Here is a 144,179-nt window from a genome sequence, read left to right as displayed (position 1 = left end):
CAAATAGGAAGGAACTAGCCCTCTCCTCTGCTCCTTCCCTCCTACACCCTATTGGAAGAACCAACAGGAAGCCAGCTAACAAAGAAGAAATAATTTGCAGAGTCCCAGCATCACAGAGACTACAGAAGGGTGAATTTTGAGCTGAGAACCAATAGTTGAGTAACTAACATGAAGACTTTAAGGCATGATTTGGTAAATATCAGACTGCCGTACTTATTTTTGAACAAGCAACCACAGAACATAGGAACTGATTCAGATAATAAAGCATGGGCTAGAAATATTAAGCTATTCTCCTACAAGCCTCAAAGAAAAGGAATAACTATTTTGGGGGCGGGGGAATGAAAGTTCTTGTAATATTGGAATGTATAGAGGAATCTTATGTATAGAGATTGAAGCAGACATACCCAATTCCTCCCACTGGTTTATCCCCTTGAATCATCCCCTCCCCTGAGTGTTGGCAAGACCTGGAAATTGCTCTTAACTAGGAGAGTAGGAAAAGGTGATGAGATGTCACTCCTTTGATTACATAGCGTTATGTGGATTCTGTTCTAGCAGATTGCAGTGAGAAATGTTCTCCTGCTAGGCTTTTCTTCATGGCAAACATCCATGTTGTGAAGTGTTGGTAGCTTCTAGGAGCCGAGGTGGCTTCCAGCGACAGCCAGTAAGAAGCAGGGACCCTCAGTCATTCAATAACAAGGAAACGAATTCTAAACAACAACCTCAATGAGCTTGAAACAATCATCCTCAGAGCCCCCAGTCAACACCTAGTTACAGCTCTTCTGAGACCTTGGGCAGAGGACCCACCTGAGCCATGGGCAGACTGCTGGTGCATGAAAACCATGTTAGTAAATTAAACTGTGTTAAGAAATGTATGTTGTTTTAAGCCACTCATTTTGTGGTAATTTGTTATATGGCAATACAAAACTCACAGGGAGACGATCCTTATTTGTCTGTATCCCCTCAACATCCAGCAATGGCCTAATGTTTATTGCAGCTAACATGAGTTTTCAGTCTTCAAGGAGCCACCTAGGGGAGAGCAAGCAGACAAGTACCCAGGCCATCCAATCAGGTGGAATGTGGTCACAATGTAGGGGTGCCCAAGGGGACTCAGAGCCCGGAGGAGGGAAGGCTGACAAGAACAGGGGTATGGGAAGCCTTCAAAGGAGGAAGTCTAAAGGAAGATTAATTCATTAATTAGGAAAGTGGGCTCTATGCAGAAGTTCAAAAAAATTAAATGGTTCTGGATTGCTGATCAATTGTCTTCAACTTCATACATGTAGCAGAAATCAGAAGGGGTTCTTCCGTAAGTTGTTTCGCTTCCATTGGATTTACACTCATATTCCAGCATTCAATTGAAAATCCAGAATCCAGAAGAGGCAAAAAAAAAAAAAGAAAAAAAAAAGTGTGCTTGAACTTAAATATGTCTCTTGATAGAGATTAGATTAGCAATTGTTTGTCTTAATAACCAGCACTTCCTCTTGAAACTGTGCCCAAAACAACCTTAAAAAGCTCCGATTTCATGAAACGTGTCACTTCCTCTCCATTCACAGCCCCCTTTTTCCTTCCTTCCCCTGGGTCTCACTTTTTTTTTTTTTAATGTAGTACTTCAGTGTTTGAAATAATAACCCTCTGGCTGGCTGATATGCTGTAACTCCCATTTTTTTCTGGGGAGAGTTTGATCTTAGCCAAGGTCACAGCACAGCAGAGCTAAGATTCAAATCCTCACCCTGGGAGTCTCTAGCTGAGCCCCTTAGTAGTTTTCTTGTCATCGTCTGAACTTGGACATCTGAACTCCCACCCATGCCCGGACTTCATAGGCACGTCCCTCCCTTCCCATAACTTCACAGAGCTGGTTCTTTGGGACTCACACACATGACCAGCCCAGCCTTGCCACTCCTTTTCATGCTAGTCAGGGAAACTCTGGGGCAGAACCATGACGGTGGAGACCAGCGCCTCCCAGCTCCCTTTGGACTTGATTGCCCTGCACCAAGGACTGGAGGACAGAACAAATGTAAGAACAGAGGGAAGGGAAAAGTGACCATGGCTGCTTTCAACCACACCGGTGTAACAAGCTGAGGAATTCTTGCGTGTTTGGTCAAAGACATAAGACCCTGTCCCCACTCCTGTCTTTTTCACATCAGCTTCCCAAACATCTGCTGATCAACCTCTTACCCATCTCAAGTCATCATGGAAGCTGATAGGGAAGAACACTGTCTTCTGTGAGTTCTCTAAAATGCCATGTCCTCCTCCTCCCATAAGGGCAGCATAATTAGTTGTGTAGAAACTCCACGGGGCTACCATCTCCATTAAGGTGGGCTATTAACTTTTCAGAGAGTGTGAAGAGCTACTACTCTATTTTAAATAAAGCTAATGCCAAGGGACCCACATTCAAAGTTCTAAAACAGCAGCTACTCACCCACCACCACCCACAGATTGAACAATTAGGATTTCTTTTTTTCAGGTTGGTCTATTATTTATTTAGAATCAGTACTAATTTCTATCTGGATGATGTCATTCAAGTCGACATCTCAAAAAGCACCCAATAGTACAGTCCCTCTCCCTTAAAAACATACGTGGGAGGTCCTATAACATAGCCCTCTGTAGCCGTAAGCCAACTTCTCCCAAATACAAGAGTGCTCATGAACTGACCTCAAAGGCATCTGAGCTGGAGGTCTCAGAGATGGAAGCCCAGGCATCAAGGGCTCATTTCTTTCTCTCTCTCTTTCTTTCTTTCTCTTTCTTTCTTTCTTTCTTTCTTTCTTTCTTTCTTTCTTTCTTTCTTTCTTTTTCTTTCTTTCTTTCTTTTAGTAGGTTCCATGTCCAGTGTGGAGCCCAAATGGAAGTCTTGAACTCATGACCTTGAGATTAAGACCTGAGCTGAGATCAAGAGTCAGATATCCAACCAACTGAGCCACCTAGACACCCCAACAAGGGATCATTTCTATTGGAGTCCTGGCCTTGGACTCCCTAGTAGTCACTGGCAGAGACGTCGAAGCCAAAATTACGACTCAATACTTGGTGCAGCCTTCCCTTTAACTTCTGAGGTGGAAACTGTGGGGAGGGAATTGGGGTGGGAAATAGATGGGTGGAGGGAAAACAGAAATAGAGCCTCTCTTTTAAATAATACAATTAACTTAAAAATTAAAAATTAAATTAAAAAAAAATAGGCACGAAAAGAAAGTTTCCTTAAGGAACATCTTTGCTGTGTGTCAATTAGTGAGCCTGCTCTTGCTGTAGGTTTTCTCCGCCGCCTCAGAGCCAAATCTTCAGCCTCCCACACAGATCTGTGAAACCAATTGTCTTACCCAAATATGTGGTAACCACAGAGAAGTGAAATTAATAAAACTGCTCCAAAAGATGATTTCTAAAGATGACATTCCTACTCTAGTTTTAGGCTTTCTTTCCTGCAGCCAAGTAGGGGCCTGAAGGGTGAATAGGAATTGTGAGGTAAAGAATCTGGGGCCTTTTTTTTTTTTAAATTTTAGGGAGTTTTTAGTTTACCATAGTTGTTTTTTACTGGGGACTTGGGGGTCAGAAAGGACTTAAGGGTGGAAGCCAAAAAAACCCAAAAGCCAGAAATTATGAACAGATCAAGAGAGGCCTGTCATTCCTGATGTGCATGTCAAAGCCAAGGGGGCGTGGAGGCCCACACTCAAGATCTCCACAAACACCCTCTGTTTGTTTCTCCCACCCCCACCCATTGGTTGAAGACGACCACTGAAGGCACTGTCGATGACATACCCAACCTGCCACCAAATGAAGAAGGCCCAGCTCAGCCTCAGCCCTCACAATGCCAAGAAGACAAGCAAAGGCCATCAGTCTCCATTACGAAGACAGTATTTTCCTCCCATATTATCTTGTCTGTCATGTCCTCCTTGGACTCTAAAGGCATCACTGTCTCATACATCATCACCATTTCTCCCCACAAAGATGGAGAGCCCGCGGGTGGGGTCCTTTTTCCAACAGTCCCGCCCTGGATGGCCAAGGGCCTTTCCCAGCTGACAGAAGCAATGCTTAGCTACCAGGGGAGACATTTGCATTCCAATTAGGCCCGGTGCTTTGAAGAGTGGGGGAGGACAGCCAGTTTGTAAATCCAAAGTTTAAATAAACTTCCACAATCTCTGGCAGTGCTGGGAGAGGGTTCCTGTGACACTGAGTGGGGAGGGAGAGGAAAAAAAAAACCCATATCAGAAGAGCTCAGGGAATATGGTTACACTGAGTCTTGACAGGGCAAAGGCGCGTTGTCTCTGAAAATTGAAATATGTATTAATAGTTGTATTTAATTAAACATGGGAGGCACCATTTTATTAAATTCTCGCAACAGTCTCATTTTACATTTACAGAACATTTTTTAGGGGACAAAATTGAAGCTTAGGGGCTCAGCCAAAATTAGAAGAAAGCTATTTGTCTGATTTCTAGATCTTGATACTGCCGTGTATGAATTGGAACACTCCAAAACTTGTGCATATTTCCTAAACAGTAATGTTAATGGTTCCTACTCATTGAGTCTTGCTATGTGTCAGGTGCTGTTCTAAACACCTTACGTACCTATTTTCATCTAATCTGCACAGGTGTTCCCTCTTGAAGATACATCATTATTATCATGATCTACATTTTTCAAGCAGGGAGACTGCAGTTTAGGGAAATTAAGTAACTCACCAGGTTGTCCCCCACTAGCCTTTGCTATAGGTAGGATTCAGATTCAGACTCTAGTGCCTCTCTATAGCCAATATAAATACTGATTTATTGTCCGGAAGGGTAGACTATCATAGTAGAAGGAAGAAACCATGGAGTGTAGCAGCATTCATAACTGGGTTCCTCACCAGTGTTAATCTCAATGAAATCAGTTGAAAATGAACCTCAAGGCAAGTCTCAAAGGAGAAAACGTGTCACCAGAGTGGGTGAGAAAGAGCCAGGCCTTGCCTTGGTTTTGAGAGGGAAAGCCTCTCTCCTAATGGTGAGTGCAAGCTTGGTTCTTTCTTGGCATCAGAATGTGGAGCCACAGCTTGCTCTCCAGCAGGCAGTGCCACTGGGCAGATAAAGGAGACCAGGGCACTGCCCTGCCTGGCAACAACCAGCATATAGGGCTCCAGCTCCCAGGCCTGCCACTGGGCTGGGGTAAACTCACCCTTTCAGCCTGTCTCTGTTTAAAGGAGGCACTAGTTTGTCCTGGGCCCCCCAAAATTTTAGTCAAATGCTCTACCACTGAGCTATATCCTCCAGGCCCCCCCAAATTGAACTGGGCAAGTCTACAGGATGGAATTTGATCCATTTGCTTAGAAAATGGCTGTGATGGTACCCAGTGTTAAGGCAGCAGTAAGAGAAACTCCACCAACTCAAAATGGTTGTAAGAGACTGTATGGTTTCCTAACTACGGTCCCTTTCATTCTGTTAATAGAACACTGATCTTGTTCAGCTAACCTTCCTTCTCACCATCTGATGTTTCACTACACCCATATGGTAACTCCATTCCCTGTGCCACTGAGTGACTAAGGATGGACAAATGACAAATTTGTGGCCAGTCAGCTATGAAGGGGAGCTGTGGAAAGGTTTCTGCTCTGAATTAAAAAAAAAGAGAGAGAGAGAGAGAGAGAGAGAGACACACAGAGAGAAAGTAATGATCTTTTTTTTTTCCACTTGAAATTGTCATGACAGGATGTGATGGCTGGAACTACAGCAGCCGTGTTGCTGCCTCAGGTTATCTATCTCCTCTGAGAACTAATCCAACCACCCTGAGAAGGGCAGCCTAAGATGACAGGAAGAACTCAAGTCCCTTGAAGGCACTGTTAAGTCACCAAATTAACCAACCCCAGAACTCTCTTACCTTGGACTTTTGATTTTGTAAGATATATATTCTTCCTTATGTATCAACAGAAGTCAGTGCAGGAAACACTGGTTAAATAAAATTAAATAAGATAATCATACTTACTTGGCGGTGCCTGCCATGTAGGAAACTTTAGCTACAAATTTTAGCTACACATCGATGTGTTTAAAGCTCCCAGCTCTGTCTTCTCTCCTGCCTTTTGAGTCAAAACTAATAATGAAGGCAATTGGTCTATGTAACCCATTTCAGGACTTCAAGAAGTCTCAGAAATATTCAACCTAAAAATATGTATATTGAACCATGGCAACAGTCTGAATGGAATCTATGCAAAACACAGAAGTTTAAAGATTTGAGCTAATACTACCACCTTATCTCACCTGACTACAAAGTCATAAAACCCACAATAAAATATATAGTCACAATATATTCAGGATATATTGTGAATTTCCTGGTCTCATTAATTGAATCAAAACTGAAAGTAGTGTCTTCCCTCTTCTTTGTAAGTTGCACACTTTATGAAGAAAAAGCAATAATATTCCCAGCCAACATGTGCCTGTTACATAATAAATAAACATTATAGATTATTTGAAAAGAGTGTGAATTATAGTTGGATCCTGCCAGCTACTTTGAAGCATACCATTTTTCACTTAAGGCTAATTAGAGGATTCTTAATTAGCAAATCTTATATCCAATCAATCAGACAATGAAGATTTTTCACAACAATTGTAATACTTAGTTCTCTTTTTCTCATTTTGACAAAGCCTACTACAAAGATACCATTTTTAAAAACCTCCTGTCAGAGCTTATAACCTGGAAATGATCTGAAAGAATGAGATCATGTGGATTCTCCCACCCTTAACTTTGACTTGCTTTGGGATCTGGAGTAAGTCATGTCTTTTCTGATCTAATTTTTTCCCACCTATGAAATGGGGAGGTTGAATTAGATCAGTTTCTCAACCTGAGCACTACTGGCATTTTGGATCAGATAATTCTATAGATGTTTATCAACGTCCCTGGCATTTACCCACTAATGCCAGTAGCAAACCCCACCACTGTCCTACTACAGTTGGGACCATCAAACACATCTGTTTGTTTGAAAAATTACCCCAGGTAAGAACCACTGATTTAGATCAGGGGCCATAAATGCAGACAAGTGTCAAGCTAGTATACAAATGAGAGAAATAGACTAGATGAAAGAAAGGCAAATTTGAGAACATGTATCCTATCAAAAGAGGAGAACACTCCTCACCTCTAGTGGATGCTCATCATATGTTACAGTTGTTCAAGAGAGGACATGAATCCCATGATTCCATGAAATAACTTGACTTCTCCTCCTCCTCCACCTCCTCCCCCTTCTCCTCTTCCTCCTCATCCTTCTCCTCCTCCTCCTCCTCCTCCTTTTTCTTCCTCCTCTTCTTCTTCCTCTTCTCCTTCTTTTTCTTCTTCTTCTTCTTCTTCTTCTTCTTCTTCTTCTTCTTCTTCAAGTTGACAACTCATCCTTGCAGCAGTTAAGAAGGTAGGTTTTGGGGGTAGACTGCCTGAGTCCAAATCCCAAGTTCAAATCTTACCGACTTCAATATTTATCATGTTCTTTAACATTGCTAGGCCTTGGTTTTCTCATCAGTAAAATGAAGACAATAGTAAAACCTATCTCATAAGATTATTCTCAGGATTAAATAACACAACACATCTTAAGGGATAATGCACATTAAGTGCTTAACAAATATTAGCTATAATTATTCCTAAGATAAAAAAATACTCTAAGCCCAATTGAATATAACTGTAGATCAAATTTAGCCTAAAGACTACAGGTTTACAACTCTGAACTAGAGTTTGTTCAGAGTTCCCTAAGGTTTGTTCAGGTTCCCTAAGGTTTTATGATTCCATTTTATGGAAGCAGGGACACTGATTAGCCTCTGATTAATTCTATAAAATCTAGTTGAGGAGACAGAGCTCTGACACAAGCAGAGATCGGGTAGTCAGAACAGAATTCTAACCAAATGGCAAAATATGTGTCCTTGGAGATCAGACAGAAAGGTTAAAGAGCCATCCATGATTTTTATTTAAGAAAAGATTGGGTTTTGTTTCTCTTTTTAAAAAATGTACGTGAAGAAGAAGAGCATCAAATTTGGAAACTGACATCCTCAATAGTATCCTTTTAATAGATGCCATGACAACACAATGAGTTATTACTTACTTTCTAGCTAAAACAAATTGACAATTATAAGTTGGTATCATTAGCCCAATTGCTTTTCAGGGAGATAGCTGATAGAGGCAATAATAGATTGGTTTCTCCATCCTTATCCTCCCACTGGAAAGCAACATATCCACTCCTGATCAATACTTTGATCTGAGTTACTTATAATGCTGTCAGACAGGAGTGTCTGCTTCACTCCAGGGGGAAGAAATAAGATAGTTTTGCAAAATTTAGGCCAGGCATTAAATTGTCTTGGGTTAGCTGTTATTCTACTCTAGAGCCACATAACCACATCAGTACTACAGATGATCACAGAAACTAAAGGGGCAGCCAGAATAAGTGCCACTGCCTTTATTAAAACGATGACATGGAGGCATGGAGTACAATGAGTTCGTGGTCGCCCATGTGTTTGAATCACATTTCACGAAAATTATTTGAGCACATGCATTAAATTATTTAAAATAAAAGCTTAAACCACTTGACCATAATCCCCCTCCCAAGAATCTGTCATAAGGAAATATTAAGAAGTTGGAATCAAAATGTATGTATAGAGATGTTCCATATAATGTTATTTATAATGGAAAAAGTAGGTGCCAAACTAAGTGACCAATATTTGAAGAACGTGAGATTAATTACGGAATAGCCAATTAGAAACAGTATTTCAATGAGTATTTTGTTGCATGAGAACATTCTTAATATATAATCTATGCAAAAATGGTGACACAAAATTGGATATGCAATGTGATACCGGTTGTGTGTGTGTATAGTACATAAAAATGTGAACCCTAGTTATTTTTAGGTTGAATTATATGTAATCTTTATTCCCATTTATAAACATCTTTGTATTTTCCAAATCCTTGCATGGACCTTAGGTTGCCACACATAGTTGTACAGTTGTGCCCTGCAGAAGGGAACCAAGTCCATGGAGCACTCCAAGTCATGGGCCCATGCACTACCTCTGTTCAGAGAGGATGACTTTTTCAATTCATACAATGCCACCATGAAGGATACTGGTTCCCTCTTACATTTCTATAGTAAGAAAAAAAAAGTAATATAAAAAATATATATACCTATCAGTACCGTGGGTAGATAAGCATCTGTGTGGTGCCTGAGACCTCTCTATAGAAAGGATATACACTTTTAATTATAAAATTAGTGACTGATATGATTTTCAATTTAGAATGAGAAAAGAAATCACACACACATACACAAATCCTGGAGGTGTAGAGATGAGATCTTTTCTCTCTAGTAATTTAGCAGAAATGCTTACATGGAAGTGCTCTTTCATTGTAACTAGCTCCCCTCCCCATCAGAACACTCTCCAGCCCTTGGCAATGCACAGCTCTCTTGGGGGGTTCATGCAAGTGAAGACCCTGGATAAAACTTATGTTTCATTAGTGTCACAGTAAATCTGGCTTTGATCTTCAGGGACAGCAAAACTGGATAAACTCAGAACCAGATGCTATTTTTACAGGTAAGTTTGCCTAAATAATATGGTTCCAAATCAAACAGTCTAAAAAGTAACTTAAATATCCAACACTACTATAAAAGAATGATTTTAGTAAGGGCATTCCATAAATGTTCATTAATGTTTATTAAAATATGGCAGAGAAATTGTCTAGGATTCAGAGCAGATCTATCCCTGGTGAACCACCAAGAATATTGAACTAAGTTCCTATCATGGAAAGGTAATAGCAAAAGAGTGCTCCTTCAGTTAAAACAAAACAAAAGTCCAAACAACAATCAGAACAGACGTTCCTATAAATACTGTCAGTCAAAACTTAACTGCCAAAATATCTAGATCCGTGGTTTTGCAACAATTTTAGAAAGAGAATTTTTTGAACCAAAACCTACACCAAACTCTAATATATAAGTGAATAAGTATTTTAAGTATTTATATATTCTACCCACAACGTATACAAACACCTAGATACTATAACTGTCTCCAACATGTCAGCAACCATGGCATACTACATGCTCCTAGTTCAACTGACTCTTAAACTATTTTAAAGTTGAAAATGACATATGTAATGCTGTCCAACTTCACAGGTTGGTCATATGCCTGAAACTTTAAAAAAAAAAAAAGTATGGAGGTATAATATTCTGCTAAAATATTTTTTTTATTTATTTGAGAGAGAAAAAGACCATGAGGAGGGAGCCCAACACAGGGCTCAATTCCAGGACCCTAAGATCATGACCTGAGCCAAAGGCAGATGCTTAACCAACTGAGCCACACAGGTGTTCCTGGAGTTATAATATTCTTATTCAGTGACATCCATATAAGATACTCAAATTTGTGCCAGAATGGGGGAAAAAAAAACCTACTGTAAATAAGATTGGAAGACAATATAGTCTGGAGGGAAATACTCACAATACATATACCAGACTATGTATGTATACACACACACATACATGTATATATATACATATGTATATATGCATGCACATATACACATGTGTGTATGTATATGCACACATATATGTACACATATATACACACACACGTGTGTGTGTGTGTGTATAATTGGGATTCCAGAAAGAGGGGAAAAAAAAAAAAAAGAAAGGGACAGAAGAAGAATTTGAAGACATAATGGCTGAAATTTTTTCAAAACTGTTGAAAGATATTAACCCACAGATACAAGACCAGCAAACCCCAAATAATCTAAAAACAAACAAATGAAATCCACATTTACATATATTGAAGTCAAACAGTGGAAAACAAACAACAAACTAAACCAGAAAATCTTGAAAGCAAATGGGGGCTTCAAAAGGTGGAGGACGCACATATTTTATATAAGAAAAGAATAATAAGAATGGGAACTAGCTTCTCATCAAAAATAGTGGCCAGGGCACCTGGATGGCTCAGTGGGTTAAGCCTCTGCCTTCAGCTCAGGTCATGATCTCAGGGTCCTGGGATCGAGGCCTGCATTTGGGCTCTCTACTCAGCGGGGAGCCTGCTTCCCACCCCCCTCTCTGCCTGTCTCTATGCCTACTTGTGATCTCTCTCTGACAAATAAATAAAATCTTTTAAAAAAAAATTGTAGCCAGGGAGAAGTAGCAGGCTGAGACTACTTCAGGTAGCGGGAGATCAGCTAGATAGCTTATCTAAAGATTGCAAACACCTACAAATCCAACGGGAGATAGAAGAGAAGAAGAACAGCAATTCTAGAAACAGAAAATCAACCACTTTCTGAAAGGTAGGACTGGTGGAGAAGTGAATCCAAAGCGACGGGAAGATAGACCGAGGCGGGAGGGGCTGGCTCTCGGCAAGCGGCGGAGCAACGGAGCACAAAATCAGGACTTTTAAAAGTCTGTTCCGCTGAGGGACATCGCTCCAGAGGCTTAACCGGGGTGAAGCCCACGCGGGGTCAGTGTGGCCTCATGTCCCGCAGGGTCACAGAAGGATCGGGGGTGTCTGAGTGTCGCAGAGCTTGCAGGTATTAGAACGAGGAAGCCAGCTACAGAGACAGAGCCGAGGAGTGACTCTCACCTCGGGGTTACCTTGAACCGGTCTCAGGCTCGGTCAGCTCGGAGCGCGGCCGGAGGCCAGGGTGACAGGAGTAATTGGGCGCTGTTCTCTGAGGGCGCACTGAGGAGTGGGGCCCTGGGCTCTCGGCTCCTCCGGGCCGGAGACTGGGAGGCCGCCATCTTCATTCCCGTCCTCCGGACTCTACGGAAAGCGCTCAGGGAACAAAAGCTCCCGAAAGCAAACCCGAGCGGATTACTCAGCCCGGCCCCTGGTAAGGGCGGTGCAACTCCGCCTGGGGCAAAGACACTTGAGAATCACTACAACAGGCCCCTCCCCCAGAAGATCAACAAGAAACCCAGCCAGGACCAGGTTCACCTACCAAGGAGTGCAGTTTCAATACCAAGGAGAGCAGCGGAATTCCAGAGGAGGAGAAAGCAAAGCATGGAACTCATGGCTTTCTCCCCATGATTCTTTAGACTTGCAGTTAATTTTTTTTTTCTTTTTCAATTTTTTTCTCTTCTGCTAAATTTTTTAACTTTTACCCTTTTCTTTTTTAATGTTTTTTAACTAGTTTATCTAATATATATATATTTTTTTTCCTTTTTATATTTTTTCATTATTGGTTTTCTTTTTTTATTTGTTTCTTTTTTCTTTTTTCTTCTTTCTTTCTTTCTTTCTTTTTTTTTTTCTTTCTGAACCTCTTTTTATCCCCTTCTCCCCACCTCACGATTTGGGATCTCTTCTGATTTGGCTAAAACATATTTTCCTGGGGTTGTTGCCACCCTTTTAGTATTTTACTTCTTCCTTCATATACTCTTATCTGGACAAAATGACAAGGCGGAAAAATTCACCACAAAAAAAAGAACAAGAGGCAGTACCAAAGGCTAGGGACCTAATCAATACAGACATTGGTAATATGTCAGATCTGGAGTTCAGAATGACGATTCTCAAGGTTCTAGCCAGGCTCGAAAAAGGCATGGAAGTTATTAGAGAAACCCTCTCGGGAGATATAAAAGCCCTTTCTGGAGAAATAAAAGAACTAAAATCTAATCAAGTTGAAATCAAAAAAGCTATTAATGAGGTGCAATCAAAAGTGGAGGCTCTCACTGCTAGGACAAATGAGGCAGAAGAAAGAATTAGCGATATAGAAGACCAAATGACAGAGAATAAAGAAGCTGAGCAAAAGAGGGACAAACAGCTACTGGACCACGAGGGCAGAATTCGAGAGATAAGTGACACCATAAGACAAAACAACATTAGAATAATTGGGTTTCCAGAAGAAGAAGAAAGAGAGAGGGGAGCAGAAGGTATATTGGAGAGAATTATTGGAGAGAATTTCCCCAATATGGCAAAGGGAACAAGCATCAAAATCCAGGAGGTTCAGAGAACCCCCCTCAAAATCAATAAGAATAGGTCCACACCCCGTCACCTAATAGTAAAATTTACAAGTCTTAGTGACAAAGAAAAAATCCTGAAAGCAGCCCAGGAAAAGAAATCTGTAACATACAATGGTAAAAATATTAGATTGGTAGCAGACTTATCCACAGAGACCTGGCAGGCCAGAAAGAGCTGGCATGATATATTCAGAGTACTAAATGAGAAAAACATGCAGCCAAGAATACTATATCCAGCTATGCTATCATTGAAAATAGAAGGAGAGATTAAAAGCTTCCAGGACAAACAAAAACTGAAAGAATTTGCAAACACCAAGCCAGCTCTACAGGAAATATTGAAAGGGGTCCTCTAAGCAAAGAGAGACCCTAAAAGTAGTAGATCAGAAAGGAACAGAAACAATATACAATAACAGTCACCTTACAGGCAATACAATGGCACTAAATTCATAACTCTCAATAGTTACCCTGAATGTTAATGGGCTAAATGCCCCAATCAAAAGACACAGGGTGTCAGAATGGATAAAAAAACAAAACCCATCTATATGTTGCCTACAAGAAACTCATTTTAAACCCGAAGACACCTTCAGATTTAAAGTGAGGGGGTGGAAAAGAATTTACCATGCTAATGGACATCAGAAGAAAGCAGGAGTGGCAATCCTTATATCAGATCAATTAGATTTTAAGCCAAAGACTATAATAAGAGATGAGGAAGGACACTATATCATACTCAAAGGATCTGTCCAACAAGAAGATCTAACAATTATAAATATCTATGCCCCTAACGTGGGAGCAGCCAACTATATAAACCAATTAATAACAAAATCAAAGAAACACATCAACAATCATACAATAATAGTAGGGGACTTTAACACTCCCCTCACTGAAATGGACAGATCATCCAAGCAAAAGATCAAAAAGGAAATAAAGGCCTTAAATGACACACTGGACCAGATGGACATCACAGATATATTCAGAACATTTCATCCCAAAGCAACAGAATACACATTCTTCTCTAGTCCACATGGAACATTCTCCAGAATAGATCACATCCTCGGTCCTAAATCAGGTCTCAACCGGTATCAAAAGATCGGGATCATTCCCTGCATATTTTCAGACCACAATGCTCTGAAATTAGAACTCAATCACAAGAGGAAATTTGGAAAGAACCCAAATACATACAGACTCAACAGCATCCTTCTAAAGAATGAATGGGTCAACCAGGAAATTAAAGAAGAATTGAAAAAAGTCATGGAAACAAATGATAATGAAAATACAACGGTTCAAAATCTGTGGGACACAACAAAGGCAGTCCTGAGAGGAAAATATATAGCGGTACAAGCCTTTCTCAAGAAACAAGAAAGGTCTCAGGTACACAACCTAACCCTACACCTAAAGGAGCTGGATAAAGAACAAGAAAGAAACCCTAAACCCAGCAGGAGAAGAGAAATCATAAAGATCAGAGCAGAAATCAATGAAATAGAAACCAAAAAAACAATAGAACAAATCAACGAAACTAGGAGCTGGTTCTTTGAAAGAATTAATAAGATTGATAAAACCCTGGCCAGACTTATCAAAAAGAAAAGAGAAAGGACCCAAATAAATAAAATCATGAATGAAAGAGGAGAGATCACAACTAACACCAAAGAAATACAGATAATTATAAGAACATATTATGAGCAACTCTATGCCAACAAATTTGACAATCTGGAAGAAATGGATGCATTCCTAGAGACATATAAACTACCACAACTGAACCAGGAAGAAATAGAAAGCCTGAACAGACCCATAACCAGTAAGGAGATTGAAACAGTCATCAAAAATCTCCAAACAAACAAAAGTCCAGGGCCAGATGGCTTCCCAGGGGAATTCTACCAAACATTTAAAGAAGAACTAATTCCTATTCTCCGGAAACTGTTCCAAAAAATAGAAATGGAAGGAAAACTTCCAAACTCATTTTATGAGGCCAGCATCACCTTGATCCCCAAACCAGACAAGGATCCCATCAAAAAAGAGAACTACAGACCAATATCCTTGATGAACACAGATGCAAAAATTCTCACCAAAATACTAGCCAATAGGATTCAACAGTACATTAAAAGGATTATTCACCACGACCAAGTGGGATTTATTCCAGGGCTGCAAGGTTGGTTCAACATCTGCAAATCAATCAATGTGATACAACACATTAATAAAAGAAAGAACAAGAACCATATGATACTCTCCATAGACACTGAAAAGGCATTTGACAAAGTACAGCATCCCTTCCTGATCAAAACTCTTCAAAGTGTAGGGATAGAGGGCACATACCTCAATATTAGCAAAGCCATCTATGAAAAACCCATCACAAATATCATTCTCAATGGAGAAAAACTGAAAGCTTTTCCTCTAAGGTCAGGAACACGGCAGGGATGTCCGTTATCACCACTGCTATTCAACATAGTACTAGAAGTCCTAGCCTCAGCAATCAGACAACAAAAAGAAATTAAAGGCATCCAAATCGGCAAAGAAGAAGTCAACCTATCACTCTTCGCAGATGATATGATACTATATGTGGAAAACCCAAAAGATTCCACTCCAAAACTGCTAGAACTAGTACAGGAATTCAGTAAAGTGTCAGGATATAAAATCAATGCACAGAAATCAGTCGCATTTCTCTACACCAACAACAAGACAGAAGAAAGAGAAATTAAGGAGTCAATCCCATTTACAATTGCACCCAAAACTATAAGATACCTAGGAATAAACCTAACCAAAGAGACTAAGAATCTATACACAGAAAACTATAAAGTACTCATGAAAGAAATTGAGGAAGACACAAAGAAATGGAAAAATGTTCCATGCTCCTGGATTGGAAGAATAAATATTGTGAAAATGTCTATGCTACCTAAAGCAATCTACACATTTAATGCAATTCCTATCAAAGTACCATCCATTTTTTTCAAAGAAATGGAACAAATAATCCTAAAATTTATATGGAACCAGAAAAGACCCCAAATAGCCAAAGGAATATTGAAAAAGAAAGCCAAAGTTGGTGGCATCACAATTCCGGACCTCAAGCTCTATTACAAAGCTGTCATCATCAAGACAGCATGGTACTGGCACAAAAACAGACCCATAGATCAATGGAACAGAATAGAGAGCCCAGAAATAGACCCTCAACTCTATGGTCAACTAATCTTCGACAAAGCAGGAAAGAATGTCCAATGGAAAAAAGACAGCCTCTTCAATAAATGGTGTTGGGAAAATTGGATAGCCACATGCAGAAAAATGAAATTGGATCATTTCCTTACACCACACACGAAAATAGACTCAAAATGGATGAAGGACCTCAATGTGAGAAAGGAATCCATCAAAATCCTTGAGGAGAACACAGGCAGCAACCTCTTCAACCTCAGCCGCAGCAACATCTTCCTAGGAACATCGCCAAAGGCAAGGGAAGCAAGGGCAAAAATGAACCATTGGGATTTTATAAAGATCAAAAGCTTTTGCACAGCAAAGAAAACAATTAACAAAACCAAAAGACAACTGACAGAATGGGAGAAGATATTTGCAAACGACATATCAGATAAAGGGCTAGTGTCCAAAATCTATAAAGAACTTAGCAAACTCAACACCCAAAGAACAAATAATCCCATCAAGAAATGGGCAGAAGACATGAACAGACATTTCTGCAAAGAAGACATCCAGATGGCCAACAGACACATGAAAAAGTGCTCCATATCACTCGGCATCAGGGAAATACAAATCAAAACCACAATGAGATACCATCACACCAGTCAGAATGGCTAAAATTAACAAGTCCGGAAATGACAGATGCTGGCGAGGATGCGGAGAAAGGGGAACCCTCCTACACTGTTGGTGGGAATGCAAGCTGGTGCAACCACTCTGGAAAACAGCATGGAGGTTCCTCAAAATGTTGAAAATAGAGCTACCCTATGACCCAGCAATCTCACTGCTGGGTATTTACCCTAAAGATACAAACGTAGTGATCCGAAGGGGCACGTGCACCCGAATGTTTATAGCAGCAATGTCTACGATAGCCAAACTATGGAAAGAACCTAGATGTCCATCAACAGACGAATGGATCAAGAAGATGTGGTATACATACACAACGGAATACTATGCAGACATCAAAAGAAATGAAATCTTGCCATTTGCGACGACGTGGATGGAACTAGAGGGTATCATGCTTAGCAAAATAAGTCAATCGGAGAAAGACAACTATCATATGATCTCCCTGATATGAGGGAGAGGAGATGCAACATGGGGGGTTAAGGGGGTAGGAGAAGAGTAAATGAAGAAAGATGGGATTGGGAGGGAGATAACCATAAGTGACTCTTAATCTCACAAAACAAACTCAGGGTTGCTGGGAGGAGGGAGGTTGGGAGAGGGGGGTTGGGGTTATGGACATTGGGGAGGGTATGTGCTATGGTGAGTGCTGTGAAGTGTGTAAACCTGGCGATTCACAGACCTGTACCCCTGGGGAAAAAAATATATGTTTATAAAAAATAAAATTTAAAAAAAAAATTGTAGCCAGAAGACAATGGCCTGACATCTTTAAATGCTGAAAGAAGAACCTGCCAACTCTGAATTCTATATCCAGTGAGCATATCTCTCAATAGTGAAGGTGAAGTAAAGACATTTTTAAAAAATTTTTTTTAAAGATTTTCTTTATAAATTTGAGATGGAGAGAGAACATGAGCAGGGGGAGAGGCAGAGGGAGAAACAGACTTCCTGCTGAGCCAGGAGCCCGATGTGGGACTCAATCCCAGTTCCTGGGATCATATCCTGAACTGAAGGCAGATGCTTAACTGACTGAGCCACCCTGGCTCCCCATAGACATTTTTAGACAGACAAAAGCTGAAAGAGTCTTTCTCCAATAGACTGCACCTCATGGAACATAAAGATAAATTCTGAAAGCTGAAGAGAAATTGTATCAGATGAAAACCTGGCTCTGCAGGAAGAAATGAAGGCCTCCAGAAAGGGAAATATGTCAGTATATCAAACATTATTTTGAAAACATTTTCCTATATGTGCAGTATGTCTAAATTTCTTTAAAATGCTTTTAATCACTTAAAGTAAAAATAACCATGCATTGTAGAGTGTATATAGGCAGAAGTAAAACAAATGACAAGAACATACAGGGTCAAAGGATGATAATTGGGAAATTTACTGTTCTGAGAACAGACAGAATGGGAAAAGGGCAGTATTTGAGGAAATTATCACCAAGAACTTTCCAGAACTAAAAAAAGACAAGCATCCTCAGATCAAATGAGTGCCACTACTCATATGCACAACAGGATTTTTTTAAGTCAATCTATAGACATCATAGTGAAATTTCAGAAACTCAAGAACACACATAAAATACTGAAAGAAAACTACTTTTTAAGAAAGAAAATTAAAAAAAAAAGACAACATCTACAAACATTTAAGTCTCAGGAGGTTAGCACTCACTGGTGATCTTCTAAAGAAATGCTTTAGAATGTACTCCAACCGAGAAACAAATGAACATAGAAGAAAGGAGTGGGATGTAAGAAACACTTATAAGCAAAGAATACAATGACTGGATTAATTCTAAATAAGTATTTATTTTAAAGGATTGTCAGAGCAATTTAGAAGTCGCAGTCTGTATTATATGAACACTGAAAGTGAAGGAAGCACAAAAAGAAGTAAAGGTTCTTGTCTCGATCTAGAGAGGGACATAGACTGATTATAACTCTTGTCTTTATTATAAAAATATGTGTTCATGGATATGTAACAAAAACTACAATACAAAAAACAACCTTTAACCAATAAAAGGATAGAAATGGAGTATATAATTTTACACTAACAGAAGGGAAAGTAGAACAAAGTGCAGTTACTAGCTTTATGTTTGTAAGAGCAAAAACAATTATATAGAAGGGTAATACAAAACTTATCTGTGTGTTTCTATGTGTGTATGTTTCTGTGTAAACATTGTGTGCACCTGTGTGTATATGTATATATATATATATATATTTTTTTTTTTTTTTTTGACAGACAGAGATCACAAGTAGACAAAGAGGCAGGCAGAGAGAGAGGAAGGGAAGCAGGCTCCCCGCTGAGCAGAGATCCCGATGCGGGGCTCCATCCCAGAACCCTGAGATCATGATCTGAGCCGAAGACAGAGGCTTTAACCCACTGAGCCACCCAGGCGTCCCCACCTATGTGTATATTTGATATGAGTCTTTTTTTTTTTTTTTCAGTAAAATCCAACCTTTTAGTGTATGGTTTTATTTTGACATATGTATTCAGTAGTATAACCATCACTACAAAGAAGATATGTAACAGTTCCATCATTTCCCCCTATTCCCCCCATGATATGAGTCTTTGTGTGTGTGTCTGGTGTGTATCCATGTGTACTCATCTCGTCTGTGTCTGGATATAAATACTGTTATGTATTATTTTTCTTCACAAAAAGAAGATCTTATTGTACTGTTCTTCCTTTTCTATGTAGCATGCCATAAGTGTTATAAGCAACCTAACTATCACCAACCCTGATGGGCAACAAAGCCAGGAAGTTTGATCCTAGGATGATCCCTAATAGGGGTCTGGTGAGGATTAAATGAGCTAATGTGTGTAAATCACTTGAAGGATGCCTGGCTTATCAACAGCATTCTGTAACTGATGTGGTATTTAAGATTCAGAGGAAGTATGCAGAGGCAGAATGGCACAGGACCAGCCATGGGCTGATGTTTGCCAGGTTGGAGCGACGGGCAAATAGTGCTCTACTTTTAGGGTATGTTCAAATTTTCTATAATAATAATGCTTTGTGAAGAATACTCTCTAAATATTAGCTGTCATGATAGGAAGTGCCAAGAGGAAACAATCTTCACTTTGGTCGCAATTTTGTTACAACGAGAAAGATAAGATGTTAGTACACAAAGCAGCTGTTAGAGGAACAAATGTCATCTACTCTTGCTCCAAGATGTGAACTTAGAGGCTTTATCAAGGTGTTGGCCCTCCTGTCCTCTCCCAACCTCCAAAATCTATCTCTCAGGCAGCCTCATGGTGCCTGAAATATTTTCAGGAAAACCTTAGCTTAAATTTTTATAACCTAGTCAAGAAGGTGGGGTTGGGGGTGGGGAGAGGAGCAGGAGGGAGCAGAACTGTGCAAAGCTACAATCATTGTCCTGATAAAACACACTGATATGTTTATACTTTTCAGAGATAAGATTTTGATGAGAAGAGAAGGGACCCACTTGGGTGGCAGAAAAGGAGGGACACCCAGATGGGGAAGCAGACCTCTCTGTCCAGATGGGCTTTTGTCCACCCTGAAGGAAACACGAGAAATTGCTACAGGAGGGAGGAAAAGAGCCTTTTTGGTCTTGCTACTCAAAGTGTGTCTACAGGCTAGCAGCTCCAGTATCATCTGGATGCTTGTAGGACACACAGAAACTCAGCCTCACCCTAGACCTACTGAACCAGACTCTTTATTTTAACAAGGTCCCAGGCCATTCTCATGCATATTAAACTGTGAGAATGTTATTGCCTAAACCAAGACCTAGATATGACCAATCCCAAGCAAATGTCTGGAGAGACAGCTTTCTGAACGCATGGAGGAAGACAGTGCTAGCTTTGCTTTTATTCAGCAACTTTGCATTCATTCAGCATCCACAGGGTGTATAGAATTGTGTAATGCTGTGGTTCTTTGTTTCTTATCCTTTACTCTAAGTTAGAATCACCTGAGGTACTATTAATAGCAGCTGTTGGGGCATCTGCATGGCTGTCGGTTAAACTTCTGCTTTTGCCTCAGGTCATGATCTCAGGGTTCTGGGGTGGAGCCCCCATACCAGGCTCCCTGCTCAGCAGGAATTCTGTTTCTCTCTCCCCCTCTGCTACTCACCTTACTTGTGTTTTCTCTCTCAAATAAATAAAAAAAAAACTTTAAAAGAACAAACAAACAAAACAACAACAGCTGTACAGGTCCCACCCTCGGAAATTCTGATTGATAATAGCAGCTGGCTGTTTTTTCAAGACACATTGTACCGAGTAATAAGACTCCTGCCGATGAGCCATTGGGCTTACCCGTGCTGAAGACAAAGGCAGTGAAGATACAGGAGTCAATGCCATAGAGGAAGGGAAAATTAATCCCAGCCTTATATTGTCATTTTTCTTTTGCAGATGGCTCAGAATATAAGAAGCTAGTGCTGGTTAGTGTGGGTGGTTGGAGGGGAAGGAGACTGATGTGTCTGTGATGGGTTTTATACTGTTTGACCTTTCTCCAAGTAGATTAACCTGTTGCCTGAGTCATGACCTCTTTGGGGATATGTTTCTTGCAGCCTCTTTTTCTGCCCTTCCTCCTTCCCCGACACACACATACAAGAGAGGCCAAAAATTGCCACACAGAAGCTGGGTGGCCTCAACTTCTGCTGAGTCTCCTTTCTTTGGTTTTCTGGGACTTAGGGAGGTTAAGCAGAACAAAGCTGTCAATCAACGTTGAAGCTGTGCTTTACATGGCTATTCCTGAACCAGATACCGACGTGTAGATTTTCTTCAACTTCTTTCTTGTTGGGAATTACTTATTTCTGAACTGCCCCATCAGTAAGGAAGTGCCCGTTAGCATAAGTGGTCCAGTTGCATCCCTTAGCATCCACTACCAGAAAATTTAATACAGTAATCGTGTCCTCTGTTTCTCTGTCTTTAACCTGGCTTAATTAAAAAGTATGCCCCTTGCAAAGTAAGGACAATGGAAAGGTTAAACTTGGGCCATGGCCTGTCTGCATTATTTTCTCATCAAAAATTTTTAGCAAAATGGAGCTCAGTCAGTTGAGCGACTGATTCTTGATTTTGGCTTGGGTCAATATCTCAGGGTGGTGGGATGGAGCCCCGCCTCAGGGGCTCACGCTCAGTGCAGAGTCTGCTGGGAATTCTCACTCTCTCCTTCTCCCTCTGCCCCTCCCCCCACTTGCACTCTCTCTCCATAAATAAATAAATAAATAAATAAAATCTTTTTAAAAATTAAATAAATAAAAACTTTTAGTGAGACACAAATTTGGAATTCATGAGGCAATTCAGGCATCTCAATCCCCTTTCCTTTGTCTTCCTAGGTCTCGTTCAGGGATAAGAGAAATGAGAAAATAAATGATTAGTGAATAACCAAAGCTAATCCAAGTTAAGAAGTAAATTAATACACGAAAAGCACAACATGTGATGAAGAAATGGGTGTAGGTACAATAAGCTCTGACTTACAAATGCTTTGATCAGTTGGAGCATTTAAAACTTCTAAGGGCACGAAATGCCTGTGCTGATGTGGCACTATGGAAGGGAGAGGCCTGATTAAACTCCAGACTGCCTGTCAGAGATGTTCCAGTCTGCTCACTTGTGACACTTCTGTGGAGTTTCCGTATGAGAGCAGGCTGTCACGTTCAGGAAGATACAGCACCTGCATACTAACTCCTCCTCCCTTTGATGCCTGTAGAGCTTGGCCATTAAAATATGCCCAGGGCTAAAACTCAGCAGGCAAGTTTCCAGTCCAGGAACAGCTTTGACAAAATTTTAATAAAATTGGAACTGGATTGGCATTAAGGGATTTGAGTTAGAGAAAAGTTGATCTATATATGTAGATAGACATGAGAATGGCCAGATTCTCACTGTGGAATGTTACCTAGCAGTAACTCTTGGCTTGCTGGTGTTTGGTACACAACTACTAGTGTCCTCGATCCATGGATTTTCTTGGACACTGTGAAGGCATTTCAAATGTCTGGGTGAATTTTGTGAACTTCAGTATTATTCTGTACTAGCTGGCTAAAAAAGATGAAAACCTTTAAGAAGAGCAGGAGGTATTCCAAGTCATTTGAGGCATTTGGTTAAGTTTTGTTTTAAAATGGTAGAATAATTGCATTACTTGAAAACACAAATGTGGTTTCATTTGAAAACTCAACTTCAGATTATTTAGCTTTTCTATAAGATTCTTGGTACTTTAAGCATAGAAGATGGACTTACTTCTGAATATGGGCAGCACATACACCACTATGTTTATTGTAAGAGATAAAATAATGGCTGCACTTCATTCAAAAACACAGAAAAAAAGATCAAAGATCAGAGGACTTCCAAATATATAATCAATCCATTGGATTCCTTTTCCCACTCTCCTTCTACAAACCTACAACATGCAGGGGAATTGCAAATCGCAGTCCTGTCCCTTACCATTTATTAGGAACTGTGGCTACTCATAGTGACGGAATCGTTCAATCACTTTGAGTTCTATCCCACATACTCAGTACACAACAAACACACTACAGAGAAACATTGGAAGCTTCTTCCCTAACATTTAGTCTTGTCTAAGGTTATTAAATAGAAAAGCAGTCACTTGACATATACAATAAGGACCTTCCAAGTTACTTTTTCAAGTTAGCCTTGGAGATGTATTATACCACCAAAGACTGATTGATCCCGACAAAGATGCTTTATCTGTATCTTGTTCTCCCTGGCTCAGTTGGTCATTTCATAAAAGTCAGAGAGATCATGTTCTAAGAATGTTATGTAAATTATCTAAAATTGATGTGAGACTATTTTCACCCTGCCCACCCCTACTCTATCAATGCTAAAAGAAGAAGGAGAAGGAGAAGAAGGAGGAGGAAGAGGAGGGGAAGAAAAAATACAAATCAGAGACTATAAACAGGCTGGCTCCCATGAATGTCTATACTCTAATACCAAGGAAGAAAATATATTTGCTAAATAGTCATCTTTTCATAACTAGAACCACTCTCAACTACCATTTGATTCTTTTGGGATTCAAACTGGCATAATAACATTAAAGTTGGGGCTTATGGGTTTTTTTTTTCTTTTGTTTTTAACACACATGGAAGTCAACTCTATTATTTTGGTTTAATCTGTTTTCTTGCTGCACTGGCAGATTGATTTTGTGTACTTCTGGGTTTTTTCTCCATTTTTCCTGATGTTAAAGGTATAGACAGTGTGTTGAAGAACCCCTTTGTGCATTTCAATGCCAGAGCTCACTTTCTAGGTTAGGTCTTCCCCTTAAAAGTGCAACACTTTGGGACGCCTGGGTGGCTCAGTTGGTTGGGCAGCTGCCTTCGGCTCAGGTCATGATCCCAGCGTCCTGGGATCGAGTCCCACATCGGGCTCCTTGCTCGTCAGGGAGCCTGCTTCTCCCTCTGCCTCTGCCTGCCACTCTGTCTGCCTGGGCTCACTCTCTCTCCCTCTCTCTCTCTGACAAATAAATAAATAAAATCTTAAAAAAAAAAAAGTGCAACACTTTTAAGTGTTCTTAACAGAAAATTTATGGGTTTTTAAAAGATTTTTATTTATTTATTTGAGAAAGCAATAAAGCAAGAGACAGAGCCCAGGGGGGAGGAAGAGGAGAAGGGGAGAGGGAGAAGCAGACTCCCTACTGAACAGGGAGCTGGACGGGGGACTTGATCTCAGGATTCTGGGATCATGACCTGAGCCAAAGGAAGACACTTAACCAACAGAGTCACCCAAGCACTCTCCAAAATTTATGTTTAATATTTCCTGGTTTTTGTCTCCAGAAGATCCTTTTGTATGAATGCTGTAACTACTTTGGCTCAGGGTCAGGGAAATCCTTACTGTGAGCCTATTTTGGGAGTGTTTCATTTCTTGGATGTATTTTCTGCTTTGGCAAAAGTCTATCAGTTGGTTGTGGGGTTTTCTTCCATTGTATTTTGGACCAGAACCTTCTACAGCTCGTGTGTGCATTAGTCCCTGGCTAGGGCCTAAGATCAGATGACTTCCCACAGAGTCAAATATGGAGAAAACAAAACAAAACTCACTGGACCTTGTAGCAGGAGGAAGAAGTGGGACATTCCACTTACAGAGCAGTTTAAAACAGACTGCAATCCCATGGTACAGTAAGAATCCCTCCTTCATGGTGCTTATGTTTGGAAGTGTTATGGCAGGTGGTATTTTGCCATCAGTATGCTCAGCTCATGCCCAGTCGTAGTGAACATGTGATCCCTAATCTTATATTTCCTTCAATCTAGTTGAGGGAATAAGCTACAGACACGTGAAATGACTAGTACATTGCTGACAAGGAGATGCTAAGATATATTTCTGAGGATTAGCTAGTAAAACACACCAAAATTTATTTTTCAAAAATCTCTCAGTTCATAATGATTCTTCTGTAGCTATCTACTATAAACACAGCATCCCTAATAATAGCCCTTGCTTCCAATTTTAATTAAAAACTTCTTACCCTGGCTTATTTCTCATTAACCTCCTAGTCAGTGAGATTCTGTTGTAGATTGATGGAATGATTTTTTTAAAGATGGAATGGTAGGACCCAAAAGATACTAGGAGCTGTCAGTATACTGTCTTCTAGTTATTTTAGCCCAGAGTTGACTATTATGACTCAATAAATCTATTATTGGAATCAAAACTTTTCTTAAAAAAGTGACTTACTATTGTAACTGAACAAACCTCACAAATACAAAAAGTCATGTGGTCACAGTATCACATGAGGTGGTGAAATGTCAGCCACAGACATCCACCAAAAAACACTCTAGTGTCACTTGTTCAATCAAAACAAACTTTTTAAGTACTACACTATGCCAAGGAAACTACAAAGATAATGGAAACAAATGGTTCGGTAATATACAAAGGAACAAATAAACAAAATACAGTGTGATAACTACTATGAGCAAAAGAACCTGAAAGTATTATACAAGCACCTGCAGGAAAGAAAAACTTTTAAGAAGGAATCAAGAAAGGCACCACAGAGAAAGCAACTTTTTCTTTGGGTTTTGAAGAATGAATAGGAGTCATGAGCATAGAATGAGGAGCAGGCACAGCATATATACCTAAACAATTATATTGCCATGTTGAACAAAATGAAGTTTAGAAGCATGAAACACACATTTCCAAGTGAGTAGCTTGACATGGTTGGATAAAAAAGCCAAAGGGGCTATGGTTAGGAAAAGATAACTGCAGGATTGTGAAGATATATATATATCTATATCTCCCTTTGTTTCATATATATATATATCAAGGAAGCAAGGAAGGAAACTATTAAATGCCTTTAAGGAGAAGAATAATGTGATTAATAAGTAAAAGATAGGGGTTCATTTGGTTAAGTGACTCTTGATTTTGGCTCAGGTCATGATCTCAGCATCACAAAACTGAGCCCCGTATTGGGCTCCATGCTGGGCAGGGAGCCTGCTTAAGATTCTCTCTCTCTCAAGAGGAACTTCCTTACACTGTTGGTAGGAATACAAGGTGGTGTAGCCACTCCAGAATACAGTATGGAGTTTCTCAAAAAGTTAAAAATAGAACTACCCTATCACTCAGTAATTGCACTACTAGATATTATCCAAATGATACAATCATAGTGATCTGAGCCCAGATGTCCACTGATGTAGTTACAGATGGATAAAGAAGATTGTGGTACACACACACACACACACACACACACACACACAGACACACACACAGGGATATTACTCAGCCATCAAAAAGAATGAAATCTTGCCATTTGCAATGACGTGGTTGGAATTAGAAGTATTATGCTAAGTGAGAAAAGTCAGTCAGAGAAAGAAAATGATTTCACTCATGTGGAATTTAGGCAACAAAACTGATGAACATAGGGGAAAGGAAGGAAAAATAAAATAAGATAAAAACAGAGAGGGGGACAAACCTTAAGAGATTCTTAACTATAGAGAGCAAACTGTGAAAGAGGGGAGGTGGGTGAGGGGATGGGGTAATTAGGTGATGGAAATTAAGCAGGAGGGCACATGATGCAATGAGCACTGGGTGTTATATGCAAATAATGAAACACTAAATTCTAGCCCAAAATTAATACTACACTGTATGTTAGATAACTTGAGTTTACGTAAAACTGAAAAAAAAAAAGAGAGATTCTCTCTCTCCTTCTCCCTCTGCCTCTCTTCCCCACATCTCTAAAAAAATAATAAGTAAATGATATATAGAAAGAGAGATATGAGGTAGAAAAAGAAGGCCAATATTATAATAGCTGAGGAAAGACATAATGAGAACTTGGGCTAGTTATATATTTGTTTTCACCTTGTTCCAGAGAAAACTAAAGTTGACATCCAAAGATATATAAATATAAAAGGCATAAAATAAATGTGGAGCCAATGAAAAACAAGGACCAAAAGGCTCCTTGTGGGGTAAAGCCACAAATCGAGAGTTAAAAATAAATATTTGTTATTGATTGCCTAAGAGAAGTACAACTCACTTTACTCAGGATTGACATGAGACAGGAACATCTCCTGAGTGAAAGGAGGTCTCTGTGAAATCATGAGTAACACCCCTACTCATCTCTTTCAGGCTAGCTCTGCAGATCTGGTTTGATACGTGGTTAGATTTCATGTTCAAGCTATCCTCCCTTCATATTGCTTTGCTGGGCTGAACTCAATAAAAACTGGATGGCCCAAGGCTGGAAAGTGCTCCAAGTAACAAGAGTCCCAAGTTATTCCGGACTGCCATTAATCACATGTCTTTTTGTCTTAGTAGATGAGGAAGTTGGAGAAAGGACTGATATCTTTTCTAAAGGTTGAGGGAGGATCTTCATAAGAATGGAGGAAATATAAAAGAAAACCTTTCTCTACTGGAAGTGAGCCAAGGGAGGGTATAAAGGTAAGGTAGTTCCTAAACAGAGGCAGAGGTGATGAGGATGGAGAAAAGAAAAGATGCTTGAGAAATATTTCCAAGGCACAAACTAATAAAGCTATTCACCAATTGGACATGAAAAATGGGGAGGAAAAGAAAGTAGAGTTGAAGTTGTCTTCAAAGTTCCTTGCTTAGGCACTTGGATGAATGGTGATGATGGAAGAAACAAAATGAGAAAGAATAGGTAGGATTTCTGGAAAACTTGATTAAATCCAGTTTTGATAAAGTGATATTTGAAGTAAGGTATTCTGGAGGCAGTTAAAAAGAGGCATCTAAAACTTTAGTGAGGTCTGGAATAAAAGAATAAACTTATAAAATGCTGACCTCTTGAAAGCAGCTAGAGACTTGGTAGTGTATGAAAGCATCCTGGGAAAACCCAAAGCATAAAAGAAAAGAAGATAGGGTGGGGAGAAAACAGGGGGAGATGTCCAAGGAGAGTATACTAGAGAAGAAACAGTGAGAGTTAGGCAGATGACACAGAGTTAAGAAAAGCCTCAAGAAAATAATTCAGACGTTGAGAATGTCTACAAGGGAAGCCCATGGAGGAAGACGGGGAGGAAATAGCCAATTGAGCCAACAAAGTTTTTTTTTGGGGGGGGCGCAAATAAGGATCAAAAAGATGCCACAAGTGTCATCAGTAATGTTAGTCATAATAGTTTCTGTGGAAGTTATCTAGAGATCAGCTCTAGAGGCCTGATACATGGTGGACCACAAAGGAGTGGAAGAAACATGGGTGGGCTACCCATACAATAAATCCAACAATGAAGTGAGGAATGAGAATAAGGCAGTAACGTGAAGAAGAGGTAGAGTCAGCAAACATTTTTGGTTGACAGATGTTATCAAAAGAAGGTTACTCACAAATAAGTTTGTGAAATTCCCTCTTCAATCTAACTGACTAGAATTTCTATCTTCATTAGAAAGTAGCTTTACCAGTTAGGGAAGAAATAAGTTGCAGATAAAAAACCCAAACTAATGTGCTGACTTTAAGGAAGAAGGATTTATTTGTCTCATATGACAAGAACCCCAGAAGTACAAGTTAGGGCTGAGACAGTGGCTCCACAATGGAATAAAGAACCCAGACTCTTACTATCTTTCTGTTCTGCCACTTGTTACTCATGGTTACAACATGATTCCTGCACCTTGGGTCTGAAAGGAAAAGAAGAAGGAAGGGCAAAGAGTAAAAGGGAAATGATTACTGAGTCTGTCTCTTTTTCTCAGTAAAGGAAAAACTTTCTCAGAAACCTCACTCAATTACTTCTGCTTGGTTTTCATTGGCCAAAATGCTGTCACATAGCTTCCACTAGCTAGAAGGTAACTAGGTAAAAGGGAGTTATGCAGAAAAGTTAGGTCAGCCCTCACTATCACTCACAAAGAGTGTCTGTCACCCGAGTGAATGATGAAAAACATACATAAACCACCAAAATGAAGACAAAAATGTAAAATCTGCCTGATAAAAAAGGTAAGGATAATTATATGCTTCCCCATCTACTTACTCGATGAGAAGAACTCCCAGAGACAGGGTTGAGGAGAATTTGTATTTTTGCCTTGACCCCAGCAAACAGAAGATTACTATCCCAGACCCCAGCTTGAAACCATATACTCTTAGACAATGCCTCATACCCTTCTACTTGTTGGCAGAGATCTAAAAACCCATGGTTACCACCCCTCCTATTTCATAAATGTTGACCTCCAGGCTTAATTACTATCATTGTCAACATTACTCCTGACCTAATTCTTGGTGATTTCAATATCTAAGTAGATGATCCTTCTAAGACGCTAGACTCTTGGTTCCTTGACCTCCTTCCCTCTGATAATCTTACCCTCCACCCTAACTCAGATCCTCTTTCTCAAGTCCATACTTTAACCCAATCCTTACCAATAGCCACAACACTTCCATAATTTCTATTTTAACTATCCTACTTCCTTGTCCCCCACCTCCTATTTTTCTAGCTCTCTCCCTCCAGTGCCTTGACTCTAAAATTTGTTCCACTCACTAGAACCTACAATCCATTGGGTTTTATCTTTTCACTGTCCACACCACCTTCACGCAGTCACTCCTTTACTTAAATTCCATAGTTAATCAGTTATTCCTTGGATCTACCTTCAGTTCTCTTGCTCTGTCCTCCCTTCAACTTACTTACATGACAAAACCCAATCTTGATTGAATCTATCTCCCTACCTACTTCAGGTCTATACCCAAATAGTTGGATATAATTGAAGAAAACTATAACACTTTGAATAGATTCATTTTAAATGCTTGACCATTAATACCAAGAGAGCCCTGGATGCTGCTTGGCAATCCTATTGCATTTTGCTGTCCCATTCACTCTTCCACAATGCTAGACAACCATGCAGCATTTTTTCTCTCTTTTCAAATCCTATTCTCCTATCCATTTTCATTTACAAATGATTACCATACTTCTTATTTCTCTTAAGAAAATGGTAAAAATCAGAAGAGATACTCCACATGTTTCAAAACCACTTCTGCCTATAATAGTCTGCTCTTATTCTCCACCTTCCCACCTGTTATTATGGAAGAACTCTTCAGGTCCTGTTTAAGGTCAACCCCTCTGTTCTCCCTCTATGGTTACCAGTCTTAGCTACCCAAAGACATTGCTTTGATGATGGCCTCCCTTTTACCTCAGTAATCTAAGTCACTAAAAGTGACTTTTAAAAAAATCATTCTTATCAGTGATCAAATATGCTTAAATTTCCCCCATCTCAAAAAAAAAAAAAATGTTTGATCCTCATATCCCCCTCCAGCCATCACCTAAATATTCTGTTTCCCTTTGAGGGAAATACCTGAAAAGAATTTTCTCTTCCCATTGTTTGCAATTTCCCTCTCTTTATTCTTTCTTCAACCCATGCCAGTAGGACTTTTGTTCTAGTCACTTGGCTAAATAAACTCTCTTCTGAGTCACCAGTGAGTTCAAAGTTACTAAATCCACAGTCAACTCTGGCCTCATCTTACTTGACCTATCAACTGCATGTAACAGGTAATCATTCCTCTTTGACATTTTCTTCCCTTGGGTTCAGGGACATCAAACCCTCCCACTTTCCCCCTAAATCACTGGCTGCTCTCCCTGATTGATTCCTACTCTTCCTTGCAAATCCTAAACAATAGGTCACTCCAAAAACAGCCATCAAAGCTCATCTCTTTTCCATGTGTACCACTTTCTAGGATAAGAGTCTCATCTGGTCACACAGCTTTAACTGCAGATATAGACTGATGATTCCCAATTTTGCATTTCCAGCCTGGACTGCCCCCCCCACCCACACACTTCCAGATTTCTACCTCTAGCTGCCTGTAGGACATTTCCACTTGAATATGCAGCAGGCATTTCAAACATTAAGATATCCAAAAACTAAATCTGGTTTTCCAAACCTTCCCCTGGCATACTTCCCTACTTCAGATGAAATCAACTTCATCCTCTGGTTGCTCAAACAAAAATTTCATGGTCACCTTTGATTCCTTTCCCCCCATGCTCATAACTAATCAGCAAATCCTGTTAGTTTTACCTTTAAAATTTCTTTTTCCCGCTACCTCCACTGCTACTACTCTGGTTCAAGCTGCCATCACATCTTGCCTGAATTATCTTGTCCCCTGCTCCCAACCTGGTCCATCTTTGGTCTATACTCAACCTGGCAGCCAGAGAGATCATTCATTATCTCTGTCAGGGTAAAAGCTGAAATCACGTAGTAGCTTAAAGGTCCTGCATCCAGAATTCTGAACCTTCTTTGTAAACGTGAATCTCTGGCAGACAATTGAAGTCCATAGATCCTTCTCAAAATACCATTTTTAAGTGCATAAAATAAAAAAACATGGGGTTAAAAAGAAACCAACTATACTGAAATACAGTGAATAAAAATGAAATAAATCCAAATATGTGATATATTAATATCTGAGCTTCTTTATTACACTAAATAACAATATCTAGCAGACCCTGAGTAAGAGTAAGAGGGTCCGGTCCTTGCTACCTCGCTGAACTCATTTTCTACCATTCGCCTCCAACCATTTGGCTTAAGCCACCCTGACCATCTTCTTGGTCCATCAGGCATGCTTCTGCCCCAGATACTTGGCATTTGCTGTTCCCCAAATGTCCTGTCCCTCCTTCAGGTGTCTGATCAAATGTCACCTTGCCAGTGATGCCTTCCCTGGCCACTCCATTTAAAATGACAACTCTCTTCCCATATACATACCTTGGCTCAACCTTTCCCAGGATATTTATTTTCGTAATATTTTTACCACCTAAAAGATAGATAGAGGGGCACCTGGATGGCTCAGCAGGTTAAGCCTCTGCCTTTGGCTCAGGTCATGATCTCAGGGTCCTGGGCTCGAGCCCCGCATGAGGCTCTCTGCTCAGCTCTCATTCTCTGCCACTCTCATTCTCTGCCTGCCTCTCTGCCTATTTGTGATCTCTCTGTCTCTGTCAAATAAATGAATAAAATCTTTTTAAAAATAAAAAAATAAAAGATAGATAGGTTGATGATAGATAAATAGAGAATACCCTGGTTAATTTTTTATTGTTGATTTATGCATACACACATAAATATAATTTTATGAGGGCAGGGATTTTTATCAGTTTTGTTTATTGCTGTATTTATAGCAACTGGCACATTATTGATGCTTAACAAATAATTATTGAAAGGACAAATAAATAAATGAATTTCTCCCTCCCAGATGGGAGACTCTGAGGGCTGCCTCCTTCTGAGCCAGGCATCAGGGATGTGACTGCCTACTTTGCCCAAGGTTTTGTAAGATCAAAATATCCGTTGTCGTATAGTCCCCCAAATGAAGCTGATTACTTTGAAAGCCACACCCTGGCTGCACAGTCACTAGACAGTCCCTGACTTGGGTATTTGACCATCTGGCCACTTTCCTTGGTGCTAAAGGAGAATGGCCTGGCCATGGCCATTCTTTCTCATGTCAGGGCCTTTTAAATAAAGTTCCACTCCAGAGACCCAATATAAAAAAAGAGGAAAGAAAACTCGATGATAGATAAGATACCACAAGAGTCTGTCAGAATCTTCACAACAGAATAAAATAACACTCCGGGTACTGTCGATGAACACAACCATGAAGGAGCACACCATTTTCTTAACTGGGACACCATCCAATCTACGTACAGTGGCACAACATATTTCTCCTCCAAAGATGCCAATTTCAAACTATGACTATTGATCTCTATCTAAGCCTGAAAATTAATGATCCCAAAGAGAAAAAGTGACATTGAATCTTTGGAGAATCCCAGACAATAAAAGTAAAACTAAGGGGGCTATAGCAAGTTCTAGACTTGATAAGTGTGCATGTCACAGTTTTAATGCATTGTGTCGAGCATAACATATAGAATTAGAACTAATGGGCTTTGTTAGTTTTAGTTTAATGGGGCTTTTGTTTTGTTTTACTTTGAATCATTTCCATTAGAAGGCTCCATGGAGCCACCCTGTTTTTCAAGGTATCTTTTAGAGATTACAGGGTGAAGCGGCCAGAAATGAAAAGAAAAATGAATGACTCTCCATGGAGCCCCCTTTTTCTCAGGGAAGCATATGTTAACATGATGGAGGTGTATGTCACTGGGAAAGAGGTAACGTCTATCAGATGGTATTAGGAATATCCAGGAATATAGTATTATTTAGGGAGAGATCTTTCTCCTTTTCTCTCTGTAGGCCCATATTCCTGCAAGAATGCAAGTTTCTCTTTTGATATGTCTTCTGCCCCTACAGGATTTCCTTTGATATTCATTTAATTTGATCCAACACAATGGTGTCATTGGATTTACCCCAGATCCTACAGTTTTCTGAGAATATCTTTAAAACTTTAGGCTGTAGACAAATCTTATACAGGGACCTATATGAATAAGATATGAAATATTCTTTGAGACCCCCTTCGTGTTCCCCCAGGGAACAAGAAATTACTGAAGTCAGAGGTCCCAGAGTCAATTTCACCTAATCCCCACCAAAGTGTGGACAAGGCAGAACTGGTTTGGCAGCTCTTCCCTTTGAAAAAGAAAAGCACCTGGGAAGGGAGAGAGAGAGAGTTGGTGGAGGACATTTGTGAACCTTCCAGCACTTTGTCCTTCCCCCCAGCATACCTTGTAGTGGGATGGGAAGTTGCAATTTCTAGACATTTCTCCACTGAACTTAGGCAGTTTTCTAAGTACAGGGACTGGAACCAGTTATTCATCTGGAGCTTCCTGGTTGGCAGTATATGCCAGCCTGCCCTGGCAAGGCAACATATTGAGTGATAGTGGGCAAAGATCATCTCTGCACTTTTCATAGAGCCAAGGCAGGTGTGAAGGGGGTTCCTAAGATTCCCATTGAGCTAGCCCACCTAGGCTCTAGAAACAGAAAAACAGAAGCCACTTAAGTTTTGTCACAGAAGGAATTTGGGGCAAGGAATCAGTTATACAGGTGATGAAGGAGCCAAGAGTCAAACAGAATGATGAGACCACCCAGAAGTTAGCAAAGTAGGAATGAATACTAGCTCTAGAATGGAAGACAAAGGGTGGAGGTGGTGTCAATTGGAGGCAGGGGCCAAGGACAGTGAAATATCAATCCAGTGGGAGCTAGAGCCACAGAGAACACCAATGGCTGCCAGCCATGCCAGCCACAACCTCCAATCCCCTGCCAATCCTCCCATTTGCTGATTCTGGATAAAATCCAGTCTGTACGGTCCACCCCTTGTGGTAACAGAGGGTAGCAGGGAAGGATAACAAATGAGCTTAAGAGTAAAATGCCTGAAACTGGTATGGGATGACAGAGTAGCATAGGCCAGATAGCCATAACTCACAAGCTTCCAATGTTGGAAGGAAGAGCACAGTGGGATCCCTGGAGACGTTCTCCAAGGTTGAGGGAAAAGAAGCAGCACTAAGCAATGGTGCCCTGACACTGTCAGGCTAGAATGTGTCATCCCTCAGGTCCCACGTGTAAGCAGCACCCCAGGTACTATCCAGGCCAAGAGAGTCACCTGTCAGGACAGGTGGCATCACCAGCACCTGACAGCAGACCAGCAAGAAATCAGTGGCTGGGCTCTGCTGGGAAATACTTGACTCCAAGCTAGCTGATCCATTTTCTTTCAAGTCATGTACCTTCTTCACCTGTAAGAGAACTTTCTGTCATCCCTGCAATGCAGGTGCATAAGCAAACTGAAGGTCCCAGAGGAAGGGAAGGAAAATCCTTGAGAAATAAACAGAAACCATGAAATTGATGTTTTAAACTGGATCTCATGAAGGAAATAGAGACTTGGATTTTTTGTAATTAGGGATAATGACTGGGTAGGATTGTGGAATAGAAATTCTGGGCAAATCATGCTCCTTGCAGAAAGTTCAAAGATAGTAGTAAAAGTGAATGGGTCAGAGGTGTGTGTTTATTAAGCTCTTGTCTCATCGTTGCAATCCATCCTGCCATGCTCTGTTTTGTAATGCCAGGGCTAGGATTCAGCAGAACTATTGCACTTTGACCAGTGATCCTTTTAGGTGCTCATGGGAGCAGAACAAGGAGACTGGGTGGGGGGCCAAGGGGGCGGAGAGAAGGGACTTGCTCATTCCTGCTTTGTGTCTTGTTTATATTGTTTCTAGTCTATGGCCTTCATCTTAGCAGGAGCTATTGGTCCCAGTTGCCCCAGTGTTTCCTGCACAACCAGAACACACTCAGATATCCCTGTACCAGATGGCCCCTCCACAGTGACCTAGGCTTTAGCTCTGTGTCTATCCCCTTCTCCAAGCTTCTAGATTTTCAATCACCCAACTTCTTCCTTCTGTTCCCTTAGCTACTTTCTATAGCCACGATTTCTGTGACACTTTAGTATTCCCTTTCGTGTATTTTCAGCCTTCCAGCGCCTGTTTAACTACATCCTTATTAAATTTTATTTAACTGAGGAAAGACGTACTATGCTTACCTTAAATTGATGATAAAAATCTGTACATTAAAGTTCAAAATATGTTGTGAACGTGTTTCTATAGCAGGCTTGCCATGGGCAGAGGAGCCTCGATTTGTGTGTCTAGTGCTCTTGTTGGATGTCCTTTATGCAAAAGTCAGGTCATTTTCAAGACTCTCAAGATCTGAGATTTGAACCTCTTGAGTGGAGACAGCTGGAACTGCTCAGGGTCTTGATCTGCCATTAACACGGTTGCCAACCCCGGATGGAATACTGAGGATCTCCCGCCAGTTCTAAGAAATGTTTTAGAAACGACCTGGAAGAGAAAACAGCCCAGCAGTGATGCTATTGCTTTGCTGGAGAAGATATAGAGCATAGAAGCAGCCCATTGGATCAAGCACCACGGAGACCAGAAAGAGTCACAGAGAAGAATTTCCGCGTGGGTTTAGGAGCAAGAGGATTTTCAGTGATCTTAGTAAGTGTGGTCTCTGTGGAGCGGGGGTGGCAGAAGCTGGTGTGGACAGACTCCAGGAATGAGTCAGGCCAGCTTTTTGATGCATCATTTCATTAGTGCTTGGGAGTAGCTGCTAGGCAGGTGGAGAGTCCTGTGGGGTCTGCTTGTGCTGACCTCCAGTGCTCTTGTGGGCACTGATTGCTGTCTGTGCACGACCTGGGGCAGGAACCGAATCTGATAAAGAGGCCTGGGAAATCATATTCTCCTCCACTCAAAACTCACCAGTAAGAGTCTACTACAAAGCAGTTTCCCCTCCACTCCCAGTGGCCCAAATCCAGCTGATGCTCCAGAATTGCTCAGGACTATTCTCCCTTTCCTAACTACAAAAAGTATAAAAATGCATCCTAACAGCACAGAGAGATTTTCTCATCCCTGTTGCTCTCGTAGGGAAGGGAGATGGATTTCCTCGATCATGTCTTATCTCACAGAGGATTGGGCAATGCCTGGGGCTCAGAGGTCAGACACGGTGGGCTTATACCCTGGCTGGGCCCAGAAACTTGCTGAAGTTCTCTGACCTCCAGTTTCTTCATCTGGGTCGTAAAAGAGATGATGATATTTTCCCCAAAGGGCTGCTGTGGGAAATAATTAACCAAGCATCTAGAGCTGAGTCTGGCTTGGAAGAGGTCTTTGGTCAACAGGAGTCAAGTTAGTTGTTTTCAGGAGCCTATTTAAATCGTTAGATTGCATAATTCTCTCAAAACCTCTTCAGAGAAAATAAATATTTAAATTCTGTTTTGGATGCTCTGGGGAGATTTGCAAGTAGTTGGAAGATCTTATCTTTCAGGGAAAACCTTCTGATTATGCATTACTTCATTTTCCCTCACCAGCCACGTCCCCTTCCCCAAGGGGGTTCTGACTATGGCTGCTCTCCACGAATTTCTGGGTTGAGAAGAACTTAGGAATTTGGGGAGTTAACTGAAGGAAATGAGGACAACCCTTCGGGACAGAGGTCCCATGCCCCTTGCCATCCTTGGGGTCTTCAGACTCCATTTATAGGTGCCCACACTACAGAGCTGTGATGGACAGGTGCAGTTTTCTTCTCCAGCAACTCTTCCCCTCTCCTCCTTCAAAGGCACTGATTTATTGGGATTATTTTTGGGGAGGTAAGGTTTGTTTAGGGTGGTCCATCTTCCCTGATTCTCAGCCCCAAGAGCTATGGGATTCCACCCACACCTTATGCTTAAACCAACGGGATCGTGGCCCTCTCTGGCCACAAAGATTCATCCAGGAGTGTGCGTGTGACCAAAGTTGGTTCCATATAGTGAATTTCAGGGATTTGAAAAGAAATTCTGTGTCAAAATCTTTGCTCTTCTCTGATGGGTTTGGCCTGATGACGGGATAAACCTGGCGTTTCTGGCAATATGAGGCAGAACCTGGGAATAAGTCTGACAAAGGAAAGGGTTAGATCAAGAAGAGAGAAACTTCAACTTCAAATAAAGTCAAAGCCAAATCAGCATCTGAGTTTCCAATGGCCAGAGAGAGGAAATTCTCCATTGTGTTGAAGCCAGTTCAAGCCTGGATTTTGTCACTGGCAAAATTTGTGACTGCTGCTAGAGGAAACCTCAGAGTATTTGAACCAATACTTATCAGAAGAGATAAAATCCTGACCCTCCTGGAACTGCTACAAAATTTATGATTGATTGCCTTCTCTTAGACCCTACATTCTATATACCTGCCTAAGGAAATCTCCATTGACCAAAGAAATGGTAAAAAAGGTAAAAATGTAATTTAAGTAAGAAGAATTCACATAAATTCATAAGGTACTTCCCTACAGACTAAACTCCCATGATCATTTTGCAGATAAATTCTGATAATAGCAATATATACAATAATGAAAACAACAATAAAGACTTACAACTGCAAATAATATTCCAGGGGGTGTCAGAGCCCAAGTATTTTCAGTGAAATGACTCATCTATGAAGAGTAGACCCCTCCCCCCACTCCTGCCTTGAGCAAAGCCTCTTTCTTATGAGCCTTCTGAGGGCACCGAGCGATACCATTCTGCGACCTACAAAGGGTTTGCTTGGTGGAAGTCCCGATGCTAACCACCTAGAACAGTGAGTCATAATTTGTACCAGAGTTGTTGCAGTAATTACAATACAATGAAAAAGCCAGCGCTTTTAATTGTTTCCACTTCAGGATAGACCTTGGCCTTGTCGGCTAGAAGCTAAGAAACCCAGCGAGCAGCAACCTCAAAATCTGACATCCCTGGCTCTTTGTCATCCACATTTTTGCCCTGAGGGCCAACCAGGTAAACCATCTCAGGATGCAGAGCAGTTTCTGGCAGATTCCAGCTGGGTTCTGTATGAAACAGCAGCAAACTGTTCCTTTTCTCCTGCACCTCCTGTGTAATAGCTACTCCAGGGAAGGAGAGACAGAGGCTAGCCAGTGGCAGAAGTTTAAATGATGTCGATGGGGTCCTCCCTGCAAACCTAGCCATCCTCAGGAATGTGCGTTCCCATCACACTACCTGAGAAGATACCTGTGGCATGAGAGAGAAATCTGCTTGTCTTCCCTTCTCTTTCTCTTTCTCTCTTTCTCTCTCTCTCTCGCTCTCTTTCTTTCTTCCTTTTTTCTTCCTTCCCTTCCTTCCTACCTTCCTTCCTTCCCTCCCTTCCTTCCTCCCTCCTTCCTTCTCTTCCTCCCTTCATTTCTTTCTCTTCTTTCTTTCTCTTCTTTTCCTTTTCTTTCTTTGTATTATCTTCCCTCCCTCCCTCTCTTTCTTTCTTTCTTTCCTCTTCCCCACCTCTGAAGGATTTGGAAATTTTCCTTATCTTTTATCTGCCAGGAGTTCTGGCAGATAAAAAGTAGACTTCCTAACCTTCTACTAATAACTTCCACCACTGATATTTTTTCCCTATATCAGTTAGGGATTTTTTTTTTTTTTATTTGACAGACAGAGATCACAAGTAGGCAGAGAGGCAGGCAGAGAGAGAGAGGAGGAAGCAGGCTCCCTGGTGAGCAGAAAGCCCAATGCGGGGCTCAATCCCAGGACCCTGGGATCATGACCTGAGCCAAAGGCAGAGGCTTTAACCCACTGAGCCACCCAGGCGCCCCCAGTTAGGGATTTTCAGTTGTAAGTAACAGACACTGATTCTGGATAACAAGCAAAACATTTTATTGTGAGGGTATGAGATAGTTTACAGAACTGAAGGAAAAACTAAAAAGAATCAAGCATGAAAAAGCTGAGAACCAGAGTAAGTCTGGGATCCAGGTAGAAACTATGAACTTTATTTTTAGGGCTCTGCAATGACCACTTTCCTTCGTTGCAATAACTAGGCTAAAGAGTCAGATTTCTGGGTGAGAGAATTCCATGGGCCTAGTTTGGCTCAGCTGCCCTGGGCTTGGATCTCAGGGTCCCTTGACTGACAGCTCCAACAAGACTGCTCTCAATAGAGGAGGGGAAGTTGCCAAGGGGTTATCAAGAAAAGGAAAATGGCACCTGGGTGGACAAAAAACCAAACAGATGTCATATACAGTGCCTTTGATCAGGTTGCCTCCTCTACCTGGAATGCCCTTCCCCACTGCAAACTCTAGTCCAGCACAGACATCACCTCCATCAAGAAGTCTTCCCTGACTCAAACACATAACCTCATCAGTTGCTGAGTTGGACATCCCACAGTTTTCTGGGTTCCCTTCTCTTATTGCTCTTAAAACACTGGTGCCTTTGTTGACTCAGTCGGTTAAGCATCTGCTTTTGACTCAGGTCATGATCCCAGGGTCCTGGGATTGGCCCTCACATTGGGCTCTCTGCTCAAGTGGGAGCTTGCTTCCCCCTCTGCCTGCCACTCCCCCTGCTTGTGTTCTCTCCCCCTCTCTATCTCTGTCAAATAAATAAACAAATAAAATCTCAAAAAAAAAAAAAAGCAAAAAACACTGGAGTGTAATTCTCTGAATATCTGACTTCCTTGAGAAAAGAAACAATCTATTATTCAATATTCTACCTTTAGCACCTTGCACATAGTGGGCACTCAACAGATGTCTCTTGGATGATCAGTTGGAAGGAAAAATGGGCCAGTGATGAATCTGATACTTTGTAGAATCTGGACTATTTAGAGTTAAAGTTATAGCTGTATCTTTATATAGGCAGAAGAATTCAACTATAATACATCAATCCAATAACTATCATCTTCAAAGCAGTAGCAATACACAATTTTAAAGGATTTTTTGCAGCTTTTGGAGCATAGAATATAAGCACCCGTTTATTTTGTACACAATAGCTAGTAAAGCAGACGCTTAGTAAACACACCAGGTGAAATAAATTAAATCAGAACAATACACCTGAAATAGCTATTGGCGCCTGTTTGTCTTCCAAGTGAAGGTCTAATTCATCACACATCAATCACACTTTCCCATTCAAGCTCATCCGAAAATGCCTACAAATTTATAAAAGAATTTGCCAAGTGATCTTCATGCAGATGCTTCTTGGTTAGGGGCGCCGGCCCACAGGACCTGGCTGGCTCCTGAGAGTGGCGGGCTTAGGGAATGTTGAGAAAACGTGTAGCTGGCTCAGAACTGAGGTAGGGACTAGTGAGGGAGTCGCATGCTCCTCCACCTCTAGCTGTCCATCCCCTGCAGGAGAAGCATGCTTCCAACTTTCTCCTCAAAGATTGGGTAAATAGCTACCGCAGTTAAGGCTGGGAAACCCTGGGTGTGGCTTTGCTCTCCTACATCAGGGTCAGGTATGCTGGTCCTCTAGCGTGGGCCTTTTTGCAGGTAGAAAAAGGAGCTGCCTACGCTATCAGATTAGAAAGACTCTTCCGCAGGCACCTGAATTAGCAAAAGGTGCATACTCTGGTTGGAGGCGGACGCGCGAGGTGTGCGGTCCTGTATCAAAGGGCATCGCTCTGGGAGCAGAGCCGGGACTGCATCTTGGGAAACCATAAGGAGGGCTCACCTATACACGGCATCCCTGCCCTAGATGAGCCCTTTCTCCAAAGAATACAGCATGATGCAGACTCAAACCACGTACTACAAATCCAGGAGGCACTATAGGGAATAAACAGGTCCCATTACACACTCTCTTCTCAGAGAGCTAACTGGAAAAGCCATAAGGGAGGCCAGCCTCGGCATCAAGAAAGGGAACCTGTTCTTTTAATTTTAAAATGCCAAGCATAGGGGCGCCTGGGTGGCTCAGTCATTGGGTGTCTGCCTTCCCGTCGGTTCCTGATGCCGAAGTCCTGGGATGCCCCGGCATCGGGCTTCCTGCTCTGTTCAGCGGAAAGCCTGCTTCTCCCTCTCCCACTCCCCCTGCTTGTGTTCCCTCTCTCGCTGTGTCTCTCCCTGTCAAATGAATGGATTAAAAAAATCTTTAAAAAAAATAATAAAGTGCCAAGCATAGGGTAAAGTATAAACATCTGTGTATATACTATCAACAGCCTAGATTTAATAATAACATTTATCCTATTTTCTTCAAATCTTATTGAGGCACCCCTGTGTCCTGCCCTGACCAAACCACTACCATCCCCTTCTCCTTCCTCCATCTCCAGATTGTCCTCCAGTTGATATCTGTCCTCATGCTCATTTTTTATACTTTCTATATATTTTTGTGTTTTGTGTTCCCCAAAACACAAAACAAGATGTGTTTTGAAAAAAAAATAGACAATTTAGATATACCTATACAATAAATGCATATAAGCGTCATATATAATATATATCTATAATAAATACACAGTGTAGTATAACATATAATAGATATGTAATGTGAACAATGTAAAGTTGGGTGTGTTTTTATATTTTTATCTAAATGGTGTCCTATAATTCAGACCCTTCCATAGTTTGCTATTTATGTGCCCTGTTATCTTTCAGAGATCGATCCGTATTGGTATATGTAACTCTAGCTCATTCATTGTAACTGCTGTTTAAGACGGCATATGACTAATTCACAACTTACTTGTCTATCCTGTTCTGGATGGGTATTAATTCACTCCACCTTTTTGTCTTTCCAGTGATGCAATGATCATTCTTGTGCCTGTTACTTTGTGCAAGACATTTTCTAGGATATATACTTACAAGTAGAATTTATGGGTCTTAGGAAATGCACTTCTCCAGTTTTGAGAGATATTGCCAACATGGGCTCTAGAATGGTCTTCCCGACCTGCACTCTAACCAGCAATATGTGACATGTGTTTCCCCACAGCCTCACCAAAACTGATTGGTATCATTTTGGTGGTGGTATCATTTTGGCCAGCTTCACGGGTATAAAATAGTATCACACTATGGTTTTAATTTGAATTTCCCTTGTTATTAATGCGATTGAGTTTCTTTTTCTGAGTGTTCAGTTCATATTATCTGTCCATTTTTCTTTTTTTCTTTTTTTTAAAGATTTTTATTTATTTGACAGACAGATCACAAGTAGGCAGAGAGGCAGGCAGAGAGAGAGGAGGAGGAGACAGGCTCCCTGCTGAGCAGAGAGCCCAAAGTGAGGCTCCATCCCAGGACCCTGGGATCATGACCTGAGCCGAAGGCAGAGGCTTTAACCACTGAGCCACGCAGGCGCCCCTCTGTCCATTTTTCTTAGATTATCTTTTCTTGTTAAGTCACAGGAATGTTTAAAAATAATCTTTTATTAGAATTCTTTGTTGATTATAAGCATTCTAATATCTTTTTTCAGTCTCAAGCTTGTACCTTAACTTTATTTATTGTGTCTTTGTTGGTACAGAAGTGTAATATTTCAATTTAATCGTATTTTAAAACCTCTTCCTGGGGCGCCTGTGTGGCTCAGTGGGTTAAAGCCTCTGTCTTCAGCTCAGGTCATGATCTCAGGGTCCCAGGATCGAGCCCCGAATCAGGCTCTCTGCTTGGCGGGGAGCCTGCTTCCCCCCTCTCTCTGCCTGCCTCTCTGTCTACTTGTGATCTCTGTCTCCCCAGTAAATAAATAAATAAATAAATAAATCTTTTTTTTTTTAAATAAATAAATAAAACCTCCTCTTTTTGGTGTATGCCTTTTGAGGCAAAAGCCCCTATGTTTAAAAGTTCCCTATGTTTCCTCCTCAAAGTCTTAAACTTTCCCTTTCCTATGTACATCTTAATCCCATCTGGAATTTGTGTCTAAAGTGTGAGGTAGGGATTTCCTGTTTCCATCAATCATTCCAGCACTTGACTAATTCTTTCTCTCTCTGTAGATTTGTATTTCTGTATCTGTTGTGAACCAAGTTCCCATGTGTCCATGAGTCTGTTGTGGAGACCATTCCATCAGTCTATATCTGTCTCTCCCTGTAAAAATACCAAATTCTTTCATTACTCTCAGAAAAGGCAGTTTCACTGATACCTGAAATGATGCTGTTCTTTGGGTGAGATGTGAACACCTCAAGGAAGGACAATGTTCTAAATCAAAGACAATATGATGGACATATCCTGCTTAGATTCCTTCCAGTCTGCCAGTCTACTGAGAGATATATTGACAGAGAAAATCAAAGAACCAGGACACTAAGAGCTTCCAGAAGGGGGAAAGAAAACAGGTTTGGATAGAGAGTCTCTTGGGCAGAAAATTTTTTAAAAAGATATTTCCAATTACTCAGATTTTTTTCTAGGTTTGGCCTTGAATATAAATACATTTGTCTAGAAATATGGTACTTCAAGATATCAATGTTCCCCCACAGTATTACAGGCCAACTCTTATCATAAAATCATAGCCAGCATCATAGCTCACATTTACTGACACTTGGGCTAAACACTTGATAGGCATTATTTTATTTAATCTCATAACATGGGTAATTTCCTTGAAATACACATGAGAAAGTTGAAACACAGAGAAGGGAAGTGGCTTGTACAAGATCACACAGCCTGGTGAGTAACAAAACTCAGCTTATATTCTTTGCCATTAGATTATGTTACCCTATGTGTTGTAGAATGTTCCACACTGGAGTGGGATTATCTATTTTTGAGGGGAGGGAGTGAATCTTATTTTACCATTACATCCTCAACCGAAGCACTGTGTAAGTCACACAATAGGCTCTCCATCAATATTTGTAGACAAGAATGAATAGATACATGTTGTGTGTGGGGTCTGCGGTTTCTGAGTCATGAAAGGCCTCAGCGGTTTATTTAGTAGGCTGGGGAGAAGAATCTTCACCTTATTTCCTTTGAAAGCCATGCCAGACCTCTTTGTTACTTACCCTCAAACGATGGCCTGAGTTACAAACACACAGCAATGTACTTCTTCTTACATCGATCCTGGAAATGTACAAATAGGGCTGGGGATGGGGGCACACAAAGATCAGTACAAGCCATCCTTCCACCTTGGACATTGGCTTCCAACTTCTAGAAATGTTCCCATTTCCCAGATGTGGGAAGCATCACTGGCTTGGTTTCTCTGCAGAGGTAACAACTTTGTCTCCTCACAAGGCTGTGTGCTAAATCTGAAAAGTAGCTTGCAGCTCAACCCCACAGAGGCCACTGCTGTGATGGGGATTCCCAGCCAGCACAGAGGTCTCTGATGCTCAGTGGAGTTCCCCAACGTGAGATGTAAGTGGACCACAGAACTCATTGGTCTCTGGGCCCTTGGGGAACATCACCACTATGACATCTCCTCCAATGAACTGGTTTTGGGGAAAGCATCTGCAAGGAGGGGGCAGCTGTCCTATGTTAGGAGCTGATTTCAGAAGGCCTGATTCTCTCCCCAGACTTTGTAGAATTAAATGGATTGATTGGTGATGACTTCATAGCAGGTAGGCTTCTAGTTCCCACCTCCTTGGATCACCCTGTTCACCGTCTCTGAACCAAGCTCAACCTCAGACCCTCCTTAGGATACACACTGTGGCTTCTGTTCTAGGCATAAGCATGTAGGAAGCTTTTCAGCTGAGAAAGTGTTTCAACGTTAACTTCTTTGTGCTAGGAATTCTTATCCACTGTCTTAATCATTCACTTGGATTCTGACATTGACTCACAATTCCCTGGAAGCTCTGTACATTCTGAGTGTTCCCCAGCCATGCAGCGTCCTGGTCAGCCCTTACTGCCAGTTAGCCGATCCCGGCCTCAGGCACCACACCCCTTGCCATGGATTCACACACCATCTTAATCGTTGACATGCAATCCCATGGCCTAGAGAAGACCCCTCACTTTCAAATTTGACAAATATGTCCTGAATACCTCCTATGTTCTAGGCGCCTTCTTCTATACATGACATAATGAACCAGTTCCTGCCCTCAAAGACTTCCATTCTAGGGAGGAGGAAAAAAAATCTATACATAAATAATGAGTGAACATGAAATTCAGTAGTAACGAGCAGCAGCATCAATAAATAAATAAATAAATAAAATAAGGCTAGGAATAGGGAGTACCATGGGAAAGAGGTGTCACTTCTGATAAAGGAGCCAAGGAAGAAGGTAACATGTGAACAAGATGTGAATGAATGAGAGAGAAAGCCACATGACGATCTGGGGCGGAGGGTGGGGGACACACTCAGCAAAGCAGCTGAGGTGGAAATGAGCGTGGCGAGGTGGGAGAACAGAAGGTAGACCAGGGTGGTTGGACGATGGGCAGAGAGGAAGCGAATGGGGGAGACGAGGCCACAAGGAGAAGACCCTAGATCCCATGGCTATTTGAGGCCATGGTAAGGTCTTCTGATTGTACACTGAGTGTGCTGGAAAGGCACTGGAGGGTGGAAAGCAGAAGAATGACAGGATCTGAGGTATGTTTTTAAAGAACTGAGGAGGACAAGACTGCAGGGCACAAAGGAGGGAGGGCAGGGAGCCAGACAGGACTCTCTGGAACAGAGTGCGTGAGAGACAGCAGAGGGGGCTGGCCAGCAATGGTGGAGGTGATGACAAGTGGTGGAAACAGCACAGGTTCTGTCAGCTTTTCCTGAGAGGCTGGATGGAGAACGTACGGAAACAAGAGGAGCTGAGGATGTCTCCCAGGGCTTCCTGCTGTCCGAACATAGTTCAGAAGTACGAAATGGGAAAACAAGCACATGGAGATGGGTTCCTCACCAGCCATCCCTTTGGGAGACCACTCTTCTTGGCCCATTCGACCTCAGCCTGAATCCCCAAACCGCTGATGGGCAACTAACCTGAATTACAGACTTAATGATAGGAAGAGATGAAAAGTTTCAGGCATGTGCTCTCTGTAAACTGATCCAGTGACAGCTTATTCCCAAGAAGGTAGTACTAGGGATTCTCGAAGCCAGTCTCAGGCCCCCCCAAAACCTGAAGATGACAGTTTGGCTGTGGAATAAAGCAGAAAAGGGCCCTTGGTGGGACTGGCAAACGTATCACATTCCCTGCCCTCCAAGTCCAAGCCCACTGCTAATCAACAATGTCATTCTTATTCATGTGACTAGATGCCACCTCACACTCAGTATCAACTACAACACGTCACGCAGCCCCTACCAGTTAATGACAGATGACTGTCATTCTGGCTTCTGATGGGTCATAGCGGTTTAGTTCTTCAAGATCAGGCAGTCCTGAGGTAGCCTTTGACGGTCTCCTAGCCGGGAAAGCTTTCAGCCACATTATGGATGCACCAGAAAAGGAAACAGATTGATAAAGCTTTGCCCTGGACCCTTTACATAGACTGTCTTGTCATGTTGTCACAGAGTTCGTCTTTGGTGACAGTGTTAATTATGCCCCGGTACACTCAGGCATCCCAGCACCTGCCATGGTCACTAACTAAATCACTGCATTCTCCCTGACAGGTCCGGGTTCCTGAGTGATTCTGGAAGCTTCACACCTCTGCTTACCTCCTTCCCAACCGGGACTTCCATTTCCCCATTTTCTCTGCGCACAATACCAGGAGGTAATAGTTTAAACCACATATGTCTATTTCTGCCAGGTCGTCAACCAGCTGATACGTAATGTCCTTTTCCCACAAAATGATGCCTTCACTCGATAATACCCTTAGGGTAACATGCACAGAAGGGGAATTTCTGGAATTGTGACAGAACTTCTGGGAAGAAAGGTATTTTGGGGCAGGGAGATTTTAGGCCTCTCGCAGGCATGACACCAGACAGACAAGAGTCCAGGTGGGTCGCATCTACCATTGCGTGCCACAGAAAGCCAACCCTTTTCGGTTTGTGACCTACGAAGGGCCATTTTAAGCAATATTTGGGGCGGAAGAAAATTAGCATGCCATCCTGACTCTGCCAAAGCTCTTCTACCACTGTACACATAATACCTCAACTTATAGCTATTGTTTGGAATTGATTTTATCCACACCAAAATACATGATGAAGAGGCTCAAAAGGGAAATTTCTTAACCGTGTATAGTACTCTGACCACATCCTGCCCAGAAAGGAGGGGCTGGGCTGTGGATTACTGTCCAAGACATCTAAATGCACAGTCCTAGTGGTTTTTTTTTTTTTTTCGGTTGTTTATTTTATTTGGGGCTCCACACTTGGACTTTTGAGAAAATTCTTAAATTATTTTAACTAACCCCACCCACACAAATAGAATGACTCACCCCAGAGGGGTCTAGGTTGATGTCTGGTAAGGCAGGGAGTTTAAACAACTGCTCTAGAAAACAATGTCCTAAATTACCCCTGTAGCAATTGCTGCTCGGAAGAAAGGCCCAGAGAGAGGGCATCCTGATACTCTTTCATAGATATATCAAAGTCCCAGTCGAAAATAATGGCACACTCAAATTGTGAGGTAGGAGGAGAGTTAATGAGAAAGAGACTCTTCAGAGACGTGGCCATGGTATAGGGAAAGAAGAAAGAAGGTAGCATCTGCTGCTAGCCCCAGAAGCCCTCCCCTTACTCTCCCTGAGCCTGAAGAGGCAGAGAAGGAGCGGTTTCCAAGGAAACAGAGGATTGTGAGGAGAGGGTCCCCAACAGACGACAAGAGCTATATGACTCACAGTATTAGGATCCTGGTAATCTACCTTGTCCCCACAGGAAGGGAGCCAGGGGAATAAATACCCAGTTTCACCCTTACCTGATTGCCAGATCTCCTGCTGGTACCTCCCACTGGCCATTTGCCAAAAGGAAGCCCAGGGCAAGGAAGCCCAGGGCAAGGAAGCCCAGTGATCAGTCCACAGGTCAGCCCTAGGTGCACATAGCTGGGTGGAGAAGGGTGGACACTGGATCTGGGATGGGGGTATAACCAGCAGATATGGTACATTTGTGTATTGGCAAGTAAGTCAAGTCCAAGAAAAATAAGACAACTCTTTGAGACTTCTCTGGCTCTAAAATTCTCTAACTCTAAATATAATGATTTTTTATTACGTCATTTGCTACCTTTCTGTCCAAATAACCCAAATACTCCCTTAAAAGAAAGTATTTAAATCAAGGGTGGAAAATGGGCTTTATCTCACATGTCAATTCCAGTCAATGTCCATTGTCTTGTTGAGGATGGGGAGACCCAACTGGGCTTGGCAAAAATAAGTGCTATATTGATAAGTATGCCCACCATGGGCTCTGGAAGGGCAAGGGGCAGAGAAGTCCTCATATTAATATCCAATGGACTACAGCAAAAGGAGGAATTGAGATAATTATCCAGATAATTTGATTTAAAATAAATTTATCCAGAATATCCCCTTTAAGTTTGTGTATGTTTATATGTTTGTGTATAACTTCAATCTATCTAGTACAGAAAAAATTTTATATGAGTACTGTAGACACGAGTATCATGTCAGATTCTAGAAACATGAACAGTTGATACTTCTGATTTTATCCTACTGATGGTTTTATGTTCACATGGACACATGTTCACACGTTTCACATGTGAAATGGCATAGACGATCTTACAAAATGACTTGTTATCTTTATGTTTATTCTCTAGATCTGTAAAGTCCAATATGGTAGCCATGAGTCATATGTGGCCATTTTAATTTAATTGGAATTAAATAAAATTAAAACTTCATCTAAAACTAGCCCCATTTCAAATATTCAATAGGTGCATAACATAGAACAAATATAGAACAGTTCCATCACTGCAGAAAGTTCTATTGAAAGGTGCTACTCTAAATCCAAGGCGTATTGTTGGACACAATGAAAATGATGTGTCTTTAAGGGTCCCTTGGGCATTTTTACAAGCTTTTTATTTTAATTCCAGTATAGTGAACATATAGTGTTATATTAATGTTTCAGGTGTACAATATAGTGATTCAACATTTACATACGATACCCAGAGTTCATCCCAACAAGTGCCCTTCTTAATCCCCATCCCCTATTTCGCCCATCCCTCCCCCCACTTCCCCTCTGGTAACCATCAATTTGTTCTCTATAGTTCAGAGTCTGATGTTTGATTTGTCTCTCTCTTTTATCTCTCTTTGCCCATTTGTTTTGTTTCTTAAGTTCCACATATGAGTAAGATCATATGGTATATGTCTTTCTCTGACTGACTTATTTCGCTTAGCCTCATACTCTCTAGCTCCATCCACATCACTGCAAATGGCAAGAGTTCATTCTTTTTAATGGCTGAGTAATATTCCGTTGTGTATATGTACCACTTCTTCTTTACCCATTCATCTATCAATAGACACTAGGGCTGCTTCCATAATTTGGCTACTGTAAATAATACTGCAATAAACACAGGAGTACCTTATCACTTTGAATTAGTATTTTTGTAGTTTTGGGGTAAATACCCAGTATATCAATTAAGTATTTTAGTAATCCTATTATGTATGAGGCAATAAACTAAGTGTTTTATAAGCATTATCTCATTTAATCCATGCACGAGTGTGTGTGTTTGTGTGTGTGGTGAGAACACTTAAGTTCTGTTAGAATATTTCAAGTGTACAGTATGGTATTATTTATTATAGTCACCATTCTGTATATTAGATCCTCAGAACTTATTCATCTTATAACTGAAAGTGGTACCCTTTGGCCTACATTTTCCTGTTTGTCCTTCCCCCAGATCACAGCAACCACCATTTTACTCTCTGTTTAAATGAGATCAGCTTTCTTAAAAAAAAGTTTCCACATATAAATGATACCATACAATATTTATCTTACTGTTTTATATTCCTTAACATAATGTCCTTCAGATTCATCTACATTGTTGCAAATGGCAAGATAGCCTTCTTTTTATGGCTGAATAATATTCCATTGTATAAACATCATGTTCTTCCATTGCCAGACATGAGGGTTGTTTCCATATCTTGGCTATTGTGAATAATGCTGCAATGAAGATGGGAGTACAGATATCTCTCTCTGAGATCCTGTTTTCCTATCCTTCATATATGTACCCAGGGATAGAATTGCTGGATTATTCGGTAATTGTGCTTTTAATTTTTGGAGAACCTCCATCCTGTTTTCCAGAGTGGCTGCACCAATTTACATTCCCACCAAAGTGCAAAAGGGTACTCTCCACATTCTCACCAAAATTTGTTAGCTCTTATCTTTTTAGTAATATTCATCCTAACAAATACAAAGTGATATCTCTTCATGTTTTTGATCTGCATTTCCCTAATGACTAGTGATGTTAAGCACCTTTTCGTGTCCCTATTGGCTATCTGTACATCTTCTTTGGAAAAATATCTATTCAGGTCCTTTGCCCAGTATTTCCCCTAATTTTTACAACCACTGGATGAGGGAGGAGTTACCACTCCTGTGTTATAGATTAGGCCACGAGAAGCAACTCATCTGATAACCACAAGGTGATAACTAAAAGAGCTCAGATTCAGAACCAACTTATCTAAGTTGAAATGTAATTTATTTGCCAAACCAGCATATTTCCTTACATAATAGATTGTTACCTATTGTTCAAAATGCATGATAGAGTGGAGTATGACATATCCTTGAATTAAACATTCTTCTATTAATAGGAATTAATAAGCAAATAAATGTCACACTACTTTTATCTGCATCAGTCAGGTCCCTTTGAGAAACAAATGGCACACTCAAACAGTAATTGAGGACAGTTTAATAAACTGATGACTATTTATCAAGGTGTGGGCAGTGTTCAGGAAAATCAACAAGAAAAAGGGCATACCCGATGGCAAGTAGGAGTCAGAAGCCATTACTACCCAAAGCCTGCAGTAGGGGTGGACCAAGGGAGAGAAGCACTTACTGGAACCAGAAAGGGCTGCCGTGTGGAGAAGGTGCTTGACGAAAGCCGTGGTCTTTTGTAGAAGGACACAGTGAACTTCGAGTGACTCAGTGGCAGAGAGCCACCTCACTGACCAGCTACCCTCCAAAGTGAGGGCAAGGTAGTCCATTAAGACCGTCTAGGTAGTACAGCTGCCTGGGGTGCACAGCAAGATGGAAAAGTGGAAAAGAGGGACACATAGAAGATACCATGTGTACTGTCTTTCCGTGTGGTTTGGAAAAAGACTAAGGACACAAGGGATGAGGTTGATGTTTGAGGGAATTAGGTGGACTAGCAACAGACTCCTTTACATCTCAGGGAGTCACTTAGGGCCAGTCAGAGACTCGAGGTAGATGAAAAGCCCAGCCTCAGACCCAACCAGGCCACTGTCCTGTTCCTGTCACTAGTTCAAGAGTAGTAAGTGAATGTTCGACTTCACTATGGGATTTCTGTTATGCCATGGTGAAGGACGTGCCAACTGTGCCATGAAGCTGACCTGAAACAAACAGGCACGTTCCAAGAACATTCGCTTGGTTGAAGAGGCTGCTGGGTTAGTGGCCCAAGCATTGGCAGTTAGGGTCACGGAACTGAGAACAGGATCACGTGTGGTCTTCACTCCAGGGCCACATCTGTGGAGCTGCCCAATGGAGCCTTCGGGACGAATCTCTGAAGACTGTTCATCAAGTGCCTCCTGCCGTCCCAGATACCCTCGCACCAGTCACCCAGCTTCCCTCCTTCCCTCTCCATTCCTGGGCACACCATTCCCTTTTATGGAGTTGGCGCCAGCTGCTCCTTCTCCCCAGTTCCCCCTCCCCCATCCAGCCTGTCAACTCCTACCCCGACTTCAAAACTCACCCTGGGGATCCCATCCTCCGGGAAGCCGTTCCAATTGCTATTCTGAAGGCTGAGGGGCTCCCTCCCTGAGATCCTCGCAGCTCCTGGCTCATCCTGCCGTTCGTTAGCGGGTATCAGAATATAGTGAAATGAATCAATTTACATGTTTGCCTCCTCAGCCTTGGTGGGAGCTAAGTGCTTACCCTGAAAGAGGATGGTTTTCATTAAATGGAGCCCCCCAGGATCTTTGAAAGCCACTGTGCTAGGCACAGTGGGACTGGGTATGGGAGTGATACGGACGTGGGAGGAAAGAGGTCGATGAAGAAAGAGTGAAGTCCCAGATTCCTGCCCTCAAAGGGAGAATCATCAGATCAAATACAGGATGCCCAGTTAAATTGGAATTTCAGATAAGCAATAAACAATTCTTAATGTAACTTTTTAAATAAATCTCACACAAATAGATTCAAGTTCTGCATGGGACATACATGAACTAAAAAAATATCTATTTGAAATTCAAATTTCACTGGGCAGCTTGAATGTTAATTTGTTAAATCTGGAAACCCTATTCAAAGGCCTCGTACTCTAGTTGCTGAAATAAGACGCGACGGCCCGGGTCCTTAGCACCGCCGGGCTTTGCAGAGCTTGCGACGAACACAAGGGAGGAGCAATTCGGGGGCCAGTGGAGGCCCCCCGGGGCAGCCTTCTCTGCTTCTCAGCGGAGGGTTCTCGCCAGCAATGGCGGCTTCTCTCTCTCTGGCTGCCCCCAGCTTGCAGAAACATGGTGAGCTTCAAGCTCCCCCTGCCTTGAAGGCAAAGTTCCTGGACTTAAGTCTGACTGGCTGTGTCGCTTTCAGGAAATCACTGAACTCCTCTAAGTGTCATTTTCCTTTCCCGTAACTGAAAAACTCAGACTCAATTTAAAAAGGGGGGGGGGTGTCCCTGTGATATCCTTAGGGATTCACATAGGACCCACTCTGAGAAAAATTAGAATCTTCCTGGTAGCTTCCTCTGCTGCCCCACCCTTTGCTGCCTCCCGCAGCTGACAGACATGGGCCCCAGGCGTGAGCCAAGAAACGAATGCTTATTTCATGTCTCATCCCTCAGAATCTTCTGTATCAGGGGTCAGCAAGCTTTTGCTATAAAAGGCACTATGGTGAATATTTTAGGCTTTGCAGGCCATCTAATTTACAAATTATAAACTATTTTAGGCTTTTCAAGTTTCTGTTGCAACCACTCAACTCTTCCATCGTAGCACGAAAGCAGCCAAAGACAGCCCCAGTGTGTAAGCAAACAAGTGTGGCCGTACCCCAGCACGTCTGTATTTGGGGGCACAAAAGGCCGATTTCATGTAATGTTCATGTATCGTGAAATAGTATTCTCCTTGTGCTTTTTTAAAAAGCGAATAAAATACAAATAAAATGCTGAACTTGCGGGCCATTAAAAACAAAAACAAAAACAGACAGCAGGCCAGATTTGGCCCTTGGCTGTGGTCTGCCCAGGCCCATTCTATAAGGACCGAACCGTTCCCCTCTGATAAAGTCTTCAGGCTGGAGGGGTGGTCCACCTCCTACAATTCATCCCCTAGAGCACAGGTGGGAAAAGAGCTTGTCTGAGCTCTTACCCAGCCCTGGCCTCTGCCGTTAGCTCGCATTGTCAGTCCAGGGAAATTATATCACCACTTCCTGTCTCATCCTTCTTCGGTTTAAAAAAGGACCCAGGGTGAAGGGGCGTTATATTTAGCAAGCTGCTAAATAAAGTGATTGGGAAATAGAAATGAGGTCAATAAGGACAGACACTTTGCCGGGATGGTCCAAGTATTGGGTAATCTTGAAAATCATATGGCAAGAGAAATAGAGAAATTAAATTGTTTTCCTTGTAAATTTTCCACCATGATTTTTTTACTTCGTGGAAAGCAGAGTAATGTGTGAGGTCATTTTTCCTTCATACACAATTCACTTTCATGGAGTTTATTTTTAAAAAAGGTGGGGGGAGGGTGTTTCTTTCAGAAACAGAGAAGCCCCAGTGCCTGACTGAGCCCAGAGGGAGCATTTTCTCACGAAGGCCATTTCTTGCCACCCCCACCCCCAGCTTCGTACACTGCTTCCCTTCCCCAACTGGCATATCCCAGTTTTCCCCCATGACAGATAATCCTCATCTCTCTTCCTTTTCCTGCAAGATTGTGGTTCTTACAAATACCAGGTGTACTGCAAAACCAGGAACCCAACACAAACTACAGTGCTTAGAAATCATGCCATTTTGATGATATGACATCAGAAAGATAGGGGGGAAATTAAAGAAAATTCTTAAAACATATGAGAGTGCAAAGTGTCAGGTAAACAATGATATAAAATCCCAAGTATAGAGAGGAAGGTACTTGTCTAAATCACCTGGGAATTTTTACTGGTGAGACATGGCAATCAACTATAAATGACAAATCCTGGGGAGTTTAGAAAAAGGGCCTTGCAGGTGACATGAGGGGAAAAGATCAGGTTTTGATAAAAGTAGAAAGCATCCACCAGAATGGAATGATAATTAGAGATAATAATAGTCAAGTACAAGGATGCTAGCATATTGGTGTCTACCCAGCAAGTTACAGTAGGATCAAACCTCATTTTTAATCAGTTTGAACATGCCATTTTTATTTCTTGGCTGATGAATTGTTCCCAGACAATCTTGGTGTATCTACAGAGCATTTAGTTCAACCAAGGTCAAAGACAGAGGTACATTCTCCTTATAGCCTCATTCCCTCTCAGATGCTTAAGCAAAAGGCTTACAAGAAGCTACAAAGCAAAGCACAAAAGCGACACCAGAATTCAGGGCCTGGTCCTGCCCACATTGAGCCAAGTGAATGTGAGCCCATGAACTTCTCTGAGCCTCCATTCCTTCATCCACAGAATGGGGCTACTGCTTTCACTTCCCACACAGCTCTGTTGGGAAGCTCAAGCAATATGACACGTAGAAAGGGCTTTGCACATAATAAAACCAGAAGTGCTTCTTATGATTATTATTGTTACTGAAGAAGGAAGAGTTGTTTGAATCAGCTGCTGTGTTACTGAATGGCAGCTTCAGGACTTGTAAGGGTTAATCAGCACGTGTCTTGGTCACCAGTTAGGCCTGGTGAGTCAGAGCTCCAGAGCACGAGGCCCAGATCATGGGCTCCATGAGACCTGCTCATCTGATTAGGGCAACAGCACCTTTCAAGTTCAGGAAATCGGGGATCGAATTCCATCTTTCCTCCTTCCTCACTAGGCAAGTCCCTCAGTCCTCCCAACCCTCAGTTCCCTATCCCTCAGACTGGGACATTAATACTGCCTTGCAGGGTTTTTGGGAGGCTCAGACACCACACGACCATGCTCTGGTACCTAGCAGGTTCTTCTAGGAACAAGCAGGAACAAGTGCTGTTAAGAGAAGGGGTGATATTTTTAACCCTTAGCAGCTATTTTGCAAATGCACATGGAGATTGCTTATGCAGACAATTTTCTCAGACCTATCCCTACTTCTTGAAAAAAAATTTCAAAAGACAGGGCTCACAAGTGCTGGAATATCCATCTAAAAAGGAGAACACATAAAGGGCACCTGGGCAGCTCAGTCGGGTAAGCATCTGCCTTCAGCTCAGGTCATGATCCTGGGCTCCTGGGATCGAGCCCCGCATCGGGCTCCCAGCTCAGTGGGAAGTCTGCTTCTTCCTCTCCCACTCTCCCTGCTTGTGTTCCCTCTCTTGCCATGTCTCTCTCTGTCAAATAAATAAATAAAATCTTTTTAAAAAATGAAAACACATTATAAACCGACTTCTTTCAATTACATTTGTTACTATCATATGGTCCCTGAGATATACAGAAAACTTGGATAATTTGACCTAAATTGGCCATAAAGTTGCTCTATGCTCAACTCTATAGCTCCTCACCATCCCCCAGACCAGCCCCTTTGTCTACACAGTGAATCCTTTCCCCACCTCTATCTCTCTTGCCCCTATATTAGATACAACACCCCAGCCAACTGAACGTCTCAACTGTTTCCCAAAGCCATTCTCTGCCTGGAAAGCCTGACATTGTCCTAAGTCAGGCATCCTGGGAACAGACAGTGTGACATGCTGCAACGCGTGTGCAGGCTCACTGGGGAGCTCTCAGGAAGACCCGTGAGGGAGTGAGGGGTGTGGGATTGGGCGAAGTGAGAAGTTGAACCACGATGTGTCCAAAACTGAAGCCCCAGCAGATGCCACCTGAAGCCCTAGGGCTGAGGTGGCACTTCAGGATGTCAGAAATTGACCAGTCATGAGAGGTAGGCTACCCCAGGGAGAAGATAAAACCTTGGGCGAGAGGCAGAGCTCAGAGAGGGATTCAGCTGAGATCCATCAGCAGCCAACCCTCCCTGCAGTTGGGCAGTGTCTGTCTCCTCCTGAAGGGGCATCTGGGCAGTGCCCCCACCACACCCACTATTCCAGTTCCCAAACCACTGCCCAGACCTCAAGGCCCACATTCACCACGGCCTCACCATGTATTGTCCCCCTCTTCATACTTGAGATATGGCCCCCAAACCAAATGCCTCTTGCATCACCACTGGGTTCAGAGCTGACAAAGCTCAAACATCTATTTGGTCTACTTCTCACAATTCCAGTGAATGTAGAAAACAAGAGAGTTATACCCCTTAAACGCATGCAGGGATGAATGTTCTTCCAGTTAAAATTTCCAAGACCTCAGCATATTTAAGCATACTTAATTCTTCTCAGTCTGGTTCCTCATTTTGTTTATAGGAAAGAATATTTCATTGGTAGTGATACAATTCTATTCTTACACAACAGCCATTGGGGTTTTCATTTCCTTTATTTGATGAATGATTTTTCTTTATAAAGTATTCTCTTGAAAATATAACAAGAAGTGCTATATACTGAAAAGAAAAAGTCAGGTTAGACAAGCAGGGTCAAATTAATAAGAAATCTGCTAAATTATACAAAATTACACAGAAGTATCAGCCATAAAGTAAATATGGTCATAAAGAGAAACCGGCTCCTTTAAGAACTGAAGGCATGAGGGGCGCCTGGCTGGCTCAGTCTGTAGAATGTGTGACTCTAGACCTCAAGGTTATGAGTTTGAGCCCTACGTTGGCGCACATTTTAAAAGATGTGAAGAAATGAAGATTAGTGTTATATTAGTGTCATGATTTCACATATTGAAATAATTTATTGGATCAAAAATATGAAAATGGTTGCTTTTCAATAAATAAGTTATATGAATACAAAAATCGAGTAAATGAAAAAAATGAATGAAGCCAAATTATTCAATCAAATGAAAGAGATATATGTCTGAAAGATATACATATATTTCTGTTTATACATGTTCACAAAAATTTATAAAATAAATTATGTGCTTATATATTATTTTACATGCATTTATATACAAATATATATAAGGGAACACATGTATGCATTAGGGGAATACACACACTATGCTTCTCTAACAAATTATTATATAGCTATTGTTTTTTGAAAAATTATACCCCTTCACTCTGACAGACCATGGCAAACTGAAGAGCTAATGTATGTCCAGCTCTGAGTCAAGAGTACAGCCTATGAACCTATGAACCCGACATGCTTCCAAATGTACAATACAACACCCTCCACAGTATCACCCTAGACCCAGGCAAGTGGCCCAAGCCGATCCACACCTCAGAGCACCTGTGCTTTGGAGGTCTTGCACAAATTCCTCTAAGTCTTCGTCGGATGCCTGGGACCTACGAGGGCTAGCTGTGCCATCCGGGTCTGGCAGCCCCATCCCAAACCATTGCCTGCAGGGACCCTGGCCCCCGTTTCTCCTCTTCAGGACACTCTTCAACCCTCTCTCCCAAGGTGGCATCAAACCAGGTGCTGCAAGGAACCCCTGACCTCACACCTCTTCGTTGTCAGGGCCTATGGTCCAGATCTATTCCAGACCTGGCAACAGGTCACCCCCACCAGCCAGCACGTTGTGTCTTCACATATGACTGGACTGCCAGAGTGGGTGTGGGCCTACTGACTCTGGGTGACTCATGCTGGACATAGGATTATTCAGGGTAATGGGCTAACTGTCCACTTTGGGGCATTTGTAGGCCTGTCAGTGTTCCCACGGCGGTGCTGTCTCCGTCTACAGAACCCTGGGTGGTGGGGTGGTGGCAGGGGCGGTCCTCCCACAGCCGGAGAGCTTCCCCCTACCCCCCATCATTGCCAGCCTGAGAGTGGTCACTGGCCTCTGACATGCTTCTTGTCTCATGTCGGTCAGTCCTCAGCGGTGCCTTCACTCATCTCCAAGGTTTTTGGAGACTCTTACTTTACCGCATACCTTTGCAACAGAGGTCCGCATGTCTCCAGTCAATATGGTAACATTGCATTTTCCCAGACTGGCTTTTTTTGTGGGAATGGAACCACTCTTCTGCTGGGCCCAAGAACCATCTCCCACTGTCCACATTGAAGGAGAGCACTAGGAACGCTCCAATTACAGCCTAAAGCTTTTGAGAAAAGACATGGTTGAAAATGTGTCATTCTACACTTACACTAGATAATTGCCAACAGTCGACTGAACGTGACCTACACATAAATTATTGTTCCCATTTTGCTGTATCCTCTGGGTAAAAGGTGCACTTGTGGTCATCAGCAAAGAAGCATGGGAATGATCCTTAAGAGTTACAGGAGGCCCATATCCGTGGGCAGCACAAGGAGGCTGAAGTGCCATGACACGACTGGCACCAAACAAATGGTTCTAAGACCGACGGACAAGGTCAGGAGATCTACCCATGGTGCTTCAACAGAAACAGACTCCAAAGAATAATAACGTACTTCTTACCATTTTCCCCTCGTGGGAAGAGGAAGTTAGCCAGGAAGGAGGCATTTGACAAAAAGAAGACCAAGGTGGTCCCTAAACCAAAACAAAAAGAGGTGGCACCCTACTTCATAAGCACTGACCAGAGAGCAAACAAATATGCAAGAATCACTTCTTTACCCATGATTCCAAATCATCATTGATAAATGACTAGACCTCACATGGTACCATTAATTTTATGTTTTTTTAGTCAAAGTGATTATATAAACAGGGCCCTGCAGAAAGTATTTTTCTAGGGCTCCGTACAGCCTAGAGGTGGCCCTGATCTTACGTGAGGTTTTTTTTTTTTTAAGGATTTTATTTATTTATTTATTTGACAGACAGAGATCACAAGTAGAGCAGCAGGCAGAGAGAGAGGGAGAAGCAGGCTCCCTGCTGAGCAGAGATCCCAATATGGGGCTTGATCCCAGGACCCTGGGATCATGACCTAAGCTGAAGGCAAAGGCTTAAGCCACTGAGCCACCCAGGTGCCCCTTATGTGAGTTTTTTAAAATCACCCGGAAACCTGGAGATACTGGAACAATACCTTTCACAAGCCGGTGTTTAGTGTAGCAAATTTTCCGAAGGCTTTCCAGATTGTGGTGAATATTATTATTAGAGTCACTTGGTGATACTTTGTAGCAATCCAATGGAATGGCTTCCAATGGAATTTTGAAAAACCTAGTGACTTTAAAATCAAAATAAACGTTGAGACCATTTCCCTTGGCTCTTGTCAGTACTATTCCCCCATGCTCTCTTCATTCTTATCTGTTTTTGTTACCCACTATTTTAACTAAAATTTCCATAACTGTTTAAATTTCAAATATAGGTAATTCGTATTTGAAGACAACATAGTATAGCACTGGTCCAGGACGCTCACTACATCTGACCCACATGCTTCTTCACTCTCTTTTCTTCCTCCTGCTTTGAAGCAGTTTAAAACTCAAATAGACAAATGGAAATGTTTCCTGGTTTTCATAACTTCTGAGAGAAGAGATCACTCTTCTACTCTGCCTACTTATCCATCCCAATGCCTAACAATGCCCACACTGCTTTCATATGAGAAACTCATCCTTGATGTGATGAACACATCTCTCAACTGGGGCCCTAACCAGAGACCCCATCCTAGTATAACCAGGCAAACAAAACATTTTTTAAGAGGCCAGTAACTTTTCTAACAAGACCATGCCTTAAATCCCACTGAATATATCTGCAGACTTAAAATATTTGTTTCTTTTAAAATTTCATTCTTAGACATGTTGATAAATCCCTTCCCTCGAAGAATATTTAAGCCCCTTTGATTAACTTGGTGGTAAGCTATGAACATCAGTCCATCTATGGTGAACTTAGTCATTGGTTTATTCTAGTCTCCTGGGAAGGGGATCATCATCCCTTCAGGGTCCTCCCACCCCTTTCTTTTATCTATCTCTATGGGGTGATCCAAGTTGAGGGAAGGGGCTTTTGAAACTTTCTGGTATTAGGCCAAGGTCATCAGTAGGTGTGATATTCAAAATATTTAACAAGCAATAAAGTACAGGCACCAACCAATCAGAGCAGACACCTACTGACACAGCTGATGGGGTCTCGCCAGTGAGATCCAGGTGATGTCAAGTCCCATCCATCAGCATCGATCCACACAAATTTCCAAGGGGACTTGTTCTAGGATCCTTGTGACCTGCCACTATGGCACCCATGGTTGAAAACCTGTATCTGCCTACTCTGTCCTCAGGTTGATGAGTTATTGAAGGTCACCCAGTTGACTCCTGAGACTGGGTGACTTGATAGCCAGACATGGGAAAGGAAAATTAGACTGTAATGATTCACTCTTGGAGCAGTTACAAATTTTGTGTGTTAAAAGAAATGGTAAATGCAAATGGTCACTCTTTTATGCTCATCTCAGGGGAATAGGAAATTTTTCTCTCTGGCATCTCCAGGGGCTTAAGGCTTTTTGGGGTGTTACTTAAGACTTTCTCTGCCAAGACCTTCCTATCACCCTTTATACTTTGCTGCTGCAGAATCATGCTGGAATGGGAGATTCACCTACAAGAATTGCTTTCTTTCTCTTGAGCTTCATCAGGAAGCAAGGTACAAGGCCCAAACTCTGCCCTATCCTATCCTGTCCCATCCTGTCCTATCTTATTCTATCCTCAGGTTCATCAGAGGCTCTGTAGGAGGGAAGCAGAGCACTAAAAACTTGCTCCGCTGCTCACCAGCCTCTAAGCCTCTATTTCTCCCTGTGGGTACCTGCTACTCAAACCTGATCTCACTTGGGCAGAAAAATACTCACGAACCATTCCTTCCCACTCTATGGTCTGGCATAAACTGTGCACTGAAACTTCCAAAATCTTAAGTTTTTGGAGTTGAGACTTTTATAGCAAAAGTCTCAGCTTTCCAGAGAATTGTCTTTCTGAGGACTTTAAAAAATAATTTCAGGGGCGCCTGGGTGGCTCAGTCATTAAGTGTTTGTCTTTGGCTCAGGTCATGATCCCAGGGTCCTGGGATCAAGCCCCACATTGGGCTCCCTGCTCAGCGGGAAGCCTGCTTCTCCCTCTCCCACTCCCCCTGCTTCTGTTCCCTCTTTTGCTGTCTCTCTCTGTCAAATAAATACACAAAATCTTTTAGAAAAACAAATAAAAATAAAAAATAAATTCAGAAACTCAATTGACTTCTTGGGATCAGCTATTTTAGCCTTCTCCTAAAGTAATAAATCCCACTGAAGCAATGGGTAGAAGGTTGCAAAGAAGGGAGGAAATTGTGAAAAAATAAAACACACACACATGCACCCCTCATTATTTCCAAGCTGTATCCTTCCCAAACATTTTGGGAGAGGCTCTTTCAATATCCAAGAGAGAGACCCAGAGGCCCATAAAATAATTTGCACGGATGAAAATCAATCAGTCCTTTATTGCTTGTTGTAATTAAGATGTGCATATCAATAGTTAATCAGTAAGATATGACAAAGATATTTAAAATATAAAATATCTTCATTAAGAAAATTCTACTCCATTTAATATACTACTTATTCAATAACCTCAGCTCAAGAAAAAGTTAAGATAGTACTCTTTTTTTCCCCTCTATTTTTTTTTTCCCCAAAGAAAATATTTCAAGAGACCACACTCCTCACATATGTGTCATTGTATTCTAAAAGCTTTCCCTCTTACAGAAGGAATGAGGTGACTTTAAGGACAGTTAAGATTTTTCACACTAAATTTTAAGGGCTGATGACATAAGTCAACCATTAAGGTTGCTGACAATTCACTTCTTTGTTTTTAACACTGGTTTAAAAAGAATACCTTCCCTCTTGGTTTTCTTTTCCCCCCTCAAATCCAGGAATTAAGAAATGTATATTTTATATGTAAAATAAATATTCTGCCCCTGAGGGAAAATTGAAAACTATGTTCTGTTTCCCAGTTAACACAGGCATTAGCATGTGTCTTCTCTACAGCCAGGTAGACACAATATATCATCTTGGAAGTAAAAGTGGAAACTCCAAAGAGAAGAAGGAGGGAAGGAGAGAGAACTTATTTTTGTCAAGTGTCTCACAGAGTACAATAAACTCTTCCATTGATACTGCTTGACCCTGAAAACAACATATGCAGCAGATGAGGCCAAGATTATTATCATTCCTATTTTATAGTTAATGAAACTGAGGCTCTGGAAGATTATGTCTCAGGCAAGGCCACACAGCTAGCAAGTGATGAGCTAGGACAAATACAAATCCAGGTATTCTAATTTCAAATCCATACCCTTTTCACCAAAGCACAACAGCATCCCCAATTAAATGCACATAGATTTGGGAGCTGTGATCATTCCCCTGTGAGACTGTTCCCATCTGCAAAAAGTTGTGATTTTCTTACATAACCGTTGAAGCCTATGGGTGAGAGTGCTACTACTCACCTGTATGTATGTTTCTCCTCTCATTTTAGGAGACATAGTAGAAATTTTTCAAATTGTCTTTGACTTTTAGTGTTCTCTTATATTTGACAGAGAAAAAATCTTAATGAGTAACCGCTTCAGAAAAGGTCCAAGACTGGTGAGTTTCACACACACACAAACACACACACATTTTGCTTTGTATCAAGTCATTCTTAAATAGGGTGGATTCAGGCTTTGAAAAAAACAAAATTTATATAATGGAGGGTGGTCTTTTTGAAGAACGCAAATTACAAATAAAATTACTACAGAGTATTGATAATTAAATTATGACAAATTAAAAACATTAAAAGCTGAGAAATACCATAGTGTCACAAAATCCACAAAGGAGAACATACTATTTTTCATTAATAAACTGCCCAACATACCTCAATAATATTTCTTCTTACATTTTTAGCTACATACTCTTTCATCACCCCTTCAGGACCATGATTTTGTATTTTTTAAGAGAGAGAACAGAAAGATAAATACCTTATTTCTAACATAGTTGGTCAAACTTTGTTTTTATTATTGTTGGTAATATCATATGCATATTTAGGATTACTGTCAACTTTGGGAAGACCTCTATGAAGCCTCTGCCATATAGGAACTGTAAGGTTTAGGAAGAATTATCCACAGACTAGTTTTCAACTCTGTATATCTCAAACCTTATTTCTCTTCCACAGTCCACATGCTTCCAGTACCGGAGACCATCTGACACATTAATAATAAGATAGAAACTTTGCCCGAATCTGTGTTAAGATGTGAGGTAAGCTGGCACACTGGACAACAGAAACATTCCTGGAAGACACGTGTATACCAGGATAACTAGTCAGGACATGGAAGGGATGGAAAACCATATAAATATCTCCCACTACACCCATACTAAGTGTATCCTTGGTTGTACTTTCTCTAAGTCAGATTTTGAAAATATATAAAAGGTATGGCTTAGCCTATACCCCTGACATGAGAAGTGTCACATGAGAAGAAGTGAGAAAGAGAGGAAAGAGTGAGCTTAACTGATTGTAATTAAAATATCTAGAAACTCTCCCTAGTGGTGAATATTTTAATAAAACTCAGGCTGATGTCCAAAGTTGACATGATCCGTGGCTTTTGGGATTAAATGCCCCACTCCCAAATAGCAAATGTCATTCAGGAAATCCTAAATTGGCTTCTCTTACTGAATTGGGTCCAGTCATGTCCCAGATTATCTCTCTCTCATTGCAACAGAGACAGTCTCCCAGTTACACTGAATTTTGTGACCACTCACAGGAGGCAAGACCTTGTACCAATGTGCCTAAGATAAAGATAGATACTATCTATTGGCACAGAAAGGTTTTGAAGCAGCCACATTAGCTAAAATAGGACCCTCTGAACTTTGTAATTACTCAAGTGGATTAAAATAGAAAGTGGGCTGAGATTATTCAAATGGGTTAGAAGTTAGGTGGAATTAACCTGGAAAAGCTCTTTGGGGGAGATGTGTAATTTGGAGAATTATAAGATAGTAGTGGTTAAGCTCCATGAGTACAGGGACCTTATCTGCTGTGTTCACTGTCACCTCCAGTACCTATAACACTGCTCAGCACACTCTGTGTTCAACTAGACTTGGATGGTTGGATGGATGGACAGATGGATGGAGGGATGGAAAGAAGGAAGGAAGGAGATGGAGAGGGGAGGAAAAGCGGATACAGAGAGGGAAGAGGGGAGAAGTGGAAGGAAAGAAGAGAAAGGAAGGGGTGGGAAAGGGAAGGAAAAAATATGGGAGGAGAAGAAAAAGAGGGAATGGAGGGAGGGGGAAGGCCTTTGCCTTAGGTAAATTGAAATTCAGTATGTTTCAGTTTCCTCACCTAAAAATGAGAATAAAGGGGCAGCTGGTGGCTCAGTTGGTTAAGAGTCTGCCTTCTGCTCAGGTCATGATTCTGGAGTCCCAGGATCGAGCCCTGCATTGGGCTCCCTGCTCAGCGGGGAGTCTGCTTCTTCCCCTTCCTCTGCCCCCCATCCAGCTCAAGTTCTCTCTCTCTCTCAGTCAAATAAATAAAATCTTCTAATAAAATAAAATAAAATGAGAATTGAAGTAGTCCCTCCCTCGTAAAGCTGTGAGGATTAAATGAGCTAATACGCATAAATCACTTACTAGAGGGCCTGGTAACTCAGTCTACCTTAGTTATTACAATGAATATTTTATTTTCATTTAGTTCCTTCAAGCACTTAGTCAAGGTATCCAACAAAAGAGGATATTGTTATTGACTAGCACAGAGAAAACGGAGCTAAGTTAGAAGAATAATTAATGGGAAATCTGTCAGAGGGCCTGAAATCTTTACTCTAAAAATTCTCAATTTCATGGGAGAGTCTAGAAGATCTGGGATCAGGCTCTCAAGCAGGAACAAAAAGAAAAGCATGCCGTGCGGTATGGCAGGGCCCCATCTTAAGCCCCAGTTGGGTAAATGCAATCAATAACATCCTGTCAGTAACTTTTTGTGGTCTCATGTAAATATAGGGTACCTGAATAGAGATAAAAACTGTCATTTCCTCTCTCAAGTTGTAGCATGATGATTTATCTATTTCTTTGAAAGAACCAAACCAGATAATTGTTTAAACTTTCCTAGTTATATATGTCCATTGTGAAATATGTGAGGGGGAAAATGGTGCAAGATGGCACAATATTTTTAGGACATTTGCAGAGAGGAACACTAGAAAGAATAAGGAACAATAAACTCAACCCAATGAGCAAGTCATTATAACTACTCCTAAGACAGCCAATGAGGGAAAAAGTGTCATGGGCTGTTTAATCAACCCTGAACTGCGGGGGTGACTAGGTGTTTTCCAATTAGCTAATACAAAACAGTAATAAATGGCCAGCTGCATTTTTTTTTTTAAGCAGGCTCCACCCTGAGATCAAGAGTCGGCTGGTCTACCGACTGAGCCACCCAGGTGCCCCAACCAGCTGCATTTTTAACAGATGCTTCCACATACTTAAAAAGAGTTATTGTAGACTTCCTTTCAAACTTTGAACTTGACTTGGGATGCTCATGAAGAATTTTATTATTCAAAATAATTCAAAATATTCAAAATTATTATCAAATCCATGATCTTCAAAGAAACTTAGGCTTACAAAAGCAGTATGAAAAATCACTGAGGTGGGAAGTGAGTACTGTTTTAACAGATAGGCAAGCCTGTGTGAATAATGAATCCTTTACACGGAGACAAGGTTGAGGTCTAGGCACAAAAGACCAATTCACAACTGGTCTCCCACTGTTTCCAAACTGCTTTCACCCTGATGGGTGGGGAGTATCACATTCAACACTGTCTACATTGAAACCTACATAAGATGTGTGACAGAGAACTTGGTGTTTCAGACAACCAACCCCATGGAGAAACAGCATAACATTCTGGGCAGGCAACTTAACAAGCCTCAGTGGCTTCCCAACTTGGGCTCAGCCCAAAGGCTCCTCTTACCTCACTCAGCAAGGCAAAAACAAAGGTTGACACCATCTAGCCCAGACCTGCAGACCTAAGTCCTCCAGACACACACATAGACAATCTTACTGTGATCAAGTATAAGGGTGAGGGGCTCCTGGGTAGCTCAGTCAGTTAACCAGTTAACCATTTGCCTTCCACTCAGGTCAGGATCTCAGAGATGAAGCCCCACATCACTGAGGAGTCTGCTTCTCTTTCTCTCCCTCCCACTCTCTCTCAAGTAAGTAAATAAAATCTTTTAAAAAATGTATAAGTGTGGGATTCATTCTGTTTTTCCTATGCCCCTGCCTAATTTTTGAAAAATCAGAAAAATCAGCTCATTTGTGTAAACACCACTAGTGATTATTTTCAAAGGTATCTTTCTGAAGTCACTGGATATTATTTTAGAATAATCTTTACTTGTTTATTATATGGGTCAATATTCATGAAAGATTAAATTAAAATTATATCCACTCAAACCAATAACTAATGAGAAAGAAACATGAAGAAAAGAAATTGATCCTGAAAGTCAGACAAATGAGTCAAAGCTTTCAACTTAATAGAAGTAGAACCTGGAATAAATTATTTGACCTGGAGAGACTACCATTGATAAATGGAATTAAGAAACCCACCTTATAAGGAAGCTGTGAGAAACAGTACATGTGCCAAAGAGATAATACAGAGTCAGGAAATACTCCGTTATTGTTATGGTCAACATGAAGATTTGGTGGTAATACAACAAAGACAGGGCATTCATAGATCTAAGTTTCACTCCTGAAGGCCCAAAACTGAGCATTATGATACTAGATAAATCAATTGGGGCCCACTGCCTTATCCCTAAATGAAATAGTTGCAATCCTTGTATATAATTTTAATGGTGAAAAATACAAATACAAAAATCTCTAAAAATTAAAAACCTTTAACTTAAATTAAAATATAAAGTATGATTCGTGTAACTGCTGGGACAGCTGCAGTAGCCACATACCCCATGTGTCTTTGTTTTTGCTGCTCATCCGGTCCTACTTCCAGCTGGGAGCCCCTGAATTCTGTGCTCATCTGGTCTGAGTCGGCTAGTGTGGCACGATGGCAGCACCACACCACATTCGCTCCCTACGCGGTAGAAATAACACATTTTTCCAAGCTGAAATGTGGCAGTTCTAGATAGGACATGTTGGGTGCTTTTGAGTAAAAAATCTGAAGCAATTTCTTTTCTTAGAAATCCTAAGAGGGCTGGCTTTGAGCTTGCCTGCTCCATTTTGATGGTCTCTGACCCTTTCCGGATGTGTCTTGTCTTCCTAACTAAGAAGTACTCTTCCTGAGGCCAGGATATGTATTTTAACTACTTATTACCGAAGTTTAGCAAAATGATTCTCCTGCAAAATAATGGATGGAGGACCTTGAGTTTCTTCATCTTATACACAGTATATAACAGTATTTCATGATGATGATAATAATAGTAATTATAATAACTAACATTGGACATTTATAATACTTGAGACATTATACTAAGTGCTTTAAAAATATAACTGCATTTCATCCTCCCCATAACTTGATGAAGTAGTTTTCATTGTGTCTCATTTACAGAGATGGAAGCCAAGGCACAGAAGAATAAAGTACTTGCCTGAATCTGTGGGTAGTAGAACCAACATTCTGACTCAAGGCCACACCACCTTAACATTTATAACACTCCTGGCTTTTACTCCCAAACCAAAGTTTCAAAATTTACTTTGAAATATCAAAGGCCTGTATACAAGCCTATTGCTAATTGTGAGAATTTGGTTTGTGAATTTATAACACATTTAATTAATCCCTCTCATTTTATGACTCAAACCCACATGTAATTTGCATTGTCACATAAAGTAATGATACTGGCATAATTCATAAATATTCAGTTTCTCCAATTTGTACCAAGGAAGCTTCCTGTTGGCAGGGCTCATTTATCTGTCCACTAGCTCCAATAGGCATAGTGCCCATACCCCAGAAAATTTTTAGGGGACCACAAAGATCTCTTCATTTCCTTTAAAATGAGAGGAAAAAAATGAACTTTTAGGTCAAAAGAAAAGTTGTGATATAGAATATTAATATGTTGTCTTTATACCAATGCAACCATGAAACTTATTTACTTATTTATTTAATTTTTATGGAGGAAGGGGCCACAATGGCAAAAACCTCTAGGGCCTTCCAAAAGCCCTACTATGGCCCTGCCTGTTGGCTCTGCAGGCTTTACTGGCCCTCTCTGGGTTACTGATGCAATTTCTCATTGCCTCTCTCTCATTGCCCCCATGATCCCTCCCCTGCAGCTTGTGATTTCTGGCTCTGTGGCTGTCAAGTGTGACAGAAAGTTGGGCTTATAAAAAGCATGACAGCTGCTCTTTAGCATAAACAGTACACCCTGGGAACCTGGTGTGAGTTGTTAGAAGGTGGTTTCCTTCTCCCTTCAGTGTGATGAGGAAATGCAGCTACTGGGATGTCTACATCACCCATCGGAGGAGGGTTTTCTGGCCACAAAGTGTCTAGCCACGAGAAACGGTCTACAGCAAAAGGATATTACAGAGAGGAAATAGAAAATGTCAGGAAAACCCATCTTAACTGCTCCATGGGAGCATTCAGGTCCGGGGTTCTAAGAAATGACAGTTCTAGGTCACCTGGGGGCCACGGCCCTAGAGAAGGGAAGACCTTCCCCAACTTGAGGCTCCTTTGTACTGTTCATTCCCCCTCCCTGTGCCCATAATCTTGAGCTCTTTCTCACAAGTTCAGATTCCAGATGTCAGCCCAAAATCCTTGCAAAGCTAAAGGCTAGCTTCGGGTTAAGACAGGACCCTAATGAGAAGACGAGTGCTATTGGACCCCAGTGGGGCTGGGGACCCATGGAGAACTGTGGATTTTCACTTTTATTACACTTGAACTGCGATGACTTTTATCCTCAAGTCTAGCCTGTGAGTAATGAATATGAAGTCCTCTCTTTCAGCCTCTCAGTTTAAAGAAAGAGGAAGGAAAGTGTCCATTGTTTTTCTAACCTTGCAGTTTCCTAGTGTGAGATGGAAAACTGTGGATGGCAAGTGAAAGCAGCAGGCATCTCTATAGAAGGACATCCGGTGAGGCCCGACCTGCTCTGCAGGGGTACACACTGACTGTGGGGTCATGGGAGACAGGGGTGAAAACAAACTGAAACAAGTTTCTTTAGCAAATACGTCTGAATACTCACAACAGCCAACAACTCTCTGAAACCTAGCATACAGTCTGACCATTCTGTATCTTAAACCCAGGGAAAGAAAACCCCCTTGGGTTTCCAACAAAGTAGCAATTTTCTCCAGCTCTGAGAGAGATTTTGTTGTACCCAGAAGACCTAAAAGGGGTAACCAAGAGTTGAGTGGTTTTTTTTTTTAATATTGTTCTGTTCATCCACTAATTTGTTCAAAAATAGCTCTCAAGTTCGTTCAGCACAATTTGACCTTCATAATTATGCGGGTGATTATGAGGCCCCATTAGAGTTTTCAAAGTGCTTTGTACATAAGGGGCCTTTAAACATCCTACTATAATAAAAACAAGCTCATAAAAATCCCACACATTTCACATAGGCCTTTGATAACCCATCACATGATAATGACCTTGAGTAACTAACAGTCTGTACTACATTCAAACCAGTACCTTGGAGGTAAAAGTTTTTGTATCTTATTATTTCTGGCTAGAGTTACATAGATCCTTAGAAGAAACACACACACACACACACATACACTTCTTTTGCCCTTAGATGAGCAAATTCCACGAGTCAAAATAACCCATGTCTTCTCTGGCTATCACCTTCTCCCAAGTGGGTTTGTCAGAGCAGACAGTCTGGATCAGCACCCACATGACAGGGGTGCTTTGACCCCAGTTCTACCTATCTGGGGGATCCTCAGTCCCTTCTTCTATCTGGGTCTTGGTTTCTCTTCTGTAAAATCAGAGAGTTAGACTAGAACCAGTGGGATTCTGTGCATGTCTTTAGGGCTTTTCGGTTGTGGAAACCTGCTAAGCAGGGAGGTGCTGCCTACTCCTCTCAACCAGAGCACGGCCCTTTTTGTTTTATAGGTGGTATTCTGAATTATCTTTCAGTTGGGGGAAAAAAAAAAGGTTCAAAACCATCATACTAGATGAGCTCTAAGGCACCTTTTATTTTGAACACATTGAGAATCTGTAACGATCAGCTGTTTACCTTGGGTGAATTATCCTTTCCGTTGAGCAATTGTTGGATTTGGCGGGGGTTTGACCCATTACTATCTATTAATGAATTAATAGAGATGATTTTATCCTATTCTGTCCTGAAGAAACAAGATATAGGGCAGGTAAGTCTTAATAGGGACATCTAAGAGAAAAGTGGGGAATAGAAAAGAAGAAACCGAGTGTACAGTAATGTTCTGCCTGGAGCCAGCAGCCTCAGCGGGGCAGCAAAGCAGATGGCAGTGGACACATCTGGGCCCCCAGAGAGGGCACTGGACAGTAGCAGAGCCACTAGCCTTTACTGACCAGTGGCTTTCACATAATGCCATCTTACTACATCTTTACAAGGGAGTCATAATATCCCCATTTTTCCAGCTGCAGTCAGAATCCAAGCACAAGGGAAGGACGGGTATGCCAAATGTGGGTGGGGGGGAGGGAGAAGGCCAGGTTGTCTGGTTCCCTTTTCCATTTTTTTCCAGCCCCATGCTAAGCTCTACAGGCAGCCAGTTACCTAACACATATCATTCTCCTACTGAAGGCTGGTGTTGAAAGAGACAGAGGAATGAGTCAGTGTCATTACCTTCAAGGAGTTTATGGCTGGGAAGACATATATGTACATGTGGTAGTATTAATTAGTGCTTATCACCCAACATTTCTGTTCTCCAGCCAAACATACATAACAACTGTACTCTTCTGCTTCCTTCTAGTTGAGTGTGTCCATGCTTCTTCCAGTGACATTCTGAGGTGACATGATGTGTACCACTTCCAGGTGGGAGCTTTAGGACCCTGGGCTCAATCCAGTGCTCTGTGTCTCTGGGCCATGATAATTGGCAACATGTCTCATGGTGGCTGCTCCATCAGCCTTGGTCCCCAGAGAGGCCAGTTTGGGGCAGAGCCCTAGACACACTGATATGGGCATGTCTCATAAGGAAGAAATCAATCTCATTTAGAACACCAAGAGTTTTCAGAGTTGTTACCTCAGCGTTACCTGGCCTCTCTTGGCTAGTAAAAAACCCCTATGGTAGAAGAATCAGGAAGCCAGAGGTTTACATCAGTCATCCCCCAAATTGGTTAACCTATGTAACAATTCTTTTAGAGAGAGTTAGTAGTTTTTCCTTTCATTATAAAACCTAGCAAAATACGTTTCATTTGCTTACTATACGGTAGCCAGCAGGCTTCTATTATTTAATTAAATACTACAGATGCTAATAAATTCTATTGATGTAAATTATTGTTAATTAAAAGTTCTTTCCAAGTTCCTACATTGTAGGCTAATAAACATGGATAGAAAACTTCTGGCATATTTATTTTTACATCAGTTTCTTAAATAGGCACAGCAAACTCTGAGGGAGAAGTGGGCCTATGAGGGGAAGGGGAAAGCAGAAAAGGGTAAAAAGCACTTCCAATTTTTCCTTTGCAAAGCTACTGCCAGTTTTTTTTTTAACTTGTCCCACCAATAACTATATAGTATTTTTAACCAATTCTCAATTTCAGCCTTACCTTCCGATGATACGCAAAATACTATTGCATTACTCATCATAAATGACAATTTTCTGTTCTGATTTTTGTCCCTTCCATTGAGAAGTTCTCTATATCCTGATTCCCCTCTAAATTCATGAAATGTCATTCGGACTTAACAAGAAGACACCACTTGTAGGCTGTAGGCGGGACTCCTCACTGTGTGTGAATCTCCTCACTGACCCTCACAACAACCCTTGCAGGAGGGCACTCTTGTTACAGATTTTACAGATTTTTTACTGAGGATTTTTTCAGGGGCAAGTAACGTAGTCAAGCCCCACATCCAGTTTGCCTTCACAACCCACATACTTTTACCCCCACACTTCCCAGGTGTCCTGGTTTTCTCGCAACTGAGGAATGCTCCCCTACAAAGTAGCTCCCACATCTGTGACCTCAGTTCCCCTTTCACATCACCATGTGGTTGAGGACGGGTGATGGGGCCAGTAGTGCCAGGCCTGATGGGGCACAAACAGATGGCCAGCCAGAGCCCAGGAGCCACACACCCCTGAGAACAGACTGTACGGCTGGAGGCAGCCAGCCAGAGCCCATTGTCCTGAGGCCCTTCTGAAAGGTCTTAAAATAGCATTTGATAATGTGGAAACACACAGGTTATCTCATGTGACTGATCTCTGGAACCCCATGGAAACCACGAAAATGCAGACCATCTAGAAGTTGGGGCCTGGGCCTGGCTCTGTCATTAACTGGCTCTTTGACTTTAGCTAATAATAGGAAACAGCACCCCAACAAGGTGTTGGGGACATGCCCAGCACTTCACGTGCATTCTCTCATTTCACTTATTCCTCCCCAAAACTACAAAAAGCAGGTGTTATCATCCTGCAGTTCAGGGATGACAAGGGACAAGTAAGTGATTTGTCCAAGACTACACAGATGGAAAGCAGCAGAGCTGGGATTTATTCCAGGAATGTCCTTTTTCTGGGCCTCAGTTTGTCCATATTAGCAGGGTAGGTGTATGAACTCAGAACTCCATTTCAGCTGTAATATCCCAGCTCTTTCCCTCTGTTGCAAAGTTCTGTTTACACAGGCACAAATATCCCAAGAGGGAGATATGCAATCGATACCACCTTGAATTTGCAGGGTACCGTTTGTACCTCTGTCCCCTCTGCCCATCTTTGTAAGAATTGGCCAAAATAGACCAGATGCTGATCAACACAGCTCCTCATTTTCTGCAGCTCCTAGATATTGTTAGAGAGTAGTTAGCAAATCTACTACGGGATTAATCCCAAAGACAGAGGTAATGATGAAAAAAAAAGAAGAAGATTGATGTTTAAACATATCCCCTTTTCTTGTAATATAATGATGCAACCCTTTCTCCATCCTCGTGGGTGGGTTTATAATGTGGGAAAGTGGTTTGGAATTAAGACTAACTTCATATTCTTTCTGCGGTGCTGACTGAAGTTAATAATGCCCATGGGATCAGTCCACTGGTTCAAGTTCTGAATGTACTTGTGACTTTAAATCAACAAACTAACAACACTCCCCAATAATGAACTTTCTCTAAGGTGTTAGTGCTTCCTTGACTCTTAGCATCTAATCCCAGATGCCCTCAAACTTTAGAGTACAGCAGAATTACCTGGCAAACTTGCTCTATATGCCAAGAACTAGGCTCATTCTCCTAGAACAATTCTAGAGTCTGGGGTAGAAACCCAGAATCTGAATTTTAAGCTCCACCCTCCCACCCCTTATCCCCTGCCCCAAGCAAGTCTGATGCCCAAGGTTTGTGGACCCCACTTGGAGATGTATAGCCTGGTCCTTGCCCCAGGTCTATGAAACTTCATTTTCCTTGAGGGAGATATGGACTGTCCTTGCCATTTTGGCCAGACACAAACCAATGAGGTCAATGTAGATGACCAATTCAATTGTGGTTGGTTGGCTGGTTTGTCGAGGTTTTCTTGTGTGTTTTTGTTGATTCAGATTTTTAATTGTGGCACACAGGTGACACCCAAAAAACATTCACTTATGTCAAACAAAATCACTATTTGGCTTCTTTGCTATACAGCAAATAGACAAGATTTCCTTGAGATAACACACTCTGCTACTTGTCTGGGGCCCTCAGTCACAGCCGTCAAGCCACTTCACATTGTTACTCAATAATACTTCACCCCATTCCCCTGAAAGAGTTCACTTTGAAAAGCACCACCCTCAGGTGACTATGTAATGTATCATCCAAAATGGGAGACTTTTGACACTAAGAAGAGATGCTATTAATAACTTCTCTAGGAAAACAAATGTAAAGCAAGACTGTCTGGGAGAAGTGGCAGATATGGTCCCTCCTACTTCCTCAGTCAGAAAGGAGATTGCCAGACCACCTACTTGCCCAAGACTCCAAAGCGACCCCTCCCCTCTATGAAAGTCCACAGCGCTAGATCAGACACCGCCTTGTGTTGCTTTCATCTTTCCTTGGGACTTAGAGCCATCTAGCCACCCAAATGTTTATCGCTGCTGCAAAGGCAGAGGCTGTGTCTCTCCTCATCTCCCTCACGTCCCCTAGCCCAGGTGCTCATCAAGGGTGCCATCTGATGGAGAGGTAAGCTAGGCAGCAGAATTCACTGCTTGTATGATACTGCAGGGTCTCCCACCAGCCTAGGGAAGCCTCATGTGCTAGGGGAAATCCTTTAAACTATGGAGCCATAAAAATTAGATTTCTTTCTAGCTGTGTGACCACAGGGAAATCATTTAACCTCTCTGGGTCCTAGTTCTCTGGACAATAAAGTTGCTAATGTTAATTCTGTAATAGGAAGATCAAATGAGATAATATATGCAAATCACCTAAAAGGGCCTTCTAAACAATGATAATTCCCTCCCTCCCTTCTTTACAACACTGAGCTTGTTAAACAGAGTTGAACTGCAAAAGGTCATTAGTGCTTACTGTTCTTTATTTTTTTCTTACTCTTCTAGTTACTACCACAGCATAACAAATTATCCCAAACCTAGCTTTGTAAAATAACCATTTTATTATGCTCCCAGCTTCTGTGTGCCAGGGATTTGGAAAGGGCAGAGTGAGGGTGCTTTTAATCTCCTCTTTGACATCTGGGACCTCAGCAAGAAGGACCTACAGGTTTGGAGTGATTCAACTTCCAGGACCAAGAATCGTCTGGAGGCATTTTTTACTAACATTTCTGGCGGCTGATACTGGCTGTCAACCAGAAGGCCGACAAGGGACCTGGGCTTCCTCACAGCATGGAGACCCTTGACTTCCTACTTTGGGGTGTAGAGTGCCAAAAGTGAACATTCCAAGAAAACTAGGAGGAAGCTGCTTGGCCTTTTATGACCTAGCCCCAGAAATCATACGGTATCACTTCCCCTATAATCACAAACCAGCCTAAGGAGGAGAACCACCACTTAACAAGAGGAAAGTCAGTAAGATTGCATGGAACAAAAAAAACTTGATTTGGTCCTTTACAGAAAATAAAATCTGCCACACTTACCATGTAAGTGATCACATAATAAAGATGAATAAATCTTTAAAAAGAAAAAAAAATAAACCACCACACACAACATCCTAGAATCCCAAAACATTCTGTAATAATCCAGGCTTTGGTTCACCAGGCCAAGATCCTGCTTTTAAGACACTAAAAGATGGTTTAGCAAAGTACAATTGTACCCTACTTTTAGAAAGTATTTGTTAATTAAAAAAAAAAAAAATCAATCCTTGTCAACCAGAAATCTCAGGGGATGGACATTCATATTGGTGAGTTATGTGAGGAGTTTACTTATATAACAGATAAAATCTTAGTCTGGCATTCATGGTCTCTTGTAACCTGACTTCTACCAACTGCACCCATTTTATCTCCAGCTCTGCTGAGTCACATACCATTCCTGGAATAGGCTTGCATTTTTTGCCATGACACCTTTGTTTGGGTGATTTTTCCTCTCCCCGGAATGTTTGTCCAGCCATACCTTTCAAAATCTTACCCATCCTTCTACATGTGGTTTCAATGTCACCTCCTCTCTGAAGACTTGCCTGGTTGCCCATGAAGGTAATTTGTCCTTCAGAACTTCTAGAGATCTTTATTTATACCCTTCCTTTATCAGTACCTTATCCCACCTCACATAAACTTTGCCATTTCCCAAGGCCCACAGTGAAACTCCACCTCACTCTTTCCCTCTGTCCTGATCCCCACCCTTAACTGTTACAAAGAGGAAAGCAGGATTAAAGTGCTTCACCCATATTGGAAGTGACTGGGATCTCACCTGGGCAGAAATGTGGGAATCAAGACTTGGTGAGAAGTCAAGGTGCTAATGGAGAAGCAGAGATGAATTAGTAAGATTGCCCCCTAGTCCAATGAACTCTGTCTTGTCTCTCATGGTTTCTTCTTTTCTTACAACTCTGTGCTTTGTGACACACACACACACACAAACTCAGCCACTTAAAACCAATATGAATCTCTATGAGGAGTCATGTTTACATTATCCTGTATCTCAGAGATGTGGAGCTCCATTTTTTAATGAGAAAATTTGTCTACTTATTTATTCTTTCCTATTTGACAAGAATCTCTTCAATCCTTGGATTCCTATTCCTTCTTCCAAACCACATTCATCTAATTGACCATGGACACTCCTGTACACACATAATTTTAAATTACACTGATTTAGACTTCAAGTTACATTGTGTTCTTTCTACTGGACCAAAGGGTAAATATGAGCAACTAATGTCTTGCTAAATGCAGTCATCAAAGGGAAGAAAAGCCTTCCCTTTATAATTTTAATCTAATCTAAAGAAGAGAACTCGCATCAGTTTAAGCACAAAAGCACTCTTGCACTATTTGGTCTGGCCTTCATGCCAGAATTATGACTCTCCTTCATATCTCCTTACTTGTTTCCTCTAATCTTCACTGTATCCATGACTTTCCAAATTTCACATCGAAAATTTCAGCTAGGACTTGCTACTAAATATTCATGATTTAGGTCACCAAGGCACACTATGAAACAGCATTCACCAGAGTGGGTCAGAACTGGGAATCTCTCCTGACCCTATTTCCTCATTAGCTAAGCTGTCTCTTCCTTTAAGTTATTCTCTTTCAAAATTCCTGAAAACAATCACTACTTTACCAGACAACAGCACTATTTTAATACATCAAATGTCATCAACAAAACTGCCAGCACTTAGGTAGACAGATTGTCTACTCTACTCTGTTGAGCAGTCAAGATGGCCCAGTCTACTAATTTACCATGGACGTGTGGACCTCAGCCTGCCTCAGCATTAAGCTTTCAAGAGATCTCAAAGTGAGGTAGGCATGTAATAGATATTTAAGTCCTTAGTTTTATGTGATATAATTCATGTCTCACTTAATCATTCATTCAATATAACTACAAACACTTCTTGAGTACATACTCTACCCAATCAAGGACACTATAATCCAGTAGTTCTTAATATTTAGATTTTACAGACCAGCAAAATTCCCAAAATGTTTGATGGACCAACAAATGCTGAAAATTTTTTATTTTGTGGAGAAAGGCCACAGCACGAAGATCAGTGGGTCTCCCAGTGCAAGACTGGAAACGAAAGTACAGAAGTGTCAGGTTAAAGGTAACTGTAAATAAATGGACAAATCCACAAGATGAGAAAAGTACAAGAAGTAAAGGACATTCTCTAGTTTCAAAGTTAATGTGTTAAGAAGATTTGAAAATGGTAATTCACCCATACCCTTAGCCAAGTTACTAAAGCTTTGATGAGAGATCACACCAGAGTTGTACTAACTGGACAGTCTTTTGCCCAGCTCTCTCTTTCCCACCAAACTCCTAAGAGATAGGCTCACACTGCCCTACCTGAGGGCTTAACCTTAACTGCCAGGGTCTGAAGCCAAATATCTCATAGATGGGAAAATCTTGCTGAGTAATCCTGAGCCCATTCAGCTTGAACCCTGGTTTTGGTTATTGGGCTTTCTTTGCGACCTGGTCTGCACCTTCTAAACCAGTTCCAGTTACTCTCGTCTTACATGATTCCAGATGCCTTCTCTTGGCTTCTTTCTCGAGATTGATGTCTCCAGATGGGCATTATTCCCTTAAATCTCAGTCCCCATGCTTAGGCTTTGACACCTACAGCCAGTCATACCCAGCACCAGCTCCCACCTCAGTGCAACACGATTTCTTGTTTGCTCTCCTTCCTACAGCAGGGAAAATCCACTAAGCTCCCTCTGAACTTCCTGCCAGCCATCCTCTCCGTCTGGACCTAAGAGTACTGCCTGATACCAGGCTTTGCTGATGCCATATTCTGTCCCCCTAAGAAGACTGGCTCCAGGAGCTGGCAACCCCAGAAACTGTGTTCCGCAGTTTGCATGCATATAATGTGTGGGCATTTTTCTTGAGAGCCCATAGCGCTCAATTCTCAGCTCCTGAGAGTTCCACTAATATGGAAAGACAAAAACCAAAACAAAACCATTGCTGTAGAGTCATTTCCTGACTGAGACATCTGAACTGTATATTCCAGGCTGGTGTTTATTCTTTTTTTATAACCAAACCAGGCATGAATGAGGGGAAAGTATTTACCAAGGATTCTCAGTGCCTGGAGAAACCCAGATTTAAGTCCACTTTCCCTATTTCTTTTCTATTTCACCTCTGGCCTATGTTCTACCTTTGATCAAACTACATTTATCTTTCCTTCTGCTGATCATGAGGCCCACTGACATCTCTGTTTTTAAACAATACAAAATATAAAAATATTTAAAAAATGAATGAGACGATACAGTGCTTAGCACATCATAAGCACTCAACAAAAGTGTCAACCATTAATCTTATTTCTCAATCACGTAGAGCTGCTTAGTTTGGGAAAGTGAAACTTCATGTTTTCATGGCACTTCTGTCTGGAAAATGTTATCAATTTAATTCCTAGGCAATTCACTTTTCCCAAGGAAAGGCAAACTCCTCCAGATGTATCCTTAGTTTCCACAAGTCTGAGAGAGGCCTAGGCCAAGAGGAAGGTGCAGACAGCATCAGAGACGATGCCAATGACCCCATGCCAAGAGTGTGAAGGTGTGAGGGGATGGCAGCCAAACCCCATCTGAGTAAATCTGTGAGGTTGGTGTGTAAAGTTTGTGGGAGACATTCCTTTTATCCTGGAAGTCTTCCTTCATGTTTTCCTGTTGCCTCCCTCTCTCATCGTGATGACTATTTGCTGAAACATTTACTGGTAAACAAGGAAAGGACAAAGGTGAGCTATGAGAGTTCATGAGCACTCTCATAGGGAACCTCAAGGTCTGTGCCGAGGTTTTTCGCAGATCTTCAGGTTGATCCAGTAGCCTGCACAGCTTGTGGAGGAGCACCCCACTGCCACAGTGTCCGGATGCTGGGTGTCCCAGGCCTGGAACATGATCCCTGGAGCATCTCGACTTCACCTCTGGAAACGGACTCCACTGGTGGGTTTTCCCCTGCGTAGGCCACCGGGGTGGTGCCGGCTTCCCATGGAACGAGCCTTGACATGCTACCTCAGAAAGATTAAAGGTCTTCCACCTTAGATCTTAATCCTTCTGCAAAGATCTCTGAGCCACAGTCATTCAAAATGTGTGTATCTTGATGTGATAGTTCAATAGAAGGAGCTCTCTCATAATTTGATTTTTTTTCTAATTTTTTTACTCAATTTCTTTTTCTCTATTTATATATATTCTGCCAAGATCTCTCGCCCACTCCTACCTTGAACTAAGTCTGTCAATTAAGTCTTTAAAGAGGCAGTAAAACTTACAAGGTACAGAGGTAGCCTGATAGTTCCTGCCATATGCAAAACCTCAATCTCAACTCAAAAAAAATTATTGAGCAAGTTACCATCATGGGAATTCGAATTATGAAGCAATTCCTGCTGATTTCTGGAAATTTTTTAAACCCATGATGCAGTAACAAATCTAACCTAATAAAGTTTTTTTTTTTGTATTTGATAACAACAATGATATTTAATCTTTGCCATCAGTCAAAATGGAAGCTGTCCTTATTTCAATACAATAAAGTGAATCTAATTTAAATAGCAGGGCCTTTTGGAAAACAGAGACTCACCTCTCAATGCAAAGAACAAATATTTGCATTACCTATTTATATTAAAATATGCAGAAATTTCTCAACCATTCAGCCAACTTATAAATTTTTATAACTTCTTTGAATTGTTAACATTTTTTTTAACACACTGCATTATTTCAGCTTTGTGAAGGGCTCAATAACAATCTTTCTGGTCAGGAAAAAGGAAAGGACATTAAAATAAAGAATGCAGAATAAATAAAAAGAAAACAGTACAGCCCGTACATCCACTCATACAAAGACAACTTTCATGGTGAGCTATAGCAATTATAATAACACAATGTCCTTCATGTTGATTTCAGCAGTAAAAAGAATTTCTCTAGTTATTAAAGACTTTCCTGGCCAAGTTTCAGAAAAAAAAAAATCTGATTCTATCCCAGTCTGACTTCTGTGCAATGCAAGTCATGCACATTTTAAACACTGATATATAATGCTGCCATTCTTCTATGAACTGTTAACAGCTGTAGAAACTATTATAGCGAGCTTCAAAACATGTCTGTGTAGTCAGTGCTCTCCAGACACTTAGCAATCCCAAAGCTATTCCTGGACTCACTCAGATTGCAGTGCGAACACAAAGTTTTGATTTATGTTGGTAATGAAACAACAAACTTCTGATCTTTCCTCTAAATGGCCATTCAGATTACATGAACAGCATGTGCTTCAGGGGAAAGTGGAGGGCAGAATTTACAGAAACAAAAAGGAAGCAAGAAAATAAATGGAAGAGCCACCCACAGTTACCTTAAGGAAAACCCACAGTCGTCAGTATAAAGCACTGTACTGGAGTTACATCTCTCGGCCACCAAAAAGCACTTGTGCTTATAGAGAAATATATAGCATCCAAAGCATAAGGCTTTGGATGAAAAGGTGACCTAGTGAGAGCCATGTGCCATAAGCAGGGACATGTGTAAAGCTGGTAATGGGCATTAATACACACAAGGTGTCACCCTGGGTATGAGCAAAGATGCACAAAGGCCATGAGATTCTTATTTCAACTGAAAAGTTCCACTTCACTGAATCATGACCAAAATCCCCTGAAACTGACAAACTCATGCAAGGGAATTTTTTAGCTGTAGCAATCCAACCACCCCCAAAGGCACCATTTCCATTGGAGATCTTCCTTAAGCTATGAAGTTCCCTTATTCCACATTGGCCAACTAGACCTCAAATACATGGGGTTGCTTCCCTAAAACGCTTTGTTTCAAGCTCACCACTGCAGGATGGTTACAGACCTAATCCTGCATCTGAGTTGTTCATAGAGAATAAAAAGACTGATACATAACCAAATTCAAATAATGCCTACTTCCTATGACTAGTGAGGTAACCCAAAATAGTCTCCACAGGATACTTTATGGGGCTGTTTTCCTACTTTGAGAAGAAAAAGGTGGTAAATTTGTATCTTCTAAAGATAAGTCATTTGCCTATTTCCCTCCTTGCTGGCTGAGATAAAGAAGAGAAGTCACAGTATTGTTCACTTTTCTACTTCCCTGCCACTGAGAAGCCCCTCTACACTGAGTATACAAATCAACACCAGAAGAGTAAGAAGCCTGGACTCTGTTCTGAAAGAGTTTCAAATCTTACTGGGAAAGAAAACATGAAAGGGTATAGAAAAGAAGCAAAAATAGAGTAGATCCTAAAGTGTTAAGGGTATATAAGAATGAAGTGACCTGAGTGGGGGGGAGTTGAAGGGCTCTATAGCTGTGGGCAAGTTATTCAGGCTCTGTGAAGCCAGAGTCAGAGTAAAATTACAATGGGAGAGGGCTGGGGGAAGAGAGGTGATAGGATAGCTGCAGAAACCACATAAGATATTGTTCATTGTTTTTGTACCAGTCAGTATGCTTTAAGTTACAAGTAAGGGAACACCCAACTCCACTCACTTAAACAATGAGAAGTTATCTCACACATAGCCAGAAATCTCTGAAAGTAGGTAGTTAAAGGCTTGGTCTTGTGAATCGGGTTTTTTCTTTTTCTTTTTTTTTTTTTTAATCTTTTTGTTGTACCATTTGCTAATATGAAGTTTTTTCCCCATGATTGCTATCACATGTTGTCAAGAGAGCTGCCAGAGCACCTGATATCACATTTACATTCATGGCAGGAAGATGAGAGGACGGGCTCTCTTCTAACACTTGCTCCATTTATCAAGGAAACAAAAGCTTTCCCAGAAGCCTCACCCCCAGAGGATTTCTACTTGTTGGACTGAACTACATCATATGGCTCCTACTACCATCAAGGAAAGCTGGAAATGTGTGCATCTGGTTATCGAACTACTGTGATCAGCCTGGAGAATCATGATGCAGCCCCAGACATCACTATAATGCTGCCAGAAGAGATCAAGTTTCATTCTCAAGGAAGAAAAAGCAGAGAGAGTAAAAATGGCAACTGAGTGGTCAATGAATACTATCTTCAGTGTTCTCTTGTTTTCATTTTCTATTTTGATGAAAGAGTCAAAATTTTCTTTTTGCTGTTACAGAGAAGCAGAGATATGACCTCTATTTTTTCATGCAAAGTTCTTCTAGCTTTTTCCAATGATGGTATGGCATGAAAAGTATCACCCATTCACTTCCGATGTCCTAGAATCATTTTATCAAGTGAGATATGAGGTGTGCTGTTCAAAGAGAAAGCACTTGTAAGACACACTATTGGTTGCCCACCCTACAACAGTTCGCCCCAGTTCTCCTTTGTTAATTAAGCCCTGATCTTCCTCACCCTCTCTATGACCACATACTCAATGAAGATGACCCTTTAAATGTCCATGGGTGAGTCTTAATCTAATCCAATCATAATAATTTGACTTCTTTTTTTAAAAGATTTTATTTATTTATTTATTTATTTATTTGACAGACAGATCACAAGTAGGCAGAGAGGCAGGCAGAGAGAGAGGAGGAAGCAGGCTCCCCACAGAGCAGAAAGCCCGATGTGGGTCTCCATCCCAGGACCCTGAGATCATGACCTGAGCCAAAGGCAGAGGCTTAACTCACTGACCACCGAGGCACCCCTTGACTTCTTAAAATCAGTAATTGGTTTTGGGATTTTTTTGTTTGTTTGTTATTTATTCTTAAGTATACTCCATGCCCAGGGCAGAGACCAATGTGGGGCTTAAACTCACAACCCTGACATCAAGACCTGAGCTGAGATCAAGAGTTGGACCCTTAACCAACTGAGCCACCCAGCCACCCCACTAATTAGTTTAAGAATGAGGATGCAGCATAATTCTGGCCAATGATTCATGAGGGGAAGCCTGCTAAGGACCCTCCAGGAGAAGTTTTCTTCCTTCATAAGACACAAATCAAGAAACTGTCCTTTTCTCCATTTCAAAGAAAATAGATGAGGCTATGATGCCTGGAGCATCTTGTAATCATGAGGGTATAAACCTAGGAAAAGGCTAACATGTTGAGAATAGCAAAAGAGAAACCAGGGTTTTAATACACCGTTGTTAAAACACTGAATTAATCAACCCCGAAACTGCCCTACCTCTAGGCTTTTTATTATATGTGATAATAAATCCCTCCTTATTTAAGAGAATTAACAGTTTGTTTTCTGTGAGCCCAAAGAATTCTGACAAGGTATTATCCCTATCAGCATATGTCCCAGGTTCTAAATTTACATTCATAAGCTTATTTAATCAGCAGCAGCATCAAGCTCTTATCAATTCCCAGTTATCTGTAGGATACTGTGCAACTCTTTGATAAGCTCAAGCTGATTTATCATCATACTCCATGCTGCCCCATCAGCCTTAGCAGAACCAGATATTCTGAAATCCACGTGGTCAGAAAATCCAACCTCAGTCGTGGTGAAAGAAGGCTTTGAGGCTCTTCAGGTTTACCGCTTAAAGATTGTCTATTTCCCCTCAGACACCCACCACCGCCTACAGTGAGGTACCTCATTAATTGTACGGTGGGACACATACACTGCTCCTAAGGCCACAGGCAAAGGAGCATCAAAAGCTTAAAGGAGAAGAACTATGAAAATCATAAAATCGTTTGACAGAAATAAGGAGATTTGTCTATAAAAAATTGGCTATAATTTTGGGATTTTATTCCTATAAACTAATATATAATATGTCTTGTGCCCAAATCATCTGGAGAGATGAAAAAGCTGTGAACACACACACAAAAAAATATCCAGATACAGATAGATATTATAAATTGGAAAAATAGTATTTGGTTCTATTAAATGGTTTATCATAAATTATCTTTTTATGGAAATGATTTTAAATGAGCTTAAATATCTAAAATATCAACTGATACACACGCATTTTTTTCCCCAGAAACAAAGTTGTAGCACACAGCTGCATGCTTATTATGTAAGAAAATTGTGCAAAAGAAAAGCATGCGTTGTTCTTAATACCCAGGATTCCCAGAGTTAAACTATCTTTTCTGATGGTTGGAGACCTTGCCTTCTCTGAACCCCATTTCAAGGTTGCTTTAAAAATGCCCCTCACTTACTCCTTCTTGCATGAGGACAATATCCTAAAAGGACTCTACATAAATACTTTCTACTTTGGAAAGGGGGAAAAGCACACTGTAAATTTTTGTCCTGAGTTTATCATGCCTACAGGGCCTTAGCAAGACTTAGCATCAGAAGGGCTTAGGACAGCACTCCCAACTAGATGCGGCAAACCACATTTTTTATAACTTTATAACATAGTTTCCCATGTACTTCTAAAACTGATGATATCATATATTTAAATTTCAAATCTAATTTTTAGACCAAAATCTTCTGAAACCAAATGAGATTGTCAAAGAGACCTAGAATCATGCAGTCTAGGAAGGGACAGGTTCCCAAGGAAGCTAGTTGAGGCCCAATCTGTTCAGTGACACCTTCAAATCCAAATGACTCATGTCCAAACAAATTAAGTCAAAAGCTGAGTGGAAACTAGACCTAATCCTAGATATTAAAATGGTAACGATCAAGTGCTGTTTTCTAGACCAAGTAAAAGAACAGGCAGTGACTGCAGTCAGGATGCTCTGGGAGACAGATAGAAAGCACCACCAATGGTTTTTAGACAATCATAACAAAACTTTCAACCTAGGAAGGGTTCTAGGTAGGTAGTTCAGACAAGTGTACATTTATCCTAAGGATGCTGCTATTCCTTAAAACATGGAGAACTCTTTCACCATTTCCTTCAGAGCCTCCAGTTCTTCAGAATATCCTCAGTAGAGGTGAATCTTTATCAAAAAGTTTCTTTTGTTTGGTGGTGGGCAGAGTTTAAGGGAAATGATGAGGAGACTGACGTAGCCAACAGTGTTTTGAAGGATAATCCAGCAAATAAGGGTAGTTACCAAATTTTGGTTAGTACTGCTTTACATTCACCTATTCACCAAAAAGAACAATTTTCAAAAGGGAAAAGATAAAGCAGTTACTATTAAGAGGGTACTGAATGACCTGAAACCATAAAAATCCTAGAATAGAAATTAGGCAGTGTTCTTTTTGATATCATCCGTAGAAACATCTTACTAGAGGCAAGGGGGGAAAAAGCAAAAATAAACTATTGGAACTATATCAAAATAAAAGGCTTCTGCACAGCTAAGGAAATAATCAACAAAACTAAAAGGAAGCCTATGGAATGGGAGAAGATACTTTGAAATGACGCATCTAATAAAGGGTTAAGCTAAGAGGTCAGGACATGACTTTGGAATCAGGGTCACTTGGTTTTACACTTAGTGTATAATCCTGGACAAATGTGGAGTGTCAGTTTCACCATTTGTAAAATAGAGTAGTACCTATCTAGTAAGTTTGCTGTTAAGATTAAATGTATTAATAAAGCAGAATGTATGCTGTCTTTGGGGAATGGATTGAGTCTGATTTGAGTATCACTATAACCTCAGTGCCCATAATAGATACTCAGTAAGAGTTTCTTAAAGGAATTAATGGGTAATGTATGTTAAGCATTTAGCAATATATCTAGCATGTATTGGTCTCTTAATAAATGATAAGGATGGTAGTGTAAAAAAAAAACAAAAGGCACCTGGATGGCTCAGTGGGTTAGGCCTCTGCCTTCGGCTCAGGGCATGATCTTGGGGATCTGGAATCGAGCCCCGCATCAGGCTTTCTGCTCAGCAGGGAGCCTGCTTCCCCCCTCTTCTGTCTGCCTCTCTACCTACTTGTGACCTCTCTCTCTGTTAAATAAATAAATGAAATCTTTATTTTAAAAAGACCTTATTAAACTCACCACCACCAAAAAAAAAAAGAATAATCCAATTTAAAAATGGACAGAAGACATGAGTAGAAATGTTCCAAAGACAACAATCAGATGGCCAACAGACATACAAAGAAATGCATATCACTGATCATCAGAGAAATACAAATCAAAACTGCAATGAGATACTACCTCACCCCTGTCAGAATGGCTAAAGTCAACAACACAAGAAACAACAGGTGTTAGTGGGGATGTGGAGAAAAAGGAACCCTCTTGCACTTTTGGTGGAATGCAAACTGGTGCAGCCACTGCAGAAAACAGTGTAGAGTTTCCTCAAAAAGTTAAAAATAGAGATACCCTATGACCCAGCAATCACACTACTAGGTATTTACCTGAAGAATACAAAAATACTGGGGCACCTGTGTGGCTCAGTCAGTTGGGCATCTGCCTGTGGCTTGGGCATGATCCTGGGTTCCTGGGATCAAGCCCTGTGTTAGGGTCCCTGCTCAGTGCAGAGCTTGCCTCTCCCTCTCCTCCCCACTGTGCTCTCTCTATCTCTCTCTCAAACAAATAAATAAATAAAACATTTTAAAAAAGAATACTAATTCAAAGGGATACATGCACACCAATGTTTATTGCAGCATTACCTACAGTAGCCAAATTATGGAAACAGCCCAAGTGCCCACTGATAGATGAATGGATAAAAAAGATGTGATATAGATGGGTATATAGTGGAATATTACTCAGCCATCAAAAAGAACTAAATCTTGTCATTTGCAATGACATGGATGGAGCCAGAGAGTATTAGCTAAGCAAAATAAGTCAGAAAAAGACAATAGTATACAATTTCACTCATATGTGGAATTTAAGAAACAAAACAAATGAGCAAAGTGGAAAAAAGAGAGAGAAAGACTAACCAAGATATAGACTCTGAACTATAGAGAACAAACTGATGGTTATCAGAGGGGAGGTGTATGGGGGCAATGGGTCACACAGGTGATACAGATTAAAGATTGTACTTGTGATGAGCACTGGGTGTTGTTTGTAAGTGTTGCATCACTATATTGTACACCTGAAATTAATACTACACCATATGTCAACTAACTGGAATTTAAATAAAAACTTTGAAGATTTTTTAAAAGGAAGTATTGAAATTTAAGATACATATTAAAAAATAACTATTAACTTAAGTGAGAAGAATTATAACCCATGTGTCCCCACATACATGCACACAAAATTAAAAGTAACAAACATTTCAAATGTAATCAGAGCACCATAGTCAGTGACATTTAAGAATTCAAGGAGAAAGACTGAAGATAGATCAAAGCCTCTGATTTCAAAGGGAAGGTATACAGTAGGAAAGGAAAAGGTAGAATCTAGAAGCCACATATGTTTTAGAAAAATTCTAGAATAGGGTGTTAAACAGATGACTCCAAATTATAAAATTCTAGAAATAATCAAGGTTGTAGTTTTACAGATTTTTAAAAAGGAGGGTAAAAGAGACAAACTGACTTGCCTAAGGTCATAAAACTAAGCACAACAGGGAAATCTAGACAATAATTTGGGTTATGTCTTGACATGTCTTAGAATACTTAAAAAATAAAGAGATGCCTGGGAGGTTCAGTCAGTTAAGCATCTGCCTTCTGCTCAAGTCCTGATCCCAGGGTCCTGAGATCAAGTCCCGCATCAGGCTCCTTGCTCAGCAGGGAGATTGCTTCTCATTCTGCCTTCCACTCCCCCTGCTTATTCCCTCTCTCTCTGACAAAAAATTTTTTTTTAAAGTTGTGTTTCTTTAAAAACAAAGAAAGAACACAAAAAATAAAGTAATGGGGGCGCCTCAATGGCTCAGTGGTTAAGCCTCAGCCTTCGGCTCAGGTCATGATCTCAGGGTCCTGGGATGGAGCCCGGATTGGGCTCTCTGCTCAGCAGGGAGCCTGCTTCCCCCTCCCCCGCCTGCCTCTCTGCCTACTTGTGATGCCTGTCTGTCAAATAAATAAATAAAATATTTAAAAAAAAATAAAGTAATGGTCACCAGGAGGAAATTGGGTTCAGAAACAGACCAACAGAATCCATAAAGTTGCAACAAATTCATCTATAATAAACAATTAGACCAGGAAACATTATGGAGTTAATGTATCTTCACTCCAGCAAAGCATTTTAACACCAATGGTAATAGCCTTGCACACAATATGGGAAACTGTAGCAGGGTACTAGGAACAGCCCTGAGGATAATGAAGCATTGGGTGGTTTAACAGTCAGAGCAAATTAATGGCTGGGTATCTGTCACCTGTTGTACGCCTCCCATCAACACATCTGTATTAATGACTTGGGGTATAAATAACAAAAACATGTTTATCAAACCTATACTTCATAATGCTAAAAAGGGAAATTGAAAACACATGCATATACACATAATTTTTTATTGCAGAGATAGTACAAGAGGAAGTTGGCTTATGATGGTTCATATTAAAACAAATTAAAAAATAAATAACAAGAATAAGTAAGTCTCACTTGACAAATTTAATATAAGTCACCAAGGCAATATTGGTTTTTAAAAAAAGGCAAATAAACTTCCTGTTTCTGGTACCACATGTAAGGAACTCAGAAGTCAATACTGCATCCTAACATCAGGTAAAAAGATGAACAGACTGAAAAATAAACAACTCTCCTTGGATCCCTAAGAGGTGGGAGGACACAGGGTAAACCACTGCCCCAAGACTGGAAAGAGAGGGAAGAGGGAAAAAACCATTTAGAAATACTCTAGAAAGCACTCTATGCTTTTTTTGTTTTTAAGATTTTATTTATTTGTCAGAAAGACATAGCGTGCACAAGCAGAGGGAGCGGCAGGCAGAGGGGGAAGCAGGTTCCCCCCTAAGCAAGGAGCCCAGTGCAGGAGTTGGTCCTGGGATCAAGGCCTGAGCTGAAGGCAGAAGCTTAATCAACCACCCAGGCGCCCCCCAACTCTGTGTTTCTTGACAAGGTCGGCACTCAGGAGAAAGCAGTTAACCATAGCCTAACCTTATAGGTTATTATCAAAGTTTCATTGACCTGGGAGAAGCACTGGATTCTAGCGTACTCTAGTCATTCCATCCTAACTAAGCAGGGAGGAAAAAACTGAGAAAGACTTGTGAAGTTCACGGTCTAGAAGCATGGGTTCACTGAAAGACTGAGACCTAATCACTGCACCTCTACACCTTACCAGCACATTACTAAAGCCTACTTACAGTAGTTTCTTTTATCTAGTTCATCATGTGCAGCTATCAAGAAAAAATTCCAGGGACACCTGGATGGCTCAGTTGGTTAAGCATCTGCTTTCGGCTCAGGTCACAATCCCAGCGTCCTGGGATTGAGTCCCACATCGGGCCCCTTGCTCAGTGGGGAGCCTGGTCCTCCCTCTGCCTGCTTCTTTCCCTGCTGGTACTCACACTCTCACTCTCTCACTCTGACAAATTTAAAAAAAAATCTTAAAAAAAAAAATTCCAAGGCATACTAAAAGGCAACCCCCCCCACAATTTGAAGAAATAAAGCAAGCATCAGAACGATAAGTACCAGACATGCAGGGATGCTGGAATTATCAGATCAGGAATTTAAAACAACCATGATGAATATGCTAAGGGCTATAATGGATAAAGTAGACAACATGCAAGAACAGATGGGCAATGTAAGCAGAAAGATGGAAATCCTAAGAACCAAAAAGAAATGCTTTAGAGCAAAAACACTGCAAACAGAAGGGAAGAATGCCTTTAATGGGCTTATTAGTGGACTGGTCATGGCTGAGGAAAGAATCGTTAAGCTTGAGGATGGATAACTTAACAGAAACCACCAAAACTAGGAGTGGGGGCAGGGAGGGATGGAAGAACAGAATTACCAAGGACTATGAGACAACTAAACAGGTGTAATAAATGTGTGATGGGAATACCAGAAAGGGAAGAAAAAAACAGAAGAAATATTTGAAACAATAATGACAGAACTGCCCCCAAACTAGTGTCGCACACAAAACCACAGATCTAGGAAGCTCAAAGAACAGGAAGCAGGATTAATTTCAAACAGGAAAAAAAAAAAAGGAAAGGAAAAAGAAAAAGAAAAAATAGAAAAAAAAAAAGAAAAAATATCATTTTAAAACTACAGAAAATCAAAGATAAAGAAAAAGTTCTGAAAGAAGCCAGAGGGGAAAAGCACCTTACCTATAGACGAAAAAAGATAAGAATTATACCCAACTTCTCAGAAACCATGCAAGCAACAAGAGAATGGAGTGACATATTTAAAGTGTTGAGAGAACAATACAACCAACTTTGAATCTCATACCCTGTGAAATTATCTCTTAAGAGTGAAGGAAAAATAAAAACCTTCTTGGACAAACAAAAATGTAGGAAATTTGTTGCTGTAAGTCCTGCCTTGCAAGAAATATTAAATGAAATTCTTTAGAGAGAAGGAAAATATATAGGTCAGACACTCAGATCTGCATAAAGACAGGAAGAGCATCAAAAAAGAAATATGAAGGTAATATAAGAACTTTTATTTTTTAATTCTTCATTGGTCTAACAGATAAGTTTGTTCAAAATAATAATATATTAATAAGTGTTATTATTAGCAATAATATACTCAATTATGTGTACTTGTGTATGACCTCATGATATAAAGAATGAGAAGAGGGGCACCTGGGTGGTTCAGTCACTAAATGTCTGCCAGATCAGGTCACAATCTCAGGGTCCTAAGATTAAGCCCTGCATTGGGCTCCTGAGAGGGCTCCCTCTCTCTGTCCCTCCCCCTAGCTCTACCCCAGGCACTCCTGGCTGGCTCACTCTCAAATAAATAAATAAGTAAAATTTTTTTTTTAAAAATTGAGAGGGAGAAATTGGGAATTTTCACTATTACAAGGTACTCACACTACCTGTGCGGTGGTATAGCAACATTTGAAAGTGGGCTTGGGGGCTGTATATGCATATTGTAATCTCTAGGGCAATTACCAAAAAAAAAAAAAAAAAGAAGAAGATAAATGATATGCTAAGAAAGGACATAAAATGGAGTTCTAGAAAATGCTCAATTTTAACCACAAAAAGCAGAAAAATAGTAGAAGACAAAAATAAGAACAAAGAATAAGGGAAACAAATAGAAAACAGTAACAAATATGGTAGATATTATTCCAATGACATCGATAATCAGTTTGAACATCAATGGCCTAAATGTACCAATTAAAAGAGAGACTGTCAGAATGGCTTAAAAGTAAGATCCAACTATATGTTGTCTACAAGAGACCCACCTTAACTATAAAGATTGAAACTATATAGACTGAAAGTAAAGGGATAGAGAAAAATATACCATGCTAACACTAATCAAAAGAAAGCAGAAGTAGCTATGTTAATTTCAGACAGAGCAGACTTCAAAGCAAGGAAATTAAACAGGGATAAAGCATTACGGTCTGCCTGGGTGGCTCAGTGGGTTAAGCCTCTGCCTTCCACTCAGGTCGTGATCTCGGGGTTCTGGGATCGAGTCCCACATCGGGCTCTCTGCTCGGCGGGGAGCCTGCTTCCTCCTCTCTCTCTCTCTGCTTGCCTCTCTGCCTACTTGTGATCTCTCTCTGTCAAATAAATAAAATCTTTAAAAAAAAAAAAAAGAAGAGCATTACATACGACAAAGTGGTCAGCTGTCCAAGAAGACAACAATCTTTAACATGTAGGTGCCTAACAATGCAGCATCAAACTACATGAAGAAAAAACTGATAGAACTGCAAGGAGAAACAGACGAACCCACTATTGAAGTTAAAGACTTCAACATCCCTCTATGAGGAATGGACAGATCCAGTGGACAGAAAATCAGTTAAGGACAGAGTCGAACTGAACAACACCATCAATCAGTGTAATAGACATCTATAGACTACTTTACCCTACAACAGCAAAACAACATTTTTCTCAAACTGACATGGTGCATTTACCAAGACAAACCACACCCTGTGCCATAAAAAGGCAAACAGTTCTCAACCTAAGGTGACCCTATCCAGAGGATTCTGTTCAGTTCCCAGCTCTGGGTTTTGTGAAGGACCTCCATAAACTAAATGAGTCTAGAAAAGGATGACTAGAACAATGAGAGCTGTAAACATGAAAAGAGTTGAACCATCTGACATGAAAACTTAGAAGTTATAAAATGGTTGTCTTCAAATATTTGGAATGAATCATGAGAAAAAGGAGAGAAGACATGTTGTATGTTAAAGGAAGAACTCTGGCTGAAGATTAGAGGAAGACAGTTTCATCTTGACATGAAGAACTTTCTTACCAAGAGCACTGTCCAGCCAAGGGATGGCTCTCTCACCCATATTCAATGGGCACTCCCAGCCCACAAGGGCCAGATGGAAGTCGGGGGACCATCGGTCAGGCATCCCTGAAAGATGATCCTGCACCTGGAGTTGGAGGATAAACCAGACGTTTTCCAAGGACCCCGTCCATAACTAGAGCTGACTTTTGTTCCTAAGTGGTGTGACCAGGAAGTTTTGAGAATGATTTTCTCTCAGCTCATATACCATCTCTTTGAGTCATTTAAAATAAATGGCCTTATCTTCTCCCAAAGATTGTCGCCCATGATATTCCCATTTACACATGCAGAACAGTATCTTTTCCCAATATCCACACTGCCTCATTCACCGATCCCCATGCCTCTTTCTAAGACAGCAAGAAACAGTTAACTTGGTCAGAGTGCCAGCTTGAGGTACAGTTTCCCTGTATTTGTCTCTTTCCTCTAACGTCTCTCTGTGGCTCCTTAGATTCTGAATCTCCTTAATGAGCTGCTCGTTCTAAAACTGGCCCTTTGCCCAGTGTGGGGTTTCCCCAGCCTAGAGGTGTGAAAAGACACATCACACCCTGTGGCACCGGGGAAGTCCCGAGGCCCCTGGAGAGTTGAACTATTTTATTTTAAATATTAAATAGAAGAGAAGCTTGACTGGTGGGTGTGAAAGAGATGGGGATTTTCAGTTACGAAATAGTGACTAGGTACTATTTTCACAGTAAAAGTTCATTTATCTTCATTGACTCATACACACACACCCCCTTGATCGATAGGTTCTCCTCCCAACTGTCCGATATTCTGGCAGCACCAGCAGAAGAGTCAGGTCCAGGGCTATTAGCATTACAACTACATTATATGGTAGCATCTGAACAGAGCAGAAAACCTTTGCTTGCCTTTCAAAATATTGAAGAAATCTTAGTTGCAGGCACTACCTAAATATCAAAAGTCTTGGACAAACTTTTGAAGAGCTTTCATCCAGTAACATTTCACTTAAAAAAAGGCCAAGTGATTTTGGGAATAAATTTGCTCACTTTCCATGGATTTCAATCTGACACACCTCAAGTCACCAGGTCCTTTAAAACTTTTTTCAACAAACAAACCAGAGGAGAAGAAAAATCCGGGGCAGAATCTACATGTACTCAAGACCCTATCTACTTAGAGTCCAAGGGCATGGTGTAATGAAACAGTGCAGCCTATATGGGTCTAGTCATCTCAACTATTAACCCAGATGGGACAAAGAACCAGAAGTCAGTCACTTTGTCTAAGAACTAGTAAAGAAAATTTCCTGGCTAAAGAAACTGGCATGAGAAGCTGGAGAAGATAGGAGGTGGGAAATGTTAACTCCAAACATCTAGACCCATACCTCAGTGCTGAAGTTTAAAATCCAGCCTAGAAGAAATGAATGGATCCATACACTGAGTAAGAAGGGATGGAGGAGTTCCCTAAGGATGACCCACTGAGATGATCAAAAAAGACCACCACCAGGAAAAGAGGGTCTAAAGGATAGGAGGTATGAATTGTTAATAAAAAATTACCTTCAGGATACACTACAAAAGTCGTTTTCTCAGTTTCCAGACTCAGGCAGTCATCCAGTCACAGTCACTATGTTAGCTTTAACCCAGCACTCAGGGTGTTTTGAAATTATCTTGTTCCTTTGTTTCGTCTACTTTCCCCTTCTAGAAGTTCTGTGTAAACCAGAATCTCGCCTGTCCTGCCACATCTTATCACTCACCCATAGAAGGGTTCCTAACACATGGAGTGGGCGTTAATACACATTTGCTGAATGAATGAATGACCAAATCCACGGTGGATTTCCTTGTTTTCAATGAATTTTCTAACAAATGTTCTTGTGAGGAGAATTTCATTCCTCAGTAATACCTGGTAAATGAAGCATATAAATGGGAAAGCCTGTTGTCATTGAGATTATCTAAATAATTTAAAGAACAAAATTTCTAAGTACATGCTATTATTAGAGGACAGAACTACCAGACTATGAATCACGATTGTAAAACAAAATTATGACTTACTTTCCTGACCGATACATCATTACCTCACCTTTCTTCTAATGCCTGGGGAGCTGCTATACCCAAGGACCATCTTTTTATTTCAAAGCAACTTGGTACAAGTAAAATGAGTCACTTTTAAAAGTCTACCAAGAGCTTTACTTTGCACTCTGAGCATCTTCTTCACCACCTACATTGTATAAAATGATTTCTGTTTTATCCCACCCATCCCCCCTTCTCCACGCCTTCTGAGAAATCTAAGCAGATTCCCAAATCCTACATCTGGAAGCACTAGAAGTCAGGTGCCATATAAATCCATTATCCCCCTCACCCAACAGTATTTCTTGTATACCAATGTGATTCTAACATGCTAAAACAGTCACCTGCTAAGCTGAAAATTCCACAACCAATAAGAAATCTCAAGATCTGTCTTTGCAGACAAAATAAACACTGCGGTATGAAGTGTACTTTGTGAATTAAATAATTAGGAGCCAGATGCTAAACGGCCAAAGTAAAAATACTTGCATCCACCAGGCTTCCTACATTCTTCATGAGGGACTGAGATGTACAGTGAGACTAAGGCTAAATGGAAAATTCGTTTTCACTAATTCTGTTCATTTAGGCAGAAAATTCTCTTTGTTTTAGCTTTAGAGCAGGAAAACGGCACCATTACTGAAAGTCCATTCTGTACATTTAAAAATAAAACGTGACAAATAGGGATTTGCTGCCTGTCCCTGGCTGTCAGCTACAGTGCATAGCTGTGGGCTTACCCGAACAAGAGAACAAAAGCTTGTGTGGGAGAGAACATACACCGCTGACTGTATTGGGGGAGAAGCCAGGAAAGAGGAGATGCTCTTGTGGGACAGTTCGGGCAGGATTACCAGAATGTTGGGAGAGAATTCCATTAAGCCAGCCAGACTTGATGCCTCAGTGGGATACACCATGCTCACAAGACCACACAGGAAAACGTGTGACTCTTCCACAGTCAAATGGGAGAACATGGGCTGAGCATCTGCTCCAAGTTTTCTGGAGTCCTCTGCTCTCTCCTTTCCGTCAAGTTGGTCCCCATTCTTTTGTGGAGATCTGGATCAAGCTGCACATCCTTAGAAAAGCTTTTTCTAATACATCTTGCCTGGGGTTGACTTGCATTTATCTTGTGAGCCCCTACCGGTCTTTACTAACATGTCACAGATGCTATACAAGTCCCCATAACCTGCTGCTCTTCTCATTGTAGCCCCTGTATGTCTTACCTTGAGGTAGAGTATAATCTCCCCACCAGGATGGACTTATACATCCTATTTCCCCACAGAGTTGAGTACAGTACTCTCTCCCACAAATTGGTTATTTAATAAAAGCTGGCAGAATGACCTAGCAAATTATATCCTCACAGGATTCATTCCTGAAAACCAGGGGGCCCCTGCATAAGAAATGGAGTTTGGGGAACACTGAAACAAGACCGGAGAAGACTAAGGATTAAACACTTGAGGCTAAGGAAGAAGAGGTAAGGAAGACTGACATTCCCCAGGAGAGAGCAAGGAAGGCCCTCCGAACCGAACAGCACCATTTAAGGGCCAAGGAGAGGATAGGAAGCACCAAGGGGATCTAGGAGGAATAAAGACTCAAGGTCAGGACAGAATGGTGGCACCAAAACCAAAATGAGAAGTGGGTTTCTAGAAGAAATGTGCCACATGTTGAGCTAAGAGGGAGCGACAGCGAGCACATCTGGGTGTGTGGGTGAGTGGGTGTGAGGTTACTGAGGCAGGAGGAAGGTGAATGGGAGAACAGACCACGGGTATAGCACAACAGAGTTCATCCGCAGGACACGGAAGGAGAACTGTTAGGCTAAGGTATACCCCAAGCTGCCTTCCAGTCCCAAATGCATGCTAGGGTGCTCTCTCCCAAACCACACTCAGCTCTGATGAGGTGCAGGAACTGAAACCTGAGTTTCCAAGGTCTCCACCGTGATTAACATTATCAATGTGCTCATTTCCACAGTGATACTTTCTGGCACTTCCCCTCTCTTACAAATGTAGTATAAGGACTAATTAGATAAAGTCTCTTGGGAAATCAAAGTTGTCACGCCTGGGCTCAGTTCTCCCAGAGTCTGCTGCTGGCCATTTGAGCAGCCTTCCTAGACCACATGGTGAATCAGTACAAGGACCCAGGAGAGTGCCCGGCTTCCCTCTGGGACCCAAAGGACTAGCTGAAGATGTGAGGCAGAGGCAGTCTCCTCCTGGGACCCTTTCTCCAACTTCCGGTAAAGCTGTTCCCTGGCAGTAACACACATGGAGTGAGAGTGCTCTCGTCTTGGTCAGTGTCAGTGTTTGCAGCCAGGGTCAGACATGCTGCCCGAGGTGCACCCCACACCAGAGAAGGAAGAGGATGATAGGTGACAGTACCATCATTAATCAGAGGTTCTCAGATTGGCTTATTTCTTTGACAGTCCGTCTTAGCGCTTCATACCTCATGTTCCCAAACTGAAAATAAAACTGTTTATCCCCACCCCCCTTTTCTAATAGAAAGACTAAAGAGGAAAACAATTCAGAATCCATTCCTCTATCACTTGGGCAAAGAACACATTAAAGCAGCACCTCTGCCCTCACTTCCCCAGAAAATTCCCAATGACCATTCCTTCTAGGAGTGTATTCCAGAATATGCTTTGCTTGAAAGCGTGCAAAAAGAACAAGTCCCACGGTCACTAAGGTGTGTTAAGATAGTCACGGTATCATTCTGAATTCTGCTAAGAATATGTTAATTAGATGTAGTCTCAAGAAATGTACAATCTGATACCTAAATTTCCCCACCTCTCCCTGCCCCTCTCAGTGAGGAAATGGTCCATGTGGCACCATTTTGGAGTCCCACCCTCTGGCTGACCTCTGGAGCTTCTACTACTTGACCTCTTATGGGTTAGGTGACTATATTCATCAACCCCAGTAGGATACATAGCCTGAGGCAGAAGTTTTTCAAGGAACTAAATTGTGTAGGTTCAAAATCTTAAATATATTTCAGTCTAATTGTCTTGTGAAATGTTTATAGGAAGTTTCTTTGGTCAACACATTATTAAAGTACTTTCATAATTTAGGGAATTGCTGCAAAATCTGTAGAGTTTCAAGAAAGTAACAGACCACTTGTTCTGGTCTATGGTGTTTCATGATTGTTTGCTGACACCACCAGATCATTTCTGTGGCATGTTTCTCTAAACTGCGTGTGTTTAGAGAAATATAATCTAAGGAGAATTGTATGGCATGATTCCTGGACACAGTCAAGATGGGTTTACTTAGTTTGGGTCAAAAGTTTTCACATTCAGGGGTGCCTGGGTGATTCAGTGGGTTAAGCCTCTGCCTTCGGCTTGGGTAATGGTCTCAGGGTCCTAAGATCGAGCCCCACATCGGGCTCTCTGCCCAGCAGGAAGCCTGCTTCCCCCTCTCCCTCTCCTGCCTCTGCCTATTTGTGACCCCTCTCTCTCTGTGTCAAATAAATAACTAAAATCTTAAAAAAAAAAAAAGTTTTCCTATTCAGTCCCTGGATTTCTATTCACCTTTGTCTGTTGGTAGTAGTTTATAAACGTCTGTCTGAATGAATAGGGCCAGGATCGCTCACAATAAAGAATAAGTAGTAATTTAAGATAACATAAATTCAGAGTCAGTAAGGACTTTTTCCTAGATTTCCTAAAATCCAGTAAGAATTTTATTCCTTCAGAACAATTCAAACTTTTACTCAGTGTTTCATCTTGTCTGTAATTACCACTCTATGAAATCACGCATATCTATTAGAGTTGGAAACACCATAGTTAAAGTCTGTTAACTACAAAAAACAAGCAAACCAAACCTTAAGGGGAACAAGGAAACTCAGTATGTGAAAACAGTACTGGGATCATTTTCATAGATCCTTATATTTTAAGAATAAATAGCCTAAAGCAAATTATTCAAAGGTGAACAATCATATGGCCAGCAGTACTGAGGTACTTGTTACTATTATCAATAATAAAACACTACCTCTATGTGAAACCTTGTCAGAAAACCTGAGCTGAGTGAAGAAAGGTAAAAACATAATGTGAGACTGGAAAAACCGTCAAAAGGGACAAGTGTGAAACTTGTCAGGTATAATATTAAGACAACTGCTTATATAATATGTGTCAGTCAAAACTTAAAAAGAGGAACCATTTAGTCCAATTTAAGATAAGGAATCTTAAAAAATGGTGAGGTCCATGCAGAATATTAAGCTATACAGTCTGAAAGTAAAAACTTGTGAAACAAACAAACAAGAATATTTTATATTACTTTTATGTTTAGTTGGACTTTTGAAAACATGTTGGATTAACCACTAGAAAGTAGAAGATGAGAAACCAGCCAAGGAATCCATAATCTTACCTAGTGAGCAGCAAAGTATTTACATAAATAAATCAGGCTCAGTGCAAGTCCCTGCCAAGGAGATGCATGTTGTCCAAATCCAGCTGTGATCTGTGATGTATTTTAGCCTCCTCACTTTAGAAAGAGATCAGGAAATGAAGAGGCAAGTGACATTGGATGGGAAAAACCAAAATAAACAGAACCTATACTTAAAAGTTTGGTCATGGTCCAAATGCCATGATGCAGTAATTCCGTAAGAAAAGCCAGCCAGCCAAACATCCACCACAAATAACTGAAATCCTGCAGCTACATGGAAGCTCAGTGCGAGGAGCTACTAAGGCAGGTAGGAAAATACCCTGGAATCAGTTTCAGTGCGCTGGCCTTCAGACAGAGTCCATGTCTCTCCTATGATTTAGAAACTCCTTTTAGTAGAGCATTATTTTAATCATCAGAAAGTGGGTTTGTTTAAATTGAGCATCAGCCTGAACGTCTACTTATGAGAGGTTGTAAAGTGTACCCACTGGCCATCCTTAAAGTGCCCGCTGAGTGGTGCTGGAAGGGCCAGGCAGCCACCTTCCAGGACTGAAACTACCAGTCACTGGTGTGTTAGACAGCAATGGAGGAAAAGCAGGCTTGACAGGGCTCAGATCTCCTCCATCAGCAGGAGGGTATGTTTAGAGGTCAGGTAATCTAGTCAATCCTCTCTAGACTTTTAGATTTCATCTACCCATAACTTTTCAAAATTACCTTGGGATACCCAACACTAAGTGGCAAAGAAAGTACATTCTTCTAGTCTTGGCTGCTTTAAAAAAGGTGGGAGGAAGGAAAGGGGCTGGGGGCGCCTTGGTGACTCAGTTGGTTAAGTATCTGTCTTTGGCTCAGGCCAGGATCCCAGGGTCCTTGCTCAGCAGGGAGTCTGCTTCTCTCTCTCCATTTGCCTGCTGTTCACCCCCTCATCCCCCACTTGTGGCTGTGCTCTCTCTCTCTCTCTCTGTCAAATAAATAAATAAATAAATAAATAAATAAATAAATAAATAAATAAAATCTTAAAAAAAAAAAGGCGGGGAGAGGGGGGATTTAAAGATACAGGCAGTAGCAGAAAAAGCAAACACTGATACATGGCAAGAGAAACTCAGGCTGACCCATTAAAAATGAGGTCTAAAGGATATTTCTAGGATACTTCCCACCTCCCTACCATCCTTTCTTTTCCCAGACGTGGTGCTTGATTCCCATTCACCCACCAGATCTCAATTCTCAAGAATATTTTATTCAGTGTCCTCTTCCAGAAGGACCTTTTCATAAGGAAAAAAGGCAGGTAGATACATGTTAATACATGGTATTTTTAGCTAAAACACTAATGTTCCAATTTTAATGCAAAAGACGATCCTCCTGGGAATATTTACATTTTTAACAGAAGGAACAAATAGGAGTATAAAGTTCCAATACTAAAGCAGACCATTTGGAAAAGTCAAGTGCAATATGGGAGCAGGAGCCTTCTTTCAGTGCCCCTCAAAATCATTCCAGATTGGACGTCAGCAAGGCTCTCATTCATTTTCTATGAAGACTTCAGTTACTAAAGATGATCTAGAAATCCTACTTGTGATCTCTCTGTCAAATAAATAAAATCTTTAAAAAAAAAGTAGAAATCCAAATTCAACACACTTCATTTTGTTGAAGCTTACATGCTTTTAGAGGAAGAAATTGCCATGGTCTTATTCTATATTACTGATTACCAACCGGGAGTGGTTTTGGCCCCCAGCCTGGGGACTTTGGTCAACATCTGGAGATGTTAATGGTTATCTCGGGGTAGAGTAGGGGACAGGTGATGCTACTGTCATCCTGTGGGTAGAGGCCAGGGATGTTGTTAAGCACCCTACAATGCACAAGACAGCCCCACAACAAAGAATTAGCCAATCCAAAATGTCAATAGTGCTAAAGTTGAGAAAACTTGCTTTCTAAAAGCTGACTGCTATGCAGTGGCTATCTGGAGAATGTAAACACTAATGCCAGTGAAATTACTGAGCCCATGGTACGAATACAAATGACCATAATTTGGAAAGATTCACACTATTTTCTTAACATTTCTGGAACATCATAATTCTGGCTCTGAATTATTTAAATTACTTTTTCAAAACAGCCGATTGAATAAAACGAAGAGGCTTTATATAGTTCATGTAAGTTTTTCTATTTTGGAAATAAGAGTTTTGATTAAAATTGGCATTTCTGAGACTCTAATTGCTAGTTATTGCTGGAGAAAGAAAGGAAAAAATTATTTCCAAGACCAGCCAGATGGGAAGTCTCAAGATAAGAAATTATAAGCCAATGTTCATATTCCAATCACAAGAAGATTTCTGTTTACACGTTTTTAATTCTGCTTAAAAGTAAGCAATATATTTCTTCAAATAGTTACTAAGCTGCTATTAACTGGCTAACTAATTTTTTAACATTAGGTTAAATTCACCAAATCTTGTTAGATTATTAGTAAGTAGAATAGCAATTTTTATAAGAACACTCTGTATATTAAAGATTCCATAAGCTTTGCGCAGTGGCAGTATCGTAGCCAATGAGGTTTATCCGAGGCGCGATTATTGCTAATTAAGGATTCCATAAATTCTAATAGAATCAAAGTGGTTTCTGATATGGCAAAGGATATGTCTTTGTAGATGTATAATCTTCCTGTAGAAATTTTTAATGTTCATATTTCAGAACCCATTTCTAATTGAAATACAATGAATGTTTCCGTTTATGGGCCCAGAACCAGAGCATCCCAAATGTCTTCCTGACACTTAACACTTTAGTACCATTCATTCTTAGGACCTGCACACTTTGGTAACTTCTACTCTTCCGTATCTGAAGGCTCTCTCTCTTAACTTTCTCACTCCCCTCTTCTTCTTTTCTCTCTGCCATTTCCCTCAAGAAATGTCAGATGGATGAAGAAGACTTGCAGTAGAGGGATGTAAGGAAAAAACATAATGGTTCCTTCTGTCATCCATGAGACTGCAAACTGTCCCCAAACAGGAAAAGATGGCCAGGTGAAGACTGCCACTTACTGAAATACACCTTAAGCACTTGCAAGAGCTTCCAAATGTGAGAATCTTCAAGCCACCAAAAAAAAAAAAAAGCTTTTTTTTCTTTTTGAGGGTCTTGTCTTAGGTAGATTTAGGTAGATTTACAGAACTGTTTCCTTTCCTTTTATTCATGTCTACTAAAGGCCACAGAGAAAGAACTCAAGATTGAAGTACATATCTTACCAGTTGCTTGGATTTGACAAATAAAGCAATCATCGAAGTCAAGGAGTATGCACTGCTTTTAAAAACCCTATTCGTCTGACATAATATAGCAGTAGGATGGCTAGGCAAATAAATGGCATTACTTAACATAATCACTTAATGTTGTGCAACCAACAGTCAGGTCTCATTGCTTTATCGCTTGCAAAGAGTCGGATGATAATAAAGTTGATTGTTAGAGTGAAGATATAAATTGTTCGGTAGTTAGAGTTGGTAATGAAAGTAAAGGAACACAAAGGAGGAAAAATAGGTTTTAGCAGCTCAAATTCATTGTTAATTGCCTGTGCATTCATTACAGGCTGACCAGGGCTAATTATCTAATTAAACTAAAGTTCTGCTGCCTTAGAGGAATTTCTCCTGCTATGATGTTGGTTGTCAATTACCTCAGCAGGTCTGGATGAAATGTGTAGTTAACTCAAGTCATGTTTTGCTTTTCCCAACAGCAATACGTGGTGGCACTCTTGGTGCATGATAATTTATGTTTAGAATTTTTTTAAAAGTTTTCTTTAAAATGTACTGTGGAAACTTAATAATTATGGTAAACATTATTTTAAATAAAACTCTTGCTCACTTTATTCAATGATTTGTATTCAAGAAATGTCAATATAATCTGCTTTAGGTAGAGACAACACAGATACAAAAGAGAAATCAAATATCATTGTATGCATGTTACTGAGTGTTCTTTTCACATGTTGCTTTTAAAAATACATTTAAAAAAGTGTCTTTTGTGATGCTCTGCAGTATTTCACAGTTGGAAATTATATTACTTATTGTCATGTAATTACAATTTTTAAAATTCATAGATTTTTCTAAAAAGCTGGAAGTGGTAAACCATCTGAAATAAATTCTTCACTTTTATATTATATTCTTACTTCATTTTACCAATAAGGGAACAGAAGTTCCAAGAAGTGAAATGACTTACCCAAAGTCACACAATGAGTTGTCAGAACCAGAGGTCAGAATTGGTATCCTCTCAGCTCTTCTTTCGTCCTGATGCCTGCTGATCCACTTTCTTTTTTTTTTAAGATTTTATTTATTTATTTGACAGACAGAGACCACAAGTAGGCAGGGAGGCAGGCAGAGAGAGAGAGGAGGAAGCAGGCTCCCTGCTGAGCAGAGAGCCCCATGCGGGGCTCGATCCCAGGACTCTGGGATCATGACCTGAGCCGAAGGCAGAGGCTTTAACCCACTGAGCCACCCAGGCGCCCCACCACTTTCAAACTAGACTATCATCTTTCATGCTTTCTCAAAAATGTTACAATAGAGCATCTACTTGGACAAGGATTTTGGTGTTTGATGATTGGTTTTTCAAAAGAAGGCTTTATAGTCTTTCACTCTCCCAAGGAAACATGTACTACTGTCAAGTCAGTCAAATATGCCCCATGAATGTATTTTGTTCTTAGGGAACTTGATCCCCAATTTGTGGGATCATAAACCATCAAGCAACATTGACTAAGTATCCTTTGAGAAAGACATCTCCCGAGAAAATACAATCTTGGAGCACCTGGGTGGCTCAGTCAGTTAAGCAACTGACTCTTGATTTCGGCTGAGGTCATGATCTCAGGGTCATGAAATCAAGCCCCACAGCAGGCTCCATGCTGGGAATGGATCTTTCTTAAGATCCTCTCTCCTGCCCCTGGGTGGCTCAGTCAGTTAAGTGTCTGCCTTCAGCTCAAGTCATAACCTCAGGGTCCTACGATCAAGCCCCAAGTCAGGTTCCCTACTCAGCAGGGAATCTGCTTCTCCCTCTCCCTCTGCTGCTCCCCCTGCTTATGCACTGTCTCTCTCTCTCTTTCTGTCAAATAAATAAATAAAATCTTTAAAAAAAAAAAAAAAGATTCTCTCTCTTTCTAAAGTTGGCATTGAGACCCCATGACCCCACCCCATTCGCATGTGCCCACTCTCACTATTTCTCTAAAAATATGAAAAAAGAAAGTACAATCTCAGTCTAAAGAGTTTTTCCCATCTTCACCTCCCTTGATCCTGGGATGTGGCTTCTGCTCCCTGCAGGGACACAGGACTCTGGAACCTTCCCCTTTCGCAGTCATTTTTCAGGCCGGCAGGCAGCAATGAACATACAGGTCTTTTCTGCCAAGTTAGAGAAGATGATTTTCCTTTTTACTGCCTCTTGAAGATGAACATCAACTGTTTCTCCACTTGTGATTCAAATCCATTAATTAAAATAAATATAAAGTAAAAATCTCTCTTTCAGCCAAGAGGAAAAGGACAGATGGGGAAGCGGAGGAGGTGGAGACAGCTGATGTCTTCTTAGAGGGGGAAAAAAGGGAAAGAAAAACAAGAAGCATGAAATTGGGGGGAAAGTTAATTAAGAGAGGTAAAAGGTGTTCAGATTTAATTTACAGTTCAGAACTATTTTGGTTCTCATAATAATTGTACTACTTAAAGAGGAGGAGGAAAACCTCTCTAACATGAAAGTGGTAGGGGTGTATTAGCTTAACCCACCTCCAAAAATAGTCATACCTGGACTTTGGCAGTACTTCAGACTGAGCATGGCAAAAGCTTCTCTTCATTCATTCTCCTTCATTGCAAAAGCCACACATTCCCCCCCCCCAAACTTCCTCTGCATGAATCTAATTTTTTATTTCTTTCTCCCTTGCCTCCCATCACCTCAAACAAGACACTGGCAAGGAAGAGAAAAAAAATGAACCAGTTTTAAGTCATTTTCCATCTCAATGCCACGTGCACTGGTCTACAGAAATCACACAGCTTGAAAACAATGTGCTACTGATTACATCACACTCCACAACCTCCACCGTGTGTTGGTGCAATGTGCACACCTGAAGTCTAACCTGAACACTAAAAATTCCTGAGCATAGCATATTTAACTGCCCATACACCCAAGTGATTCTATTTCAGATAAACACACAAATCTAAATCAGAGTAGAGTGGAACAGAGTTACTTTTAAGATGGCAATGGAGGGTGCCTGGGTGGCTCAGTCAGTTAAGCATCTGCCTTTGGCTCAAGTCATGATCTCAAGGTCCTCGGATCAAGTCCCATATTCGGCTCCTTGTCCCACATTGGGCCCCTTGTTCAGCGGGAATCTGCTTCTCCCTCTGCCCTTCCCCCCTCCAGCTTGTGTGCTCACTATTTCTCACAAAAATAGATACAATCTTAACATTAAAAAAAAAAAAAAGATGGTAGTGGAGATGTAAGATGGACAGAGCTAAGAGATGGGAGACTTAAAAATAATTTAGATAAGTGAGATGAAAGAAAATACATGGTTTTGTCTGAATTGTCCTTTTAACTGTCTCTATCATCCACATGGAGCTAAAGAGATGCTGGAAGTAATCTCAGAGATCATCTATCCCTGAACCACTAAGAAATTAGGATCTAGTGAAATCAAATGATTTGCTCAAGAGCACACAACGGGTTAGAGTGAAAGCCATGCCTAGAATCAGCTCTTCTGCCTTCTAAAGTATTTCTTACAACTTGACATTTACTCATGGTAACAGATGAGAAATATGCTAACATTTTCTAAGAGCTGAAAGGAAAGCCCCAAATACAAACCCCAAATATTTCAAACATAACTAAGTATAAGTAAGTTAGTCGGAAAGTAGGAAAAATCCTTTAGCAATTTAGTTAGGATGTTCTATAGTAACATAAAAGACAGATATAGGAGTAAGGTGGCAAGAGCTGCTGGGAAAAAAGAAAGCTTCCTGCCCACCTCCAAAACAAACAACCACAAGAGTACTTGAGAATGTTAACATTTTTGTACTCTTTTGACAGGGGGCCCCACTGTGATCAGAAGAGATGGACAAAATGAATTCTGAAGGATTTGAGAAAAAGTCAGAAGGTAATCCATCTCATGAATTAAGAAAAATAAGTCCTCATAAAGAGGAGGGCCAAGGGAAAAAGGAAAAAGACAAAATGTAAGCCTATTCCCCAAGAATGAAGAAATCAGAGAACTGAGATGAAGTTAAGGGGGACTGGGTTATGGAGGGGTGTGTATGTGTGTCTGTCTGTCTGTGTCTGTGTTTGGGGGCTCTTCCAGTTCTTCTTAGTTCCTGGTTAATTAAGCAACTAAAAAAAAAATTCAACTTTACTCATGTTTCTGTGTGCTAAGCCCATTCTAAATTTAATAATTAGATATGGGCAAGAGGTGCAATTCAAGTTTTGTAGTCACCTATCACTACATTGCTGTCAATTCATAAAAAAGAAAATGTGGAGAGAACACATTTTAAGTAATAAATTGTCGAAGCAATAGTTCATCAGCAGGCCCTGTCAAATCCACCTACAAAATAGATTCCTAATCTTTACACTAGTTCTCCCATCTTTCCCCTGGAGTACTGCCTTTAATCAGGGATTCTTTGCTGTTACACTCTTCTCCCACCAATCTCTGAGAAATGTGAAAGAAATAGGTCATCCTCCTTCCCAAAGTTCTCCAAAAGCTTCTCGCTGTACTTGTAATAAAATCCACCTCCCCACCGTGGCCCTCAGCTACCCATAATCCCCTATAAAAATGGTACATAAAGCCTATAAAATATGGTCCTTGCCTACCTCCCCAAATTCATCTCCCTCCAGGAACTCTGAAAGTCACTATGTGACCTGTGTAACCCCACAGGCCTTCATTCTTGTCCCCAGTGATACCAAGCTCCTCCTCACTGCATCAAAGTCACAGTATATGATATCCTGTTTAACAACCTTAAGGTTTGGAATGCTCTGATCCCAGATCTTTCTGTAATTGACTCTTGAATATTCAGGAGCAGTTCTAATGTTATCTTCTGGTCACCTCTACTATCCAATTTAAAGTAACACACCATATGCACACACAAATATCACACCATCCTATCATCCTGTTTTGCCTTTATAAACATATGTCTATCTGAAATTACGTTGCTCACTGATTTATACCATCTAACAACCTCCATCCCAAAATACACACACACAAACACACACACATGCACACACATGCAGGTAAATTCCTTGGGAGAGCAGACATTCCTCAATGAATTCCCCAAAACTTAGAACGATGCCTGGTGCTCAGCAGATACTATTTATAGAATGACAGATTTCAAATGGTTAATTCCATCTATCCCAAACTTTTCCCAAATTTTGTGTCTGCCTTGTATTTCTAGCATGTGTTTACTATTACTTCTCTGTTCCCTTTTCTGAATTTCTTTTGATCTTCATTCTGCTTACTGCAACACAAAGCAAAACAGACTAAGGACCATCAAAAGGACATTAATGGTGATAGAAACCTACTCAGCTAATGCTATTGGCAGTGGTGCAGAAGGGCAAGTCAGGTGCTCCTGAAGGGCAAAAGCCCCCAGGATTGATCTCATCCCTTAGTGCAGCTCTAAGGACAGCATCAAAAGGAATTATGGAGGTAGCCTGTCTGTGACCTAAAAAAAAAGGACCACATGCCCTATGGACACTCAGTTGTTCTTAAAACCTTTAATGTGCAGAAGATTCCGATTCAGTAGGTGTAGACATGATCTAGGAATCTGCACTTTCAACAAATGCCCCCAGGTGATTCAGATTCAAACAGTCTTTGAAAACTTTCAGTTCTTTGGCCAAACAATAATAGCAAGGACCTGAAGGACTGTATCACCAGATAGAAGGTTTAACCAATAAAAATGACCTTTTTTTTTTAATCTCTACCTTGAAGCTCATTCTCAAGTCAAATTCTATTTCAATATTTGCTGAGCATTATTTAAATTCATTGGTGTTTACTAATTTCTAAATGGCTTTTAGCCATTTAAAAACTATCATAATAGCTACTATTATTGGACATCTACTATGTTCCATATGCTATTAACAGTTTTTTAACACATGTATCTTATTATCCCATTTCCGTTAAATAAGTACAGGTAACTATTAAGAAGTGACAGATTAAAAAATGAAATATATCTATATGTTACTTAAGTCTGTGTTCTACACAGTCTACATGTCCCACTAATTATACCTTAATAGAAGAAATAGAAGAAAACCAATAATAATAGAAGAAAACCAATAAATAAAACCAATAAATAAAAACGCAGATTTGTAAATAAAGACAGGGGATTCTTCCTCTTAATTTAACTAGTCCTCACTTTAGGAAAATATTGCATGGTGAAATATTGCATTACATGGTGAACTTTGACAGTATAAACACCTTAACAGTGGCATGGCAACTCTGAAGAACAAATACATAATCAAGAGTCCCTTCTAAAACAATCACCGTCTTAATCAAAATCACCAAATATTAAGAACGGATTCACTATTTACAGATCCAGCAGTGATTCTCAAACTGGGCTGATAATTAAGAATCACTTGGGTAGCACCTTAGGAAAAAAATTATAGGCTTCACACTGGTTCTTCTGAATCAGAATCTCTGGATTATGACCTCCAAATCTTTATTTTTGTAAAGTTTCCCAGGGATTTCTGATGAGTAACTTGGGTTCAGAAGGACTGTTACCCTAACCCCAGCATTTCACAAGTGAATAAACTGAGGACCTAAAAGGGTAAGATCTGCCTAAAGACATACAACCTATAAATAGCACAGTAGGCTGGAAAGACAACATCCTGACTCTACACTTAGTGCTTTTAACACCAATTCAAACTGCTGTTTCTTGGTGTTTTTCTTTTTTAACTGTATTTTTTTTTCTTCACTGCTTGGGCTCTGCTCATTCCTTACTATCCTTGTGCAACTTATTCCCTCACCTGTAATCTGGAAATAATAGTGCCCACCTCTTAAAAGAATTGCTATGAGGATCAAATAGTATAATATTCATTAGGTATAGAATGCCTTGCATATACTAAGCGCCCATTAGATACATTACAGGGCCCATTAAAAAGTCATGCCTTTTTCAGCTGGAGAGGATTTATAGAACCACTCCAATTACAAAATGAACAAGAAGCCCATATTCCACTTTGGAAGTCCAAAGATACTTTAAACTCAGGGTTAGGTGAAGGTCAAGAGCTTGCCCGTTTCTCGCACACCACCGTTTCTCATACGTTGCTTCAAAATCACCTAGTGAATCAATTTCCAGACCATAATCTGTATTTTTTTAAAAGCCCCTCCCTACCTCCCCTCCTAACCTGGTGCTTCTTGGGCAAACCAAGGTTTGATAACCCTTAGTATACAGTCCTTGGCCACAGCAAATGGCCTCTAGAATCCCAGCAAAACTATCGTGCTCTGTAACCGGAAGAGCAGCGTCATCACACCCTGATGCAAACAACAGCTGGGGACGGCTGTGCTGAGGAATCGTGATCACGAGGGATGGCCTCGACCCTCTCATCTCCCAAGAAACTTGGAAAATTACGAAAGTGCCGTCCAGTAATCTACGTGGCAGATAGGGCTGCCTAGGTGGCCAGGAAAACATAAAGTTAACTCAACAGCCTCCTTCCCAAGGGTAGGGCCGGAGAAAAGCGACCCTGCTGGGCGGAACAGGACCAGCGGCGCCAGAAGGTTAACGACCCTCTTGCCCTGTTCCACGCAGTAGCCAAGACCCCACCACGCCACAGGCCAGCTGCCGGAAGTGCGTCACGCCAGTATACTGGGGCTGCCGGGAGTTGTAGTCAACCGGCTATTTCTCTTGTGCCCCAATTCACTTTTTTCTAACAAGCAAACACCTTGGAACCGCGAATAAGGGAGCTTCATAAGAAACAAATTCAATCCTTCTTTTTCCAGCTGACAAAGGAAACTCAGAGCTCCTCCGTAATATCGGACTACAAGTCCCAGCATGCTCTGTAAAACGGACAGAGCGCCGGGCCACCGTCGTAGGTGTGGGCCACTTGAATGGAACGTTGGGCGTAATGCAAAGCTTTCCACGGTCCGCGCGGCTGGTACCTGCTCCTTGGGCGTGAGTGCAGCGTGTGGGTCGTGCGCGTGCGCGCTCGCCGGAGGCGCGGGGCGGTTGTGCCGGACCGTTGCGGGCGTGAGGCTGCTGAGGGGTGCCGCGCGCCCGAAAGACCGGTACTTGCGGGGCCTCTAGCTTCGCCCCGGGCTGCGGGCAGCCCTGGCGGCCGCCGGAGACCGCAAAGGGCGGAGGAAAGCAGGGGGCGGCGGGGGCCGGCCTCGGAACGCGGAGGAACAGCCGAGCATGCCCCGAGAAAACATGGCCTCCCTGATCCAACGGATCGCCCGCCAGGCGTGCCTCACCTTCCGGGGCAGCGGGGGCGGCCGCAGCGCTTCCGACCTCGGCGCAGCACCGGGCCCCGAGGCCCAGATGCCGCAGAGCTTTCCGGAGAACCTGAGCAAGCTGAAGAACCTGCTGACCCAAGTCCGCGCCGAGGACCTGAATATCGCCCCGCGTAAGGCCACGCTGCAGCCATTACCGCCCAACCTGCCGCCGGTCACCTACATGCACATCTACGAAACCGACGGCTTCAGTCTCGGCGTGTTCCTGCTCAAGAGCGGCACGTCCATCCCATTGCACGACCACCCGGGCATGCATGGCATGCTCAAAGTGCTCTATGGCACCGTTCGCATCAGCTGCATGGACAAACTGGAGGCGGGCTGCGGGCAACAGCCGCGGGCCCCGCCGCCGGAGCAGCAGTTCGAACCGCCGCTGCAGGCCCGGGAGCGGGACGCCGTGCGGCCAGGCGTGCTGCGCTCGCGGGCCGAGTACACCGAGGCCAGCGGCCCCTGTGTCCTCACTCCGCACCAGGACAACCTGCACCAGATCGACGCTGTGGACGGACCCGCCGCCTTCCTGGACATTCTGGCCCCGCCCTATGACCCCGACGATGGCCGGGACTGCCATTATTACCGGGTGCTGGAGCCCGTCAGGGACAAGGAGGCCTCCGGCTCGGCCTGTGACCTGCCCCGAGAGGTGTGGCTCCTGGAGACCCCGCAAGCCGATGACTTCTGGTGCGAGGGGGAGCCCTATCCAGGTCCCAAAGTCTTCCCTTGAAGCCGCTCGCGCCCGGCTGCTGTGGGCCGAAGACATGCCCTGTTCACATCTGGGCCTCGCTGCCCGCGACCCACCATAAGGGCTCTCTCCGTACCCCCAGGCCTGGGCGTTGGATCTACTGGAATAGGCTGTAGCCGCTTCCTCCGGAGCCGTGGGAAGCGCTGACGTCTGGGGTGCAGCCACGGGGCCGGGTTAGGGGGTGGGGAAGGCGGGTAGACTAGGTTGTTTCCTGGCTCTGTCACTGCCACCGGGGTTTTGATTTGGGGGAAAGGGGGACTATCTGAAGCGCTTCCGTCCTAAAGCCATAATGAAAATATTCTTTTCTCTGTTCCTTATCCTATACAAAATACACTAAATGCCCCCACCCCCTTTACCAGGGTAAATAGGGTTTGTTTTCCACTTATGTCCTATGCCCTTTTACTTATTGTTATAGTTTTAACTTATTGACTGCATGACCCAGTGGTTTGAATTGTTTTTAGTTCAAGTCATTGGTAAAAACTAGGCTTAAAAAGATGAGCTACTACTTAAGATGAGCTATCCTGCCTAATTCATTCGTTGTGGAATAGATCTTTTTTCCAGAGTTGGGGCATCACCCCAATAACATAACTATGCATGTAGAGGACAAGATTTAATTTCTTTCCTCCTCTTGCCCAGTAGCCACATCTGGTTTACTCTGGCAGCATCTACTAAGAAATTCAGCACCTGCATATCTCAGTGACAAATGGTCACTTACAGCTTCTCTTCCCCCATGAGTCTCCAGATCTGTGAGTTGAACAGATTGCTTGTTGCAGATTGACCTTTAATGCAAAAATTATATTATCCTCAAATGACTTTTTTTTTTTTTTTTTTTTTGGTCTTTGTGTGCTTTAAGAAGTTAGGGTAATTCCATGTTTTCTAAGGAGAAGATTCAAAGGAACTAAATCAGCATGCTTCCAAACAACCGAATGTAAAACACTCCTAGCCAGCTGTTGAAGTCCATGCCCCTATTTACTTCCAGTATTTTCCTGCAAAAATAGAGAAAGATGTTGATGACTGTTTGAGATTCTCTCAGGAGCTCTAGTGTTCCAGAAGGCTGGTGGTTCCAGCTGTATTGTTTTGGTGGCAGTGTTCTCAAAACCCCTCAGAACAGTAGAGAGCCAGTGTTTGCTTCATCCAGTGTAGTTTTCTATAGGAAGAGAGAAGGCACAGATGATCAAGGCTACAGAATAGAGAATTACCTATACTGCTGGCCATTTTAGAGCACCAAAACTTGGGACAAAGTACTTCCTAACCTCTTAAATAATTGTGCTATCTGTAACTAGTTTTATTTTTGTCCTTTTAGGAAGCTCAGCAACTTTACCTTGTTTACAAATGTATTTACACTATTTGCTTCAGGCTATGGAGCACCATTGTTTCCCTCTTTTTACTATTTATAGGATTCCTTTTTCACAACACTTTTAATAAAAACAAACTGTAGAAATAAACACGTTAAAATCTGCCCAGCTGTTGTCTAAGCCCTCTTGATTGACTTGCCCAAATGGCAATCCAGTTCTAAGGTCTGTAATAAAGGGAGATTTGCTATTGGTGGAAAGTGTCCCTGTAGAAAAAACAGTATGTGCCCTTGACTCTTTGTGCACACTGGGTTACTAATGGCCCAGAGTGAAGGAATATTTGTTCCCAGTTTTTTAGCTAGAAAAACAAATTCTTGATTTTTTTTTTTTTTTAAACAAAAAAGATGCTTATTCAATGCGAAATGTCACTCTGTTGTAAAACCTGAGACAGGCATAATGCCAGGCATTTCTTCCAGGATTGCTAACATTGTTGGTAGCTTCACATTCTGGTGTGGTTTAATCTGCCTTGGAGGCAGTTTAAAGCACTTTTTAATGCCATTCAGTTTAAAAATAATCCTAGATATGCAAATGATTATCTTCTTAAAAAAAATGTTCACAAATTGGGTTTTTAATAGCACAGTAATGAAGGTGTATGGTTACCAATCACATAACCTCCCCATTCTGAATTATAGCCAAAATTTGATTAACTTATAAAGCTTGTTGATAGTGATATATATGCTATATAATACAACCTGGTGTACATTAAACCAACAAGAACTCATCCTTCCAGTAGGACAGTAATAAAGGAGGACTTGTTTTTCCAAACTTTAAAGTTCTCAGATACAAGTTGAATTAAAAAAAAAAAAAAAAAGAAAAAACAACTAAGGTGCTTTTCAAAAGAATAACTGAAATTCTTGCAGGTCAGAATAGCAATATGAGATCTAATTTATTTCAATAACAGTGAAACTTCTAGTTCATTAATAAATTCTGAGGAAATTAGTGGTGAAAACTGAACTTGGTTCAGTGAGCCACTAAGGAAAGAATATTCTTAATGCAAATAGGAAATGTGGTGCAGCAAAGCTGGTACCTCTGCATAAATTGTTGGTCATGACTGACTTGATGTGCTGCTGTTGTATTTCCATATATTCCTGCAATATATAGGCTATATTTTAGTAACAGCTGTGAGAAAAATTTGTCTTCCTCTACACAGACTAATGAGCACAATGATACTAATCACTTTTCTGTTGAATAACAAATGCAATAATTGCCTCATGAATGAGATGTCTGTCTCAATACTTCTAAAGCTTTTGTATTCTCTGGTTATATCAAAAGCCAGTTATATTAATGGAGACTATTGTGTACCTACCTATTTTATGAGAATTGATTTTTTACAAAGCTTGATTTGCATGGGTTGAGTTTACACTAACTGCTGTTTATTAATGAAAATCAGGGTCCCGTATACTTGTCAACAGGAGTGGGTTCTCTGAACTTTTTAAGACTAATAGTCCCTAAATTCTTCCAAAATCCACACCTTTTATTCCCCCTTTTGCATTGTCCCCTCGTAGGTGCCTCAGCCTTGGCATCTGAAGAAGGCTGTTACTGCTCGTCTAATCCCAATGATTGTATCTTGTGCCCTAGCTGCACTGCTCAGCAAAAAAGCAGTATGTCTGTAATTCAGGATTCAGACCACTCCCATTCAATTCTAAACTGAGGGCAGTGCCACTTCTGTAACCCTCCTAGTCTGAATTCTGAACTCCAAGTTAGAAACAAGTCAACTACTGATGATTTCAGTGTAATGAAGCATCTACTGTCAAGGAAATCGTTTGTTAAGCCCTATATACAACATACTGAATTTTCGGATCCAGAGATGTTTATATTTCTGGATTAAAATCAGTGTACTTATGGAAAATAAAGGCATGTTTGAAGTTGTTTAGATTATTTGATTATTGCAAAATGCAGAAGAAAAATACTATGATGTCTACATTTTAATTACTGTTAAAGATTTAGTCTATACAGTAGGATTATATTGTACTGAAAACAGGTGGCTTTCTGCAGATTCTAAAACCCAAGTAATAATATCAACTTAGTCTATTTCCTGGAGAGTGAGCTTTGAAACTATGATTGAAAACGTATCTGAAGCTGTCTAATCATGTTATTTTGCTACAACAGAAAATAGTCCTTTTATATTTAAGCTAAGGGAAATAAACTAGTGCCAGAAAACAAAAATACTTTTATCCATGAAGGAAAGAAACTGTGGACTTAAATTTATTTCTTATCTTTACTTTTTCTGTAAAGTTTAATTGCCGTTTGGATTGGCAGCATCTTAAGTAATTGATGCTGACCATTCATTCCCACCAAATACATATACATAGACACGTGTGTGTGTGTGTGTGTGTGTGTGTGTGTGTGTGTGTAGAACAGTTAAAATATCCCTACAGCCACTTTTAATATATATCAAGCAGCTTGGCTTAATTAGTGGTTGGTATTTAAATACAATGATTTATGAATAATTGAAGACCTGATTTAGGTTTAATAGACCTATTTTTGATATGCAGTGAACCAGAGCAAATGCATTACAATCTTTAAGCAATTATTCTCCAGAAGTTTGTGTGTGTGGTTTTTTTTTTAAGATTTTATTAATTTGAGAGAGAGCATGAGCAGGTGAGAAGCAGCCACCCAGGCACCCCAAGAAGTTTATTTTTAATAAGAATGCCCAGTAACAGCTCTACTATCAGAAATATTCAATAAAGCATATCGAATTTACGAAGGAGCAGGCTGAGCTTTATATGCTTTATTTCTTGAGCAAAGTAAAAAATGAGACACCTGTATGACAATACCCTCAATGTTTCAACATTGGTTTTAGATTAAAAATTGATCTGACATGTTAAAATCAAGTAAAAGTGACCAAGTTGTCTGAAAAAACACCAAGATGTGTTCCTTATGGTATGTTATACCACTTCAAGCCCACATCAAGGTGAAAATGATTAACGAATTTGACAATCATCAAAATAATCTTACTCTTTTAAAAATTACTTCTGCGGGGTGCTTGGGTGGCTCAGTGGGTTAAAGCCTCTGCCTTCAGCTCAGGTCATGGTCCCAGGGTCCTGGGATCAAGCCCGCATGGGGCTCTCTGCTCAGCGGGGAGCCCCCTTCCTCCTCTCTCTCTGCCTGCTTCTCTGCCTACTTGTAATCTCTGTCAAATAAATAAATAAAATCTTAAAAAAAAAAAAATGACTTCTGGGACACCTGGGTGGCTCAGTCAGTTAAGTGTCTGCCTTCAGCTCAGGTCATGATCCCTGGGCTGGGTCCTGGGTCCCAGAATTGAGCCCCGCATCAAGCTTTCTGCTCATTGGGAAGCCTGCTTCTCCCTCTCCCTCTGCCTGACACTCTGCCTACATGTGATCTCTTCTCTCTCAAAAATAAATACATAAGATTTAAAAGAAAAAAGAACACAACTTTTTTTGTCCTGCTTTATAAAAAGTTGAAGTTTTGGTAGTAAGGAAGTATTCATTAAAAACATAATTATCAAAATGTGGCATTGTTTTATACATATTTTAACAAAATTAGCCAAACAAGAATGATAATATGCTGATAAACTAGGAAATATAAATCTAATGGAGTAACACCAGTTACCAGAACAATCTGGCACTGCAGTTTAGAAATTTCATAGTTACAGAAAGAGGTATTCTGCATCTTTGAAATACGGAAGGAGAGGAAATAAAAGGATTAATTACTTCCACAAGTTAGATCTCAAAATTCCAGTGTTCTGTAGGTCAAAAAGTAGGTATCACTGTCTGCTGTTCTAAAATAAAGGCCTTCAATTATCAACCACGTATGAAGGGGGCTGACAGGGGCAAAGAACAAACAGATGGCAGTTTTCAGATGATCTAGCTGAACAGTGGGTATTCCAACAGGTTACATGTGTGTGAGGATCCAGAAGCTGCGGGTGAACTTAAATGATATTGAGGCCCAATTTTAGAGTAGATAACTTCACAGAGACCCAACCCACTTACTTCGTATGACTTTTATATTTTAAAATCACTGCTAAAGGCTTGCAGTGTATTCTTTTGCAAACCATTAGCCAGTACTCATGGAGGCCCATATACGCCTATTTAATTTACCTATCTAATCACTTATTAAAGAAAGTGTCTTTCTTTGAGATTTTCTTAGGCTGCTGGACACCTGTCTTATCTAATGAGCTGGGTATTTTGATAGTCTCTAGACCCGCCAAACCTATGGCAGATTAGTGATCCTTCCAAATAGGGGTAATCAGGGAGAGAAGACGAGAGAGAAATGAGTCCTGGGGTAATTCCTTTGGCAACCCATTAATGCTATCTTCAGCAGTGTCTGGGTGCATTTTTGATCTGAAGAGGCGACAGCATTTTTCAAAAAGTTTTCTGTGGTCATGAGACTAATCCTGGAACCTAAAAGTCATTTCCAGCTTGACCACGCCACCACACTTTCCACAAAGCCACATCTCGTCTGAGTTCCTGGCCTTGGTCAGGGTTCTGAAAGGAGCCACAAATGTGTAGTCTCCGAGTGGGCACTTGTTTGTAAGTATTTATTTTCCGGAGCCCACTCAGGAGCCAAGAGAAGCTATAGGCTGTTATAGAGGACGGAACAATGAGTCAAAACAACGCCTCCCCACTTTTACACTAATGCATGGGGGAAATCCCCGGAACACTAGTGTTTGATTATGAATGGAGATTGCTTTGGGGGTGAGGGGGCTGGTGTTGAAAGGCCGGCAAAGAAAATTTGGAGATCCTGGCTTGGTCAAAGCACTAAACCCCACTGGATAACCATGGAATTCCTGCCCAGAAAATCGTTCATAAATGATTTCTGCAGCAAAGATATTGTTGAAAAGTATTTATTTACACTATAGTCATAAACCATCCATTATCTGAACTTCAGTTAGTGGTTTTTGCGTTAGAATAAATCATTTATAGTTCCACAACTATTAAGAGCTAATAACCAAACAAGTCAGCTCCAGTAATATTATTTACATTCTTATCTGCAATTCGACTACAAAGGTAACACTTTTAAGTCACAAAACAGAGCATACAAAAATATACTTTCTAAAAAAAAAAAATCCAAATATTAATAGGCAGAAATATACAGCCATACTAAACCCAGGGAGTGATTTTTTTTTCCATAGTAAGGCAACCCATTTACATGCAGACCCTGTAACATTGTCCACATCACACAAGGCACCGAGGACACTTCCAACACGACTGCATGCATCCTAGTTTCAGAGAATATATGTACATCCCCCTTTAAATAAGTTAACCTCTGACTCATTGCGAGAGATCATAAATGCTTTACTTTTCTTCCCAAAGGTTCAGAACTTGGAGGACAGTGCACATCAAAAATACACAAAATCTGAGTGGATATACACTGAAAAAATAGTCTCTCTGTTTCTCAAACAACTCAAAAAGGAGCAGATATTGCTATGTCCCTCCCATCGCATTGCACTTCCGTTCTCTGAGTTTATAATACATACTGCTTAAAGGGGTGGAACGACTAGATAAGCTTTGATTCACTGTTCTAGGGCCACAGAATGCAGCATAAAGGCCATGCTGCATTCACTGTACAGAGTCCCCAAATCAGTCCCAAGCCATAAAGTGCACATCAGCTTTCCTTCTTTCTGCTGCCTCCACCTGAAGGGAGCAGTATCTCCCAACCTACTGTAGAAAAAGTTTCCAATTGGGACGTCCAGAGTCAAAAAATCTGTAATGGGACAAAATATGAGAGAGCGGAGGAAGCAAAACCTAGTCAAACAACCCTTTAAAGCAGGGTCAGGCCTCAGCCCTCTAGGCCAGAGGCCCCCACCCAACCCCCTTCTGAGCCTCCGCACTCATTAACTTGGGGTGAGAGTCAACTCACCTAAGAGAGACTAAAGTGACCTAAGTTTCGGGAAGGACCTGCTTCTAGGTGGAAAGGGGGCAGTGCTGGGCTCCACCAAGGCCCTTGGCCCAGGGAGGGGAGAGAGGGGCAGGACAGGGTTGGTAGTGTTTGTTGTGCAGCTCGAGTGGACCAGGGGACGAAGGGCCTCCGGGGCCTCAGGGAGCTGGTCTGTCAGCCTGAGTCTCATCTCAAGGTGTTCGGGTCCGAGAGGAGCAAGGGGCCAGAGATCCTCCACCGAGCGTGCCGCTGGTGCTGCCACACAGGGGCCCCCCAGCCTGCGCGCCCCCGGGGCACGAGGCCGTGGACGCAGCTGGCACAGCTGAGGAGGGGGCACTGCTTTTGCGCTCCTTCTGTCTCAGGTGGATCTTGGTGTGGCGCTTCCTCTCATCACTCCGGGCAAACTTGCGGCCGCAGTAGTCACAGGCGAAGGGCTTCTCGCCCGTGTGGGTGCGGATGTGGGTAGTGAGGTGGTCACTGCGGCTGAAGTTGCGCATGCAAATCCGACACTGGAAGGGCTTGTGTCCCGTGTGGATTCGGATGTGTCGGGTGAGCTCGTCAGAGCGGGAGAAGCGGCGGTCACAGCCTTCTGCTGGGCACGGGTAGGGCCTCTCGTGCACTGGGGTCTTGCTAGGCCTGTTGGGGTACTTGCGAGGCCTCAGAATGGGCCGCAGCGGCAGGTGGTGGGGGTTATAAGCGGCGGCCGCGGCGGCGGCTGAGCTGCTGCCAGGCAGCCGGGGTCCCTCACTGCCTCCACTGGCCCCTGGCCCTGTGGCCCCAGAACTGGGGCCCCCCAGGGTAAAGTTGCGAATGGTGGAGAGTGGAGTGAGTGGAGGAGGGACTCGCAAGGAGTCCAGAGGGCAGGGAAAGGGTTTGCGGTCTGGGCCAGCTGTACCGTGTAGATCTCTTGGACACTGTGGTTGGAAGAATCCAGGATAGTCTGGGATCATGGGAAAGAGACCAGGGTCCGTGGCTGGCTTAGGGGAGGGGTAGGAAGGAGGTGGTGGGTAGGCCAGAGAGGAGGAGCTGGAGGTGGTGGCTGCTGACAGGAACGCCGAGGGGTCCTGGTAGATGTCTCCTGCACAGCCAGAATAAGGAGGAGGTGGCGGTGGAGAGTACAGTTGGTCCAGGTCAGGCTGGGTCTGAGACATGGTGCACACACCCAGGGGTCCTGTGGCCAGTGGGTTGGGGGAGGCAGAGGTGACGCTGGACGAGGCTGTGGTCGAAGCTGGGGAGGTAACCCCTTGCAGGATGCCTGCACTCACAATATTGATGATGCCTTCTGGGTAGCAGCTGGCACCAGGGTACTGGGGGTCAATGGAGAACTTGCCCATGTACGTGAAGGTCTGGTTTCTAGGTGCAGAGACGGGAGCAAAGCTGCTGGGATATGGGAGATCCAAGGACCTCTTCTCTCCGGTCATGTCAATGTTGATCATGCCATCTGGGGAGGGAATAGAAACAATGGAGGTGGAGCAATGGCAATGCAGCCAAGCATCCCTTGTTATCCCCCTCTAAACATAGGTCCATTTCCAAATCCCAAGATCCTAGCACAGTAGAGTTGGGGCAGAGTCCAACAGGTGGGAAAACTGCAGACCAAAGACAGTAAGAAGAGGGTAGCCCAGGATCCCCGCGGCAGCCAGTGACAGTCTGGGACTCAAACTACCTCCAGGAAAGCCAGGATGAGCTACTCCCAGCCCCCACACACAGCCATCTGTGGCTCTCGTCCCCAATAAAAACACCCAATAATAGCAACAACAATATCAAAAATCCCCCCATCTGCCTGGAAATTCTCTCCCTCTCCTTTGTCTGGGGGTCCCACGGCTGCGGCTCCAGGGCAGACACTAACCAGGAGACTGATCCCAGCCAATGCCGCCAGAGAGAGGGGAGCCTGAGAAAGAGATCAGTGATTTCTGGCTGCTACCCCTCCGCGGTGCCTACCCTCCCTCCCTCTCCCGCTGCGCTACAGCTGACGGCTGCTGGAGGGTATGGGGCGCTGCAGTGGAAGGAATCGATAGGTTTCCTTCCTTTCCCAACCTTCTCAGCCTTGTCCAACACCCGCACGCCCCAGCCCAAGGCCAGTAGCGGAGCTTCGAGGAAGGAGCGGGGACCGCGGCGGACCACTTTCCACTGCATCGCCAAGGAAACCAGCGGCGCCGGTGCCCCCGCGGGCCTCCTTCGGCAGCCAGGGGGCCGCTTCCCGCCGTTGCCCGCCCTCCTCCTCCTCCTTCTTCCCGCCTCTCCAACCCCCTCAACTTCGCGGGCGGCGCGCAGGTGGGGGCGCTCCTTCTGGCCGCTCCCGGAACGCGCTCGGAGATTTTTCCCGGGGTCGGTTCTGCCCTGGAGGGAGCGGCAGACGCTTTCCTCTGGCGCTTCTCCGCCTCTCGGCTTTCCAGCTCTCCTCCGGGGCCCCGAACTTTCTCGTCACTTTGTCCCTTCCCCGGGAGAGGGGAGGCCTGGGTACCGGCGGCCCACGAGCCGGTACAAGCCCGACGCCTGGTCGGGCACCTCTTCTACTATCATCCCCGTGCCCGCCGGGGGCTAGGCGCGCCGCGGCGCACGCACGCCCGCTCCCTGACGACTGGGTGCATTTGCCCGCGCGCCCAGCTCCAGCGATCGGGTCCTTGCTCCCGCGGGCTTCTCCTGCATCCCGTTGGGTCAACACCGTCCACCTCGCGCCCCAACCCTTTCCTCCAAGTGCTGCACACGCACCGCACCCCACCCACCACCTTCGAGCCGCGTGGGTCCCAGCCCGCGAAGGAGGCATGCGGCTTACCTCCGGCCACTCCGTTCATCTGGTCAAAGGGGCCTCCCAGTTCGGCATTGGGGAAGATGGTCACCGACGTGGCGGCGAGGTCCTCCACCGGGTAGATGTTGTCAGACAGCTGGTGCACAAAACCACTGAGAGTTACTGGGATTTTGTCTACGGCCTTGGCGGTCATCATTTGCTCCTCGCACAACCTGGAGACCCAACTCCCTCTCTACCTGGAGCGTCAGAGAAGCCGTTTTGGAGAGGGATTGGACTGAGTCTAAGTTGGTATCTCCTTTTGCCCTCCACACTTAAAAGCAACCACAAAAAAAAAAAAAAAATCCAACAGAAATAAAACTAGCAAACAAGTTGCTGTTTTTTCTAAGAAAGAAGAAAATGACTATTTGCCACTGACTCTCTCCTGTGTTCCGGCTGGGAAGCCAGGAGTTGCTGGTGTAGTGTTATTATAACAGTCAGTGTGTCCCCTCGCCGAGCTATTAATCAATTGCTGCTCTCTCGGTTAGACGGAAAGTGTTGCTGTAAGTATTTATGGGCAGGTCCTCAATGCCCGTGACGTCGCTGCCCATATATGGACTGAGGAACAGGGCTGGGCCAGGCGGCTTCTTGCCGTCACATGGCCGATTTGCATACGGGCTCGGCAGCGCGGGCTCCGCCGGGCTCGCGACTCCCGGCTCTCAGCGGGGAATCGCCGGGGTCTAGGGCGCGCAGCCCGAGGCCCAGTCCCCATCCAGGGCGCAGGGCCCAGCTGTGAGCGGGCGCGCCGCGAGTCTGGCTCAGGCCACCCGGGAAGAGCTTGCGGGTCTTAGCTGCGGCGAGGCCTCCCCGGGCGGGGAGGAATTCCGGTTCTCCGGGACTTTCCAAAAAAGGCGAAGATCCGGTGCCGGCGGCTCCGCCTCCCCAGCCCTTGTTTGGGAGCCATTCCGGAAAATTAAACTTCGGAAAGAAACCGAGCGGAGCCGAGACACTACAGTCAAACCCCTACTCACTTTCTTGGCAGCTCAAAACCGCAAGCAAAAGGAGGCACCGAAGAAAAAAAAAAAAAAAAAAAAAAAAAGGCTGCATGCATTCACGGAAGCTGACTGTTTTTTTCTGAATTACTTGGTGGAAAGAAGTGGCTGGTGATAAGAGTGAATGCGGTATTGCTTTTTTGGAAAGTCTGTTCTATTTATACAGGAGCGAAAACGGAACAGGTTTGGGGTTGTTTGTTTGTTTAAGTATTTCGGGCATCTTGGGGCTGGGGGGTAGACCCTAGGAGGAGCAGAATAACTGCGGCGAGCTTCGAGAGAAATCCTCAGCGGGAGACACCCCCCCCCTTCCTCTGCCCGCGCGCTCCCCGCCCCCCTTCAGCTGCTGCGCGGAGCGGGCGCCCTTCCCGGCGCGTCTGGGCGGTCGGCTGTGTGGGGGCGTCCAGATGGAGGCTTGGACACTCACCCTGCCCCGCCGCGCACACGCACACACACTCTTACACTCACACACGCTCCACTTCCGCTACACACACTCCCGCCCCCGCTGCCTTCTTCACACACCCACTCGCACACCTTACTCTACACACCTCCCTGTTGACAGCGCGCCGGCGCTCCCGCCTTGCCAACAGAGCGCCCGGCCAGCCAAGCGCGCGCCGGGGGTTGCCACACTGGGTACCTTGCCAAGACACCCCTCCTCACCTTCTCTCGCCGAACCGTCAGCCCCCGACCCCCGAACGGCTACACTCGGCGGGTACGCCCTGCCCTCCCCGGAGCTCTACTCCACAACACGCACATTTGGAGGAATCTTGTTGCTTTGCCTCGCCAAGAGCCACTTCGGTGAGCCCAGCGAGGTCCCGAGTGACAGCCAACAGCGTCGCTAAGGCCAATTTCGAGCCGCCATCACCCCCACACGCGTTTCCCTTTTCGAGTAAAAAATAACAACGACAACAACAACAAAACTGTCCCGGATGGAAACCTTCCTGTTTAGTTCCCAAAGCAATTTTTAAAAAACTTTCCAGAGGTCCATAAAGCGGTGGGTTCTGGCTTGCTGCACGCACCACTCCCGCCTCCCGTCCCACCGCCGCAGCGCTCCGGGCTTGGCCCGGGCCACGCCGGAGGCTGCTCCCAGCTGCCCAAGCCGGCCCGCCGCCGCCTGCCTGGTTCCGTTGCGCCCCAAAGCCGCCAAGACCTGGGATGAAGCGCGGGGGCAGCCTCTGGGGCCTGGCCAGGCCAGGCCCTCTCCCGCCCCCGGCCCGGGACGGCCCCAGCCTCGTGGGGGCCCGGGCGGGCGAGAACCACGACGCCACGCCGTGGAGGAAGCTAGGCGCTGCAGGCGGCTCTCCCGCCGCTCACCTGCCGCGGCCGCGGCCGCTGCCGCAGCCAGCCCGCTCCCACCCGGGCGGGCGCGCGGCGGTGAGGGCCCCGGGGGAGGCCGGCAGCGGCTTCTGCAACTCCGCCCAAGCGTCGCGTCTCCCCCTGCCCGCCGCGGAATCGTCTTCTCGAGCGGCCGGCCACTTTCCTGACCAAACGCCCAGAAAAAAATTGGGAAAGTTTACCGCTCGCACTGCGCGCTCTTTTTCCAATTGGAGATAAAAATAAAAGGGAAAGCAAGGAAATCATAGCAACGTTAGTGCCCTTGTAGATACCCAACCCTCGGTGTAAACGTGCAAAGTCCCATTTCTTATTTAAAAAAAAAAAAAAAGAAAGAAAGAAAGAAAAGAAAGCTGCGCTCTTACCACGTGCGCCAGCCCACTCCGCCTGCGCTCGGGCCGGTCCCGCGGCCCCCGCGCTGACCACCGGCAAGACGACGCCTCGGAGGGGAGCCCGACTCGCATCTCCAGCCTTGAGTCCGAAAGAAGGCGGGGTGGGGGGGAGCCAAATTATGCAAATGTGGGTCGTGGCAGCGGGACTCGGGTTACGGCCCCCGCCGGCCTCGTAGGTGAGGCACCCACACGCACGCAGCAGGCGCCGGCGCGGCGACTGCTAGAGCTTCGCTCCTCTCCACGCACATGGGCGGGCGAGTCGCCGGGGCCGCCCCGCGGCGGGTGCTGCTGACAACCCCGCCGGTGGCCGCCCTGCGCCGCCCGGAGGGGGAGCTCCTGGACGCCCGAGTGCGGGCTGAGAAGGGCGCAAAGGGCCGGACGCAGGCTGGGGGCGGCACTGGCATAGGAGAGACTTGCGGTCCTCGCCTGTTACCCTTCCCGAAGGAGGAGGCTGAGTTTGGGGGTGAGGCCGGGAAGGGGGCCCCACCGAGGAGAGGCGGGCTTGTCTGGCCCGTCTGACAAGCGCATTAGAGTGCGCAAATGGGAGTGACTGACCCTCTGGAATTATTCGGAGCTTTCCAACAACTCAAACCTCTCTCAAGAGCTACACCCTGTCAAGCCCGCGGTGTGCCTGGGGTGGACTGGGGTAGGGGGGGCGACCAAGAGCAGCCGAGAAGCTCCGCCGGCTCCCGGGAAGGCGCCTGGGACCAGTCCTGGGAGGCCCTCCCTTGAACCTCTGCTGGAAACGGGTCAGTAGATACTTCCTGTAACCACCTTCTTCTTTTTCTTCTTTTTTAAAGAATGCTAGTGGAACGAAGTCTAGGCACACTCATTTCAAGCGAGCCACTCCGTGGTAAGTAATAAGAAAGCTAAAGTGACTTGCCTAAAATCACGCAGCTGATAAGTGGTGGTATTCAAACTTGCAGCCTGCTCTTCGGACTCCAAGTACAGTGTTCTGGTCGCTACATCCTTCTCTGGGGTGGGGTGGGGTGGAGGTGGGGGGGACCCAGCTCCGGAAAGGGAACAGCTCTTTGAGGATTGAGAGACTAGCTCGGCCCACTAGAGAAGAAACAGGTCACCTGCGCCAACTTCATCTCTTTTCTTTGGCATTTCTGAGTAGAGGGAAGCTGAGATCAGGGTTTTCAAAGGGCAAGGGCTGCAGGACCATCATGGACGCACACCGCTCTCCAGGGTGAAGGCAGAATTTGAATTCTTGGGCTCTCTAGACCTACGTTGTGGATGGAGTAAGCAGGCTGGCACAAAGCCAGCATGCTAACAGGCCCTGTAATAGGAGAACTCAAGTGCATAGTATCCTTCCTGGAAGGTGTAAGTGAGGGAAGAAAGAAGTGCGACAGAAGAAACTCCGCAGGTGTTTACAGAGCCCATACAGTGCTGGGGAGGAAAGAAGCAAGGAAGGGGGTGTGTGGCAGTTGGGATGATGTATCCTCTACTTTTAGGCACTTGAACTTACTCTGATCAAAAAACTGAAAGAACCAACTATTACAAATAAATTGATTCCTAAAATCACCCCTCCCCCAAAAAACTTAAAAAAAAAAAAACCTAAACAAATAAATACCTTTCTTTAAAATAGAGTTGTCAAAATGCCCAAGTAGATGGGGCACTCCAAGACGTGGCAGGGTTATTAATGCCAGATTCAGATGTGCTTTGTCCTGAATTCCAGACCCAAAAAGTAAAAGGGCAAGGAGAGTAGCAGTTTGTGGGCTTGCCCCTACAAGTGGGGAATGGGGTGGGAGGGAGGAGCAAGGTGGGCAGCCTGAGGTTTCAGGCTAGCCCTCAGGGTCCCCTCTGTAAGTGGCTTCCCGGTTCCCCCGCCCCGCCCCCCCCCATGATGTGGACTGAGAATCACAATCAGCCATGAGGCATATCACAAATAATGTGTTAACGTTTATATTTTGATTTATTAAGAAATATTTTTAACATCATTAGAGGCCAATCCTATTGCAATGTCCTTTTCACTCACTCCCATTCTAATCCAGCTACCAGAGTGGGAATCAAAGGGGTGTCAGAATTGCTCTTAACTGCAGACACACATGAGATTATGGCTCTGAACTCAAATGGCATAGGACATGTGCATCTCAGTGAAAATCAGGCTGATTGCCAACTCTGCCATCCAGCCAAGCCTTTCTTAAAGGTGCCCCTGTGTACTGAGAAAACAGATAAATCATTCCCCACATTCAGCATCTCACTAGGCATCTGGTAATCCCAGAGACTGTAAACCAAGCACAGATTATGCCAATCAGTGTTGCTGGGAAGCCTGAGAGAAGCATTGCAACTGAAATTGTTTTGTTGGCACAAATTGTCTGGTGAGGAGGAAGTAAGAGTCCTGTGATCTCATTTTGTAACAGCAACAACACTGGCTTAAGCAGGGGGTACTCAGCTCACCCTCAAGGGTGACCCATCAATAAGTTAACAGATATTTCTTAAGCACCTGCTGTGTTTCAAGAGCTAGGACAAACCCTGGGCATACAGTGGTGCCTAAAACCAGGCCTGGTTCCTGTCCCCATGGAGCTGGCAGTCAGTCACACAGATATATAACCACAAACAACGACAGTGTTTGACCCCAGTGAAGGAAAAGAACAGAGGACCCAACCGAGCCTAGAATGTTGAGGAAGGCTTCTCTAACCCAAGATCTGAAGGATGAGCAAGGTATTGAGGAAAGTTCAGTGGAGAAAGCATTCCCAGGAGAAAAAAGCAGTTGTCAAAAGGCCCCAGTGTGGGAGGAAGCAGAGTGTATATATTTGTAGAACGAAGAGGGTGGAAACCTTTAGTCCACCTTTCATACCTAGTGCACTGGGGCTGAGGATTACCTTCCCAAACCGTACGCCAGCCCCCCCACCCCACCCCCAGGAGATTTTAAGCTCTACAAGAGCTGTCCTTTTTCTCTGCTATTATCTTTTCTGGCTAATGACAATGGCATTATAATTTTAAATTTTGCAATTTTTTTTTTTTTTACCAGTCAGCTTCTGCAAACGAATGAGAACATGCCAACAAGATTTCAGCAGGAAGAGGGAACATAGACAGAAATGCTTATTGACATCAGTATTGTGTTTCAGTGACAGTCTTAATGAAATAACATTCCTTATTTGTCTATTTCTCAATCAGGAAATGACAGGCCAAGTGAATTTTGTCCCATTGAAAATTAATAAACTGGAGAAGGGCAGCCTCTCTAGTAGAAACACATCATGTCAGACCTACTGATCACTTTACCACTGCTGGCAAAAAAATAAAAAGCAAATCACTGCCTCATTTATCACCATTGTTGAAGACGAGGTACCTACCAATCTGTGGTCCAGGTTAATAAGTGGTAGTCTGTCAGTTTGGTCACAAAGGCTCAAAGTAAAACCTCCATTCCAAATCCCCCCACACCTTTTTTATGTCTTTAAATGTTAAATCTTTCAGTTTATATGTTTAAATGTATGAAAAATGAAGTTCACTGTAACTAGGGAATTCCTGGATTTTTTTTTTTCCATATACATGTCTGTAGCCTGCTTACATTACCAGGTTATGGAAAGCAATTTTCCTTTTTCCAAATAATGTCAAACTTCCTACAGAAGCTTTCTTTTTATGTTGAGAATGGGATGGGGCCAGTCACTGCATCCAGTTGTCAAAATAGTTGCTTTGCAGCATTTAAACCAAAAAAAAAAAAAAAAAAAATCGAACACTTCATATTTCAATTTAATAATCTTGACAAGAATGGCCATCATTTCTTGTGGTTAAGATTATGAGCTTTGGAGGCTCAGATGGCCTAGATTTGAATCCTAGGCCCTAGATTTAAATCCTAATTCTGACACTACCTGGCTGTGTGTTCTTAAGCAACTTATATAACTTCTCTGTGCCTCAGTTTACTCATCTATAAAAAAGGAAAGGGTAATTATACATATCTCATAGGGTATATTGGGGATTAAATATAGTGATATATGAAAAGCACTTAGCATACCATTTGGGACATAATAAGTATTCACTAATTGTTAGCTTTTAAATTATTATTCTTACTGAACATCTACTTTGTAGATAGACATTACACTATATTTTTCTAGGTTTGTTGCTTTATTCTTAACAACCATCTTGCAGAATTGGGCCATTTTGTCCCATTTCACAGATGAGGGAAATAAGGCTCAGGAAGATAGAATTTACCCAAATTCACACAACTGGGAAGTTGCTGAGCCAGAATATGAACCCCATTCTCTCAATTGCCAAAGCCCACATCGCTCAAGTACGTCACGTGACAGAGCACAACCAGCAGCAGATAAAAGCAGATAGAGTAGCTCTACGTCCAATACTGATGCATGAAGCATTTGTGATATTTTTTTCCCAAATTCAGATTTCCAGCTTCCAAGAATAATGGTGGTAGTATTACTGAGGTGTTTCAGGTTTCGGCTGTAAGAAGAAAAGGTAACCCAGAAAGCCCCAATTATTGGCACACAATTTATAACAAGCTGTGCCCTTGTGGAAGGAGTCATCTGGACTTCAAAAGCCAAGTTCCACATTAATAATGACCTAATTGACATGACATCTTTTTTTCCCCCAGAAGATCAAAATGCATAATGATAAAACTGGTGTTTTTCCAAGAGGTTTAGAAGTACAGGATAGAAATTTAAAATTTAGGGAGAGTGGGCTAGCGAGTGACCTGTGAAATCTGCAGGCTCCATGAGAAACTTCCTAGCTTTCGTGTAACCTGGGGATGGGACTTGCCTCCTGCTTTGTCTCATATACTCTCTATGCTGTTCCTTTTTCAACTTCATCCAGAAGAATGAGGCTTGGCCCATCTGAGATTTGCATATGCTATCTCAGCAGAGAGCTCCTGATTAACTAATTCTCCCCAGCCTACAACATGATATTTCTAATGATTTCTCTAGGAGAAGCTGGGCTTCCAGCAAGGACGAGGACCCCAGAAAACAGCCTCTGAAGGGCTTCTTTTCAGATAGGCCCTTCAGGGAAAGTTTAAATCAGAAAGTTCCAAGCTGCTACCATCTGTTCTCAGCACGGTGCATACCACTGACCCAGCGGCAGCCGGGAGTGAGGACCACTGTGGGGACATCAACCCAGAAGCCCTTTGCAGGCCAGCCTCCATCTTTCTGACTCTTCCCTCCACTGGTCACAGATGCAGGGCAATGCATGTAGCAGGGGAGCGGAAGGGACTCAGGGTAAGGAGCCCCAAGACCCTCCTTCCCAGTTCCACCTTTGCCGCAGACTGGTGGCATTATCTTGGGTTGGTGAAATTCCTGGGAATTTAATTCCAAGGAATTCCAAGGAAGCTGGGAGGAAGCAACAACAGGGCCTCCTCTTCTTGCCTCACTCAAGTCTTGGGTGGCAGCTTTGTGAGGAAGATAGGCTATTCTCTGCCCCTATCTGATGATACTTCTCAGCCATATGCCACAAAGAAGTAGAGACGACACATCCCCTCATGCCTGCCCAGGCTTTTAAATAGCAACCAGAAAGGCCACAGTGTCTGGAAAGAGAGTTTGAGTTTCCACTGTCTTGAATAAGGAAGGTGGTGAGGGCAGAGGGAAAGGATTGGAGGGCGGGAGAGTGGCAGAACCATTGCCCGGTACATCACTGCAGCAAAAAAGCACTGGGAGGATTGGGAATCGGACTCCATGATATCTCTCTGTAGTAATAGTATCCTTAATGATAATAATGGCTAATAATTGACCAAGCACGGAAGTGTACTAAGCACTCTGCTGACTATGTTGTCTTATCTCTTAGCCTACCAACCACACCATGAAGCAGACATCAGTAGTCTTCTCACATTACAGATGAAGAAATTGAGTCACAAAAACCCAAGCCACAGAGCTACTTAAGTGGAAGGGCGAAGATGTGAACCCAAGCAGTGTGACGCCATCGCCTGTCAGCAGGTGCTCCCAGGACCTCCCCTAGCTTGTGTAACTAGACAAGCTACTTAATGTCTCTCTCCCAGCCTTGGGTTCTTCATCTTTACAGTGGGCCTGGGCATACCTGCCTCAGCTGCCCTCGGCCAGAGCATCGTGGTGAGTCAAAGGGAGAGAATCAAGAACATGTTCTGAAAGGCAGGGCGGGCACTGCAAAGCCAATTGTCGTCTCCCAGAGCCACTGTGCAGGTTGCTGGACCTTTAGTAACCGAGCTGAATGTAGATTGGGATGAGAACGCAGGAGGCGGCGTCTATGATTTCAAGACAGGGAGGAGGCATCAACCATTGAACTGAACTTCTCACCCGTTTGCTGGCTGACCAAACCTGAGGCCCTCCAGAGCCATCTGTTGCCTCCCTCCTGCACACAGGAAGGTGGCCCAGATCTGTGTTGTCCTTTTCATCGGAAGATGGGATTAAGGAACTTGTGCCTCAGAGGCTTGGGGCCTTTGAAATGCGTCCTTGGCAAGTCTGCTTTCCTGATGCTAAATAGAGACCTTGACACGTGGTCTCCTGACTTCTTTTATCCTAATAATTAACTAGAATGTATGTTTCTGCTCTAGGGCTATTGTGCCTGAGAGAATATTGTGGTTACAGTGTGATCACCAGTGGGTAACAGAACAATTCAGTCAATGGCCCTTGTAAGCACATAATCAGAGCCTCCCCAGAAACCTGGCAACTCCCAGCCTCTTAGAATTAGAACGTTTGCTCTTTAAAAATACGATTAGTTAGGGTGCCTAGGCAGCTCCGACGGTTAAGCGGCTGCCTTTGGCTCAGATCATGATCTTGGAGCCCTTGGGATCAAGTCCTGGGATCAAGCCATTTCAGCCTAGGTTATAGGTCCAGCTCCCTGCTCAGCGGGCAGTCTGCTTCTCCCAAGAAACACCGAAGGCATGACCAAAATGACCATTTTAGCCCCTTCATCTGTTACTCAGAAATCCTCAGGTGAAGGTACCTCAAAAGAAGACTTATTTTCCTTGCCTTTCCCATGCTTCAGGCTTCTCATCTCGATGCTCTGTCATGTAATGGCAGCTCCAAATCAAATCAATGGAAAATCATGTCCGGAAGCCCAGTATATACTTCAAGTAAAAGTTTGGTGGTGCAAGTTGGAAAGGAATGGGCTCGACTCCCGCCACTCTGTGCAAATTCCTGGGTGTCTGAAAGCCGCTGCAACTTAGGAAGCTGTCCCATGACATGCAGACATGCCGGGGTTCCTTAGGTAGGGGAAGCAGAGAGCAGGTGACTACACAGGGATGGGCTGGTCTTGCTTTCAAATGCTGGCACAGGCCACGGGGTTCTGTTCCTCCATTCAGTGAAGATTTATTAAGTGCCTACTAGACACCAGGTACAGTGCTATGTGCTTGGAATGTGTCCATGAGCAAAACTCCCTGTCTTCGTGTAGCTTACAGCGTGGGGATTCCTGTGAACTTAATTCCAAGAACAAAAGAAAGAGAGAGAGAGAGAGAGAGAGAGAAAGGGAGGGAGGGAGGGAGGAAGGAACGAAGAAAGAGGAAAAGCTCTATTTGTAGTGTAGTATCTTCCCTTATCTTCAGCCAGAATCACGTTTAAGCCACCCACACTCAGGTACAAATCTCCTGTAAGGCCATTAGAGAAAAAATTACCAAACTTGCTCAGTAACACATTCTGGTATTTAACATGCTTGCAAGACCTTCATTCTTCAGGGATAGAAAATACTCCTTCTTCTTTTTTTAATTATGCATTTTATTTCATTTTCTCTTCAGGAGACATGAAATAAGTTAGTCATGATGTTCTGAATAAGAACCAGTCCTGGGCTGGATACGGCCCTCGACCTCTCCCATTTAACATGGACAATCTCAGTTCCTACAGCCTGTCCCCTGGAGTTTTCCTTTTGATCCTTTCAGCTTCCATATCAACTCTTTGATGAACTTCCTGATTTCCCACACTTCCCAGAGCTTGTAAAGCCTCATCAGACATTTTATGTGGCTCTCTATCCTTCCCAAATCCCTTTCACACACATTAGTTCCTTTGGGACTCAGAACACAGCCCTGTGATGTTGGCAAGGCCACGTTCACCTTTCCCACTGCCCGGAGAAGCCAGGTGAGACCCAGAGAGGGCCAAGGCACTCATCTAAGTCCACACAGCTCTTGAGGAGGCGGAGCTGATATTCCCAGTCAGGTCTCATGGGGCTGATGTTGAGAGCTATGTCTAACCTGAGCCCCAGCCACCAGCTGGGAAGGCCCATGCCCTTGAATGCTTGTGAAATCTCTATGACACTTTGATGGCTAGTGGCCAGTTAACATTTAGGTCATGTGTTTCCTTCCCCAGGTGTGTGCTTGACCCTGTTTTTTACCCCTATGTCATTTTACCCCCAGTGGGAGAGGGAGACAACATAAAGCTAGATAACAACAGCCAACAACCAGCCAGATCCTAGACTTCAAGGTCACTGAAGGCAATTTTGGGGCCACCAGCCTCAGATCCATCCCATGTGGTCCTTGTTTGTCCCATTTCGGTGAGGTTGGCACTGACTCACTGCTTGCCACCCTCTGGGTTATCAGCCTGTGGTGCAATCAGAAGAGATTCTCATCTGTGTAGGGTGATGTAAGTGTGGTTGGGTCTACCCTAGTGGGGTGACCAGCCTGACCAGGGGGAGGGGTCAAATTCATCAACTTTATGGATGGAGTGCCTTGATGGTTTCTTTTTTTTTTTTCCAAGCTGAGCTAGCCTATGCCACGGTCTGCTCAAAGATGATCACATAGTATTTTTAGGCGAAATGTGTTGTGTGTGTGGCTAAAATTTTGCAATTTTACCTTATCTAATGGGTAACACTGCCCCCCAATTTCATGTTTGCCCAGAGAGTGGCAAGAGATTCATTAGTATAGTGGAAGGAGCTGCCTTGTAGTCCAGGAACTGGCCAGTACCTGTGTTGGTCCAGTTTCACCTCTGACTCATCAGAAGCCTGGTCCCAACAATCTATATTAAAACAATAAAAACAACAAAGAAAATGCCCTCTTAAAAAGTTAAATTTGATGATGAGCTGACAGCCTGTTGCAATTTTTAAAAAATCCATACTCCTTTCCATGACCTATAAATCTTTACATGTCCTGGCTGTGTCCTATGCCTCCAACCATAGCTCTTTCCTCCTGCCCCATGCTCACCGTGTTGGGCCACCTCTTAAAAATCCCGAGCTCCTTTCCATTTTAGAGCCTGTGTTCTCACCACTCCCTTCATCTGGAATAGTTACTGTCCCATCCCTTTGATCATCCCACATCTAGTCCTGTAGACCAAATGTCATGTGCCCCTAAAATTTGTATGTTGAAATCTGTTCCCCAGTGTGATGGTATTTAAAGGTGGGGCTTTTGGGGGTGATTAGGTCATGAGGGTGGGGATCTCATGAATGAGATTAGTGACCTTATCAAAGAGGTCCTGGAGAGCTCCCAGGTCCCTTCCATCTTGTGAAGACACAATGAAAAGATAGTCACCTGTGAACCAGAAAGTGAGCTCTTGCCAGACACAAAATCTGCTGGTGCCTTGATCATAGACTTCCCAGTCTCAAAAACTGTGAGAAATAAATTGCTATTGTCTATCAGCTACCCAGTATTCTGTTTCAGCAGCCTGAATGGACAGCTCCTTCAGATCTCAGCACAAGCCTTTCTTCCCCAGACCCTCCCACTCTTCCCTGGTCACTCATCCTCTGTCCATCACCGTGCAATGTCCTTAGTGCTGGGCATACAAACAGTAAGAACCAAAGCTGTCACAACCACCACCATATGCCCAACACTGAGAGTATTGTGCTAGCACAGAGAGTACAGGAAGCATTTGTGGAATGAAATTAAACGAAAGAGCAGTGATCAGCTAGGTTTGGGATCTACTGCCCTACTATGGTCCCTTTTCCTCTATGGGTCCCAGCTGCCTTATCTGTAAAACAGAAGTATTTGTGCAGCACCCAAGGCACCGTGAGGCTTTGGCAGTCTATTCTTAACTGGCCCTGAGGACCCAGGGGGAGCCCACGGCCTGCAGGCTAAACATCACCCCAAACTAGACTCTGCTTTCCTCTTAAGTCATGATAAAGCAAATCAGTTTAGGTCTGGAGAAGAGGCTTCCCCTTCCTCCCTTGGTTTCTCCTATGAAGAGATCAGATAATTCTAGAAATTGTTCTCCATGAAATCATTTTGATTGAATCCCACTGCCTTGCGTGTGCCAAGGCATGTGCAAGTGGATGGAGCAAATCAGTTTTCAGATGTACTTACGGGTTATGCTTAGAAGGTACACAGACTGAGTCTGTAACTACTGGCATCTCTTTTCTTATAAATCAAGGTGATTTATTCTTTTTCAAACTTCAGGTAAGACCCTGGGATTCCATTAATTCTTTCAAATAGATGTTCCACTTAATATGATATAGGTATAATGGAAAGGAGATAGGAGGAAGAAAAGAAATGATTTTTCTGTCTAATTAGAGTACAGAAATTTAAAGTAACTTATATTCTTTGGTCTAAGGCAGTGAGGGCTGCATGTTATTTTTTTAATGAATACTGTTAAATTTCAGTTAGTAAATGCCATTATTATCAACACTTGGTCTTAAATAACCTAATGGCACTCCTATGGGCTTACTTTAATTTCAGTGATGTATTTTAATTTGGGATCTTGAAACAAAATTATAGTTTATATAATTTTTAAAAATCAAAAATAAGTTAATCAAGATTGGCTGACTTCACTGGGACCTGGTTATATAAAACACACATACACACAAATCATCAATAAATGATGTTAAGAGAAAATGGACGTGCAAAGAAAGATGTCAGTTCTTTCATTGTCATGTTCCAAAAGAATCAGGAATGTCAGGTGTAAATTATCCTTGACAGTTAAACAAATGTCATCTGTCAAAATTGAGGAAGGAGGGCATTGCTGATGAAATGATCCGTTAAGTATTTTGAGACCTAGTGCACATTAGGTCCTGTGCCAGAGGTTACAGAGAATGCAAGAAGAATTAGATCCCCTGCCTCTTGGAACCATAGTCCAGGAAAGAGGTAAGGTGAGTGCACAAATCAATAGAATGCATGAAGGACATGGTCAGTATTATCAGACATGTTGAAAACGTTGGTACAGGGTCCCAAGAAGGGGGAGGACAATCACGAGCGTGGTAGTGGCCATAGATGAAGCAAAGCACAGGAAGGTCACTCATTTCTCCAGACTTAGGTGGAACTATGTCCTTCCTAGCTCAGTACACCTCTCTGTCCTATATCTAACAGAGCAGCATGGCTTTGAGAGATGACCAACAAACACTGGCAGATCGATTCATTGATTGCTTGATTCTTAATAAGAGACAAAGGAATCTCTCTTATGGTTTGCTTCCTTCTTTTTTTTTCCTTTCCCCTATGTTCATCTGTTTTGTTTCTTAAATTCCACATATGTGAGAAATCATATGGTATTTGTCTTTCTCTGACTGACTTCACTTAGCAAAATACTCTCTAGCTCCAACCACATCGTTGCAAAGGGCAAGATTTCATTCATTTTGATGACTAAGTAATATTCCATACACACACACACACACACATACACACACATACATATATATGGCTATTTATATATATTTTTATATATATGTGTATACACACACATACATATATACGGCTATTTATATATATATATTTTATATATATACATGTATACACACACACACACACACACACACACACACACCATCTTCTTGATCCACTCATCTGTCAGTGGATGTCTGGGCTCTTTCCATAATTTGGCTATTGTTGATAATGTTGCTATAAACATCAGGGTGCAGGTACCTCTTCATATCTGTATTTTTTATCCTTTGGGTAAACACCTACTAGTACAATTTTTAACTTTCTGAGGAAGCTCCAGACTGTTCCCAGAGTGGTTGCACCAGTTTGCATTCCCATCAACGGCGTAAAAGGGTTCCCCTTTCTCCCCATCCTCACTAACACCGGATGTTTCCTGTATTGTTAATTTTAGCCATTCTGATAGGTGTGAGGTGGTATCTCATTGTAGTGTTGATTTGCATTTCCCTGATGATGAGTGATGTTGAGCATTTTGTCATGTATCTGTTGCCCATCTGGATGTCTTCTTTGGAAAAAATGTCTATCCATGTCTTCTGCCTATTTCTTAACTGGATCATTTGTTTTCTGGGTGTTGAGTTTTCTAAGTTCTTTATCAACATTGAATACTAACCCTTTACCAGATATGTCATTTGCAAACCATAAGAGAGATTCTTAGCTACAGAGAATGAGCTGAGGGTTGCTGGAGAGGAGGTGGGTAGAGTGGGGGGAGGGCTGGATGGGTGATGGGGATTAAAGAGGGTGCCTTTGTGATGAGTATCAGTGTTAGATAGAAGTGATGAATCACTAAATTCTCCTGAAACTCATAGTACACTATGTGTTAACTCACTTAAATTTAAATAAAAACTTGGAACATTAAAAATAAGAATAATAAATAAATAAACAATAAAAGACAAAACATATTCCAAACATAAGCTGTAGCAGCCAATTGGTAAAATTAATGGTTGCTGGGGACTTAACCTGAAGATTGATAAAAAGTTTGGCTACTGTATTTGCAGACCCATAACCATAAGCTAGGTGTGTATGTATCATCTTTAGTTTTCCGGACAAAGATTATTGAACCCTGTCAAGAAAGGAGAAATATGCTTTCATGCAGCCCACTCAAAAATGAACGCGGTTGCATTTAGCACCAGTTAAACATTCTTTTTCCATCAGAATGCTCTGAGAATTACTGCACAGACACCTCACCAAAAAGTGGCTATGAGGCTCTTTGTGGGGAGAAGGTGGGCCCCGAATTATGCAGGCTTGGTTTTACAATAGAATGATAGAGGGGGGAAAAAAATAAACCTTAGCCTTGCGCACAGCACTGACAATCTCAAAGATTCCCCCAAGATGTGGCAGTCCCCTAAAGACAGTTTCCCCACTCTCTTCCAGGCGCCGGTCCCTGGACTGTCCACAGTTGCAACCCCCATTGACTGCTCAGCTCTGGTCTGCACCTACTGTGCAGACAGCTCCCCTGGGATTTACAGCCCCTGCTAGAAATGAACCACGAGGAACACAAGGATGCCTTTTAGCATGCAGCCTCTGCTTGCTCTTCAGCAGGGCTCCCGGACGGAGTAGGAACTGAGAATTTGCTTGAGCTGCAGGGGGAAGTCCACTCCTCCAGCAGGGTCAGGAACCCTTCACATTAGGCAGAAGGGCCAGAAGTCTGTCTCTGTCTTTTATGTCGACTTTGCCTCATTGAGAGGTAGGGGGAGTTTGGTTACAGGCAGTTGACAGGAAGGATAGACACCTCTCTCTGGCCCTGGTTCTCAAAGTTTCCATTTGGAGTAAATTTTCAAAATGGAAAGTTGATTGCTTAAACTTCTATGAATTAAAAAAAAAAAAAAGAATGGCCTTTTGTTGGTTCTGTCTCAGCGGTTTTAATTAACTCTCAAAAGTCTGTGGCAATAACTGTTGCCTGTGATGCTATTATAGATAAAATGTGATGGGATAGAAGTCCAATGTGCTATCCATTGCGCCACGGAGCCACCTTGATGGGATAGATAAAATTAAATGTTAATTGGCATAATGACCCAGTTAATATTTTAAGATTTGTTATTTACATTTCTCTGCATTTACCTTATTGTACATGGCAGCTCGATACAAAGATTTAAAAAAAGAACTTTCTCTGCATCCCCAATGAGCTATTTTTTCACTTTGACTTTGCTAGTTATTAGTCAGAGATGATAATAATAATTTTTCTTAAAGTGAGGGCTGCAGCTGAGAATTTCCAAATTGCAGTGAGTCACCTCTGGAGCAGTCAAGTCATTTATCCCCAAACCTCAGACTCAGACGTTGTGCCAGGAAGGGGATCCAGGAATCCCCATCCTTAACACCAAGCGTCAGTAACCTTCCGTCCCCCCAGTACCACGTGGGATGCCTGTCCTCGCCTCCTGTGAGCTGCTGTGTTATCTGCAAGGGGACCTCAGAGAAGGTCTTTAATTTTTGTGTCCCTCCAACCAGTTGCTTCCATGTTCTGCACCTTGACATCACTGGACACGTCATACCCCAAACCCCCATCCTGTTGTCAGTGACAGACATCCATTAGCCACACAGAAAAATCTATACATGTTACTCTGTCAAAAATAGAAATAAATAAAAATAAATTTTTTAAAAATCCCAGTATAAGGACCTGGGCCATTGGAAGATACAGCTTCCAGTCCCTGTTCTGCCAGTAACATTTGAATTATGGTATCTCAGCTTGGGCAGGGCAGGACATCTTGAACTCCAGCCACTTTTATTGCACTATTATCCACTTTGTACTTTTACTTAAAGTGAAGTATTTTCATAAATAAATATATTTTAAAAGAGAACTTTTATATTACTGCTGTAAAGCAGAAACTTGTGTCATTGTGCATAAATAAAAATAAATCGTAAGACTAACTATATTGGGCTTTCTGGCCAACACAGTGAAGTAACAGATAAAGTTCAGCTTCCGGGAATAAAAAGGATTAAATATGGGGAACGGGAACAGGCTCAGAGCTTCAAACCAAAGGCCAAGGCAATCTCTCACTACCATTTTGTATATTGTGCATTAAAAAAAGTTGTTGACTCACTGTCTGAGGTTATGGTGTAAAGAAATGTGTGAAGATAGACCAGCCCTAAGACAAGGACTTTAACCAAGCCAGCAACTGACAAGTGGCAGGTGGTTTGGTGCAGTGACAGCGAGGGTGCTGAGAGTGAAGGGTGGGGAGCTTGAAGATGAAGTAAAAGAAAGTTGAAGCAGGACTGACCAGGTCTCTCACTTCATCCCAAAGGATCTAAGCTTTAACCTATAGGCCAGTGCTCTTCAATCTTTTTTTTTTATCAAACACTCCTATTAGTTAAACATTTGTAAGTCCATACTAACAAATACATGTTATTTCTTTATGAATCATATAAATATGCAATCATCATTACTAATATCGAAGGCACAACTATAGCCCTAGGATGGTATTCTTATTAAATTAAATGTAAATTTATATGTGAAATAGTCTTTGTCTAGGAATACGAGAAAATTAGGCTCAGCATGGAGCCTTCTAGAGATTTTCTCTCTCCCTCTCCCCGTGCCCCTCCCCCCACTCTCTCTCTCTCTCCCTCTCACTCTCTCAAAATAAAAGAGATGAGCAATAAAATGTAATAGCAAACATTTATAAAGCATTTAATTTTACCAGACATCATTATAAGTAATCTATATATATTAGCTCACATAATCCCTCCCAACTATCCTACGAGTGATTAGTGCCCCCACCTCACCAAGAAGAAACTAAGGCATAGAGATACTAAGTATCCAATGTCCCAGAGCTTGTAAGAGGGGAGCCAGTATATGAACCCAGGCAGTCTGGCACCAGAGCCTGCCTTCCTACTACTGTATTACAAGAATGATCACCCAAGAATGATTTAAAATAGAATCTAAACATAAATGTCCACAAATTGTGGTAGAATTCCAATATGAAATATTGGTATGAAATATCCTACAAAATATGAATATGAAATATCCTACAAAAACTAAATGTCATTATGAGCGTCCATTATTCATTCATTCATCCAACCAATATTTATTGAGCACTTCTATGATCCAGGTACTTCTCAGCAATGGGCTACAACAGTGAACAGGCAAAGATCCTACTTATATTCTAGTGGAAAATAGACATCAAAGCTCTCATTACAATAAAGTTTAATGAGCACTAAGACAAGGGAAGTTCCAGAGTGTCTTGGAAACCAGTAATCTAATTAATTCCTGGTATGACAAATCTCTTCTAAATCCCATTATGTTTACATATTAGACTGGTCAGGGCACAGTTCAGATGATCAATGAAGGCTCCATATATCCATCTCATGAAAGAAGCAATCTCTGTTTGCTACTTATTCGATGGCTGACATAACCAGCTACCTTGGCCACAGATTGGTCTAGGACCTGCCAAAAGTAGCTACCTTATGCAATGGTTGTCCCGCCTCTAGTACCCTGAGTGAGAGCAAGAGAGAGAGAGAATGAGCTGAAAAAAAAAAAAAAAAGCCCAGAGAGAATGGGCAGAAAAAAAAAGGTAAATCCATTTCCTTAAAGGAAATCCGCCAAAATGCTACTCCAGGTAAGGTAATACATTATCTCCAGATAGGAGGTGGGTGAAGTTATTTTCTTCTTGTAATTTTGTATTTTCTATATTTTTGACAGTGGGTAACGTGTTGCATTTGTATTTTCTAAATTCTCTATAGGTGACAATGTTTTGTATATGTAGGTTGTGAAACTCCAGACCACTTGTACAATGACAGTAACTTTAAGAAAAGACAAAATAGCCAGTTGAAGAGATTTAGCATCTTTCTGACTACAGGAACCAAAATGCTACATCCTGCTCGATTTTTTTTAATTGTGGTGAAATAAACAGATAATATAAATCAGTCATCATAGTCATTTTCAAGTCCACAGTTTAGTGGCATGAAGTACACTGACACTGCTCTGCAACCATCACCAGCAGCCAATTCCAGACTCTTTCCTTCTTTCAACTTCTAGAAATTTGGAACCCATTAAACAGTAACTCCCTGTTCCCCTTCTCCCAGCCCCTGGCAGCCACCATTTTACTTCCTGTCACCATGAATTCGACTACTGTAGGTACTTCACATAAGTGGTACCTCACCCACTATTTGCCTTTTGTGACTGGCTTATTTCACTTAGACCAATGTCTTCTAAGTCTTTATCCATGTTATAGCATGTGTCAGCATTTCTTTCTTTTTAAAGGCTGAATAATATTCCATTGTCTGTATATACAACATTGTTTACCCATTTTTAACCCAAGTTTTGTTTCCACCCTTTGGCTATTGTGAAGCATGTTGTTATGAATCCCCACATTCAATCCTTTGGGGTATATATTCAAAGGTAGAATTATTGGATCATATGGTAATTCTATGTTTAATTTTTTGAGGAACTTCCATACCATTTTCCTCAGTGCCTATATCATTTCACATTCCCATCAACAGTGAACAAATCTTCTAATTTCTTCACATCCTCGCTGCAATTTTTAGTTTTGGTTTCTTTCTTTTTTTTTTTTTAAGTTTTATTTATCCATCTGACAGAGACAGGAAGAGAAAGGGAACACAAGCAGGGGGAGTGGGAAGGGGGAAGCAGGCTTCCCTCTGAGCAAGGAGCCCAATGTGCGGCTTGATCCCAGGGGTTTGATCTCGGGGATCATGACCTGAGCCAAAAGCAGATACTTAAAGACTGAGCCACTCAAGCAGCCCTAGTTTGGGTTTCTTGATAATAGCCATCATGATGGGTATGAGATGTTATCTCCTGTGGTTTTGATTTACATCTCCCTGATGATTAATGATGGAGCATCTTTTCATGTGCTTATCGGTCATTGGTCACATTTCTTCTTCAGAAAAATATCTATTTTAGTACTTTATCCATTTCTTTTTGTGTATATTTGTTGAGTTGTAGGCATTCTTCGTATATTCTAGATATTAATTCTTTGTCAGATATTTTATTAACAAAATGTTCTCCCACTTCATGGATTGTATTTTCACTCAGTTGATTATATTACATCACATTTTAAATTGAATATTTTCATGAGGAGTGGGAACCAATTTTTTTCTCAGCCCAGCAGCTTATTCTGGCCACTGAATAGAAATGGCCTCAGTGTGTGTGACCAAATATTTAGAGGGCTAGATCTGATGCTTACCATTTTTGGTATGAAGAACTATAGTGGAAGTAAGGAAAGTCTCAGAGAGTTTGACACATCCCTCTCTCTCTTAACCCCACATCCAAACAACATGGCAAGCCTTCTCAAAACTTCCTCCCCCAGGAACCATCCTGTTTTACCCATTGTTCTGCTGCCACCCTCATTCAGACTTTTATGATTCTGCTATAAGATTTCCAAAGAGCTTGCTGCTGTTCAGAATGCTACTGTGAAAAATGCAGGCTACAAACTAAATGTTCTGGGTTCAAACAAATTTGAGAGATCTTTAAATAAATTTTTATTGCAGGACTTCTCAGGACTTATGTTAAGAGTATTGCAGACCTTCAAGAAGAGATTTAATGGGCAAGTTTTTCAAGATTACTTAGATGCTGAACTTATTTAGGGAGGTGGATGGAGAAAACACTACTAACTTTGAATAGAGCATGGAAAAATGCTGATATATAGCAAGAGTTTCCTAAATGGCCTCTCAGCCTCCAGTCTCATCGTCCCTCAACCTCCTGACCTTATCAGAGTTGCATTAATCTACCTAAGGCACCACCCAGGGGTATTTCCCATTGTACCAAAGAAAACACATCAAAGGCTATTGGAGCTCTAACCCAACTTACCCTCCTAGACATTTTGCTGACTGTGTCTCAAACAAACCCTACACTTCCAACACACCAGACTGAACACCCTACCCAGAGACGATGCTATCTTTCTCGCCTTCTTACAAAAGCCCCTCAGTCAAAATCCTGCCATCCACTGGGCTCCCCCTCTTGGCTTTTTTTCTTTTCTCCAGGCAGAGGGAATCTCTCCTTCATGTGGATTCCTCAAAACCTTCCAAGGCATCATCCCATCATAATCCATATGTTGCCTTCTCCCTCCTACTGGATTTTATCTTGTTTTGAGAGAAGGCAATAACAACTTTCTCCAGCTTTGAATTCTTTGTCTTTCCTAATATCTGCTTGGGGTATATTTCCTCTGTCTTCTAGAAAACTTTTTTTAAAAAAAAATCACACAAGTAAGCAATGAACATATGCTTGCAAAGATCCAAACCTTCTCTCTCCAACTCCCTCTAATAGGAAACTTGCATTAATAGTCTACTGTATATATTCCAAACTCTTATTCATATTTAAATATACATATACTTTTTGATATACTTTAGTTTGTTAAAACATAAATGAGATTACAGTATACCTACTACGATCTGACGCGTTTTTCACTTTACAATGTATCTTAAAGACCTTCTCGTGTTGTTAGATACAGATCTAACACATTCGTTTTAACGGTTTCATGATATTCCACTTCTGCATGTTCTATATTTACCATTCCTCTTGAAAATTTAGTTTGCTTATTTTTTTATAACTAAAATTAATGCTGTAGGGGCGCCTGGGTAGCTCAGTGGGTTAAGCCTCTGCCTTCAGCTCAGGTCATGATCTCAGGGTCCTGAGATCGAGGCCTGCATCAGGCTCTCTGCTCAGCAGGGGGCCTGCTTCCCCTTCTCTCTCTGCCTGCCTCTCTGCCTGCTTGTGATCTCTCTCTGTCAAATAGATAAATAAACACTTTAAAAATTTAAAAAAAATAAAATTAATGCTGTAATTAACATCCTTCTACAAATATCTTTAAATGTGTTATATGAGCGATCTGGTCTAGAAAATAAGGGTAAAACATTGAACAAATGCTAAGAACGTATAAAATTTGGATGCTGACGAATTGTCCGCTAAAAAGCCAGTGCTAACAATAAGTAAGTGTTGAATAAATAAGTTTCAAATGATAATTCTTGAAAGGCCTTGTCTCTCTGGTCCAGTGCCCAGCACAAGACCACACACAAATAATTAATGCACGTTCCTGTTCAGCAACAATGGTAACCAGTTTTACAAATTCGTATCAGCTCAGTATAGGATGGGTAGTAACTTAAAGTAAAATAATCTAAGGGTCTTAGCTGACTATGAGCTTAATGCAAGGCAAGGGGAAGCAGCATCTTTGAAAAACCAGATCTTTGGTTACATAAATAGAAGGATAATTTCTAGATCACAGAATCGAATAATGAACTCAGTTCAGTAAGCATCTATCCAATAGGCTAGTACAAGTCAGACTAGTAATTTTTCACTGGAGAGCACTGGTCATAAAACAGTCACTGACAACCTGGGGTTTACTCAGGCTGATGAAAGCTCTAATGCCATGTCACATGAGGCAGAGTAAAAAAAAAAACTGATATATTTAACTTAGAGAAGAGAAAACTCAGGAGCACATGATACCCATCTTCAACAACTTGAAAGGCTGACATGAGGGAAGAGGAAGTAGACATGCTCTGTGAACCAGCACTAATGGGTGGACTTGTCAAGCAGAGAGATTTCAACCTAGTGTGAGCTGACCACTTTCTAACCACTTAGGTCATTCAACAATGAAATGAGCTGTCTCATGAGGTAATGAGGTTCCCATCACCGAGGAGGTTGCAGAAGAGGTGTGGACTTTTAAGGACTTTGCAAAGGGTATCCTGAAGAGTAAGGCATCTCGTGGTGTCCCATAAGCAGCTTCCTCGGGGCAAAGGAATGAGCTCCTGGTCTGTTTTCCCTGTATCCCAGCACCTCAATCAGTAGTACCCTGAACAATTCTCTCCCAACATTCTAACCCTGGAAGGGAGTGGTGGAGCACATGCCATCGAGTTGATAAGCTTGTGCTAGGATGTCAGTACTTGCAAATCCCTAAGGAGGAATGAAATATTTTTATAACAGGTCTTTGGGAAGAGTGCAATGTTTAATCCAAAAAGGGGGCTTAATAATAGTGGAGATTATAAGCACGGTGGCATTTTAGCAGTGGCCACATCTGAGGGCAAAGAAGTAAGGCCTGGCACCCCTAAACCCTATCACAGAGGTAGCCTCCAGTTCCATTCCCTGTTGGGCAGGCTCTGGGGGCCAAAGGAGGACAGTGAACTCAACAGCTGCTGTATTGAGTGTTTGCAACTCCAGGCCCAGAAATAAAGGTGAATGGATTTTTGCCTCGAGACGATCATGCTCATCTTCCCCTTCCATCTTCTACTCCAAGACCCAAACCAAGGAACTGAGAGGACAAATGATTTCCCAAATTTTATTCACTTCCTACTTCCTCTGGATTTGTGGCTGCCAGTCTCCTGAAACTGTGAGAGCCCATGAGCCTCTCTCTTTCCAGTGTCCTTGCTACTTTGGGCCAGACTCAGGCCCTCCATCCCTTCCCCAGGTAGCTCTGCCCACTCCCTGAGGCTCCCACCCACCTCTCAGAGGCCCGTTCCAAGTATTACGGTGATGTCAGTGGTTTCTGGCTCCCTGCCTGCAGCCCACGCTTTCC

At 42.2% G+C, this 144,179-nt stretch overlaps 2 protein-coding genes, 1 long non-coding RNA gene and 1 pseudogene across 4 annotated transcripts; 2 read left to right on the top strand and 2 right to left on the bottom strand.

The window, feature by feature from the left end:
• Nucleotides 1-39,007: 39,007 nt before the first annotated feature.
• Nucleotides 39,008-109,110, bottom strand: LOC116857814. Its single transcript, XR_004380809.1, has 3 exons — nt 108,716-109,110; nt 44,021-44,098; nt 39,008-39,345 (listed from the first exon to the last, which is right to left on the bottom strand). It is a non-coding gene; the product is annotated as an uncharacterized LOC116857814 (long non-coding RNA).
• LOC116858556 lies at nt 100,934-101,106 on the top strand (annotated as a pseudogene).
• Nucleotides 109,111-109,263: 153 nt separating the features above from the next.
• On the top strand, nt 109,264-110,814 carry ADO (2-aminoethanethiol dioxygenase). The gene has a single exon (XM_032842244.1). The coding sequence runs from the start codon at nt 109,733-109,735 to the stop codon at nt 110,543-110,545; it is 813 nt and encodes a 270-aa protein (XP_032698135.1). The 5' UTR covers nt 109,264-109,732; the 3' UTR covers nt 110,546-110,814.
• Nucleotides 110,815-116,706: 5,892 nt separating this feature from the next.
• Nucleotides 116,707-123,324, bottom strand: EGR2 (early growth response 2). Of its 2 annotated transcripts, none has more exons than XM_032842218.1 (3): nt 123,225-123,324; nt 120,530-120,638; nt 116,707-119,197 (listed from the first exon to the last, which is right to left on the bottom strand). In XM_032842218.1, the coding sequence occupies exons 1-3, from the start codon at nt 123,321-123,323 to the stop codon at nt 117,948-117,950; spliced, it is 1,458 nt and encodes a 485-aa protein (XP_032698109.1). In that variant the 5' UTR covers nt 123,324; the 3' UTR covers nt 116,707-117,947. The 2 variants fall into 2 exon arrangements, with proteins under 2 accessions (XP_032698109.1, XP_032698119.1); XM_032842228.1 differs by lacking the exon at nt 123,225-123,324 and adding an exon at nt 120,739-121,081.
• Nucleotides 123,325-144,179: the final 20,855 nt, after the last annotated feature.

This window comes from Lontra canadensis, unplaced genomic scaffold, assembly GCF_010015895.1.
Source record: "Lontra canadensis isolate GAN:19392208 unplaced genomic scaffold, GSC_riverotter_1.0 scaffold3, whole genome shotgun sequence".
NCBI classification, from domain to species: domain Eukaryota; kingdom Metazoa; phylum Chordata; class Mammalia; order Carnivora; family Mustelidae; genus Lontra; species Lontra canadensis.
Note: the sequence above shows the minus strand (reverse complement) of the source record. Positions and strands in the feature narration are given on the sequence as shown.

Coding starts and splice junctions, on each gene's coding strand:
- ADO (XM_032842244.1), top strand. CDS start 109,733: ATGCCCCGAGAAAACATGGCCTCCCTGATCCAACGGATCGCCCGCCAG.
- EGR2 (XM_032842218.1), bottom strand. CDS start 123,323: ATGCGAGTCGGGCTCCCCTCCGAGGCGTCGTCTTGCCGGTGGTCAGCG. Junction 120,639..123,224: donor GGAGTGGGCTGGCGCACGTG/GTAAGAGCGCAG, acceptor TTTGTGCACCAG/CTGTCTGACAACATCTACCC. Junction 119,198..120,529: donor GATGAACGGAGTGGCCGGAG/GTAAGCCGCATG, acceptor TTCCCTCCCCAG/ATGGCATGATCAACATTGAC.